The sequence below is a fragment of the Candoia aspera genome, chromosome 2, assembly GCF_035149785.1.
Source record: "Candoia aspera isolate rCanAsp1 chromosome 2, rCanAsp1.hap2, whole genome shotgun sequence".
Classification (NCBI taxonomy): domain Eukaryota; kingdom Metazoa; phylum Chordata; class Lepidosauria; order Squamata; family Boidae; genus Candoia; species Candoia aspera.
In genome coordinates, this window is record NC_086154.1 from 60,030,522 (window position 1) to 60,174,700 (window position 144,179).

Below are 144,179 nucleotides of genomic sequence, written 5' to 3' on the forward strand. Positions count from 1 at the left end.
TATTATGCTCTTTGTCTGTTGAATTTCTACCCTGCTTTTCTCCATCAAGGCAGCTTACAGTGATAAAAGCATCACAACGTCTAAACTAAAACAACATTGATACAGTTGAAATCAGAATTAAAATTAAATGCTGGAGTAATTGCCAGATAATATTGGAATAAGATTGCCATGTCACTTTTGATATGGTGTTTGGAAGCACTAAACTGGTGCTTATTTAGAAAGGCTATGGGCACATTCCTCCCTCCCACCCCATGTTTTGGGATGAGTGTCATGACAGCAGCTGTTTGCAAAGGCGGTGCAGGAATGTGAGCTCCAAGAAGTTTCTCTTCTCGGCCAAAGTTTCTGCCACCAGCTTGCTGCAGAACAGGGCGTTCATCCCCGCCCTTTCACATGTGCTTCAAAGCTTCCAAGAAATTAGACAAGGTAAGAGCCAAGACACTCCTTGGACAGCTGTCCAATAAAGCAGAAAAGAGTGCGATTCAAAGTGGCATTGGCTCCTCTGCAAAGAAACAGCTGCTTGATGATTCTTAGCATTTCTTGAACAAATATGCAAGGTAAGAGCTTTTTAAAATCCTGGAAAGCAAGGCAGGGTCTGAGAGATGTTTCCAACACAGTTAATTCTGAAGAGGGCATCCTCAGAGTTTCTCTTCAGCAAAGGATCATTACCTTCTCGTGGTGCTGGAGCTTGAGTACCTCAATGATGCCATGAGCTAAACCATGAAGGGCCACCCAAGACGGGAAGGTCATGACAGAGAGGTCAGACTAAATGCGATCCCTGGGGAAGGTAATGGCAACCCACCCCAGTATTCTTGCCGTGAAAATTAAATGGATCAGTATAACCAGAGATATGTCGGTATACCATCAGAAGATGAGACCCCCAGGTCGGAAGATGGTCAAAATGCTACTGAGGAGGAACAGAGGAGTTCAACTAGCCCCAGACGTGATGATGCAGCTAGCTCAAAGCCGAAAGGATGGCCAGCAGCCGACGGTGCTGGTGGGGAATGGCAAATCCGATGTTCTAAGGATCAACACGCCATTGGAACCTGGAATGTAAGATCTATGAACCAGGGCAAATTGGATGTGGTTATTGGTGAGATGTCAAGATTAAAGATAGACATTCTGGGCGTCAGTGAACTGAAATGGACTGGAATGGGCCACTTCACATCAAATGACCACCAGATCTACTACTGTGGACAAGAGAACCACAGAAGAAATGGAGTAGCCTTCATAAATAATAGTAAAGTGGCTAAAGCAGTGCTTGGATACAATCCAAAAAACGATAGAATGATATCAATTCGAATTCAGGGCAAGCCATCTAACATCACAGTGATCCAAATATACGCCCCAACCACAGATGCTGAAGAAGCTGAAGTAGAGCAGTTCTATGAGGATCTGCAGCACCTACTGGACAATACGCCTAAAAGAGATGTTATTTTCATCACAGGAGACTGGAATGCTAAGGTGGGCAGTCAGATGACACCTGGAATTACAGGTAAGCATGGCCTGGGAGAACAAAACGAAGCAGGACATAGGCTGATAGAGTTTTGCCAAGACAACTCATTCTGCATAACAAACACTCTACTCCAACAACCTAAGAGATGGCTTTATACGTGGACTTCACCAGATGGACAACACCGAAATCAGATTGACTACATCCTTTGCAGCCAAAGGTGGCGGACATCTATACAGTCGGTAAAAACAAGACCTGGAGCTGACTGTAGTTCAGATCACGAACTTCTTCTTGCACAATTTAGGATCAGACTAAAGAGATTAGGGAAGACCTACAGATCAGCTAGATATGAGCTCACTAATATTCCTAAGGAATATGCAGTGGAGGTGAAGAATAGATTTAAGGGACTGGACTTAGTAGACAGGGTCCCGGAAGAACTATGGACAGAGTTTGAAACATTGTTCAGGAGGCAGCAACAAAATACATCCCAAAGAAAGAGAAAACCAAGAAGGCAAAATGGCTGTCTGCTGAGACACTAGAAGTAGCCCAAGAAAGAAGGAAAGCAAAAGGCAACAGTGATAGGGGGAGATATGCCCAATTAAATGCAACATTCCAGAGGTTAGCCAGAAGAGATAAGGAACTATTTTTAAACAAGCAATGCGTGGAAGTGGAAGAAGACAATAGAATAGGAAGGACAAGAGACCTCTTCCAGAAAATTAGAAGCATTGGAGGTAAATTCCAGGCAAAAATGGGTATGATCAAAAACAAAGAAGGCAAGGACCTAACAGAAGAAAAAGAGATCAAGAAAAGGTGGCAAGAATATACAGAAGACCTGTATAGGAAGGATAACAATATTGAGGATAGCTTTGACAGTGTGGTCAGTGAGCTAGAGCCAGACATCCTGAAGAGTGAGGTTGAATGGGCCTTAAGAAGCATTGCTAATAACAAGGCAGCAGGAGATGACGGCATCCCAGCTGAACTGTTCAAAAACTTGCAAGATGATGCTGTCAAGGTAATGCATGCTATATGCCAGCAAATTTGGAAAACACAAGAATGGCCATCAGATTGGAAAAAATGAACTTATATCCCCATACCAAAAAAGGGGAACACTAAAGAATGTTCAAACTATTGAACAGTGGCACTCATTTCACATGCCAGTTAGGTAATGCCCAAGATCCTGCAAGGTACACTTCAGCAATTCATGGAGTGAGAATTGCCAGATGTACAAGCTGGGTTTAGAAAAGGCAGAGGAACTAGGGACCAAATTGCCAATATCCGCTGGATAATGGAAAAAGCCAGGGAGTTTCAGAAAAACATCTATTTCTGTTTTATTGACTATTCTAAAGCCTTTGACTGTGTGGACCATAACAAATTGTGGCAAGTTCTTAGCAGTATGGGGATACCAAATCATCTTGTATGCCTCCTGAAGAATCTGTATAACGACCAAGTAGCAACAGTAAGAACACACCACGGAACAACGGACTGGTTTAAGATTGGGAAAGGAGTACGGCAGGGCTGTATACTCTCACCCTACCTATTCAACTTGTACGCAGAACACATCATGCGACATGCTGGGCTTGAGGAATCCAAGGCTGGAGTTAAAATCGCTGGAGGAAACATTAACAATCTCAGATATGCAGATGATACCACTTTGATGGCTGAAAGTGAAGAGGAACTGAGGAGCCTTATGATGAAGGTGAAAGAAGAAAGTGCAAAAGCTGGCTTGCAGCTAAACCTCATAAAAACTCTTCTGGTCCCTCTCCAAAGTCAGATTCTTCCTCTGTTCTTCCTGTCTACATCTGTTTGGCCTCCTCATAGAAATAAAAGCAGGGGGGTCTGCAGGGTGGAGGGCAGTGGTAAAAAAAAAAAGTCAAGCTGGCATCCATAACTGCGTGATTGAGACCTTGCCCTTTTTTCACATGTGTGTTTCCTCCAAATGTTCAAGGCGGCACAGATACCACTTCTTTCTCTATTTTTTTCTCTGTAGCAATAACCTCAAGAAGTAGATTGTTGTGAGTGATAGCACTTGGCCCAAAGTCACCAGCAAGCTTCTATAGCTGAGAGTAGACTTGAATCTAGAAATTTTTGGCCCTAATCTGACACTGATCAAAGCTTAAGGTGTATGCCTGTATGTTCTCTGCAAAGTCCCTAAACTGGTTGTTCTATCCCATTCATAGAATAATTTTCCATGAAAAACACCTGCATGTTGGAAAGTCATGCACCCTTGTACTAGGGTTGTAGTGATGACAACTATTCAATTCTACATCACTCTTTCCAGTCAAAGAATATGATCTCTCTACCTTTGCATAAGTGTCCTCTGGAACCTTGGACCATTGCACATGGATCTGAATCTTTAGCCTTGAGTTAGCCACTGTTACCTGCTCCTGTCTGTCCTTCTGACCTCCTTCGTGTTGGTTACAGCTTGGATACTGACCAAGAATGGATTCAGAAGGGATTACTTATAAAAACACACCCTTGAATGTATTTTGCCTGATGGGAAATTCATAGGAATGGGACACTTAAATAGTAGGAATGGGAAGAGGCAGAAGCCAATCATTGTGGGAGAAAACGGAATGATCAAATTAGTTTGGCTCAGAAGATTTACTGGACTCAGAAAGAAACAGGGACCCATGGCGATGTGCCCAACTCAACCTTCTGAAAGTTTGCAGAAACCACAATGCTACCAAATTTAAGTTACGCATAAGTGAAATATTTTCAAGGAAGTTCTGCAGATTACGTTCAGTTCAAAAGAGGAAATTTCTAAAACTATGTGTTCACACACACACAAAGAAATAGAAAATGTCCCCTAGTTACCACATACGGTAGTAAAAGTTCAGCCAGAATGTGTATCATAGGTTGGGAAAGATACTGACAACCTAAGGGGCTGCAAGCGTAGGTAGCAAATAGTGTCACTAAAGATATTAGAGAAAAGGCAGCTTCTTTCCAAAGACCTATTGCTTAAATGTGGAGAATGAAAAGGAACATAAATTTGCACAAATAGTATTTAGTGGACCCTCACTCTAATAACATGCAGACAACATACAGAATCATATAACTACGTTAGAAACAGGAGACTGATTAGGAAACTAGTTGAACTATTAAATGACAAGAGAGTTAAAGGAATGCTAAGCAATTCTCAAATTGTACAAATTCTGTCTTTGCTGCAGATATCTATGGCAGATTCCTTTGCCTGAGATAGTGGGGAGAACAAATGAAGCATTAGAATATATTGACAAATTTAAAACAAATTACTGACTTGAAGCAGTGTCCATCTGAGAATTCTCAAAGTAAAATGGCCTATCAAAAACATGTAATGTTTCCTACAATCTTTCTCTGTACTAGAGACCTAGAGGGCATTGTTTAAAAAGAGATCAAGGAGAGAATTCTTGGAAATGATAGAATGTTTTATCTATATTTGTATCTATTCTGGATAAATTGGTGAAAAGCATTATTAAATATAAATTTATCCAGCATATAAAGAAGAATATGTCTTTAGCAAGAACAAACCTTGTTAAGGAAAAATAAAGGCTTCAGAATTTCCTGAATGTCAACAAGACTATGGACAGAGGTGATCCAGTAGTCATAACTTAGTTGGGCTTTCAAATCTCTCACCAATGCAGTCATGGGGTAAGAAGACAGGACTACTAATGGCTAAACTGATACTTAACAGGGAAATCTCTCAAAGATCTAAATTAAGGCTAGTGATTTTTAACTTGGTCATAAATGATCTGGAATTGGGATGAGCAGTGAGGTTACCAAATTTGTTAATTTAGTTAAAGTGATTAAAATAAAAAGGGTTGGGGAAAGCTCTAAAATTGTTTTTTTTTACCAGACTTGGGGAATGGATACTGAAATGGCAAATTCAGTTCAGTTTATGCAAATGTAGTGATTCACATTCAGGCAAAAAACCCAACTTCACAACTGATTAATGGAATGAATCTGTAAAGATCTTGGGGTGGGTGGCCAGCTGGATTTTAATGTTTGCCCAGTGTGTGGCTGTTGTGAAAAAAGTAAAAGTATGTTAGAGATTAGTTGGAAAGGAATTGAAATGGCTGAAACTTTTGTGTGCCACACTTGGAACATGAAGTACAATCCTGGTCGGGGGAAAAAAAAGAGCAATCAAGCAGCTGGATCAATTTCTCCCTGAAAGAAAAAAACAATATTTGAGATTAGAAAAAAGAAGAGGTACTAGAGGAGATGATAATGATGCAAAACATGAAGTTTCCCCCATTTTCTTATATTTGAATGCAGTATTTGAATGAAACAAATTTAAGTAGTGTTGAGAGATTTAGTACAGATAAAAGGAAATCATTCCTTTTAAGGAAGGGAAAGTTTATCAGTGGAATTCCCTCAACAAGGTAAAGATAACTTGAAATAAGGATTAGACAAAATAATACACAATAACTTATCAACAGTTACAATACTAGGATGCTCATCTCCTACCAGTGGCTTTGCAGAGGTATCTGGTTACTGAGAGATCAAAATACTGGACTACATCAGCTTTATTTTTATATCCTTGTTTATTCGTTCAGTTGCTTTCGACTCTTCGTGACTTCATGGATCAGCCCACACCAAAGCTTCCTGTCGGTTGTCACCACCCCCAGGGTCAAATCTGTCACCTCTAGAATATCATCCATCCATCTTGCCCTTGTTCGGCCCCTCTTCCTTTTGCCTTCCACTCTCCCTAGCATCAGCATCTTCTCCAGGGTGTCCTGTCTTCTCATTATGTGGCCAAAGTATTTCAGTTTTGCCTTTAATATCATTCCCTCAAGTGAGCAGTCTGGCTTTATTTCCTGGAAGATGGACTGGTTTGATCTTCCTACAGTCCAAGGCACTCTCAGAATTTTCCTCCAGCACCACAGTTCAAAAGCATCTATCTTCCTTCTCTCAGCCTTCCCTATGGTCCAGCTCTCGCAGCCATATGTTACTACAGGGAACACCATTGTTTTAACTACGCGGACCTTTGTTGTCAGTGTGATGTCTCTGCTCTTAACTATTTTATCGAGATTTGTCATTGCTCTCCTCCCAAGACTTAAACGTCTTCTGATTTCCTGGCTGCAGTCAGCATCTGCAGTAATCTTTGCACCTAGAAATACAAATTCTGTCACTGCCTCTACATTTTCTCCTTCTATTTGCCAGTTATCAATCAAGCTGGTTGCCATAATCTTGGTTTTTTTGAGGTTTAACTGCAACCCAGCTTTTGCATTTTCTTCTTTCACCTTCGTCATGAGGCTCCTCAGTTCCTCCTCGCTTTCAGCCATCAAAGTGGTGTCATCTGCATATCTGAGATTGTTAATGTTTCCTCCAGTGATCTTAACCCCAGCCTTGGATTCCTCAAGCCTAGCATGTCGCATGATGGGTTCTGTGTACAAGTTGAATAGGTAGGGTGAGAGTATACAACCCTGCCACACTCCTTTCCCAATCTTACACCAGTCCGTTGTTCCGTGGTCTGTTCTTACTGTTGCCACTTGGTTGTTATACAGATTCCTCAGGAGGCAGACAAGATGACTTGGTATCCCCATACCGCTGAGAACTTGCCACAATTTGTTATGGTCCACACAGTCAAAGGCTTTAGAATAGTCAATAAAACAGAAATAGATGTTTTTCTGAAACTCCCTGGCTTTTTCCATTATCCAGCGGATATTGGCAATTTGGTCCCTAGTTCCTCTGCCTTTTCTAAACCCAGCTTGTACATCTGGCAATTCTTGCTCTATGAATTGCTGGAGTCTACCTTGCAGGATCTTGAGCATTACCTTACTGGCATGTGAAATAAGTGCCACTGTTCAATAGTTTGAACTTCCTTTAGTGTTTCCCTTTTTTGATATGGGGATATAAGTTGATTTTTTTCCAAACTGATGGCCATTCTTGTGTTTTCCAAATTGGCTGGCATATGGCATGCATTACCTTGACAGCATCATCTTGCAAGATGTTGAACAGTTCAGCTGGGATGCCGTTGTCTCCTGCTGCCTTGTTATTAGCAATGCTTCTTAAGGCCCACTCAACCTCACTCTTCAGGATGTCTGGCTCTAACTCAATGACCACACTGCCAAAGCTATCCCCGATATTGTTATCCTTCCTATACAGATCTTCTGTATATTCTTGCCACCTTTTCTTGATCTCTTTTTCTTCTGTTAGGTCCTTGCCATCTTTGTTTTTGATCATACCCATTTTTGCCTGGAATTTACCTCCAATGTTTCTAATTTTCTGGAAGAGGTCTCTTGTCCTTCCTATTCTATTGTCTTCTTCCACTTCCACGCATTGCTTGTTTAAAAATAGTTCCTTATCTCTTCTGGCTAACCTCTGGAATTTTGCGTTTAATTGGGTGGATCTCCCTCTATCACTGTTGCCTTTTGCTTTCCTTTTTTCTTGGGCCACTTCTAGTGTCTCAGCAGACAGCCATTTTGCCTTCTTGGTTTTCTCTTTCTTTGGGATGTATTTTGTTGCTGCCTCCTGAACAATGTTGCAAACTTCTGTCCATAGTTCTTCCGGGACCCTATCTACTAAGTCCAGTCCCTTAAATCTATTCTTCACCTCCACTGCATATTCCTTAGGAATATTAGTGAGCTCATATCTAGCTGATCTGTAGATCTTCCCTAATCTCTTTAGTCTGATCCTAAATTGTGCAAGAAGAAGTTCGTGATCGGAACTACAGTCAGCTCCAGGTCTTGTTTTTACTGACTGTATAGATGTCCGCCACCTTTGGCTGCAAAGGATGTAGTCAATCTGATTTCAGTGTTGTCCATGTGTTGAAGTCCATGTATAAAGCCATCTCTTAGGTTGTTGGAAGAAAGTGTTTGTTATGCAGAGTGAGTTGTCTTGGCAAAACTCTATCAGCCTATGTCCTGCTTCGTTTTGTTCTCCCAGGCCATGCTTACCTGTAATTCCAGGTGTCATCTGACTGCCCACCTTAGCATTCCAGTCTCCGGTAATGAAAATAACAGCTCTTTTAGCCGTGTTGTCCAGTAGGTGCTGCAGATCCTCATAGAACTGCTCTACTTCAGCTTCTTCAGCATCTGTGGTTGGGGCATATATTTGGATCACTGTGATGTTAAATGGCTTACCCTGAATTTGAATTGAGATCATTCTATCATTTTTTAGATTGTATTTATATCCTTATATCCTGCTTATTCACTGGAGCTAGAGATCTTAATGCTAACAGGCAATGCAACTTAAATTCTGGAGTGGGAAAAAGGTGGCTAATGTGTGTTTTTTTTTAATTAAAGGCTCACATGCTAAAACTGTCTACTTGAGGTAGTGAAAATTGTAAAAATGTAAAAATCCCAGACATGATAAGAGAAAAGAAGTGAAACACTGTGCCAAATTCCTTGACTAATAACCATCTACTTAAGTGCAGCTCAGAGTGGTGGTGAAGAGTATGAATACAAATTGGAGATATAGTTATTTTCGCCTGAATAGAAATTTCTCGAAGTGGGTGATTCTTCTGGGTGTGATCACTAGGAAGGCTATATTCAGGACATAAGCTTTATTTCTCTTGTCCGCTTCTGAGGTCCTTCTTAAGCTTACTCATTATCCCCTCTAGGCCATGCCACGGTATTTTATTTTAAGGAATATCTGGACTTTACGTCAAGGGAAACCTTTACCTTTACTATAGCAGCCTAGAGACTAAAGCCAAAAATTTATCTTTAAGAGCTAGAGCAAGAGATTTGAATACATAAACTAATGAAAATTACAGATACATCATACATGGAATGAGTTCATGCTCTGCTAAGCCATGCTTTATTTAACCATAACTGATTAAATATATTACAACTGGCTGGATTAATACAGCGTCCTAAGCAAAACACCAACAAACCACATTATAACTGATCTTAATGTGTGAGTCCAAATGCATGCATAGGCCTGCACACATCAAAACTACTCACCAAGAGAAAGTATATCTGCCCCCTCCCCATGTGGTTTCTGAAAGCAAATGCACAGAGCTGTACAATCCATAGAAACATCCTAAAGGAAATTCAGTGTTCATCTTTCAAGAACACTTCAGGACAAAGAAATCTTATGCTGGGAACAGTGAAGCTTGGATGCCAAGCATACATTGCCACTTGCTAATTTAGTTTCAAAGAATGTTGACCTTTTTCATGTAGTCTTGCCAGCTCTGGGTATTAATTAATACAATGGCAGGAAAGGAGATAACTGCCTATCAGATGGCAATGTATTTGTCAAGATAGCTACTTAGTGTCATGTTCACTGTTTTGATGTGCACTGTACATCGTAACGTTTCACATGCCATGGTGCTGACGCGCGTTTCTGTTGGGAGGGAGCTGCTGTGAAACCTTGTGCCAAGCTCTGTATCTATGTTCATTTCAATGGAATGTGTTTGGGTTATGCGCTCTGCTCAAGGACTTTTCCCGCGGACCAACAGAAGCCGTTAGGAGCACCTGGGATTGTGAGCCTGGGAAGATTCTACGGGGGGAGGGATCTTGTTTGTACCGAGGGTTTTTTAGTTTGCATTTGGCGTGCTTTTTCCATTCTCAGCTTTCTTTGTGATCCTGCATACTATTCTTTAATAAATCAGATATCTTTGTGATCCTGCTCATGAGTCTGATGGTGTTTTAGAATAGGCAATCCTTACATAAAGCTGAGAATCACCAAAGTTGTACTGTTAGCTCCTACCAAGATTAGTTTCTTGTGAGGGAAAATAGTTAACAATGGCCGAATCCAAGCTCATGACCGAGAGACTTGAGGAGCCGCCTGGCTTGATGCCCGAGTCAACGGTCAAGAGCGGAGAACTGAGCCTCACCCCAGAACCTTCAGGTTTCCGGCAGGATTCGAGTTCCAGCCCTGAGGTGGAGGAATCTGACGATGGGAGAGCACCAGAGCAACCGGCACCCAGCGAATCGCCCGCAGAGTTCATCACCTGGGATGAAATGGGAGAACCCCAGCCAGGGATGTCCCAGGCATCCTGGAAGTATCAGTTCCCGCTGACCCCAAACGTAGAATCTACCATGGTATCAACAGGGAGACAGCCTAACACGTGAGGGAGGGAGGAATCTCAAACCCCTGAAAGGCTAAGAGTGGTAGAGGCCAAAATAGAATCGATGGAGTACATGCTAAAAAACCTGTCTCTGTCATGGGGGGGGGGGGGTGGCAGCCGAGGCGCGAAGGAGATTCCAGCTCCACGCAATCATCCTCCATCCCCTCACCCGGACCGCCGGCGGAGCGGGGCCAGAGACGGCGCCCAGATGAATCTCCACCCCGCAGAGTTCGACCATCAGTGTCCCCACCCTGAGGAGGGAGAACTACTGTAACCTGGGGCCCAACCACACAAGCAGCCACTGATTCAGCTCCAACAGGAGTGGGGGTGAAAGACTTTTCTGTCAAGTTTGACGGGGATCCAGCTAAGTTATCTTTCTTTCTCACTAATGCTAAAAGTTACATGAGGCAGTTTGGACCATACTTCCCTTCCGAAGAGGCTAAAATAACTGCCATTGCCACCAAGTTGAAGGGACGAGTGGCTGACTGGTATGTTCAATTAAGTGAGGCTGACTCCCCTGAGCTTGAGTATTTTGAGGACTTCATGTGGTCGTTAAAGCTGCATTTTGAGGATCCTCTAGCCAAGGCACGGACTAAAAAGGCACTGAAGGATCTTATCCAGGGCCAACTGTCTGTAGCTGATTATGCCCTGGAGTTTAAGGCTTTAGCTGGGAAAATCCCCGACTGGTCTCAGTCAACCTTAATAGAATGGTTTAAAGAGGGACTCAACAGGGACGTCCTGTGGTGGGCGTTGTGTAGAGATGACCCAGAGACGTTGTACGAATGGATCTGTCTGGCCGGCAAGGCTGAGCATGCCCAGCATACCTTCATGCAAACCAAATGACCTGAAAAACAACCAGCCACCATGAGGGGATCCTGAAGTGCCGCAACTGCTACCCGGCCAGGCTATAGAGCCTGGGAAGAGGAGAGAGATCGGCGCTATGCGAGGGGTCAGTGTCTCCGATGCAGAAAGGAAGGGCATTGAGCAGTTGATTGCTCAAAAGCCAAGGCTGGAGATTGAGCGGGCAGGCTGCCGGCCAAATCGCCACCCCCCTCGCGGTGGATGACAGCAGCCAAGGGGGCAGCCGACGCTGAGGAAGTATTCTACTTCTCGGGAGAGGCTGAAGACGACTCTAAGGAGCCGGCAGGAAACGCCAGCCACCTGCCATGAAGAGCGCCTGCGGGCAGGTGGAGGAGGATGGGCACGAGGATGCTATGGTGAGTGCTGACTGTTCCACTCTAGCAGTAAAAGTGAAATTGGGCTCCCGCACGTAGACTACAGAGGTCTGGGCTTTAGTTGACTCTGGGTGTTCCAGGTGTCTGATTCACCCTGATCTGGTTGCTGTTTTGGACCTGCCTAGCTTTCCCCTCCAGCAGCCTTTGATCTTCACACAGTTGGATGGTTCAACGGCGGGTGGGGGGGGGGCACGGCGGCAACCCATTTCACTGGAACTGTCGCAATGCAAATGGGCAGCCACCGTGAGACTTTAAAATTTGTAGTGGCACCTGTTGGCAACCCCTTGGTAATTCTGGGGATTCCCTGGTTGACCTATCGAAGCCCACATATAAATTGGGAACACAGAACTCTGACTTTTAAGGATGGGTTTTACCAAGCCCCTACTGTGGAGAGGGCTTCAAGTGCGGGGGTTGGAAGGGCTGCAATTGTCATGCCGCGCCCTAGTTTGGCACGTTCAGAAGGCTTGCCCGATCGATACCAAGACTTTGCAGACGTCTTTGGAGAAATGGAAGCTGATCAGCTACCCCACCATCGGAAAACTGACTGTGCAATAGAGTTGGTTCCCAACACTCAATTGCCCAAGCCAAAAATTTATCCAATGACTCAGAAGGAGCTTGGGGCATTACAGGACTTTATTGACAAAAATCTGTCAAGGGGGTTTATTGAACCTGCAAATTCCCCAGTTGGGGCACCTGTGCTCTTCCGGGAAAAGAAAGATGGCACGCTTCGACTCTGTACAGACTATCGGGGGTTAAATTCCATCTCAACTTGCAACAAATACCCTCTGCCACTCATGAAGGACATGTTAGCTCACTTGTCTAAGGGCAAGATTTTCTCCAAGCTCGATCTTCGTGAAGCCTATTTCCACATCCGCATACGAGCTGGAGATGAGTGGAAAACCGCTTTTAATTGTCCACTGGGTTCATTTCAGTACAAAGTCCTCCCTTTTGGGTTGGCAGGGGCGCCCGGAGTCTTCATGCAATTGATTAATGAAGTATTACATGATCATTTGTTTAAAGGGGTCCTGGTTTATTTGGAAGATGTGCTCATCTACACTGAATCCGAGGAGGAACATGAACGCCTTCTCAAACAGGTGTTAAGTAAACTTAGAGATGCCAAGCTTTATGTCAAGCTTTCCAAATGTGAGTTTCACAAAACCCAACTTGACTATCTAGGCCATAGGGTATCTGACAAGGGCATTGAAATGGACCCTGAAAAAATTCAGGCGATTTTAAGTTGGGAATGTCCCTGCACCCGGATGCAATTGCAAAGTTTCCTAGGGTTCAGTAATTACTATCGCCAATTTATCCAGGGGTTTGCTGAGATTGCTTTGCCCCTTACTGATTTACTCTGTACCAAGGGTTTGGGGGAGACACGCAAAGTAAAAAACCCTGGGGCAGTGCTGAATTGGATGCCTGAATGCCAGGCAGCATTTGAGAAGTTAAAAACCCTCTTCACTGCTGAGCCTATTTTACAGCAGCCCGATCCTGAATGCCCCTTTGTGGTCCAACTTGATGCTTCTGACTCCTCAGTTGGGGCTATATTGTTACAGAGAGATTCTGAAAATCACTTGAAACCCTGCACTTATTTGTCCAGAAAATTTTCTGAAACTGAATGCCGGTGGCATGTTTGGGAAAACGAGGCTTTTGCTGTAAAAGTGTCACCTCCTGGAAGGTGCTAAATGCCCTTTCGAGGTTTGGACTGATCACAGGAATTTGGAAGCCCTCCACACCCCCCGGCGTCTCAGTCCTAAACAAATTCACTGGGCTCAATTTTTCAGTCACTTTAAGTTCCAGTTAAAATTTATTCCAGGAAAGAAAAACTTTCTGGCCGATGCTTTGTCACGTTTACCTCAGGACCTTGACCATGTGGCAGATATAATTGGGACTGTTCTCACTGAACCACAACTGGGCTTGGTTGCCGTCACTTGGAGCCAGACCTGTGCGCAGGCAACCCCGCCCCCAGCCCCATCTGGGAAGCGGAAAGTGCAAGTGCCTTGTCAGTTACAGAAAGACTTTCTCCAGGCGCTGAAATCTGACACTTGGTTGCTAGCTAATAGGGACAATGTTTCTTTTGAAAACGGTCTGGCGTGGGTGGAACACTGCCTCTATGTGCCTGAAACTTTAAGGGCTGATGTTTTGCAGCGTTCCCATGATGATAAACTTGCTGGACACTTTGGTTTTGTCAAAACCTTGCATTTGGTTTGCTGTCAATTTCAGTGGCCAACGTTAAGGCGTGATGTAAACGACTATGTTGCTTCCTGTCCTGTTTGTGCCATGTCAAAGCATAAAGGAGGAAAACCACAGGGGCTTCTACAGCCAGTGGCCAGCCCATCCCATCCCTGGGATGAGATTTCTATGGATTATATTGTGGACCTACCTCCCAGTCAGAAGAAAACTGTCATTTGGGTTGTAAAATATTTTTTCTCCAAACAAGTCCATTTCATTCCATGTGCGTCCATCCCGTCGGCCCCGCAATTGGCCTGCCTATTTCTCATCCACATCTACCATTTCTACGGTAGCCCCTCCCGTTTGGTCAGCGGCCGCGGGACACAGTCTACTTCCCAGTTTTGGAAATCATTTTTAAAATTGATTGGCACCAAATAGGCGCTGTCCACGTCGTCCCATCCTGAGACTGACGGATCTACTGAGGTTTTGAACGCTGCCCTTGTCATGAGTAAGGATGGCGAGCAGCATTTCTTGGTTTTCTGAAGACATTCCAAACGTATCTCCTTAATTTCTTGTTCCTCCCTCTTTCGATGGGAGTAGGAGTTTGTTAGGATTGATGTCCTAACAGCCAGGAAACACGCTGAGACAAGGAACGGGTCTCTAATGTTTATTGCTAGTACATAACAGGAATCCTAACAAACTGAAGAAGTGTGGGAAAACCCAGACATATAAACCCCAAAGGTTAAGGTGGTCCCGATCTGTGTCTCTTTGAATGGCTGACCAATTCCTCAGTGCTACGAATGCGCTTGACAGTCTGGATGGGAGCCCCTGCTCGCCATCCTTACTCATGACAGCCCTTGAACAATTCCTTAGAGCATACATAAACTACCATCAGGACAATTGGGTGGACTTGCTGCCTTTTGCTGAAGTGGCTTACAACAATGCTGTCCATCAAAGCACCGGGCAAACCCCTTTTTGTGTGGTTTCTGGTCATGACTTTGTTCCCATCCCTGAGCTGCCACAACCCCCTCCCCAATCCTGTTCTGCCTCTGACTGAGCTGTTAAGCTGGCTGATTCCTGGCCAGTGATTCAACAGGCTTTGGGTGATGCCCAGGCTGCTTACAAGTTTCAAGCCGAGAAACGTCGTTCTTTGCAACATGATTTCAAAATTGGGCATCAAGTATATCTATCTACCAAATTCATCAAGTCCCCACAACCCTCTAAAAAACTTGCTCCCAAGTTCATTGGTCCTTTCCCTATTGTTGGTCTTATCAACCCAGTTACTGTTAAATTGGACCTGCCTCACAATTTGAAACACTTGCACCCTGTTTTCCATTGCAGCTTGCTCAAGCCTGTCCACCACTCTTCCCGCTGGCATCCCCAACCTCCTCCTCCTGCTCCGATCATGATTGACGGCCAACAGCACTTTGAAGTCAAGGATGTCATTGATTCTCGCAAGCTTTGAGGCACCCTCCAGTACCTGATCCGCTGGAAACACTTTCCTCATCCTGAATGGGTGCCTGCTCGCCACGTTAATGCTCCTGATTTAGTTAACCATTTCCACTTGGCTTACCCTTTGAAGCCTGCCGCTTAGTGTTTTCTTTCTTTTGGGGGGGGCAGTATGTCATGTTCACTGTTTCGATGTGCACTGTACATCGTGACGTTTCACATGCCATGGCGCTGATGCACATTTCTGTTTGGGAGGGAGCTGCTATGAAACCTTGTGCCAAGCTCTGTATCTATGTTCATTTCAATGGCATGTGTTTGGGTTATGTGCTCTGCTCAAGGACTTTCCCGTGGACCATCAGAAGCTGTTAGGAGCACCTGGGATTGTGAGCTTGGGAAGATTCTATGGGGGGAGGGATCTCATTTGTACCTAGGGTTTTTAGTTTGCATTTGGCGTGCTTTTTCCATTCTCAGCTTTCTTTGTGATCCTGCATACTATTCTTTAATAAATCAGATATCTTTGTGATCCTGCTCATGAATCTGATGGTGTTTTAGAATAGGCAATCCTTACACTTAGCTAGCCTCTTATCTGTCAATTACTTAATCATGCTAGTGGGAGGGTTCATAGGACTGAACGATTGTGGCACTTGTGACAAAATTCCTTTGGCACATTACCTAGAATACGACTGCTTCAACTTCTTTGCATTTTATCAAATTTTAATTGAAAGATAACTGCTAGGCAATCAAAATATCTCCAAGCAAGTATTTCTCCATCACAGTCAGAAATTAAAATTGGAAGAGTACATTCAGAAATGCATTAGAAAACAAGAAAGGAGGAGGCTAGTTTAATATCAAGCTTTATTTGAATTACAACATATAAGAACAATCCAGATAAATAAACCTAGGATATTTACACTGTCTACTTCAAGAAAATGCATTTACTTCCTCCATCCCATTCCACTGGTGCTCATCACCCAGTTTAGTTAATTGAGAGGAAGTACTCTGTCCAGTGAAATCCTCTGCATCCACAATAGAAGCATTGTACCCGTTAATGGCTTCAAGCCTGAAGTGAAGAGTATTTCTTTGGCTACATTTTGCTGGACAAATCACAACCACCGATGGATTGTTTTGTACAGTACAACCATTTTGTAGTTAGTGTAATGCTTTAGAGCAGTGCTTTGGGTGTAGTGTAATGTTTTAGAGCAGTGTTTCTCAACCTTGGCAACTTTTAGATGTGTGGACTTCAACTCCCAGAATTCCCCAGCCAGCATGCTGAGTTGAAGTCCACACATCTAAAGTTGCCAAGGTTGAGAAACACTGCTTTAGAACACAATCTGTGTTCAGTAAGTCTTACTCTTAGAAAAGGTGCTTCCAGAAGGCACTTTTGTCCTGCAATCATTCTGCAGGATGGGAATCATCATCATCATCATCTTCTATTTTCCCAGTTTCTTCTGTCTTTTCCACCAAAAAGCTGTTAATCATACTGATTTTTTATTTATAGTACTGGGAACCTTTCTTTTGGCCCTGGTTCAAATCTTCCTTCAGTTATGATGTTCCTAACTGTTCTTAGGCACACTATTATCTCTCATCCTTGTGATCCCAGTTTAAAACATGAACAGGGGACAGGGAGAGAGAAGGAAGACAGGGCAAGATTTTGCGCTCCTTTATAGGCTGTTGGAAGATTGCCAGGATGATATGCTGAACTGACTTGAGCTCTTGGGAAAAGTGGTCTATTAAAAAACCCCCATCATTATTATTTTTTAAAATAGAATACTTAATCCCAGCAGCAGAACCTTTATGTCAGACTAATGCTGGAACAGCTTTCTCCAATTTGGATTGAATACAGCTCCCATCATTCAAGTACAGCCATTGGCTGTGCTGGCTGGGAATGATGGGAACCACAGTCTAACTCATCCAAAGGCTACCAGACTGGCTAAGGCTGCACACTAGCAAATGTCATGTTTTGCATAATTTATTATGATGATTACAGTATTAGAATGCCAAATTTAGGGCTTTTTCTCTTTCACACAGACATATGACCTCTAAAATTTAATTGGAAGTTGCCCTATGTTAAATTTCTTCCCATAAAAGAGACAGGGCACCATTGTCATGTGATACTGGCGCTGGGTGTACTTTCAGGCATCATACCCTGCTGGCCTTCTGGAAGGCTCTCAAGACATGGGTTTGTCATTGTGCCTGGGGATCCAGTGGTGATATGGAGCCTGTTAGCTGGTTCTGTCATTAGTCATTGTATGGACTGTACTCTCCCACAAATTACACTTTAACTGTTTTAATTGGTTTTTAATAGTTTTCATTTTGGTTGTTTATTTGTAACCATTTATTATTTTCTGTTTTCAAGTGTGTGAGCTGCCCAGAGTCATGTATGGGCCAATTTTCTCCCATATTGCACCTCCGAGGTCTGTTGAGAGTGTAATTCTCAGAATCTTTCAATGCATCATGGTCCCAGGTTGAGGGAGGCTGAAATGGAGGCATGTAAGTGGCTTCCTTACACAATTGTCATTCCACAAGGAATGCACCATCAGGTGCATATACACAGTTATCTTTATTTATTTATTTATCAAATTTTATCACTGCCCATCTCCCCCCAAAAGGGGGACTCTGGGCGGTTTACAATAAAACAAAGTTTAAAATTCAGTACCAATTAAATACAATAAATATGTAATAAACAGTAAAAATATAAAACGTGATTTATGCAGCCAGTACTGTGGAATATTTTCTCCCAGGCAGTCCTCTGGGCCACGATCCCATATAATGCTCTGATAAAGCAGTTGCCTAATTTGGTGATTGCCAAGAGATAGGTTGGGTACAGATCATCCTGGAGAGGTCTGTCTTTGTGATCACTAAGAATTGACACTGACTTGATGGCACGTAATCAATCAATATTTGGTTAGCACGTTTAGATTTTGGCCTCATCTACTGATTGCTTTTAAGCATTTCTTTATTCAAAGAAATAAGATGCGTGATATCTTTCCACAAAATTTTAATAACCTGAAAAGATCCTTGCATTCAAAATATACACTGAGACACACTGAAATTTTATATATAAAGTTATATATATATATACCCACCTACCTACCTACCTACCTAAGAGTAAGTGTCCAGCAAGTGAAATAAATAAAACAACCAAATGGTCAGAAACAGTACCTGAAGACTTCGTATGGCTTAGTTTTCTTGCCAGGGTTCCAGCAATGGAGAGGTAGGGAAACCAAAATTTACATTGGTAATTTGAACCCAGAAAGAGTAAAAAAGATTGCTGTTATTCCTGAAAACAAGGTGGCAGAAGCAATCCTGCCCCTCATGCCCACAACCAACATACACACTCAAGCATGGTTCTCATCCAGATCCTATTAGTCTCAGGTTCTTTCCCCTGCTCCCCTTCTCTTTGTCAGGGCAGTGTTCCCAGCCCTCAAGAAGAACAGAGGTGCCTTTTCAGACAGGTCTCCTTTTAATGGATTGGTGACACCGAGCCCTTTCACTTCTGTGGGGGTGAATAGGCTTTGATGACATGCCAGTTCTCCTAAGGTTCCTGTTTAGGAAAACTCTCACATTTATTTCTTGCAATTCTTGTTTTTGTTATATCTTAATGTTATTTTGTATTTTAGATTTTTCACTATTTACTTGTGATTGATTGTATCATGGACATTTTATTGCAAATTATTGATGCCCACCAAGAATTGAGTGATTGTGGTGGGCTCATATCAAATCAGTCAACAAACAAATAAAATATTCTGCCATTCTTGGGAGCATTTGTGATCCAGTTTAGAAAGCAGCCACAGATGTAATTGAACTTTGTAGGCAACCTGAATGGCTTTTGCTTATTTATTTTTAAATCAAAATATTTAGACAGCAAAACATCTTGTTGCACAATAATGTATGTAATTTAAATGCAAGTTTAAGTACAACCTTAAATATGTGAATAGAAATAGAGATGGGATGGGACATATTTGGGAAGAAACAACGCAAAACTGTCATGGCTTAGAAATAGGCTGTTCTGTATATCCCTTGCTTGTAGGAACCATCATTACTTGTAGCTTTATCAAATTAAAATCTCTGTTTCAGTCATTGACCAGCACAGTTTTATATAATAAACCCAACAATTTGATTAGAACAAAATAGCCAAAATCAGAAACACTGGGCTTGAATATGAGTTCAGTGAAATAACAGAGTAAAACAAAATGTTTATTTCCGCTAGTGCTACAGCTCTTAAGACTAAAATAACTATTGTTGTTAGAGGTGAAAGGTGAAGGGTCCCCTGTGCAAGCACCAAGTCATGTCTGACCCTTTGGGGGGACGCCGCTTTCATGACATTTTCTTGGCAGACTACAGCATTTTATTTTATTTTATTTTATTTTATTATTTATTTTATTTTATTATTGTTAGTACTGATACTATAACTGTGATTCCCACTAAATCTATATTTCTGGCTATAATCTGGTGGTTAGATCTAACATACATAAACCGAGAAGAAAGACTTAAATCTAAAATTTCCGTATTTATGAAGCTGGAGGAGCAATAATCTCTCTTCTGATTTTACTTGCAGCATAAAGAAATTTGGCAACATCCAGAAAGTTAGACTCTATCTAATCAGATAAGAGGAACTGTATGTAAAATAAATTGGTATGGTTTGGATATTTTATCAAATAAAGGAAAATAAAACAGACTCTAATGTCCCTATAAAACCAGCAATACAACAACACATGGGAAGTAGATTCTACATCACCTGTATTACATGGACATAACTGAAGAGTGTATGGCACTTTCCTGTATCTTCCTTCCAGGAAAGGTGAGGGTCACTAAACTGAGCCAATGTACTCTCCTCAGACTCTCCTCAGTTTGGAAACTGTGTTGAAATTTAGGTATCCTTCAGGCTTAATTAGAGACGATTGGCTACTCAGGAAAACGTTTCTGCGCAGGCAGGGTGATCTTGTTGTCTCTCCATCTGTATCAGTATTTTCTTGGCTTGTTCATACCCCAGAGACAGAAAGGCTTCCTGAGAGACACCATAAGAATGCAATTTTTCTGTAAGGTATTTCTTCCACCTAGCATTATGATAATCTATTAGTGTCAGAGGGGTCAATCCTATGGGTAGAAAATTTAACTTTAGCCAATATACAAAGAAAAGTAGCCAGATTTAACTCTCAGTTTTAATGGTTCCTACCTCACAGGGGAGAACAATGTTGGGGATGCTATGTGATACTTGAAAGATTTTATTTATTTATTTATCACATGTATACATCGCCCATCTCACTATGGAAGTGACTCTGATACATCCCAAAGATTTAGATTGCAGAGTTTCTACCTTGGAATAGCTCTTCATCCTTACAGTAGATAACAAGAGATCCTAAAGTCTGTTTTAAGCCAGTTGGCATCTAGGATAGGAGATCTGCATCATCAACATATGACAGCATTGGAATATGCCTAGTTTTGAAGGAAAGTAATTGTTCTGATGGGTGACTGGGGAGATTATGTAGAAGTGAAGTAATGATGGAGCTAATATGCAGCCCTGCCTAACTCCCCCCGCAGAAGGAACTGCTTTAATAAGATGGCCTTGTAGGGTAAATCAAACTTTTAGGCAGAAGTTTTCATGTAGCTTACATACCAGCAATAGTAAACACCTGTCTGCTGTAGAGTTAATGAGTCTGTCCCCCACTTTGACTCTAGATATTGAATCAAAAGCAGACCTAAAGTCAAAGAAGGTGGCGTATAAGGGCACATCCTGCTTTGGCCGTATACTTTTCTACCAAATGCTGTAAAACAAAAGCATAGTCAAGAAGAGAGTGCTCAGCTCTAAAGCCAACCTGTTCTTCTGCCAGAATTTGCTCAAATTCTAGCCAGTCTATATAATTTTGTATTTAGATGTCTAGTAGAGTACAGTAGAGTAGAGTAGAGTAGAGTAGAATGGAACGGAACGGAACGGAACGGAACGGAACAGAACAGAACAGAACAGAACAGAACAGAACAACAGAATAGAATACTTTATTGGCCAAGAATGATTAGACATACATGGAATTTGACTTCGGTGCAAGAGCTCTCAATATATTTACATAACATCAGAAATAAACAATAGTAAAGTAATAATGTTATTTACTAAAACTATACAATCAAGAAAGAAAAAAAATTGAAGGAAAATAATACTACGGCTATTAACTAACACACACTCATATTTAAAGGGAGAATTAAGGAACAATATACTGCATCTGTTGTCTAACATACGTTCACATTTAACAGAGCATTACCAGTCACATCTTAGCAGTCATGTCTTACCATACATTATCAATCATTATATCAGGCTACGTTAATTAGGAGTTCAACAGAGCAATGGCACGAGGAAAAAAACTGTTTTGATGTCTAGATGTTTTGACATACGGTACTCTGTAGCGCCGTCCTGATGGTAGAAGTTGAAACAGTTTATGTCCAGGATGTGAAGGTTTACTTAAGTTTACTAATGATACTCAGTAAACTGATAGGACAGTAATTAGTTGGGAGAACGCTTTTCCCTTTTTTGGTAAATGGGAAGTATTATTGCTGTTCCCTGGTTCCTTGGAACTATTGCAGTATGATCTATGGCAGAGAAGAGGGATGCTAAGACTGGTATACATTCCAAATTGTTGCAGATGATTCCAGCTGTCATGAAATCATTACTTGGTGCTTTTCTTGGTTTTAAACAATTAATCAAGTCTTTAATTTCTGTGTATGTTACTGGCAGTCAGTGAGGAAGCTAACTGGCATCCAATTCGTTTGGTATGAGATTCCTCTTGTGCCTATAGAGGATGCTAATGGGTTTCCCGTGCAGCAGCAGGGACTATAAAAGTTGGGCAATACCAGTGATTTGCCAGTTGGGCAGCTATAAGATACCAGAATTGAGAGGAATTCCATGCCTGTACTGCTGCTATCAGCTGCTGCCAAGAAACTGACACTGCTTCCTTTTCCTTTTTATGAAGTAATTGCTTATGCTGTCTTTTCTGTTGCAATACGCCATGAGTGGGATACATCAAGGGATCTTCCTGTATTTATTAAATAAGCTAATCAAAGCTCTTTTAGTTCTGAAGCAATCTGAATCAAACCAAAGTTGTGAACGAAAGGTATAGTCTCTGTTTTTTGTTACTTTGACTGTTATAAGAGCAGGTTGAAGTAACTGTATTAGTTTAGGGTCATGACTTATGGTCCATTCCTGGGGCAAGTAACAACTGCAACATATATCTATTGTGCTGGTTCAAGCTTTATCCTCTATGACTTTGTTCACCTTTTAAAAGAATCCAATTTGATTTCATTAACACTGTTTCACATGAGAAGGTTCTCCAAAGTCACATCAAATTCTATGATGGCAAAGCTGTAGGGAGCTTTAGTGCATACAGCAAAGTGACTGACTTAAACAATCCAATGATCTGTTTTTCTTCATCATTTTAACATGTCATTTATCAGAGCAGCAGCTGGCTTGCCACAAAGAAGTGTGGGCTGATTTATCATTTTAAATTAAGAGAGATGCATGATATGATTTGGAAGCCAACTAGAACTAACTTGCATGCTTAGACAGTCCAACCGGCCTTTTCTGTTCTGCATAATGAAACAACACTAGGAGGAAGTGAGTCAGTTAACTCCACACTGCTGTGAGGGGGAGTGTGATTCAATATTTGTGGCATTGGCCTAGTTCTTAAGAGCTCTGCAGGAGGTGATAAAAAAAATTGTGTAGTTCACCAAGACAGCTCACTGTACATCTTAAATGTGGTGATCTTCCCATGACAGGAGTGCCCCTACTCAGTACTGTATGTGAGCAGATTTCTTGGAAGAATACATTTAAGCTGGGTGAGCTCACTCAGTTGAAGGTTTTGGCGCTGGGCTGCCTGCCTGTACTGACAACTGAACTAGAAACCACAGAAGTATCAGATGTATGAAAAGCTCAGCAATGATTTGGCAGAGGCCTTGTGTTTAATCTCCCCTTGTGTCCTGTGTATAGTTTAGAAAGGCTAAAGAGATCCACTTGTATTGACTAAAAAGATGAAATATGTTTATTCAAAACAAGGATCAGATGGCACAGATTTGTATAAATCATGCATGTCGGGTGTGTGTGTACGTGTGTGTACACCAAGTTATAAAATAGTGGAAATATAATAAATTGCACTGTCACAGGGGAAGCTGTGATCAGGCAATTGTTGTGTCTATTTAACCAGCTGTGGTCAGGATCTTGCAATTGGAAGGCACTATCTAGTCCCATACATAATATTAAATGGTTGGGACAGGAAGGAGGTGTGGTCTGAATCCAGTGCTTCCTCACATTATTCTGGATCCTTAGAGGGTGTAGATGGAATGGCATATTGTGCTTGTTGCTGTTTATATCAGGTTTCCTTACATTGGCATCCTCTAAATGTGTTCAGCTTCCCAGTCATGCTGCTGGAAGTGTCTTAATGCTGTCAAGCACCTTTCTTGTTAGGGAAATTACAGGCAATTGTTTAATTTTTAGTTAGCCTTCCTTAAGTCTTCTGAGAGGATCAAAATGAGATGTGGTCACAGCTAAGGATAATTTGAACTAGGGTTGTTTTGTTTGGAAACAGGGACAGTTTTTGAGTAGGAAGAGCACATGGAATTCTGGCAGTCTGAAGGGTAAACACTGGATTGTGGCTATCTGTTGTTGTATTTAAACTGTGTCTCCATTATGCTCAACCCATATAGTTATAAATAAACTAAAGAAAAAGTACAGAACACTACAGGCTTTTAATGATGAAAGGAGTATGTATAGAAAAGGACTATTGTGCACTTTATGGCTGATCCTCAAAGTGTAGAAGAGAGTTGATAGACTGTTCACTTTTATAAAGAATCATAAGAACAATCCAACACAGAGTTACAATGTGTCTTGCCACAATTCAGAAAGAAGGTTGTGGCTTTTTTTAATGAAAACAAGATGCTATTCCTCTGAAGTTCATAACTGGGGGGAAAAGTTTAGTGAAAATAATTGTTTACATGTCTGGGACTGCACAAGAGAAGAAATTAGTTGAGTTGAACAATTTCTAATTGAAGTAAGTCATTCTAGTCTAGTGTATGTGACAACATCCTATAGTGGCTTAATGTAAATGTGACTGACAAGATGGAACCTTGTGGGATGCTATACAGTAGTCACCAACCTAGATGTTGAAAAGCAATCATTCAGGATACTGGTCAGTCTGTGTGTAACAAAATAGGAAAAGTTACCTTTTTTTGTTCGTTCAATCATGTCTGATTCTCAGAGACTGCCTGGACAAGTCCCTGCAGTTTTCTTGGCAAGGTTTTTCAGAAGTGGTTTGCCATTGCCTCCTTCCTAGGGCTGAGAGAGAGTGACTGGCCCAAGTCCATCCAGCTAGCTGGCTTTGTGCCTAAGGTGGGACTAGAACTCATAGTCTCCCAGTTTCTAGCCCAGTGCCTTAACCACTACACCAAACTGGGTCTCAAGTTACCATTAGTTAGATTTAATCAAATCAGTTTATTAAAGCCAAGCAAACTGAGGTAAGCAAAGGTACGACATAGCTGGATTTGGTACCAGCAGCCATGAACCTGAATATGCCCTACAGGTTGAAGTACAGAAAGACGTTGTTTCAGTAAAGGACTGAATTACTTTGAGAACTTAAAAAAATCAGCTGGGTGTGTCTAACAAGAACAAATATCAGATATGGCAGGCCCTAGCTGGCCCTCACCCTCTTGTCCATAAAACAATTAAGTAATTAACTACTACTAATAAAAAAATAAAGGCAATAAAAACTTGATTTTTCCCCCCTCAGGCTTTGGTGCTGGGATGGTTGGAGCTTCGCATCTAGAGAATGTGACTTCCTGGTCTCTTATTAATGATTTGGATTTTAACTGAAATTGTTCATTTTGTTTTGTTTTGAATTTATTGTGTACTCCCTGTAGTTGAAATGTTCAAGCTGGGCAGCCATGTAAATTATTTAAATAAATAAATAAATAAACTTTCCCTTCCCCAACCCCAAGCTATTTGTTTATTTAATTTTTATCCCACCTTTATTATTTTTTTATAAATAACTCAAGGCAGCAAACATACCTCATACTCCTTCCTATGGTACTAACAGGCCTAATGCAGTTTCACAGCAAAGATGTGAACAACAGTGACAATACTCTGAAGGGAAAGGCTGTTCTAGGTGCTTCTGCAAACAGAAAATGTGCTACCTACCAAAATAATCATTCCTAGGTAAATGCTTGGTTTGCCTGATACAGGCAGCTCTATGCATAAGCCTGGGCTGCTTCCATATGTGTGGGAGGCGTGAGACACACTGGAAAGTACCAAATTTAAAATAACTTTGCATTCTTGCCAGGTCAGTACTAGTATTCGCCTTGAGCACTGCATTGTATTAGGTCACATGCATCTAGATTACAGTATAGCTCAGAGGATCATTCAGTTGTTTGAATGCATCACAGACCATACCAGACAGGGGGAGCTCTTTATTCTTTATACTCTCCCCAACTATTCTTCTAACCAGAGGACATGGTCCATAGCTGATACTTGGATTCATGGATGATTCCCATGTTGTTTTTCCTACCCCAGAACCATGCTGGAGCATTTAGCTGCATTGGATGCTGTGTGCATGGTACAACTGGCACAGTATACCACTAATCTGTAATTATTCAACCCCATCTCGCATTTGTGCATGAGAATGGATGTTCCAGTTATATAAAGAGAAGCCAACTGTGACAGATTCCCAGCCATTACTGTGGCTGTCATTTCCCCTGTTTCACCTACCTCCTACACCACCCTAACTAGTCATAAGGGATGAAAAGAGCAGTGATAGGCTATTCCTAGAGAGCCCCTGTTTTTATGTGGCCATTCTAGAACTTCATCTTTCAGCCAGGAGCATTTTAATTCTTGTTTCAACAACATGGCTGATCAAGTGAAGTTAAGGCTCAACTACTGCAATGCAGTGTACATGGGGCTGCCCTGGAAAACCACTTGGAAGCTTCAGCTGGTCCAGAAGGGCAGGTGCCTCAATATGCCCATTTGACACCTCTGCTTTGTGAACTGCACTGGCTGCCACTCTGCCTATGGGTGCAATTCAAGATGCTGTTTATTACCTATAAAGCCCAAATGGCATAGGGCCAGGTAACTTGTGGGACAACCTATCTTCCATGGTTTCTGCTTGCCTGGTATGTGTTGGCAGAGTTGGTGCACTCCAGGTCCCTTCAATTAAACAATGCTATCTCTTGGGACTAGGAAGTGTATCTTCTTTGTCACAGCACCTGCCCTTTGGAGTGAGATCTCTCTTGAAATCCATGTTGCCCCCACCCTGTTGGCATTCCATAAAGCCTTCAAGACCTGAGTGAGAAGGTTGGGGCCCCTTGAGTGTGTTTCTTATTTTTGTTTTCTGTCTATATATTTCACCTAGATCCTATATTGTTTTGGTTCTTAGTGTTTTTTTATGTAATTATTTATGAACCCTCCACAGCCAGAGTCCAACAGTGTCCAAATTGAATCAAATAAATAAGCCAAAACAATCCTAAGCTGTTTGGCTGTAACTAACGCTCTCTATAATTTTAAGTAACGGCATAAAGCAAGCATTGAAGAAAAGAGGTCTTCATGGTAGAAGGAAAAAATGGAAACAAGGCAAGGGAAACATGTAATAGCAAAATATATGCTAAGAACTGAAATTCCAGGGCCCACTAAAAGGTATGAAAGAGTTGTGGGCAACTTAAGTTACAGGGCCACAAGTCCCTCAATCCTTTTTTAAAACAAGACTTGGAGCCTTCTCTGAACATTATTGCTGAAAATCAGTGTCACAGTTCCCCACCATTTTGAAGTGAGCAGCACCCAAAAGCACTCCAAAAGTTTCTTCAAAATCATAACTAACTAACTAACTAACTAACTAACTAACTAACTAACTAACCCTATGTACATGACACACCCTGTGATGCCCTCCCCAAAATAGTAGGAATGGCTCCAGCAACCAAAAAAGATGGTAAAAGAAAAGTCCAAAGGAAGTACCAATTACTGTTAACTAGCTTGGAGTTAACAACTAAGAGAATCCTGGCCACAGAGTATCATATGCCAGTGTCAAAGTGGGAGAGAAACAGCAGTTGAGGAACAAAAGATTTTATATTGACTTAAAGGCAGTGATTTTTCAGAGAACAACTCCCATAAACCACCCTCTGAAAGCACATTCATACAGCAAATAGACAAGCCATTATGTTGTGGGAGAAGGCAACCAATTAATTTTGTTGAGGCTGGTCAGACAAAGTGCAGCTATTCTCTAAGGAAATTTCTTTAAAAAATAGCAGCTGAAGGGGATATAGGTTTTTAGGCTGTGTTACTTCAAACTCCAGGTGGAAGCTCCTGGGTCTGAATGCTTTCTCTACAAAAACACTATCTTGTGTGTAGAAAACGAGAAGGAAAAGGACTCTCTAGCTTAGCCTTCTCCCTGATATGCTAGCTACCAACTGTAGGTCCCAATTCTTAACAATACAAGAATAGCATGTTGGGTGCTTTCTAAGCACTATGCAGGCCCATCATTTAAGGTAGGCCAAAAGAGCCCAGAGCTCTTCACTGAAAAATATGACATACAGAAAAATCAAGTGCTCTGTGAGGTTCTATTTGCTGTATGAACGAGCTTTCGGAGGGTGCTTTGAGGGAGTTGTTCTCTGAAAAATCGCTGCCTTTATGATTCATGGCAAATATGTGAAAAAGACTCTTGCTCCATCAACAATGTAGTAGTTAACAAATAATTTCCATGCTTTTTCGGTCCAGTTCAGACAGATAAACATCAGAAAAGCTGGGGAAAGGACAGTAGAGGAGAGATGGCTGAAGTACTAATCTTTTCCATTCAGCAGCTCCTAGCTACTGAGAATGTCTGCTTACATTAAGAAAGCCTCACTGACTTCCAGGAACAGGGAGCGAAACTCCTCTGCTTTTCCCAGCAGCATCTGAGGGAGTGGCTAGAGACTGCACACAAGTATGTTCTTGGAAAATCCAGAAAAATAAATCTTTGCCAAGACTGTAACATTTCCCCTCCCCACTCTCTGTTTGCAAGCTTGGCAACTCCCTAGGCAAAAACAAGCTTTGCTTAATTTTATCAAATAAACACACAAATATCATAGATGGTAGTGAAGAATAATTGCTCATGTTAAAGAAGACTACAGTGTGAAGCCTATTATAGTACTTCTCATAAAATCAACAATGAAATCTTAAGTGGTTTCCCACTTTGGAAATGTATGGCAATGTTAGCTTTCATTTTTCTTGTAAAATCAGAGATTCTAATAATATAAAACGTAAAAAAACCCAAAATGGTTTGAGTAAAATGAAACAGGCACTACAAGATCAAGTGTGAATGATTTGCTAGGAATATTAAATACTGGTTGACTGAATGGAAGTCTAGATGTCTTTATTAGGAAATAGATCCTACTGAAAGCAGTGGCATATGCTTCTGAGTATATGTGCTTCTGATTGGCTATAAATGATAAGTATTAATTATTGCCTTGACATTTTAAAAACTTTTTTTTTAAACTGTGTGAATATGAAGACCAGAAGTCAAGAGTGAACCACAGCATCTTACATAATCGCAAATACAGTTGGTTCTCTTAGGAACCTTATATAATGCAACCTTTATGCACATCTGTCCAGAATTAAGTAAGCATGTTTGGGATTCCAGTTTAAACATAAGAGCGTGTTTTAAAAGTCTCATTGCAAATACTCTTTGAAATATAATAATGCTTATGAAATCTCTATGCAATTAAAAGTAAACGTATTTCAGTAATGAGAAGTCAAATTATGAATATGTTGATATCTACTAGCTCATGCTGAAGCTGCCTTATTATCAATATATCATTCCAGTTGTCATGGTTCCTGTTCCAATGTTTCTGTGAACCATTTTCAGAAAAGATCCCTTCCAAGGAATTATATCAATTCTTCATTATTCTCCTATGGAAAGGACAGAGAGCATTGGCCTCCCCTGGTTAGAAAGTAAAACTGATCTGTTTAACCAGAAAATTCAAGAGGTTTCTATGTCATTCTTGCTTAAGAATCTGAGTGGGAGATAAAGTGAGTGCTTCATCTTGAATTTGAAGATCTTTGAAAAATAAGCTGGAAAAAAAAACCAAGCTAATTGTGGAATATTACTAGGCCAGGCAACTCCCTCCACATTTCTAAGTAACTACAAATCTTGTTTTAAGGCCAGAATTTAAATGTGCAGACGGTATACTTGGTAGAGTTCTGAATGAAATGCACAATATGTGCATACAAATAAAGATGGATTGCTCCATTGAGGTGACAATCAGCAAGAAGAAATTCACATATTTTGGACATGTAATGTGAGGAAATGATGGTCTAGAAAAAATGACTATGCTTGGCAAGTTGAGAGAAGTCAAAGAGAAAGAAAATGGAAAAGGTGGGTTGACAGAATCAAAGAAATTAGACTGTTCTTGGAAGACTTACAAGTTATTAGAGAGGTTGATTGAGATTGTGTGCAGTTGTCTATGAAGTCACCAAGAGTTGAGCTCAAGTCAATGACATTTAACTAACAAATTGATATGAATGTGGTGGTGTATGGAATTTTACTGCTGCAAAAGCATTGGCAACATGGAGTACTTTTTGTGAGGTTTTATAAAGTATTACATAAATCAGAAGCATGGGCATTTATTTCTTTTAGCCTTACCAAGACAAGGTTATTGCAGAACATTAACAACTTGCATAATCTGTCAGTTTCTGTGTCTGTAATCTGTAATCATGTCTTGTAAATAAACACTATGGGTGCTTTGAAAATGGTTCTGGCATCAATGGGACAGAAACTGAGAAAGACTTTTCAGAATTTTGTAAAATGATAGCTCTACAAGCAAACATTACCCTTTTGTAGTCCACAGAAGGTTGTTAAATCATTCTCCGTCTCTTAAAAACATTTCAGTGCTTTCTGTTGGTAAATGCTAATAATAAATAAAAAACAGTTCAGAATTGCCAGAATTGCTTTTCTGTTACAGCACCTGCCCTCTGGAATACTGTACCCTACCAAGATCAAATTAGCCCAACCTTGCTGGCCTTTTATAGAGCGTAGAAGACCAGGGTCTCTGTCAATTGTTTTGTTTGGGTTTATCCTTGGTGACCATTGTGGATTTTTTATTCTTTGCTAATAGAGGTTTTTCTATTGTTGTTAGCCACCTAGAGTCACATTCACGAGATGGGCAGCCATATAAATAGATTAAAGAAAGAAAGAAACATTTCCTATATATTTATCAACCTCATGATTTCAGAACACTGAGGTATCACTTTTTTGAAAACAAAATGGTGAAGAAAATTCTCTTAAGGAAGGAAGTTAGGTTAAATTCATCATTGGTAATGGTTGATGGGTGGAGAGGCCAAACCAGCAATTTGGAAGAATATGATTATATCTCTCCATTTTTAAGATGACACCAAATTCTGTGTCTGGAATACTAATAATAAAGTTACTAGTTTTTATAGTCATGCAGCAGAATACTGTTTTCCTCAAATAAATATTCTCCAAATATTAAATATTGGTAAGTCTTTGAATTGCATTGGTTCTATAATAGTAATACTTTATTGATTAGCCATTAGGCCATATCAGAATATAAAACATAAAATACAGAACAGTAATAAGGTCATATGTTAAAAACAGAGTAAAAGAAATAAGTAACATACCTGTATTTCTGTGTCACCCCTACAATTTACCCCAATCAGGTCCACATATGCAGTTCTCAGCTGTATTGTTTTGTTCAATAAAGGGTCATATTGTATGTAATTTTTGGATTCTGACTGCACACGAAATATGTTGTTTTAATATAAGGATTCCAACAGGCCGTTTGTCTAATGTGCAGTCCAAGATACTGATCTCTCTCTTTCTTATACAATTGGCATTCAAATAATACATGTGTTATCTCTATCTCTGGGGCTCTGCAAATACAAGTATCTTCATTATAAGGGACTTGGTTAAACCTTCCATATTTAATCATTTTCTCCAGCTGCTCAAATCTTGCTTGAGTAAATACCCCCCTAAAATGTTTGGACATTTCTGTGTTTAAGCACTTGGCAATTTGGAAGATACGTTTATAGCAGCTCATCCATTTCAATGCACCAGCCTTACTGAGGATGGCCATATCTCTCTGAGCTTCAATATCCAAAATTATTTGTGCAGTAATCTTTTTAACTTGTTTTCCAGAGACAGTTGGATAAGAAACAGGGAGACCACAGCTCCTTATATAATTTATCAATTGTACAATTCAAAAGATCTGTAATTGAAATTTTGTCTGTTCTAACACACAGATTTGGGAGTCTGTCAGTTTCCACAGCATCGATTTTGCACCAGTAATTGTATGCCCTGATTTTAGCCAAAGAACAAACTGTATAAATTCCTAATTTGGCTCTAACTGCAGCAGCTGAGGTCCTTTTAGCCACACCAAGATATTTCTTAGATGCTGTGATTGTGTTTGTTATAATATTAGTGTGTTTTAAGCCCCAAATCTCAGCTCCATATAAGAGAATGGGGGTAACCTTGGTTTTATATACTTTAATAATCAGGGCTAAGGAACAGGGCCGCAACTAGGGTCTGTGTCACCCGGGGCAAACATGGATTCCACGCCCATTTTGCCCCCCCCAGCGCTCATTTTGGCCCCCCCGCAGCACAGCACCCGGGGCACATGACCCACTTGCCCCCCCCCCCCAGTTGTGGCCCTGCCAAGGAACCTGGATAGCTGTGATTTATTAATTTGAGCAGTAAATTCACACATGCCCTTGCTCTGAGTGAACTCCATTGATGAGGAGGTAGCCAAGTTCCAGTCTCAGAGACCACAACTACTAGATAAGGAAACGTGTTGACTTGCTCTATTGGCTCACCATTTAAGAGCCATCTATTGGCTGGGATGTCATTTTCCCAAAACCATGATTTTTTACTTTGATTTATTAATATTCAGAGAATTATCATGACAGTTGGAACCACGTCTTTATAACAAACTATGCAACCCAACTTGCGAATACAATAGTAAAATCATATTGTCAGCATATAGGAAGGCGTTGCAATGTGTGTTGAGTGTCTTAGGCATGTGTACTTCAGGATCTTTCATCAGTCCTGGTAAGTCATTAAAGTACAGACTGAATAGCAGTGGTGCAAGTATGTACCCTTGTCTTACCCTGTCATGAGCACTGATGGTGAGCAGGAGGGGGCCCCTATCCAGGGGGGAAAACACATGCATAGTAGTGAGAATTTGAGCTGTCATTCAAAGAGACACAGAACAGACCTGCCTTGACTTTGGGGGGTTTATCTGTCTGGGTTTTCTCACGCTTCTTCAGTTTGGTAGGATTTTCTGTCCAATGTAGCAGTAATAAAACACTAGAGGCCTATTCCTCATCTCGGCGTGGTTCCTGCCTGTTAGGACATAACCTTTTGTATCGATCCTGCTTGTCATGGCTCCATTAACTCCCAACTGTATTCTCAAGCAAGTATTTGTGTAAAGGGCTTTAATCTGTGCCAACAGTCTGGGTTCCACATTGAGGACAGTCAATTTCCTCCATAATTATTTATCTATTTACTGTGTCAAATGCTGCACTAAGGTCTATAAAGGCAGCAAACAGTTGTTTCCCCTTACTGACAAATTTTGTAATTAGATGGTTCAAGACAAAGCAATTGTCGATAGTGGATCAACTATGACTAAGGCCAGCTTGTTCTTTTGCAACAATGTACTTTTCAGCTGCCCAGCTCCCAACTATACTCAAGAGGAACCTGGCATATATTTTAGCCACAATATCTATTAGATTAATGGGCCTGTAATTGCTAGGGTCCTTTTTATTCCCTTTTTTTGTATATAGGAACTACTATTGCCATCTTCCACCCAACTGGGATATGGCAAGTATTATTTATATGTGTGAATAAACCTGCCAAGAGAGGGGCCCACTCCCCCCCAATCATAGTTTATTGCAGTCATGGACCAATACAAGGATAATGCTCTATAAAGGTATACATAGTCTGTCTTAGAGTATACATAGTCTATCTTAAAGTGATAACAACCTAAGATAATAGAAAACTAAAAATTAAAACAAATTTAAAGTACATTTGTAGGCTATCTAACTAAATTCTATGGGTGCGATCTGAGGTACAGCCTATAACGGATGAAAATATAGACATTCAGATTATATAGCATATAGCATATAATATATAAAATATATAAAATATATAAATATCTAAAATTGCCACTATGTTAATATATAAAAATTTAAATGAGTTACTATTATATAAAATACATTACAAAATTAGCCCATCAGGGTCTGAAGAATCTTCATTGCTGCAGCACAAAAACTAGCTACCTGTGCTGTGACAATAGGCTTTTAGGGGCCCACCAGTTGGGTTATTTCTTGAATAGCTTAGCCAGTAGCAAGTCCCCACCAGGGGCCTCATTGCTCTTCAAGCCTTTCATGATAGATTTGATCTAATACTGGTGGCCGGAGGGGTGACGCTTCAGTGGGTGGTAAATCATTACTTAGGAACTGTTTCTAAACGGGTTCTAGGGGAGAAACAAATGAAGATAATAGTTTCCCCAATCCTCAGCAGAGATTGGTTTATCAAATGTGAATCTCCGTTCTTTCAGGATTCAAGCTACAGATTGCCAAAACATAGCCGAATTATGACTTTTTGCTGACAGCTCAAGTCCTGACCAAATTGAAGCCACATGACTTTTTTTTCCTTTGATTTAATGGGTTTCTTATATTCTCTTCTTAGAGACAACATATGAGCTTGTATATATCCAAAGGAATGCTTCTGAGCAAGTCTCATAGCTGCCTTCAGTTTGTTTTTCATCAAACAACATTCACTGTCAAACCAGGGAGATCTACCTCTGGGGAAACGTTTGGAGGAGGATTTAGTTATTAGGTGTGGCACAAATTTGTGAACACGTTGGAGACTGCCAGTCAGCCAGTCAGCCAGATTTTCTGATTTGAGGTATTCAGTATTGCCTCAGTATCTACTCTGGATTATATTAACCTTTTATTCTGACTTACCTCTAAGTTAGTTACAACCCACTTATCATCCAGGTTATATGATCTTAAGTCTGGACAGCCTAGGAATTTCACACTCACTGGCTGATGATTGCTTTCTCCTTTTGATATAAATGACCTCTGAGAAGAGGTCAGCTTTACTTTTCAATACACAAATAAGATCTAACACAATGCTTGAGTGGCCTGAGTAGAAGGTGTTTGGATATACGTAGTTATTATCTTTGCCTCCCAGAATTTGAAGGTTACTTTCAAAAATCAGTGATACCAAGTATAGACCAGCAGTATTACTTTTGTTATCTCTTGAAAACCAGTGTAGATGGTTATCAAAACATGTTTGGGGGGAGTCTACTATAGCAAGCGAAAACATGAAGAGATTGGCCCAGTTTAGCATTAAAATCACCAACTAAAATAATCATGGCTTGGGTATACAAAGTAATTATTTCTCCCAATATTATTTCTAAATGTATCCAATAGTCAGAATTGTAATAAGCGAATGTATTTGGGGGAATATAAACATTTACCAGTATAAGCTCAAAGTCTTTATAGAAGTCAGGTGTAAAGAGACTTGGTTGCAGTGATGGCTGACTGCAGCATAGATTTAACTGTTCCAAGCTTGCTTAAGATCAATTATCGTTCCTCTGGAGGGGAGAGTGGCAAACAAGTTAAATCTTCCTCACCTTACAAAAAAGTCATCTGTGGAGTCCTTGGTGCTCTCTGAGCCTGGTTGTTTTCTTGCAGATGTTTCATTGCCAGACTAGGCAACATTTTCAGTGCCACTTCAGTTCTTCAGATGTTGCCTAGTCTGGCAATGAAACGTCTGCAAGAAAACAACCAGGCTCAGAGAGCACCAAGGACTCCACAGTTCAACCCTGAGCTACAAAAAACGTAATCTGAAGCCTGTATCTTTCCTTTAATTAAATCTAGGGCATTTCTTTCCCTGTGTTTATCCTGTTCTCACATTGATGTTAAAGGAGTTCTCTGTTTTACAGATAGTGGAAGCTTGTGATTAGGAGCTCTAGAGCTTGTATAATCCTCCCTCACTGGCTTGGTTCTCCTCCTAGAATTTAGCAAGGGCTGGATACAGCTGTTAAAAAAAGACATGTATTGGCAGAATGCAAACCCCCCTTAAAAAGTTCTTAACTATGAAAAACATTTATGGAAAAATAAACTGCCTAAAAGTTAGGATTATTCTTTTAGATCCATGCCTGCTAGGAAGCCAGGATATTTCTGTAAGCTCATTAGAGTATACTTTACAATGAAGAAGTTGTGAATATTGCTTGTCTGTAGTGCCACTTGCCCTCATTCAAAGGAGTATCAGCAACTTGAAGCAAGATCCTGTGTCTCTGCAGAATTAGTTTCTCCTCAGTGGCTTCTTTAGCTGGACATTTTTGTACAGTCCATGCAGTCCATGGGTTAGCGGTAAGGTTTGAAACAAATGAGTTGCTATTTGATTCTATAACAGATTTGGAGATCCAGTTTTCCAAATTCAAATATTTTTTTAAAAAGAAACTTTGTGAAGGCTTACAATTTAATTTTTCTTTTTAGTAAATCAACATTTTCCTCTTGATTTTTAAATTATTCATTGAGTGTGTTTTATAATTTTGCCACAAAATGATAAGAGGCAAAAAACCAGGAAATTCAGGATCATAATGTTTGTTATCAGGCTTAATGCCCAAATAAACATTGGGGTTTCTCTGCAGGCCACCTTATTTATGATTTTTTAAAAATCTAAATCATTTCCGTTTTTTCCCAATATTATTATTTTTTCCGCTCCTACTCCTTCAAGCTGGAAATAGTTTGTTATTTTAACCAGAACGCTTAGATCCCTCAGTAGCTATTTCCTAAAAGTGGGCTGTTTTCTGTTATTCCAGGACTTAGCACATACCAGTTTAGCAGCTATTCACATAATGTTCTGAGTTTGCTCTCTGGTTTCTTTGAATACTCTTCTCATTATGGACTCAACTTAAGGCTCATGGCCCTCAGCCTAATTTCAGAGGTTTCTGGAAATAAGCAACTCAGATGTCTGGCAACAGAAGTCTGACCCTCCTCTGATAATCAATGAACCACAAACTAGCCAACTACATTGTAGCCTAACATGTTATCTGGACTCAGCCTATGGGATTAGTTTATGGCTTATGTGATCCTAGAAAATTGGGCTAACTGAATAAATCACAGTTAGGTTAACTATGATTTAGTATCACACGTGGGCACAAATAGAGTGATAAAAATGATGGCCCTGTAGAGCCCTTGTTTTGGCCCATCCAGATGAGGCTCCTAGTAGACCATGGCCCTCAGCACACAATATTTTGAAATTATGCTAGATCAGATAATGGAATCTGACAAAGGAGTCTTCTTTTCTTTTCTTTATGAAATTATTCTTTTAAAGACTATTTAGATAATGGTAATGTTGATGATCAGCCCAAATCAGTCCTCTGTAAGATGAAGGTCTCTTCACTGAAGGTTATGGATGATAAATGACCACGCTAGTCTACTACAGGTTGGTAGACAGATGTTTTTCAGCTTCCCAGTTTCACAAAGTCACCCAGCTGGCTTCTGTGCCTATGGGAGGATTAGAACCTGTGTCCCCTGCTTCTAGTCCAGCATTTAACTACTACACTACATTAGCTTTCATCTATTTAGGTTAACATGCAAAAATGCAAGGCATTTAAAACAGTTTCCAGACTGCTGTTTCTGGAGCCAGTGGAAGATCTGGAACTGAAAGCAAGTGAAACTCTTTAAAGGAATGAGAAAGATATGTTCACGTAGGTAACTGCTATGTGAGCTGCACTGGTTGCTGGTGTGCTTCTGGGTGCACTTTTGTTGCTGGTTTTCACCTTTAAAGCCCTTCATGGCTTGGGACCAGGTTACCTAAGGGACCATCTTCTCCCAGTGGCTTCTACCCGTCCAATTCAATCTGGCAGGTTGGGTATGCTATGGGTCCTGTCAGCCAGGGAGTGTCAGTTGGCAGGAACTAGAAGACGTGCCTTCTCTTCCGTAGCACCTGCCCTCTGGAACATTCTCCCTCTGGAGATTAGGATGTCCCCGACCCTGTTGGCCTTCCGTAAGGCCGTGAAGACCAGGCTATGTGACCAGGCCTGGGGACCCAAGCTTGTGAATGGTCCCGTTTCTTGGTTAAATTAACATCCATACATTGCTTACTTGGCAGCCATGCATATTTATCTTGTATTTATCTTGTATTTTAATTGTTTTAATTGTAATTTTTAAACTGTTTTATAGTTTTATTGTTGTAAGCTGCCCAGAGACACTTGCTGAGATGGGCGGCTATAGAAATCAAATAAATAAATAAATAAATAAATAAACAAACAAACAAACAGGTAAATGTTCACCAATAAGGAGCACTTTGTGGTATGTAGGTGTGAGGAGGGCAGAAGGGAGTGTTCAAGATGTGATGGATAGTGTAATAACAAGGGTGACAGATGTACCCCAAAGCATTCTAGATGATGAAATATGTGGTTTGTGTTTGTGTGTGGGGTAATTATAAGAGCAATCTTTAAGATCTGAGCAAGTTAAGACAGGAGATTGGTCAGGACCCAAAGAACACCCTGATTTCTAGGAGTCCAGAGAGACAGATGGGCTCAGTTGGTGCCAAGAATATTTAGATTTTCATTTCACTTCTCTGCAGAAGCTGATGACAACGGAACTACAGTATTAGCTAATCCTTATATTTACTGTACTGTACTCTATGTGAATCAATCAAAACAGATTCCCCCAAAAACATTTAACATAAAGAAGGGTATTGATTGTTTTGTTGGAATAAAAGACAGGATGAGTTTTGGGAAGAAATCATGAAAAAAAGATGGGAAGTTGCTAGTAATACAGCTCAAGCTATAGTCACCTAAGCATACTTCCTTCAAGCCATACACAGTTCAGTTGTGGGCAAAATGATTTGTGGTTACATGACATACAGGAGACCTACCAAACCTTAATGATTCCAAGGTATTCCAAGATTACAGTTTATGCTGGAGGAATTAATAACTGTATATACACTGGCACAAACTGTACTTGGCAGATTTGCATCATTATGTGTATTGAGAGTTTTGCATCATTATGGGCATTCACAGAGTTGGTTCCATAGCTTCCCCAGTAGATTTCATGGGAAGTACAAAGGTTAGTGGCTTTATTAATTGTCAAGAAGAACTACAGCAGACAGTGGAATTCTTATAATTTTTTAGACTTCCTGGAAAATTGTCTGCTGGGTCAGACAATTGAATACACAGAATCATGGAGTTGGAAACAACCTCAGAGATGAGTCCAACTCCTGCTTATGCAGGATCTGCTAACGCATTTCAGAAAGATGACTAGCCAGCCTTTATTTGAAGACCTCCAATTAAGGAGAATCACTTCACGAGAGAGCTGATTCCACTGTTAGACAATTCTTATCATCAGAAAAGTAGTCCTAATATCTAATTTGGAACTATTTCCCTATAGTTTGGTTCTGGTTCTGCCCTCTAGAGCAACACAAAAACAACTCTAGTCCCTGGTCTATAGGACAACTGTTCAGAAATCTGAAGACTGCTGTCCTATATTCCCTTAATCTTTTCTTCTAAACATAACTGTTCCTTTTACAACTTGGTTTCCACATCCTGCACCATCTTGGTTGTCCTCCCCTGAACTTGCTCCAGGTTGTCAATGCCCCTTTTAGACTGCAGTGCTGGGAAAGCGACACAGTATTTCAAGTGGGGCTTGGCCAAGGTAGAGTGGGATAATCTCTTCCCATGGACTCTATGCTTCTATCAATACACTCCAAAATAGCATTTTTGTTTCTAGTAACTACATCACACTGCTGGCTCCTTTTACCCAGTTTTCCACAAGTATACCCAGATCTCTTTCACATGGAATCAACAGCCATCAAGCCAGGTCACCCCCATCTTATAATGTGGATTTTATTTTTCCTCCCTAAAAACAGGACATTGCATTTCTCCTTGTTAAATTTCATCCTGTTCATTTTGACTGACCGCTCAAGCATGTTTAAATACTTTGAATGTTCTCTTTCTCTTCTAAACTGTTAGCAACTCCTAGTTTTTTGTTATCTGAAAATTTGATACCTTTTTCCTCAATGTGAACCTATGAAAGTCCTAGATTACACAGTCTGAACAGATTCCAAATGTTCTGGGTTCAGATGACTCAGTGATTTTCCAGTCAAGAAACATGCAATGTGTGATGAGCTGGGGATGTAAAATGGTGACACGCACATACTCCTTATCACAGTTCTTTGCCTTAGTATCTCTTGCAAGCACAGCTGGAGAATACAGCTCAGTTTCTTTCTTTGTATATGAGTTTCTGTTCAGGAAAAACAACAACATACTGCCTAGATAAAGGAAGGCAAGCTTAGATCATGCAATAAAAAATGATGAAGGCTGGTTTCTTCAGGCTGGGAGGACCATTCTTTAATAAACTGACAGTTTACAACATGCCAGTAATTATCTTAATAGGAATTAGAACTTACTTTGTATTACCTGGATTCATGTGGGGTCAAATGAAGATTAATGCTTGCTAATGCCCGAGATGCAGTGACTACTTAGCAGACTCTAAAAATAGGTGTGGATGTACTCTATGCAAAATATTAGTGTTTTTACATGTACGTAATACTTCCTCTACTTAGAAGGCATTCTTCAGTCTTCACTTAAAGGAAACATTTACTCCCTCACCAATCAACCGACAGACTAGGTTCACCCATCTCTCTAAGCAAAAAACACATTATGGCTTAACATATGTAAATCCAGCAACACTGTGAGCTAGAAACGATTTTGTGTGTCAGTCCCACTAGGTAGACCAGGCCAGGAAATCAACCCCTCAGGAAGGCTAAAACTACCTTTATTGAGATTGGCTATACAAACAGAATTTTGGAATGTAATTCTGTTTGTGCTGTATCTCGCCCCTGTTCTTATACTCCCCTGAATCACAGCAGTGTGTGCTCAGCCCTTTCCAAGTATTATCTCATTTCTCTGTACTAAAAAAAAACGTTTCAGCTCCTTTTCCCCTAGGTAATGGTTTTTGTATTTTCCATCAAAGTAATCTTCCTTACTTTCTACAGGGCATATATGGATGGATGCATTATTTATTACGTAAGTTTTCATGCTGCCTCTTTCATCTAACTCTATGGGCTTACAGTAATAACATGCAATAAGCTTCCTAAATATTAAAGTCCGTTAGAGTGCCAAATCCATTATTTTATTTTTTATTATTATTTAAATCTGTATCACCACCCATCTCCCCCCAACGAGGGACTCTGGGTGGTTTACAATAAAAGTTATGTGGAGTTATTAGAAATTCCACCTTTTGTTATTCTTTCTGCTTTTGTTTGCAATAGCTTTCACACTGCTGCAGGAATGATAAATGCAGCCTTTACGGGCTTCACTGGGTTCTCTAATGGAGAAGAGGGAGAATTACTGCTCCTTCAGTTTTGTTTCTGATGAATTTGTTTCACTGGCTGAGGATTGGTAACTTCTTCTTTAATGCAATGAAACATGTAATATGCTTTTCCTTGTCCCCTCAGAAATGTTCTACCAGCTGAGATGGTCCTTACAAGCAAAATGGTCAGGGAACGTATTAGGAGAGGCATTTTTAGCATGACATTCATCCAGTGTCCATTAACTAAACACTGGGCGAGATTGCTGGAGAAAGCAGTAGGCCTTTTTCAGATGGAAGGGGAATGAGGGTAGGCAGGGGTGAGAATAGAAAGGGAGTCAGAGTCTACTGTTTCACAGGAGATATTACAATAGTAAACCAAAAGCAAAGTTTGCTGGTGTAGCCCGTGCTAATTGATAAAAGGAAGAGGAGAGGCATCGACTCTCTGAAACCTAGCTAGTTCTTGCACTATGTCTTGGGAATAGAGCACTTGTCTGTATACGTCTGGAGGAGAGGGGAGGTAGTCTCACTCTTTGTCAGAAACCAGGTTCATCCTGATGAATATCCATTTTATATCTGCAAATTTTGCCAGGTATTAATTACATAAATGGAAAGATTTATATGACGGCACTTTATATGACAGCTTTTTCCTACCCCAAGATAATTAGAGAGTAGCAGGAGCAGCAGCAGTAGTGGTTTTATTTGGGCATATTATCAGTATGTAGGTTGTCACTTGTAGTTACAGTTCTGTAAACTCCTACTTGTTTCACACACCCATGTTTCGTATTTCAAACATCATAAAGCCTTCCTCATCATAAATGATGCAACAGAGCAGTTAAACAAATGGGTTAACACAGTCTTTCCCAACCAGGTACTATTTAGACATATGAGGATTGCAATTCCCAGAATTTCTTGCCAGCATTACTGAAGATACACAGCACCATTAAAGCTGAAGGATGCAAAGGTTGATTTAAGAATTCAACTAGTTGTCACAAAAAACAAGGTTTAGAGTTGGCAGACACCACTGAAAATATTAAGAAGGTAAATTGGAACCTGTTATCTCATTTACGTGTACTTATAAAAGGATATTACATATGGTTATTTATTAATAGTACTATATTACTGTCACTTTAAACAGAAATGGTGTGGCCCTACAATGATGTTGGTGAGATTACTGGATCAGACTATTAATATATGCTGCATACACTGTATGCCTGGATAATTTTGGCTTGAAGTGAAGAAAATGATGTTTAGAGAACATTCCAAGTTTTTATTTCATCACTATGAAAGTAGTGATTGTGAAGAATGTCTTTTACTGACCTATTCTGATTCACCAGCAGAAATCCTTTCTGCAAATGCTGGATCTCACAGTCATGCTTAAAACGATACTCTGATTTGACTGCTGCAGTTGAAAGCTCTTGGGTGGAGTGAATCAGCTACACAGATGCTTGTGGAGAATATCTGAGATGGAGGTCTCTTTCACATTCACTACCCAAGCATGGAGAGCATCTCACTGCAGGATAATACCAGCTATGCTAGCTGTCTATTCATTTCTGAATTCAGTAGTTTTTTTTAATCCTTCAGCATGATAGGACTTGATGGATGCTTGAACATAGATGAGGCTGCCTGGGCCTAAAGACAGGCCATAGAGACCTTGCTGATACTGCAACAGGAACTATCAGCATGGGAAGGATTCAAGATGGGGACCTCTTAGTGGTAAATTATTACTCTCAAATGGTATAGTTAGAATGTATCTTTTCATCCCTATTTTCTTTTAGATTGCCCCATGTATTATTTTTACTGAAACTGATGGTTAGCTGCTTTTAGAAGACATTTGGTACAAAAATATCATAAATAAGTATGAATCCTTTAATGCAAGGGTGGGACACCGATGGCTTTCCAGATTATTTGACTTCTAGGTTACCATTATCACATAATTCTTAGGGTATGTTTTTGGAGTCCACTTCCCATCACCCTCAATCAGCACAACTGCTGGTTGGGTTGATGGATGTTACAGCTCGAAACAGTCTGTTGCTTCTTGAACACAACCTTAACTTGCTTGATTAGACATGCAACAGTAGGAAATGAATTTGTCTTTAAAATGAGCATTCCCCAAGACTGAATATTTGTGATTGAGCTACAAGATATTCATTTACAGTACTGCAGTCAAGAGAACTGGAGGACCACACATTGCTTAAGGCAGGAGAGGAGACATGAGGAAAGTTTGAATGCAGGCTCTGAATTGCTTACAACTTTAGCCTCCCCAAAGCTTTGTGTATGTACTACTGGAAAATGTAATTTCTTCCTGCATATGGGATGTCTGCATATATGGGCATGAGTGTAGTGCGTTATCCTGGGTTCCAGCATCTGAAGTCACCTAGTACCTGCAGCACTGGCATGAATACAGCCCATTTCAGTCATTCTTGCTCTCACAGAGGGAGATGGAGAAGCTTCACTGGCTCCATTCTATTGTGGTTCACCCTCACTATCCTTCCATATATTATCTGTGACACAATCACCATTTTCAATTGAGTAAAGAGGCAGCATACAGCGGTGCTTAAAGGTTGTGAACCCTTTTGAATTTTCAATATTTCTGCTAAATACGAGCTAAAATTTGATCTGTTCTCCACAGAAGTCTTAAAACTGGATAAAGAAAACCCAATTAAACAAATGAGTCAAAAACATTATACTTGTTCATTTATTGAAGAAAATGAGTCAAAGCTACATATCTGTGTGCGGCAAAACTATGTAAACCTTTGCTTTCAGTAACAGGTGTGTCCCCCCACTCCCCGGGCACCAATAATTGCAACAAAATGTTTCTGATAACTGTTGATCAGTCCTGCACAAGTTCGTCTTGGATGAATTTTAGCCCATTTTTCTTACAGAACAGCTTCAACTCAGGGATGTTGGTGGGTTTCCTCACATGAACTGCCCGCTTCAGGTCCTTCCACAACATTTCTATAGGATTAAGGTCAGGATTTTGAGTTGGCCATTCCAAAATATTAATTTTCTTTTGCTTTAACCATTCTTTGGTTGTCCTTCACTACTATTTTGATGTCTGGGCAACCAAACAGAATCATATATTACCAACTCTATAAACTAGCTGAGGAGGAGAGTAATTATCTAAACCCAAGGAGACTATTTCTATTCTCTTTTTCTAGATTTGTAGTTATCTACTGATCTTTGCAATGTGGAGATCAGATGGGCATAACTGAAAGACCTGGATTCACGTTGTTGCCTGCTATGTGATACTGGGCCAGTCTTTGCTCAATTTACTTTGATGTGAAAGGATATTTATTCACTAAGGAAAAGGGTATAAGACACCAGTGCTAATTAACAGCTAGTGAAGCATTGCATCATGTCTACTATAAGGCATGATGGCCTCTGGAACTTTTGACTCATGTTTGTAAGTATGAGAACAGAACAGAATCACCTATGATCTCTAAGCCTGAAGGATGGGACAGAAATGTTAGCAGCATAGTAGTCTATAGCAGCATGGATAAACCATTAGGGTAAAAGGTAGGAGGTCTCAAATCTTCCCCTTCTGAGTCTACATTCAGAGTCTTGCTCTGCCTCTTGCAATGGTTTAGTGGCTTAATGATTACTGTTGGCACCACCTCTTCCAGGGAGGCTCCTCCCACTACTATTCTTCCTGTATCACTGGCATCTGAGAAAGACAAGGCTCCCACGAGTTGTATTATTTTCCTGGCAATTACTAGGTAAAACAAACTAATTGTAGTAGTACCACTCCTAGCTATAAAGTGTTGAGCTGTGTGATTGGGATATTAACCTTTTTTCCTCACCAACACTTTGGAAGATAGCTCAACCTCACAAGTGATAAACAAAATCAAACTTTATTAAAGGAAAAGAAACAATCAAATGTAAAAGCCTTGTTTAATTTTAAATATCAACATGAAAATAATCAAGGTTAAGATACCATATATGCAGGATGGCTTCCTTCTATTATTTTTCAGCAAAAGAGCATACAACCATTTTCCCAAGCCAGTTTCAGTAGAAATGATGATAAACTGGCATGCTGGGCAATAATGAATTGTTGCAGAGATAGCTTAAATCTATTATTTGTATCCTGCATTTTGGGATAACAGAGAACAGATCTGTTGCAGTTTGTCTGAATCTTTCTTAAAATATGATACCCAGAATTGGGCATAGTACCTGGAGTGGGGTCTGACCAATGCATAATATAACAGAACTACTTCTTCCTGTTTTTTGGAAGCTATACTTCACTGGTGCAGGCAAAAGTATGGGCATTTGAGTGTTTTAGCAGGCCATCACACTGCTGATCCATATTCAGCTTGTAATCAACTACTACTCCAAGCAATTTTTCACACATGCTGTTACCAGACCAATTACTACTCTTCCTATAGATATGCATTTGATTTTTCCTCTCATTAAATAAAATTACATTTGCCCCTGTTAAATTTAATTGTTATATTCAGCCAATTATCAGTTTTAATCTTATTTGTTTTTTAGAATATTAGCTATTCCATCCAGTTTTGCATCATCTGCAAATCTGATAAGCATTTACTTCATCTCTTCATCTGAATCCTTACAGAAAGTGTTGAAGAATACTGGGCTCAGGACCAAAATCTGTTATCTCATAGGTACCTCACTTCAATTTAAGGGTAAACCACTTTTCAACACTCTTTAAGTATGATTTTTAAGCCGCTTGTGGATCCACCCAATTTATATGTCATCCAGGTACTATTCAACTATTCGTTAATCAAAATGTCATGGGCTACACTGTATAATGTTTTGCTGAATTGCAATATATTATGTCTGCACTAGTACCACATCCTACTAAGGAAATGATCTGATGAAAAATGTAATAAAATTAGCCTGATAAGCCTTGTTCTTGACAAATCCATGACAGTTTCTAGCTATTACTGCATTATTTTCAAGGTGTTTATAAACCAACCAGTTTCTGTTCTATTCTGTAGTTCCCTATATCCTCCTTAACCTGCTTTTTGAAGGATAGCATTTGCCACCTCCTAGTCATCTGTTATGTCATCAATTCATGAGGTTTTCTTAGATTGGATAGTGATTCAGCAAGACCAAAGCTTTCGAAGATGTGAATTCCTTCAAGGTCAATACTTATTCCCTGACTATATTTCTATTAAATTCAAGCTAGAATCCCTCTCCCCCACCAAGTCTTCATAACTGCTCTATGGAACACATATCCTCTTTTGAGATCCTCTTTTCAGAGAAGGGTGAGGATCTCATTGTTGGAATGTAAAGACTGCCTGGAAATTAAAACTGAGGAGCATGAAGCTTCAGCTTAGTGGAAACAAACAGAAAATTAATTTGAGAATAAATGAAACAAATAAGAATCAGCTGATTCTAAAGCACAGGTCAAAGCCTGGTATCAAGTAGCTTTTCTCCTCTTGATTAATTTGTACACCACATACACATTCTGCTTATTGTCTAACTCTGAAAGGTACATTATGATATAACAGAATTAGAAAACTGATGCACCTGGTTTTATATTCTCTAAAGTGATAATCATAATACTAAACCATTCTCTAAAAAGAAAGTAGTTATAATATTCTCATTGTGAACTAAAGTGATTTCATTTTTCAGTTGTATTCATAAATACACACCACTGTAACCCATGGTTGTTTAACTATGGTTCCTAGGTAAGCATGGGTTGGCCAATTTAGATCTGTTTTCCCTTTGTAGCTGCATTTATTTATTTATACTGTACATAATACATATTTGTAAACTGCTTCAGTTTAGATGACTCTGGGCTATGTACATGAGCAAAACAATACAAAATGAATTTTTCCATACCTTAAAAGCAACCATCAAGATTATAATAAGATTTATTAGAGGCTTGGGTGGAACACACAAAACAGACCAGAAATAAATAATAAACCATAAACCAACCATGTTTTCTCATTTATAAAGTCACAGTTGTAATCAGTAAGCCAACAACAAATCTTGTTTTCAGATGTGTTATTTCCCTAAAATAAACCAAGGTTTATTCACTGACCGTATTCAATATGCCAAGTAAAAAACAATACTACTTAGATAAGTTCAGTCATTTTACAGCTTAGATAAACTCAGTCACTATTCAAAAAACTTGTGACAAGAGACTTGTCTCCACTCTCCCTTCTTTGGCTTTATCTTCTGTGAAAACATCACTGGGAAAATCCAACCTAAGCAACCAATATTTTGCCTCCAGTGTGTTTAAATATTTGCAATAACTGACATGATTAATCAGCAGCAGTTCAAACTAAATGTGGTGGTGCAGATTTTAGTATAATCTTGAATTAAATCACTTATAGACTGTGGTAAAAATGGTCCAAAGAAATGGTGAAGTCAGTGTGTGCTTGCTTGCATGAAACAGCCAAAATCAATTAGTCTGATATTATCTGTCCTAATTTTTAAAAATCCAGTCAATTAGTGCTGGTGGGTCTATAACTAAGTGGGATTGCAATATCACATGTGCAAGCGCTCTGGATTTGGATCAAGCATTTCGGGCAGCAGATTTAGCAGAGAATACAAAACTATTTTATATAAGACCATTTCAAGAGTAGTTAGAACCTCAGAGATGTTAAGTCAGTAACCTTATAATAACTGTGCAAAGTTTTGGATTTAGTCTAAAAAAGCAACTTGCCTACTGCCCCCTCAGTTTTGTGGTTTTGCAATGAACTGAGGATATCCTGTCTCTCACTTTGCCCTCTTTGCTGCTAGGTAACCAAACTTTTGACTTTCAGACAAGAAAGGCAGTCTGGCTGAAACACTGAACTGAAGCAGTTCACAGGGCAACGTTTTGTTGAGGTCCTCCAATCCTAGCTCTCGAGAGAAGCAAGTATAATCCTTGCACGGTCTCTAATATGACTAGAATTACATTTGACCCAGGGTGTAGAGGCAGCTTTCTTTCCCAAAGCAAAGTGCCTCTCCAAGTCAGAAACCACAGCAACTTTCCAACTCCATTTAAGTTCCTCTTGATAATTGCAGCCATTTACCTACCCTGGAAGCACTGTGTCACCACCTGGCAGAAAGCCCGTATTATTTCTAAGAAAACTGACAATGTTGAACAGCTTTACTATAGTTAGTAGTATACTGCCCCTACAGAACCCCATCTACTAGCAGCTTCAGGGGAAAAACAAAACTCAACCACTGCATATTTTATTGCAGAGAAACACCACCTATCTTCCTCTCCTTGTAAAAGTCTTCAAAGAACTGAAATCTGTGCTAACTTCTACTAACAGTATAATGTGGTGAAAGGTCCCCTGTGCAAGCACCAAGTCACGTCTGACCTTTTGGAGGGGTGCTGCTTTCGTGACGTTTTCTTGGCAGACTATAGCGGGGTGGTTTGCCATTGCCTTCCCCAGCTGTCACCTTCCCCAGCAAGCTGGGTGCTCATTTTACCGACCTCAAAAGGATGGAAGGCTGAGTCGACCTGAGCCGGCTACCCGAGAATCTGGCTTCCTCTGGGATCAAACTCGGGTCATGGGGAGAGTTTTCGGTTGCAATACTGCCGCCTACCACTCTGCGCCACACAAGGCTCTAACAGTATAATACAATCATGTAAAATGACAAAACATTATTATTACCTGCCTGCAAATTAATGATGCAATTACTAAGTTTTAGAGAGCCTGTAGTTAAATTATTAAAGGCTTTCCCTGTTAGAGCTTCCCCTCTAAGGAAAACTGACAGGTCTGGGAGTGTCACACTGCTTATAGGCTGCCACGTTAATATATCTTCTGAAGGGTATCTGTAGTCTTTTGCCTAAAGCGTATTAGATGCTATGGTATGCTTTGTAATGAAAAAGACAGGTTGTCCTTTAACGATGCACTTTGGCAAAGAAACCCACCTCATGCAAGAAGAAATGGCAATTCCATTTGGGTCCTTAAGACAGGGTCAGCATTTGCTGTATCATTTGACGGATCATGCCATCATTGGCACAAGGATGGGGAAATGAATGCTACCAGAGAGGAGAAAATAGAAGGATGCAGTACAGGGATACAGGCAGCACATACCAGTGGAAAGTTATATTTGGATCCAGCTCCCATGTAAGCAGTGGACTTATTTGGCAAATATTAAAAAATGCAAACAGCTTAATACAACCAAGTACTTCTTTCATTCCTAAAATAATGCGCTGGAAAAAACCACATGCCATTTTACAACAGTATTTATCAAAAGGAAAATTAAGAAGCAAAATCCAATATTGATACATTATCTGGCACAGAATACACTTTGAAACTCCCCTCAGCTATGTACTTAATTACAGATACATACAACTTTGGTTCTTTTGTTCAGCAAATTCAATTCCTGCTTCTCAGTACCTGATTTCCAGATCAAAAACTCTAAATAGGCAAATACTTAAGTAGTGATTAGTGGTAGGGGACAATGGAAAGGAAGGGAAAAATGAGCTAAGTTCTTCCTTAAGATTTTTTAAAATGTTTTACTTTTTTTACTTTGTTTCAGTATCTCATGTTTTTGTATTTAAAGTATTTTATTCTATATTTAAAGTATTCTTAACAATCAGCTTGAAGAATGTAAACTAATTATAAGATAAAGAACTATTACAGATTGGATATAAATGGTATGTCTCTTATACAACAACTGCAATAATCACAAAATAACTTGGAAATCTGAAATAAAATCATCCTCAGCAAAATGCAAGTTAGCAGGTGTTATCAAGAGACATCTAGCTGTCTGAGAACGTACCCTTAGAAAGTGCTGTAAACGCTCCAGGGTTGGGAGACAGCACTATTCATGATCCTTGGTGATCTTCTTCCCTACGTTTTTGGATATGCAGAAATCTTGGCCTGGATAGAAAGAATACAAATCACAACATTAAGTCTTACTAAAAAGATTACAGAGTTAAAAAGAGTTTTGTGGCTCATTAAAGACCAGCATATTTTACAGTATAAGCTTTCTTGGAATTTATCAGATGTTGAAAGTTTTGTAATCCTTTAATAATATGTTAAATTATAGCTGGATACAAAGATGTTAATTAATTTCTTCATGACGTGAATACATTTCCACACTATTCTTACCTTTTACAAGGTCATTTTACTACCCCAGCTGTGCTATGAAAGGAATGAAGTATTTGGCTCAACTTATGCACAATATACCAATAAGGTGAAACATGTTCAACACTGTGTCACTGTATACTATTTTCAATGTTTCCTATGCTTTTGTTGAACTACTTTGATGAACAGCATTTATGTACTTGACAGTTGTAACTTTGGCTTCATAGCATATTGTTGTGGGCTGCCTAGAGAACTTGATACAAGACTTCTATAAGAAACTTGCAGCATAAATAAACAAGAAAAATGAAAATCTAGGAATTCTCCACATCTTACTTTCCACAGAAGTCCTTGTAGGTGGTAGACACAAAGAAGAACAAATCAGGATGACTGGACAGCCAATTTTTTACCATTTCAGGGTGCCTTGGGTCAACTTCCAAATACACACTCCTGAAAGAACAAGAATAAAGAGTCATACTGATTAAAATTTGCTTAAATAAAAACACAAATTAGCATGCTGTGAATGTGGGCTCAGTGGATCTTTGCAAATGTAAACACATACTGAGGTGGTTTCTGCAATGATTCAAAGACGCTAAGCTTCCAATTCAACCATATTTACTGCTTGCTTTTGGCAGCTTTTTGGTTTCATTGTAAGAGGTAAAGGTAAAGGTTTCCCTTGACGTAAAATCCAGTCGAATCCGACTCTAGGGGGCGGTGCTCATCTCCGTTTCTAAGCCATGGAGCCGGCATTGTCATAGACACTTCCGGGTCATGTGGCCAGCATGACGACACGGAACGCCGTTACCTTCCCGCCGAAGCGGTACCTATTGATCTACTCACATTTGCATGTTTTCGAACTGCTAGGTGAGCAGGAGCTGGGACGAGCAACGGGAGCTCACCCCGCCGCGCGGTTTCGAACCGCCGACCTTCCGATCAACAGCTCAGCGGTTTAACCCGCAGCGCCACCGCGTCCAATTCAACCATATTTACTGCTTGCTTTTGGCAGCTTTTTGGTTTCATTGTAAGCATGAGTTAAATGAAAAAACTGGATAAATGCTTATGCAATCATATGTTCCTTAAGCAGAGGTCTCACAGATCAGATACTGTTGTTGTTGTTAGTTGCTGTTGAGTCGTTTATGACTCATGGCGACCCTATGTATAACAGAACGAAACGCTGTTCGGTCTTGTGCCATATGCCTGACTGTTCCAATGTCTGCATCCATTGTTGCTGTAATTGTATCAATCCATCGCATTGAAGGTCTTCCTCTTTTCTGCTTGCCCTCGACTTTACCAAACATGATGTCCTTTTCAAGCGATCGGTCTTTCCTGACGATGTGCCCAAAGTATGAGAGTCTAAGCCTAGTTATCTTCGCCTCTAGGGAACATTCTGGTTGTGTTTCTTCTAAAACTGATTTGTTTGTTCTTCTGGCAGTCCATGATATTTTCAATAATCTTCGCCAACACCACAATTCGAATGCATCAATTCTTCTTCTACCTTCCTTTTTAATGTTCAACTTTCATAGGCATATGTGGCACTTGAGAAGACCATGGCGTGAGTCAGACACTGTCATGTTCACTGATTCAATGTAGTTTATACATCGTAATGTTTCACATGCCATGGCGCTGACGCGCGTTTCTGTTTGGGAGGGAGCTGCTGTGAGACCTTGTACCAAGCTCTGTATGTGAAATCAGTACAATGGAATGTGTTTGGGTTATGTGCTCTGCTCAAGGCCTTTTCCCGCAGACCATCAGAAGCCGTTAGGAGCACCTGGGATTGTGGACTTGAGAAGATTCTACGGGGGGAGGGATTTCATTTGCACCGAGGGTTTTTAGTTTGAATTTGGCGTGCTTTCATCATTCTCAGCTTTCTTTGTGATCCTGCATGCTGTTCTTTAATAAATCAGTTATCTTTGAATTCCTACTTATGAGTCTGATGGTGTTTTAGAATAGGCAACCATTACAGATGCACCTTTGATTTTAAACTGACGTCTTTACTTCTGAAAACTTTAGATAGGTCTTTGATGGCAGGTTTTCCCAGCACAATACGTCATTTGATTTCTTGATTACTACTTCCCTTGGCAGTGATTGTTGATCCGAGTAGAATGAAATAGTTGATGACTTCAATTTCTTCTCCATTTATTGTGACATTGTTCATTGGTCCATTTGTGAGAATCTTCGTCTTCTTCACATTCAGGTGTAGTCCATATTGTCTTTGATCTTTATCAGCAAGTACTTCAAGTCTTCTTTACTTCCAGCAAACAAAGTTGTATCATCTGCATATCGCAGGTTGTTAATGAGTCTTCCACCAATTCTGATAGCCCATTCTTCTTTGTACACGCTTTGTACATGCTTCTCAAATAATCTGTTCAATGTATATATTGAATAAGTAGGGTGAACGTATACAACCTTGCTGCACACATTTCCAATTCTGAACCACTCAGTGTCACAGTTTTCTGTTCTAATGACTGCCCCTTGATCCGTGTACAGGTTCTGTGTGAGTACAATTAAGTGCTCTGGAATTCCCATTCTTTGTAATATTAGCCATAACTTGTTATGGTCCACACAGTCAAACACCTTTGCATAATCAACGAAACAGAGGTAAACATCTTTCTGGTATCAGATACTAGATTATGAGAAATAAGTCTCCTACATCATCATGCAGCAGATCCCACAGTTCCAGCTAATGCAGCCTGTGAAATCCATTGTTATTAATCTCTTCTTTTATCTGAGGAAAATAAACTCTATTTCCTTTATTACATAAACTGATGAATATTTATATGAATAGTACTGGTTTAAAGTTTGGTGAGGTCTAATACTCTCAGGGGTACCTTTGCCCAAGTGACTTCCCCATTATTTTGTGCCAGCTCCTCCATGCTCTCAAAACAATTCAAGCATTTTTACTATAAGCCATTACCTCATTCATAGAACTTCCTTTTGTGAACAGTCTATGCAGTCATATCATTATAGGTTTTTAAGTTTTTGATTTTACTGGTTTTACTGTTTCTTTTTTATTGCTGCATATATTGTTTTATTTCTGGGTTGTAAGTCACCCAGAGTTTGGTTTTAAGATGGCGGCTATACAAATGTTTTAAATAAATAAATAAAACAGCTACAAAAACAGTGGAAAAATAAAACCATACAATGTAAGCTACAAATAAGAATTCAAAAATGAAGATGGGAACTTTCAGGGGAAAGCTCTCCAAAACAGTTCAGTTTCCAAGAAAATAAAGCCAGTTTGACCTCCACAGAGAGGCTGTTTCAGTGTCAGTGCTGAGAGTGACCAAAACCATCCCAGTTCCAAAACCAGTCCTGAAACCTGACTAAAAAGGGTCCAGCTAAACCCTTCTGCTGGGTGCTGTGAAGTTGATCTATCACCATCACTATTTCAACAACCTTCCTTAAAAATGGAATGTTGGAGACTAGTTGGTAGTTCTCTTACACCACTGGGTCTGAGGACGCCTTCTTCAAGAAGGGCTGCACTACAGCCTCTTTGAACCACATTGGAAATTCCCCCTCCCCCAATGAGGCATTGATAATTTCCCAGACCCAAATGTTCCCCCACCTCCACCCCTTTCTGTGCAAGCTGGGAGGGGCAGGAATCCAACTGGCAGGTGGCTGAAGACAACCAAAACAACATACTATCCAGTTTCTTGGAAGTCACAGACCAAAAGGAATCCCAGATTACAGGTAAGGTGATGCCCCCAATCACCACTAAAGACTCTGTCCATCTGGAGTCAAGGCTACAGTCAACCCAAGCAACTTTATCAGCAAACTGCTGCATAAACTGGTCATAACAGCCAGGTAGGAGATCATTAAAGTTTTCTTCCCCAATTGGGAGTTCACCATACTATACAATGCTGCTAGATAGTAGCCATCTAGTGCAATAAGAGAGGAGAGGTACATTACACACTTTGAACTTTATACATTGGTATTATATGCATCTGGTGGTTTTAACTCATCAATAGCCAGGCTGCTGAATTTTGCACCAAATGTAGTTTCCAAGTGATCTTCAATGACAGCTCCATGTAAAGTACAGATGTGTGGTGATAAGGGCATGTGTCACAGTTCTGTTCTAACTGTTGGTTCCTGGTCAGTATGCAGTTCTTCAGTAGGCAAATGAAGTAGTCCGGTACACTCATATTTCTTTTTTTAATTTTTTTTATTAAAAAAAGATTTTACAAAGATTTTAAAAACTACAGAAAGAAATAGAAGAAATAGAAAAAGATATCTAAAAAAGTGACTTCCCAGTTACAAACATAGTAATTACCATCTCCACCCTCCTATATTGCATATCATGGTTCCCTTCTTCCCCCCCAAAAAAACCTTTTTAATCAATGAACCCCAAAATCAGCAGTTCATTTTTATCCATTTTCAGCAAAAAGTCTATAAAGGGTTCCAGTCTTTTATAAAAGTAATCTTAGTTCCCTCCTTGATCAAACAAGTCAATTTAGCCATTTCTGCAAACTCAGCCATCTTCACAATCCATTCCTCCATTACTGGTATTTCTGTAGTCTTCCATCTTTGTGCATAAAATAACCTCGCTGCAGTTGCCATACATAAAACCAATTGTGCATAAGCCCTTTCTAGTGAGTGTCTGTAGGTCCTAATAAGAAAAGTTCTGGTTTCATCTGAATGTTAATTTTTAAAACTCTCTGCAATGATATGGTGAAAAGTATTTGTATCCAGTATCTTGTCACTTTTTCACAAGTCCACCATGCTTGAGAAAATGTCCATGTTTTTCACATTTCTAACAGTGATTAGAAGTATCTTTATACATCTTAGACAGTTTCTCTGGTGCCATATACCAATGGTACATCATTTAAAAATTTTCTTTTAAATTGTAAGACAATGTGAATTTCAGACTTTCTAACAACATTTTCTCCCACTGATCCATTTGAATATTATAACCAAAATTCTTGGCCCATTTTACAATACATTCTTTAACTTGTTCTTCCTCTGTTTCAAATCTCAACAAAAGTTTATACAATTTAGCAATCACATGTTCATTTTTTGTACATAATTCATTTTCAAATTCTGTTTTATCACATTCTATTCCTGGTACTTTTTTATCTATATTAAATCTTTCTCTTAACTGTGCACACGAAAACCACTGAAAACTAAATCCCTCTGCAGACAATTGTTTTCTTGATTTCATCTTAAGCTCCCCATTTTCCTGTGCTAGCAAGTTAACCGTTTGTCTTTGCCCATTGTTTCTTTTTTATAAAATGCTTCTTGAACTGAGGCCAACAAAGGTATTTTCGGGCATAGCCTGGGTTTGTATCTATTCCATATTTGTAGTATGGCATTCCTAATATAATGATTTTTAAAATCTACATTTACTTTTATTTTAACATACCAGATGTAACCATGCCAGCCAGCCAAACCTCGGACCATGACCTTCTAAATCTAAGAGTCTTATTTCTTAACAACAGCCTTGCTTTTTTCCCCTGCCATATAAATCTGGATATGTCTTTTAGCCACTGTTTAAATGGTGCATCAGTTCTCAAAACAGGTATTGTCTGAAACAAGAGTGACATTCTTATTTAAATTCTTAATTAAATTCTTTTATTTATTATTAGGTAACACATTCATTTTTACTACAGAAATTCTTCCCAACAATGACAATTGTAATCATCCCCATCTTAATAAATCCTTTTTAATTTCATTCCATTCTTCACATAATTATTTTGAAATAATATACAATTTATGTTAGTTAAAATGATACCCAAATATTTCACTTTTTTCTCAATCTGAAAACCAGTTTTCACAGAAAATTCTTTTTGGTCTTCCATCTTCATATTCTTTGTTTTTTCTTTATTAATTTTAAATCCAGCCAATGCACCAAATTCTCTTTTCTACATCTATCCTTCCTAAAGCGTTCTCCAAAATTAAACCAAATCATTAGCGAATGCCCTTAGTTTATAAACTTCTTTTTTAACTTTCATTCCAGCAATTCTCTCATCTTGTCCCTCAGCTTCAAGAGCCAGAATGAACAACAACGGAGAAAGTGGGCATCCTTGCCTTGTTCCTTTCTGTACTTCACGGGGTTTGGCCAATTTCCCATTCACAATTATTTGTGCTTTTTGTGAAGTATATATTGATTTCACCCATGTAATAAAGTTTTCTCCAAAAACCATATCTTCCAACATTTTAAACATAAAAGTTCAGTTTAAATTGTCAAAAGCTTTCTCTGCGGGAAGAAATATTAAGGCAGCTTATTTTTCACTGTGTTGCTCCAAATACTCCAATATATTAAGAACATTTCTAATATTATCTCTTATTTATTTATACATACAGATTTATAAGGCCTCCTAACTCACACATGGTGACTCCAGGTGGCTTACAGAATTAAAAATCTCTTAATTGTCTCTTAGGTAAATAACCACATTGGTCTTTGCGGATAAAATCATGTAAAACATTATTCAGCCTTCTAGCTAAAATTGTCATGAATCTCTTATAATCGTTATTCAATAATGAAATTGGACTATAATTTTTTGGTAAAGTCAAATCCTGTCCTTCTTTAGGACTCAGTGCTATATATGCCCCTATCCAACTATCTGGTATCTTTCCATTACCTAAAATGGAGTTCATCATTTTTGCAAAGGTAATAAAGCTCACCTTCAAAATATTTATAATAATAAGCTGATAATCCATCCGGACCAGGGGCTTTACTTCTATTCATCTTCTTTATAGCATCACAAATTTCCCTTATTGTTATTGGCCCATTCATCATTTGTCTTTGGGCATCTGTTAACTTTGGTAAATTTTGTTTCTTTAAATATTCATCTGCCCTTGCTGATGAAATTTCTTCTCTCTTGTATAGCATTGTGTAGTACTGATGAAATTTTCTTTGAATACTTACATTAACAGTAACTACAGTTTTCTCATTTTGTAATTTTAATATCATGTTCTTTCCCTCCCCTTTCTGAGTCTATAAACCAGCCATTTTCCTGGTTTACTTGCTGACTCAAAGTTCCTCTGTTTAACAAAATTTAATTTTATTTCCATCTCTCTCGCCATTAACATAGAAAGTTGACACTGTAGAAGTTTAATCTGCTATGAAATATTTTTTTCTCCACGGAGATCTTATTAGTTCATTCTCTTTTATTTTTATATCTTTTAGAATCTTTTGCATATTTTCTTGTCTTTTTTTGCACATGAATGCTTTACTGGCATCTCATACTATTTTAATATCAGTACCCTTATTGAGGTTATCCTCAAAAAATTCTTTAAGATTTTTTTTAACATTCTTCCATTATTGATTTACTTTGTAGTAATATTTCATTTACTCTTCATCCATACGTTCTAGCTTTCTTCCTGTATATTAAAGTCACTGGATTATGATCAGAGAGTCTTTGGCACTATTTCACAAGTGTTAACACAAGTGGCCAAACTTTTGGAAATCCAAGACATGTCTATTCTGGAGAAAGATCTACTGTATGTCTTTCTGAAAAATAAGTAGATTCTTTAGAATCACCATTTTATGTCTCCATGTATTAATTAATTCAAGATTATCCATAATTTAGAATAAAATTTTTGATAGTTTGTCTTGCATTATTTTAATCCCTTTTGCTGATGTTCTATCTTGTTGTGGGCAGACTACTCCATTCCAATCTCCCATTAGGCACTAATTTTCATATGACAGTTCCATTAATTTTCCCATAGGTCCATTGAAAAATGCAGATTTATTTTTGTTTGGAGCATAAATCCCCACTAAAAGGATTTTACTTTTATTAAAACAGTACACTCATATTTTTAAGGGCTACCCAAAATTTACTCTCACGTACACAGTCAAAAGCCTTGTATAATTAATAAAGGAAAAATAAAGACATTTTTGGAGGGGGGAATCCTCTTGATTTTTTCATAATCAGATGTTAGCAATGCATTCTCAGATTTTTTCATTAATACTTGTTCAATATTTCAATCCTTGTTCAATACTTCAATCCTTGTTCCATGTATTGTTGAAGTATGGATTGCAAAATCATGATCATTATTATACTAGCATAGGAGATACTGTAAATGAAAGTGGTTGGTAGTTGAAGTATCCTTTAGCACTGACTTTTCTGGTACTGGAATATAAATTCATCCTTTTTAGTTCATTGTCATGAGTTTTCTATACCTGCCTACAAACTGCTTACAAACGTTAAGTTCTGCTGGTATTTCATCAATTCCCGCAGCTTTGTTGTTAGCAATATTTTGCTAGGGGTCATTTAACTTTACTTTTCAGAATGTCTGGCTCTAATTCAGAGATCAAGCCTTAGAATCAATGGTCCCTCCCAGCTGCGCACCTGTGGCCATGCAGCAACCATTGCACAAGACTATGTCTCTTGCTCATGAGATGATGCACTAGCAAAGGAAGGAGAGAGAGATGGAGAAAGACTGATATGCAGAAAGACCAAGAGAAAGAGGGAGGAAGAGGACAGGAGAGGCTTTTTGCCCAGCACTTGGGAGGCAGGTGGAAGCATGCAGACCTTCTGTCCAGCTCCAGGCAAAGGAGGGATTCAGCTGTAGCAGGAAGAAGGAGAGAGTGGCTTCTTGCCCAGGACTTAGGCTGAAGCCAATGCTGCAATAGATTGGTAGTGTAAATTTGACCCCATAAAGATGTCAAAGCATATAGAACAAAGACTGGTGCAAGACTATTACAATGATATTAAGACAATTAAAAAGCTGCAGAAAGTTTTAAGTTATCAGGGCTTCATGGCAAAAACGAATTAGTTGAAACTAAAATTCTTGAAACCTGCAGCAAGTTCAGCTAAGTAAAATATTTTCTTGGACTGGAGGTGTAGTATGCCTGTCATGTGCAGAAACCAAAGTTTCAGTGATTTTGCTGGTGGAAAGATGTGGAATTTATAGAAGATTGACTACCTGAACAGACACCTCAATCAAAAAGTCCATCTGGAGGGAATGTGCAAATTGTGAAGAATTCAAGAAGGCAGTGGAATAAATCACTTAGGAATGGAATTAAAACTAATAGGAAACAACCCAAATTGCGGACTATGATGTAGTCCCATACAGACCGTTTAACAAAGTTAGATGGATGTCAAGTCATTCTGCAATGAAAGAATGAATTAAGAATCACAAAGCACTAATTCAGTATTTCTCAAAGGAAGCTGAGGATGGAAATGATCGTGCAACCAAGCTCTGTTTGACAATATTGCAGAATCCACAAAACTGTGTTTCTATTGCAATTGTAAATGATGTTTTGGCTGATTTGGCAGAAATGTGCTGTGTTTTTCAATGGAGCTACATTGTGCCACTTGAGGATTTTGAGCTTGCTAAGGCCAAGCTGGGCAAGCTGAGAGCACAATATTTGGGACACTTTGCTCACTTTAGTCCTGAAGTGATTTTTTTTTTGCCAGTATGGGAAAAGATTGTGGAATCTGGGGGTCCTTCTGGATTCATGACTCCTGCTTGAAGAGCAGGTGGCAGTCATGGCCAGAAGTGCCTTTGCGCAATTTTGTGTTGTGCGCCAGTTACGCCCTTTCCTGGATCGAGATGCCCTCCAAACAGTCACTCATGCCCTGGTCATCTCCCATATAAATTATTGCAGTGCGCTCTACATGGGGCTACCCTTGAAGAGTATCCGGAAGCTTCAGCTGGTCCAGAATGCATCTGTGCAGGCAGTTATTGGTGCCCCAAGAGTGGACTTATGACACCACTGCTGCACCAGCTGCACTGGGTGCCAGTTTGCTTCCGGGTCCAATTCAAGGTGTTGGTTATGACCTTTAAAGCTCTACATGGCATGGGTCCAGGCTACCTGAGGGACTGTCTCATCCCCATGACATTGACCCGTCCTATCCAGTCATGCAGAGAGGGCATGCTATGGACCCCGTCAGTAAGGGAATTCCACTTGGCAGGGTCTAGGAGGTGGGCCTTCTCTGCAGTGGCACCCACCCTCTGGAACATTCTGTCCCCGGAGGTGAGGCAGGCCCCTTCGCTCCTGGCCTTCTGGAAAAATTTGAAGACCTGGCTCTGCTGCCTTGCCTGGGGTGGGAAGGTCAATAGTTCTTCCTGGAGGTGGCTGGTGCCATAGAGCCTGTCCTAACAGTCAGGAACCATGCTGAGACAAGGAATAGGTCTCTAGTGTTTTATTACTGCTACATTAGACAGAAAATCCTAACAAACTGAAGAAGCGTGGGAAAAACCCAGACAGATAAACCCCAAAGTCAAGGCGGGTCTGATCTGTGTCTCTTTGAATGGCTGCTTAACTCCTCAGTACTACGCATGCGTTTTCCCCCCTGGATAGGGGCCCCCTCCTGCTCACCATCGGTACTCATGATAGAGCCCTCCCCACTGAATTAGATCTCATCACTACTTGGATTTTATATTTATTTTCTTCCTATTTATATTTAGCTGTTTGTAGTGCATTTTACATGTTTTATGGTTTTGTTAATTTTATTGCAAACTGCCTAGAGTCCCCCTTTTGGGGGAGATGGGCGGTGATAAAAATTTGAAAAATAAATAAATAAACCAAAGTAAATAATGATACCATGCCAGTTTTGAACCATCTGGAAGATAGATTCCCAGATGATAAAGTGGGTTGCATTTGAAATAATTAACATTACAACAACAATAAGATGATATTTTTGGCAATGAAGAAATTCAGAATCTGGTCTATAGGTACTCAAACATTCTGAAATTGTCGAGTCGGACTCATGAAACAAATTTCGGCTGATAAGGACTTATCAGTAGCAAAAATAAATATAATGAAAAGGACAACCTCCAATTTGTTATCAGACCCCATTTTAATATTATTAATAAACAGAAACCTTGCTTAGCATCTGCACTGGATGCCTGAAGTATGGCACACACATCTAGTAATTGAAAAAGAAATGTGAACTTCGCATCATTCATGGTATAGGTCAGAATGTTCATATTTCCAGTACGATAAACTTTAACTCATTTGTACTCAGCAATCATTGTCTATTTGTTATTTTTTAACATTGTTTTGATACACACACACACACACATGCACACACACACACACAAACATCTATTGCACAGTACAATTATATTTTCATTTGAATAAAAATATGTAACTTCTCATTTTTAAAATAATTTTGAAAGCTTATAAATGTAAAGTACATTATGTACTTAAAAAAAAAATTAAATGGCTCCCAGCCCAGGGAGGCTCAGGCCAACGAAACTGTTGCTCAGAAGGCACCATGACCTGCACATCTGCTTCTATGGCTTAGAGAGAACATTGCCTAGAGCTACTATTACACATTTTTACACAACATCTACCAAATCAACTCAGAGACCTATGGGTTTAAGCTACCATGTACTTTTGCCCCATGAGAGCTGATTTTGTCCAGAAATTAAAGAATGAACAACTTTTCCAAAGCAAGTTATTTTCTAGCACTGGCAAAGGAATCTCAAAATGCACACTGATGATGACTTAATCCAGTGCTTCCCAAACCTTGGTAAATTATGCAAAATTGGGTAAAAGTGGTTTTTCTTTGGGTAACGACACACAAACCCATTTAATTGACTTAAAGTGTTTTACCTACAGTACATTGGGTAAAAGAGATTTTCTGATAAGAGGTTTTAGGTAATGAAGGGAAAAGTTTGGGAAGCACTGACTTATCTCTTTGTATCCAACCATGCCTAAGGTTCTTAGCTTAATCACAGCAATTTTGCAGGCCACAAAATAAACTGACAACGAAAGAGCCAAAACCAAATAAAAATTCTACTGTTTCTTATCCCAAACATTCACTTTGAATCAATCAGGCTCTGTTAAATTCACATATGGAAGTGGGTCACATCTGAGAGAGAAATAAATCTTTTCCCCTCTGCGTCACTGTCTTCTCCAGCTTGAGAGGGGAGCTGTGAGAAAGTATTCATTTTCTGAAAAGATTGAGACCTTGGGAAATAATAGTTATGGACTCAGTTTACAAATGAAAGTTCTCTCAATGAAACTGGCCCCTCTTTCCTTTAAACTGGTCTCCTGAGAGAGAGGGAAAGTTCCTGTTACCAGCTTTTACTCTCCTATGCTTTAGAAGAAACACTGCATTTTCTTTTCAGTGTAAACGACTTGAAAATTTCAGTCTTATTCCAAGTTTGACAAGGGTTTCCCATGTTTCAGTGCTGTGATTTGTTATTTTGTAAATTCCCTTCTGTTCTTCTTTACATAGTATATACCAGAATACTATAATAAAGACATTGGGCTGAAATACAACAAGCATTTTGCCTGATGGTTTGAACTGAGTTTTACTTGTAAACAATCTGGTAAATGAAACCACCTAGGAGGATTTCTCATCTCCCAACCTGTTTTCATACAGACCATTAGTAGCAGAGCAAGGTTTTCTGGTAAACAGGTGTGTCCATAATGACAGAAAGACACACCTTCTCAAGACAAAGCACAGGCTGATACTGGGAGGAGTTGCCTTTATCCTCCCTAAAGGAGCTCTCGCAAATTGCTGTTATTGTTTATGAACGCTGTCTAAGAACGTAGAACACTTCCATCCATCTAGTTTATCCTCTTTTAATGATTCATTCATCATTCCATCTTTTCCAATACAATTTTTTACAATTATATAATTCCTAAATCTCAAAGCATTCCTGGAAACAGCAGTTCTAGTCAATAATACTGACATTTAAGGATTATATGAGAAGCAATTTTATTTATTTTATTCTTATAATTCACATTTTTAAAACTGTCTGAATTCTCAATGACTCTGGGCAGTGTACAAATTGAAAACCAAAAAAACCAACAACAGAACAACAACAGACAACAGAAAAGGAAGATGGTCATCCTGGTGGAACAGACATAAGAACCCCTCACAAAGAGAGCCCACATCCTGTCCTAGCCCAAAGCCTGGGGAAAGAGCCTGCTTCTTGGGCCCCATCAGATGACATTTTTTAATGAACAGGATACAGAGCATGCATGCCGACTCCATCTAATTTTATAGGATGGGCAGAAACAGAAACAATGGCAGGGAGGTGGTCCCTTAAATAACTAAGCACTATGCCATACAGAGCTTTGTAGGTGATAACTAGCACTTTGAAAATTACACCCATAAGTTTGCAAATTGTCTTGGCAATGATCTTCACTTTATGTAATTTGCACAGAGTTATACTTCTGAGAACAAAGATAATGAATATAATTTAATAGTTCTTCCAAGATATGTGGAAATGTGTGCTTGTGAGTAAGAATGGAAGGCAGAGGAATAACAACTTATATGACCCGCCAGTAAACATATTTTCCTCCTCAACTTTCCTACTCAAAAGTTAATGGGGGAGGGGACAGAGTCCCCACCCTGATTAAAAAATATATAGTTTCATTCTCTATCTCTCCTCTTTCTGATTTGCAGAATACTAAGCAGGAAGAGAAAACCAAGACAAGTTAAACTTTTTGGACTTATGGGCACATTTTGAATTTTGAAAATGTGGTGGAAAAACTTCACTTTCCAACACTCCACAGAAGCACGTCATAGTCCCCCTCATAAGTGGATGCCATATCTCACCTATTCACAAAATGATTGTCATGGTGATCAAGAACAGTCACAGAATACTCATTTATGAAAAAGCAAGTCAAAATATAAACAATCTATGACTGGAAATCCCTTATTGACTTTTTGCTGAAGAAAGAAAAAAAATGAACTTGTGATTTATGGGTTTGATCATTAAAAAAGGTAGACTATGGAAGGAAGGAAATTATGTTGTAATCTTAGAGAGAGGGCAAAATATGGATGTACTTGTAACTGCTATAAAAGCCACTTCTTTATAACTTATTTTATTTCTATTTTTTCCACTTATTCCTTTTCTTTTCTTTCCTTTCCTTACTTTTCTCTTTCAAAATCTGTATTGTTTTTATTCTTTTACAAATTTCTTTAATAAAAAATTTATACACACACACACAGATAATCAAATAATTTAAAGAAAAAAAAATAAAATTTAGGTGGAGCAGGAACCCCAAGCTGCTAAATGAAATGCCAGTAAACATGGCACTGATGCCATGTTGGTGTCCATAAGCAGTTTGCTAGGCATTCTGGGATTTGAGTATGCTAGCAAGAATAGGATTTATTCCACCAGTCGTGTGTACTTTCTCCATTTCTTGTTTCTCTGAAATTGGGAAAAGGATGACAGGAAAAAACAGAAGTTGCTCTCTCATGTGTGTATTCCTATGCATCTTTTTTGTCAAATGATTTTGTCTGCAAAGTGGAAGGCAGGAAATGTCATCCCCAGTTCCTTAGCCCCTTACAACAGAGTCTATTTCAAAAGAAGCAGGCAATATCAGAACTCACCCACAGTCCTTGAGAATGTAAGAGGCCACACTCAGAATCTCTTTGATGACGCTCATCCCATCATTTCCTCCATCCAGAGCATCAGGGTCTTCAAAGCTAGAAACCAAAGACAGGTCTAAAAACCAAATTATATCCTGGCTTTACAGATAACAGCAAAACATGCATAATACTTCAAAAGATATGCAAAGGCTAACATGTCACTGAAAGCCAGTTTGGCGTAGTGGTTAAGGCACCAAGCTAGAAACCGGGAGACCGTGAGTTCTAGTCCTGCCTTAGGCACAAAGCCAGCTGGGTGACCTTGAGCCAGTCACTTTCAGCCCTAGGAAGCAGGCAATGGCAAACCACTTCTGAAAAACCTTGCCAAGAAAACTGCAGGGACTTGTCCAGGCAGTCTCTGAGAATCAGACATGATTGAATGGATAAAAAAAAAGTCATTAGATTTAGCCAATAGGGATACAGTATGGAGAATGGAAATTCCTGGTATTGAATTTTTACTGGAAAACTTAGGGGCTTTCCAGTGCTCATTCTGGAGATGACAATCATTTACTATGTTACCGAGGCCACTGTCAACAGAAGATCAATGAAGCATTCCTTAGATCAATTGCAGCAACTTTTCAATTTTAACAAAACCAATGTCTCTATCCCTATTCGTTTATATGGAGATCCAATGAGCAAAGTAGGCATGATAGAAATAGGTCCATTAATTTCAATACATATCTTAAAATCACATAGAAGATGGTGTTGCTCTCGGTCTTCCAGTAAGAGATGAGCAAGTCATGAATGGGGGATCTGATCACTCTTCTCTCCAAACTGAGTACTGGACGCTCGGTGTGGCATTAACTGAGGACAGGCTTGTGGGGACTGACTGAGGAGAGATAAACTGAGACCTATTATTCTTTGTATAATACTTCAAATAACATAAAATCCTTCAGTGAACTTCTTACAGTGGCAATAACAACAGATCCTTTAGCCAAAATGAACCTAAAAATCCTAGAGGCTTTATTTCAACTTAATGGCAGTTATGGTTAACTGAAATGTTCCTAGTTTCCTAGAGACTCAAAAGCAATTTTTTCTGTTCTACGGTAAGTCTCCAGGTTAATAGATTTTGGAAAGCGCCAACTTAGATGTAACAAAGGACACTGGTAAAGGAAATCTCACCTCATTTTTCAGCAGCTAATAGCAGACATGAGCTCCCTGGATTAGGATTGTGGCATCAAGGGAAGGTTTTATTTTTTAGAAAAAGAAAACCTTTCTTCTATGCAATTTTCCATTTAAAAATGCTCTTTGCCATTGTGTAAAAAAATCCTATTATCTATATGGAACCTAAAATCAGGAGGAGTACGGTAGCACCTTTTCAGATGAACCAATTTTATTAAAAGATATAAGCTTTTGTTGAGACTTTCTGAGATAGCCTGAAAATAATGAAATATGTTAGCCTGAAAAGGTGTTTCAGATTCCTTCTGATTTTTGGCCACCATAGACTAATAGAACTTTCCTTCTACAATGTCTATATGGAACCTACACTTCTTCCCATACGGATAATAACATTGTCAGAGGGAGGGAAAATATATCTGAATTCAGTTTGGGGGGGGGGGTTGCAGTTGCTATTATTTCTTTTAAAAAATGGTAAGAAATCTTACTAATGCCAGGACTTTCAACATCACGGTCTTTGGCTGTAAAACCACAGCAAAGGAAAAACAAAACACAAAGAGGAAAATAAAGGGAAGATGGTCTACCAGAGAATTTCCACTGCCAAGTCAGTCATATCTTCATGAAAAATGTAAGGCGGATTACTGACGATAGCATCTACCAAACCCCAGGGCAGCAGGCATTCCCAAGAACCTACAATGAAGAAAGCATCAAAACACTCTTTAGGCAGAATAACGAAGAATTTTTAAAAAAATAAAGTAAAGCTAAAAGGTTATTGAACACATTATCTATGTTTACTCTTCACCTGACAGTTTTCCCTATCTGATAGCATAACTTTCAGCTAAAGATTGGCTGGGAACGAGCACTGCGGTTGAGAGTTCCACCTTTACTTCTCCCTTTTCTGAGTCACATGCACATGACAACTTCAGGAAAAAGATCCTGGCTTGTGCTGCACAAATCAGTTGCATCTGAACTAGGAAACTCTGACTTAATGCTGTTTCACAAACCAGGTGTCATGCTCCCAGATAAAATGTTCCCAGAACATCTGATGCAACTCGCATGCATGAATGGAGTCAACAAGTGTTGAGACTTGCGAGTCAGTAGAAGTGGGAGGGGGACAAGCCAGGAGTGTGAAAGCATCTTGTTTGGACTATCTCTGGCATCCAAGGTCAACCGGCAGAGCTGTTGTAGACATCTGCACAGAACTGAATGGACTGGCAAGAAAAGGGGGGCTGCATACCAAAGAAGGGGGAGGGGATTATGTCCATTTGGACTGTTTAACTTGGGGAAAGCGTGGGAACTTCATTCACAACATTTTCCCTGTACTGCACACTACATTTCATTAAAGAGATTTCTACTTAATCACATATGATCCGAATTTAATGGTAAGCTGAGTAGGCAGTCATCACACCAGGAGTCTTTGGTTTATTAAATATTGGAATGTCAGAACATTGTGGTTTAATAAATAGATGCATATGATGGGGAGGGAAGAGGTAAAGGAAATGTGTTCAGCTCTATGGATTAGTAATCTGAACTGTAGTTGTAGGAATAGTAGTAGTTTTAATTTATTATTTGCTTATAACTAAGTAGAGTAGAGATGCAGAATACAGTAACATACTATAATCAATTATATTATGAAATAAGCAACCTCTAAACTGATAAGGGCCATTATATATATAATATTAACTTCTCTACATTCAAAGTAACAGGTAAGTATTCCTTTACTTTAAAAACTTCACAGATGTCCATGAAAAGAAGAACTTTTAATGTTCTTTTAAATTTTAAGCAATCTGATTCCAAGCATAATCCTGGTGAGAGTCTATTTCAAGAACTGGAGTCCAGTAAGAAAAAACTGTGACATGGCTTCTTTTCATCTATCATATAATAAATCACATGGAAAAGAAACACCTATTCAAAAGCAAATTGCAAAATATAACGGAACTGCTGTAGTTGGTTGAATTGAAAAGAGAATATATGGAAAGTATGTTAATTTTAGAAATAATAACAATGCGGGTAGTCCTCGACTTATGAACATTTGTTTAGCGACCGTTCAAAGTTATGATGGTACTAAATAAAGTGATTTACGACCAATCCTTGCTTTTTACAACTGTCAGTGTCCCCATCACGTGATCAAAATTTGGGCGCTTGGCAACTGGCATGCGTTTACGACAGTTGCAGCGTCCTGGGGTCATGTGACCTTCCCAGCTGGCTTCCAACATGCAAAGTCAATGGGGAACTGTGTGATTCACTTAGCAACTGCATGGTTCACTTAACAACCATGTGATTCACTTAACGACAGCTGCAAAAACTGTCGTAAAATCAGGTGTGGTTACATGATGCCTTGCTTAACAACCGCACTGCTTAACAATGATTTTTCCAGTCCTTACTGTTGTTGTAAGTCAAGGTCTACCTGTAATGGTGATGATGTATGGAAGAATCTCCATACAGACTACAAATAATTTGGTAATCCACCCCTCTGGATTTAGTCCTTGAAATTGTGAAGTAGCCATGGATGCATCAATGCTTGGTACAGCTCCTTAAACAAGACAGCCTTCTCAGGAGGGTCTTCAAGTGAAACTGGATGCATTCAAACAGAGGTTAGACTTTAATCAGCAGGGATTGGACTTGATGACCTACATCTCTCCCTCCAGATCTGATTCTATGATTTTTATAAAGTAGTTGATAACAGTAAGAAGCTGTAGAAAAAACTTTTAGAAGGATAATTTAACACTGGGAAGGAAAAATTAAAACTGAGAGGGAGAAAGCCTGTCATAAAGCTTAAAGTCACTAGGTATCCAAGAGGCATACTAGGTAAGCCAGGAACAGAGATTTCCAAAAATTGGGGGTGGAAAACAAAACTAAAAAAGCCTTCTGATCCACCTAAAAGGAAGCATCTAAGGAATTTCTTAATGCACATGCAGGTTGATGTGGAAGAAGGTGTTCCCTCAAGTATGTCATTCCAAAACTGTGGAGGGCTTTAAATTTAAGGGCTAGGGGTATCCATATCACCCAAGAGCCAATTCAAATAGTTTGAGTCACTGATTTATTTTGAATGGTCAATTCAATAAAAAAATTGTTTTGAATGGTCAATTCAATACTCTAAATTTTCCTTCCCGGTGTTAAGTTTTCCTTGTAAAGTCTATTACATCGATGAATTGATTTGAAGGCACACAACTGAATAAATCTGTTCCATTTAGTATTTGATTCAAAGATTCAGTTTGAAGGATTGATTCGGTCTAATAGTTATTAAACTGAATCTCTGAATTGAAGCTGCTTTAAAGAATTGTGGACAAATGCTATTCATTCACATGCCTATGCAGTCCCAAGCAGCTTTTTGGAATTAAAATTGAAGGACTGCACACCTCTACTAGTAGGCATTCAGATTTGGGAATGTTCAGAAATGGACCAGCAGCCAGGGAAGCTACTTATACATCAATGACAAGGTACATTTCCAGTGCTTAATCCTATTTTTCTAGCCTAATGCTTCTGTTCTGAACTAAGGGCAACTTCTGAGCACATTTTACACTTACAAAATTGTACATAAGAAAGAACTTCCCATACCCTACTTCCTTTCTCTTCCACTGTACAACACACAAAATAAAGTGTAGCATGACATTATAACAGAAGTTGTCATTTAAAAAATGTACCAAGTTATGAACATATTATGGGGAATGAGAAATGTTGGAGATTCCGAAGCCATGACTGGGTCACTTCATTTTGCAGTCACTGTGTGATTGAGTAGATTGAAGACCTTTCCAACTTTCTTGTACATTCTTGCAAGAGAATGTTCTTCTTCCCTCATATCATTTACAATGGACAATTACAAATATGAAGGGAACTTACATGAAGAAATATCATGGTGAAAGGTATGAATTCTTTCCTGTAGATGTAACCTATGGAGAAAAGATATGACACAAGATATTTGAAAGATTTATATGCCTATCTCACTTATCACCTTATGATTAGTTTTAACAGTGGTCTCAATCATAGTAAATTAACAGTTAACATTTCTGATCGCGTAACAACTCATACTGATCTCCATAGCACTGAATCAAAACACAACAACCCAAAGTTATTGCAACCCTCCAATTATGTGCTTTTATTATCCAACAAATGTTGCACTCATTACTGTAATCCCTGTTTTGAAACATGAGCCACTTTTGCTCAAGTGCTTTTGGTTTCATGCATTACATCTGATAGTCCTATTAATATCAGATACTTCTTTCTTTTCTGTAGTAAGGTGGCAGACAGTGATTAAGATAGAATAGAAATCAAAGTCTAAAGAGGTGCCTTTGTGTTGTGCACATGTTTTGCATATGTACATGTATGTGGGGAATCAGATTTATGTTTAATCACCTTCAATCAATTCAAATATTCCACTGTACCTTCAGAACTATGCAGTCCTCAGTTCACCTGCCCTGTAAAATTGCATAGCTGCACTGTGCAGGAACACAGAGTGCTTTCTGTAACTCTAATCCGTCACACTCAACTTCTTCCGAGACTGCCCTACAGTTGGAAAGAGCAACCATGTAATCCTGAGAAAAGACACATCTGCTTTAAGGAGTTGCAGACAGGAGTTATGTGAGCACCCCAATGTGCCTCAACCATCTTTTTGCCCTTCAAGCTGAAGCACTGCACAGCACCCGTAGCGAATATAACTACAGGCTGGCACTAGTGATGCTGCTGCAGGGCTATGCCAGACTTGCAGAATGTGTTTGATTTGGATTGCTGAAAAAATCCTGTGCAGCCTTTGCTCAGATCCTTCCATCAGTCTCACAGTGCTGTTGTGATCTTATTCAGCTCACTGAGGGAGCAAACAGGCGAGCAATCAATTTGGCGGATGAAGCACTTTTTATTGTTGGTTTTACTCTTCTTCAGAAAAACATGGAGGGAACTGCTCTTGCAACCTGCAGGGCACATGCTATGCTTGTTTTCTTCCATGAAATCAACAAGATCTTTACATGCTGAAAGTACAACTAATTGCCCTACTGGAAGAGAAGGTAAAAGGTCTAGTGGCAAAACTGTTCATTTTCCAGCTTATCTATGAAGTTGGTGAATTCTTGAATAGGACACAGGGAAAGATAGCAGAGGGGCATCAAGAAATGTTTCGAAAGACCAGAGCTGAGCTGAGGTCATGGCCAGAGAGGTGGAGGAACGTGACACAAAGGTCCGAGCCTGACAAGAAGGGCTCTAATACTCAGGAGCTCCAAAATAAATTCCAGGGCCTTACTGTTGGTAATGAAGAGCAGCCGAAGACTGAGGAAAACAACTCTATAGGCTCTGTAAAGGGAAGATTTCTATCAGTTCTTTCAACTGGAAGCAATGACAGGTGGTCATCATAATCACAAGTTCCCTTCTGAGAAGGAGTGAAGTAGCAAACTGTTCATCAGAAGTCTATCGAAAGAAGTATGCTGCCTTTCCTTCAGAATGTGACAGAAGGGCTCCCAAGACTTTTTAAGCTCACAGACAAATATTCCTTTCTACAAGTCCATATGGGAATGCATGACATAGACAGACACTCCCTTGAAGACACTGCAAGGGACTGTAATGTACTGAAGAAGTTGGGGCACAGATGATGTTTTCTTCACTTTTTTCAGTTGAGGGACATGGCCCAGGAAAAAAGAGAATACTGGAAATGAACACATCGATAAACAGATGGTGCCAATGCAAATTGTTTCAATTCTCTTATAAAGGGGCACTTTTCTAAAATGAGGGTCTTCTAGCAAAAGTGAGTTGCACTTCAAGAGAACTGGGAAGAATGTGTTTGGAAGGCACCTTGCAAACTTGATCCAAAGGTCTTTAAATTGGATCCTGTGGGAGACAGAAAAGAGAATCCAGACACTAAGTGGTACGCAGGATGTTTGATTATGTGCCATCAAGTTGGTGTTGACTATTAGAAAATCTTAGATAGAGACAGATCATCATGGAGAATATCTAACCTGGTCTTTCAGGTCTTCCAACAGTGCACTCATCACCGCTGTAACTCAGTCCATCCACCTTGCATCTGGTCATTCTTTTCTTCTCTTTTGTTCCACCTTTCTCAGCATTACAGCCTTCTCTAGAGAGCTGGGTTTTTACATGGTGTATCCAAACTAGGATAATTTGAGCCTGGTCATTTGTGCCTTGAATGAAAACTCTGGATTGATTTATTTGATGATCTGTTTGTTTTCTTGGCTGTCCAGGGTATTCTCAGAAGTCTTCTCCAACATCAAAGGTCAAGCTTAATACTCTTCTATCCTGCTTCTTCAAAGTCCAACTTTCACTTTCACAGAGTGTCACAGGGAATACCATTGCTTGCACAATTCTGATCTTTGTAGATATAGACACATCATGGCATTTGAACATGAATGTAATTACCAAATTACCAAAGACATTTACTAGCAAATAGCTAACGACTACAGAAAGAAAATTTATCCTGAAAAAGGAACTTAGGCTTGTAAGGTAAATGAAAAACAACAAAAAGGTCTTTTGTGGGTATGTACATGGCTTAATCCTTGGGAGAAGAGTAATGACAAATATTGATAAAATAGTTAAGAGCAGAGACATCACACTGACAACAAAGGTCCGCATAGTTAAAGCAATGGTGTTCCCCGTAGTAACATATGGCTGTGAGAGCTGGACCATAAGGAAGGCTGAGAGAAGGAAGATAGATGCTTTTGAACTTTGGTGTTGGAGGAAAATTCTGAGAGTGCCTTGGACTGCAAGATCAAACCAGTCCATCCTCCAGGAAATAAAGCCAGCCTGCTCACTTGAGGGAATGATATTAAAGGCAAAACTGAAATACTTTGGCCACATAATGAGAAGACAGGACACCCTGGAGAAGATGCTGATGCTAGGGAGAGTGGAGGGCAAAAGGAAGAGGGGCCGACTAAGGGCAAGGTGGATGGATGATATTCTAGAGGTGACGGACTCGTCCCTGGGGGAGCTGAGGGTGTTGACGACCGACAGGAAGCTCTGGCATGAGCTGGTCCATGAAGTCACGAAGAGTCGGAAGCGACTAAACGAATAAACAACAACACATGGAAGAAAAAGAAAGAGGTGGGCTCACAGCTGGAAGAAGATGGGGAGAGGGTAGCACTCCTCAGTGCCTGCTTTGCTTTGGTCTTCTTCCCAAAGGGGAACTATGTTCAAATGTAAATAAGCATAATGAATGATAAAAGGAGGGAGTGGCAACCCCAGGTAAGCAAAAAGATAATTAAGGAGCATGTGGCTACCACAAATGAGTTGAAATCTCCAGGACCATACCAGTTACACCTGAGAATCTTGGAAGAATTTGCAGATATCATCTCAAAGCCCTTTCTGTGAACTTTGAAAAAACATGAAGAATGGCTACAGTGTCAAAGGCAAATACCGTTCATTTCTTCAGAAATACAAAAAAAAAGAAAAGAAAAGAAAAGAAAACCTGGGTAACTACAGATTGATGTTGATGTCATGCAAAATTCTGGAACAGATTATAATCTAATTGTTTTATAAGCATTTAGAAAAAAAATCATTGCTTAGCAGGAACTAGCATGGGTTTATTAAGAATAAATCATGCCTAAACAACCTGATCTTCTTTTTGGTAGTGACCAATTTAGATGACCAAGGGAATGTGATGGACATAATGTAGCTTGCCATCAGCACAGCATTCAACAAAAAAGTCTCCTGTGAGATTTCCAGTAAAGAAGACAACAAAATGTGGGTTGCATTGTGCTACCATTAGATGGATACAGAAATGGTTGAACAATCATGCCCAATGAACGCACCCAATGGCTCCGTGTCAAGTTGGAGGAAAGTGTTGAGTGGGGTACCTCAGGACACCACTCTGGACTCCGTACTGTTTTAACAGGTTTATAAATGATTTGGAAGCAGAGATGCAACCAACAGCAACAGCCAAAGGCAGCATTCAAGAACTGAGAAAGAGTACCGAATTCCACAGCCATGCCCAGTTCTGACTATCAAAGATTCTTAAGCCAAAGGCAGATCATGGTTAGGAACAAAGGACCCAAAACAGAGTATTTATTCTGTAACCACAAGCTTTTGAGACATACAGGTGGTTCATCTCATTAGCAGAGAATGGCTCTTATTTGCTTTGCCCACAGGGAGACACTGACATTTTCACATGCAGTTTAGGAGGCAGGACAAACCCATAATTGTCTGAGAATGGAAGATAACATGGCTTAACATGCTGGTTTCATGGAAACAGCTGCAGGGAAATGAGCTTTGGCAAGGTTATAGCTAGAAATTAAAAAAGTTGAATGTGTTAAGCTCCATGGTGGTTTCTCACCAGCAGCTCTTTATCAGATTTCTGCTATGTCAGCAGCTCTGGAGACAGTTTGCCCAACTGTAACATTTAATTTAATTTAGATAGTTTTTACCCTGAGCACTAGTAATCCATAAAAACATAAAATGAAACATAAAGTGAAACCTAAGTAAGAAACATATTGCTTCTCCTCTGCTAAAACTACCTTGTCTATTCACATAGCTCCGTTTTTACTCATTGAGGTTATTAATGACTTAGTAATCAACATTTTCTAGTCAGGGCACAAACAGAAGTAAAACAACTTTAAAGCAGTGAAAATAAACAGTGCATTATTAATTCAGCAGTGAAATTCAGACTAATTATGCTGGGACTAAAACTGCCAAGTATACAAAATAAGAAATAAATCATTGCCATGCTCCCTTCCAGTCTACGCTTCAGGGTAAAGAACACCTAGATTGAGAGCAAGGATTGGCACAGTCTTTCAAGTCTTTCAGTATCTGATTTAATCATTCAATATATAAATATTAAATTTAGTGCAAACTGATTACATCACCCTGTAAATAGATCTGTTGTCTTTTTATTAAAGGGCTTTGGGTGTGTGGCATCCTGTGCTTCATTTACAGGGGGCTATTCAGTCCGTAAGTGGAAGAATAATTTCCACTGGCATAAGAAAGCCCTTTTAATAACAAGCATCACAGCAAGCAGTAGTCTCTTCAAAAGTGAGGTTTTCCATGAATGAAAAACAGTCACCCTCTCTCTTCTACAGACATGAGTGGATAAGATGAGGAAAGCACTCCTAAGCACTACAGAACTAACATCCATTAACCCTCAAAGCACTACCCTTTAACAAACACCAAGGCATTAGTTTCTGGCTACCAGTGTTAACTCTATAGTTCTCTAAGGATGGTACCAGAGAAAAGGGGCTGTAGCTCAATAGGGCTGCCTATACAGTATAGGAAGCTTCAGCTGGTCCAGAATGTGGCGACGCAGACAGTTATTGGTGCTATGGAATTGGCACATGTGTCACCGCTGCTGCGTGAGCTGCATTGGGTACCAGTCTGCTTCCGGGTCCAATTCTAGGTGTTGGTTATCACCTTTAAAGCCCTGCATGGCATGGGGCCAGGCTACCTGAGGGACCGTCTCATCCCCATGACATCGACCTGCCCCACCTGATTATCCAGAGAGGGCATGTTGCGGACCCCATCAACAAAGGAATTACATCTGGCGGGGTCCAGGAAGCGGGCCTTCTCTGCAGTGGTGCCCGCTTTGGAATATCATGTCCCCGGACTTGAGACGGGTTTCCTCGCTCCTGGCCTTCCAGAAGAAACTGAAGACCTGCTGCTGCCGCCTTGCATGGGATGGGGGTGGGTAACAGCTCCACCTGGGGGTGGTTGGCACCATAGCACCCCCTATTGATTGGGATTCCATCTCCTCTTGGATTTTATATTTATATTTATTATGTTATTTATGTTTTTAAAGTGTGATTAAGCTTAGATGTTTTTATTATTGCTTTTATTGTAAACTGCCCAGAGTCCCCCATCGGGGGAGATGGGCGGTAATATAAATTTAATAAATAATAATAATAATTTATTTATTCGTTTATCCAATTTGTCCCCACCCATCTCCTCCCTTTGGGGGACTCTGGGCAGTTTACAGTAATCAATTAAAACAACAATTACAAAATCCACAATATAAAATTACAATAATAAATAATATAAATAAAAGTAAAAAATAAAGAAGTCCAAGTGGCACAAGAATCTAAAGCAGTCCAAATGTGGGAGGAGTGGTCTATAGCAGCCATCCCCATGTAGATCTATTCCCCTCTCCGCCCTAAGCGAGGTGGCAGAACCAGGTTTTCAGACTCCTCCGAAAGGCCAGGAGCGATGGGGCCAATCTCACCTCTGGGGTCAGCACGTTCCATAGGGCAGGCGCCACTGCAGAGAAGGCCCGCTTCCTGGACCCCGCGAAACAAAGTTGTCTTAGAGATGGGGTCCGCAGCATGCCCTCTCTGCACAATCGGGTGGGATGAGCTGATGTAATGGGGAAGAGGCGGTCCCTCAGGTAACCTGGCGCCATGCCATGTAGGGCTTTAAAGGTGATAACAAACACCTTGAATTGGACCCAGAAGCAAACTGGTACCCAATACAGCTCACGGTGTTACATGTGCCCTTCTGGGGGCACCAAAAACAGCTCGCGCGGCTGCATTCTGGACCAGCTGAAGCTTCTGGATACTTTTCAAGGGTAGCCCCAGGTAGAGTGCATTGCAATAGTCTATATGACAGATAACGAGAGTGTGAGTGACCGTTTGAAGGGCCTCCCGATCCAGCAAGGGGCGTAACTGGTGCACAGCACGTAGCTATGCAAAGGCTCTCTGGGCCACAGCTGCCACCCGCTCTTCGAACAGGAGCCGTGAGTCCAGGAGGACCCCAGATTACGTACCAGATGTCCTAACAGTCAGAAATATGAGACGAGGAGTAGTTCTCTAGTGTTTATTACCGCTACATTAAACAGAATCCTAACAAACTGAAGAAGCGTGGGAAAAACCCAGACAGATAAACCCTAAAGGTTAAGGCGGGTCTGATCTGTGTCTCTTTGAATGGCTGCTTAATTCCTCAGTACTACGCATGCGTTTTCCCCCCTGGATAGAGGCCCCCTCCTGCTCGCCATCAGTACTCATGACATCAGGTCTGTCTGGGGCAGTGCGACCCCATCCAGAACCAGAGATGATAATGTCCCAGATACGGAAGAATCATTAACCAGGGTTCAGTTGAAGCCTGTTGTTCCCCATCCAGACCCCTACAGCCCCCAGGCACCAAGAGAGGGTGGTCACAGCATCACTTACCTCATCCGGGATGGGGATGTACAATTGAGTATCATCAGCATATTGATATCTCATCCTGTGATGATGGATCATCTCATCCAGTGGTTTCATGTTGATGTTAAAAAGGGGTCGAGGGTCGGATCTCTCGCTCCCTATCACCACCGATTGGGACCGGCCCTGGAGGAAGGAGGTGAACCAGCACAAAACTACGCTGCCCACCCTCAACTCCCTGAGCTGCTCCAAAAGGATACCACGGTTGATGGTATCGAGAGCCACTGAGAGATCAAGGAGAGCAAGGATGGATGCACTGCCTCCATCCCGCTCCTGCCAGAGATCATCCATAAGTGCGACCAATGCCATTTCTGTCCCATAACCGGGCCTGAAACCTGACTGAAAGGGGTCCAGATAATCTGTTTCCTCCAGGACCCTCCGGAGCTGCAAAGCCACCACTTTCTCAACCACCTTTCCCACAAAGGGAAGGTGGGAGACTGGACGAAAATTGTCCAGAACAGTAGGGTCCAGTGATGGCTTCTTGAGGAGGGGGTGCACCAACGCATCTTTAAAGGTAGCCGGGAACACCCCCTCTCCCAAGGATGTGTTAACCATCACATGGACCCGACCACATGTCATCTCCCGGGCTGCTTTTACCAGCCAGGAGGGGCATGGGTCTAGATGACACGTGGTGGCATTTACTGTCCGTAGGATCCTGTCCACTTCCTCAGGTCCAACAGGACCAAACTGCTCCCAGATAACTGGGTAAGCTTGTTCCCCTGGTATCTCTCCAGACCAAGCCTCACGCCTGGAGTCTAACTTGGAGCGGATCCGAGCAATTTTGTCCTGCAGTCGCTCAGCAAATTCCTCTGAACGGCCCTGTAGGTGGGTCACCGAACCCACCTTCCCCAAAAGGGATAGAGTGATCTTAAACAGGGCCATTGGGTGGCATTCTGCAGACGCAGTAAGAACGGAGAAGTATTGAGGCTTTGCCGCCTTTATTGCCACAAGATAGGCCTTAATAGTGGCTCTAACCTGTGTTTGGTCGAATTCAGTCTTTGTCTTTCTCCAGCGGCGCTCTAGGCATCTCTTAATCCTCTTCAGAACCCTCAACTCCTCCGTCAACCATGGGGAGTGCCGGGTTCGATGGGGCAAGAGAGGCTGCATAGGCATGATCCTGTCCAAGGCTCTGGCCGCCTCCCTATTCCAGGCAGCAGCCAGGGCCTCTGCTGGACTATGCAGCAGATCCCTGGGTATAAACCCCAGTTCCTTCTGAAACCCTACCAGGTCCATCAGTCACCAGGGGCGGACCAATCAAATGGGTCATGCCTCCCTGCGGAGGGGGGTGGCATAAGAGAATCTCAGGGCCACCAGGGCATGGTCTGATCATGACAACGGAGACAGACCTACCTCTCCCCTCAGATCACATTGCCACTGCTCCGATAAGAAAACCAAGTCCGAGGTGAGGCCACTGTCTCGAGTCGGGTCCTGAATTATCTGGGACAGGCCCATGGCCGCCATGGTAGACATGAACTCCTGGGCCGCCTCCAAGGCACGCCCCAGGGATGGCAGGTTGAAGTCCCCCAGAACCATGAGCCTGGGGAACTCCACCGCCAGCCCCGAGACGGCCTCGAGCAGCTCAGGCAGTGAGGTTGCCACGCAGCAGGGAGGCTGGAACAGTAGCAACACTCCCAACTGTTCTCGGGAACCCAACTTGAAAAACAGGGTCTCACAACCGGCCACTTGTGGAGCAGGGCCCCTGAAGGCCACAACAGACTCTCGGATGACAACAGCCACCCCACCTCCCCTGCCCTGGGTCTCGGCTGGTGCCATACCGTAAACCCAGCTGGGCACATTTCTGAAAAGGGGCACCCCCCCCTTCGGGGCCCAGCCAGGTCTCACTAATACATGCCAGGTCTGCCCCCTCCTCAGTGATCGAGTCACATATGACATATAATGATAATAATAATGTAGCATGGAAACGAACCCTAGCTCAATTTCTACTGGAAAGGGCCTCACGTTATTGGCTGGTGGAAGGGACCCCCATTTGAAACTGAGGGTAGCATGGAAACGAACCCTAGCTCAATTTCTACTGGAAAGGGCCTCACGTTATTGGTTGGTGGAAGGGACCCCCATTTGAAACTGAGGGTCCTTGGGAATTAGAACTAGGTTGCATTTTTACGTGGCTGAGAAAACTGAGTGAGTTCACAGTGGAGGGGGCAAAAAATATATGTGGAAAAAATCCCTGTTTGTGCTTGTTCTTTTCCCTGTTTTCCTGACCTGTTGCTTTTTTATGGCAAGGGAGGAAAGAAGAACCATTTTGCCAGGCGTTTTGCAAGTCAGCATAGTCTAGCAAGAGACCTTCACTCTTACTCTGCAGAGTTTGTACCACTCTGGATTGGCTAAGAGGCCTTATCCATTGCCCTACGCTATTGTCAGTGGGCTTCTATTATTTTCACCCACTTTCTATTCCAAGACACAGCAGAAGAGCCACTGGATATGTATATGAGAGAGTCACTTCTATACCCAAGGCACTGGAGATACTTTCTTCCACCAGCTCCTGCTCATGTAAGGCTAATTTTGAACATGCTGCTTTGGCATGTCTCCAATGCAGCTGAGCACCAAATAAGAGCAGACAGAGTTGTGCTGAGGGGACTGGTGATTAAACTCACGTTCTAGGAGACACATGTGTTCCACGGCAAATTCTAATCTTCAGTGTAACAGTCCTGTGCCAAATTAATATGACTGAATAAACTGGGTAGAGACTTTTCTTTCTGCTGCGGTCTTAAATGATTTTGCCCGCCTACAACAGGAAAGTTAATTATATCTGTAAATCAGAACTGATATTCTCCTACAGAGAGGTGTGACCTTGTAACTGTGTTATTCCAATAGTTACGCACTGGCATTACAAAACAGTCTTTCAATTATTATGGCATTGCTTCAAATAAGCATGAATGTATTGACAGAAGTATAGGGGAGGAGTTATCATTCCTCTTTATTCTGTGTTGGTCATACTGCACCTAGAATAGCTCATACTGCACTCTAGGAAAAACAGTGACAGCAACCATGATAAAAAACAGCCTGGAAAGAAAAACGTATGAAGAATGGCTGGAAGTGTTCAGTGGGCTTAGTTGGCCTGGAAAACAGAAGACTGTGGAAGATACAAGAACTCCAAGGTCCTTTTGAACACTTATATTCTATGATTCTAAGAGAAAACTACTTATTTTAAAAATTAATGCCAATGAGATTAAAACAAGTCAGCTGAATGTTGTTCCTTTCCCTCATTCTGTCATATTTATTGACTGACGTGTCATCTGTAATCAGTACTGTAAATCTCCTTTTTTAGCACTGTTATAACTTCAAAAGGTAGCTGAATGAGCAGTTGGTAAGCAAGGACTACCTGTAATTTAATTTGCCCAAGATGACTCAGGGGGATGATGGCCTATACAGTCAAAGCTTGTTCAAAAGCCATGATAAATTAACTTAGCATAATCCTCCCCATCTTTCCTAAATCAGACAAAAATTAGGGCTGGTTTTATGACTGCTCATTTTAGATGACTTGGTCATTGAAGTGCTTACTACTGTCTGAAATTTGGAAGGCAATCCACCTGCTGAGCACTGTAAGTTCAGTAAATCTTAACAGACTGTTGAGAAATAGCTAAGATACAGCAGATGCAGTATTTCCCCTTATGTATTTTTCCTTTTTTTTCCAGCATTTTTCACATTTCAAAGAAAAGTGTCCAAAAGACTGAGAAAATTTCTGGCCTCTTGCCTTCAATGTTTATTCAAAATCCTTTTTTTTTAAACTGTAAGTTTACGCCCCTGAAACTTTAAATGGAATGAAAATGTTTGATGATTTCACAATGTTCATTAGAGTTTAATTAACTCTTTCAAGGAAGGACTTCTTTCATTAAGAAAGATGACTGCTGTCAGGTCTGGAATACCAAATGCATCAAGTGCTTGAAAAGTTGTCTAGTTATTGTAATACTAAAATGAAATTTATGAAATAACAAAACTTGTGCTTGTTCTCTGGATTGTCTCACGAGTACCAAGGGTGGGTCACTGGATACTTGATCAACACACGAACTGCAAGAAACAAAGGACAACACTATGGAGGGTTTGTCTGAAGCCCCAGTTATTTCTGTAAACTCTGGGTTTCCTCAAACCTCCTGACAGCATTTTCTCAGGCCTAGATAATGCTGTTTTGGCTACTTAAGGATACAGTTCAAAGAATGTGTTCACTGTAATATACAGGGCATAAGATTTTACCGTTCAGCATTTTCCTTGGTGAGATTAACAGCAGCTTCTAATTTATCAATGGCAATGAGCCGACTCTAGGAACAAGAGAGAAAATGCATAATAAAACAAACATGAAGATATTTCTTAGACGTAGTTGAATATCCTTGGGGAAAAGTAATTTGAAGTGAGCAATGCTAAATGTAATGTTTTGGAAAAGAGCTTTTGTTAAACTTTATCAGGGAAGGATACATTTTTAAAATGCAGACTAGCAACTGTGGGGGAGAATTTTTACTTTCTTATGGCTCTCCATGTGTTTTCTGATAAAGTTGCACTCACGCAATGGTAAACCATGCTTGGGAACATGCAACACGCTGGGCCATAATCCATGGTTTCTAAATCACCCTAACTATGTTCATGCACCATGCTAACCCAATAAACAAGCAAACCACAGTAAGGAGTAGCGGGCTACCTAATACAACCCACATTCTGAAAGGCGTGTGCTACACTTTCTGATATGACTAAAAATCTTGTTCTAAGAAGGCAAAAAGAGCTGTGCTGGATCAGACCAGAGATAAAGCTGACCCAGGATTCTGTTCACACAGTGAGCAATCAAAGCCACAAGTGCCATATACACCAAGAGGCCTAATCTACAGCAACTGGTGTTTAGGCCATGTTGCTCCTGATTCTGGAGGTAACACAGAACCAGCTTAACTACTAGCTGTTTAGTACCCTAATTGTTAATACATTTATCTAATACCTTTTAATGCCTCTGGATTTGCTTTCTGGAAGCAAATTCAATAGTTTAACTATGAAAAAGTGGTTCATTTTGCATGTGTGATGTGGTTGCAAAAAAAGCAAATGATATATCTCTCTCTCTTCCTCCGTTCCTTCCTGTCCAGTAGGTGTTGTAACCTTCCAACTAAGCCTTCTACGCAGAAACAACATTATTCTTGTGCCAAATAGGGCTGGTCATTGTTTCAGATTCAATTCTGAGGAAGCACTTGGTGTGTATGAACTTTGCACTTGTCTGAAACTGTAAAGTTCATGGGGCAATTGCAGAGGGCAGCCAATGATCCTGGAAAAAGACACCACTTCTTTTAGACAAGTACTATGTTCACATTCCCACATGCCAATAGGATTTGCCTGGTTTTATTTAACCAAGATTAATTAACTTCCTACTGGGCCAAAAGAGATGAGCATTTGAAAGTAGAAAATCTAGGAAAAAGAAGGGGACTTGAAAATGAAAATGAAAATGGGAATTTGAACTTGCCTATCAGGCTTTAGATCACAAAATCTAAGTGGCTCTTCTTTATTCTCCTTGTTCCTTTTTTTCCCCAAGTGAAAAGGAGGAGGTTAGCATTATTCATATCAATCTAAGGAAATGTAACTTACATGAGGAAGTTTTTTCAGAAGACTTAAGCCAATTGCTCCTGAGCCACAGCCAACTTCCAGGATCACAGGACCATGTGTCTCTGGGAAATCCTGAAGGTCCTTGCTGCATGCAGAAGTCAATCTCTTCCTGCATTCTTCATCCAGAATGAGAGAAACTAATTCCTAGAAGATACAACTATTTATTTATTTACTAAAATTTGTATGCTGCCCCAATCATAGACCGTGGGTGACTCACAATTACATAAAATCCAAAACCAACAGTCCATAATAGCAATCGTATTCCTACTCCCCTTCCCCCTCTTCTCTTCTACTTAAGGAGATTTGTGACAGATTATGTCTGCCATAGAAGCTATTCTGTGAATGGGCAAACTCAACCCAAAATGGACAGCCGTTTTGGGGGAACATGCAGAACATCCTCTCAAAACGCTATCAGCTCCAAAAGGATGGGACCTGTGCTTCACAGACTGATGAGCCTTGCACCCTCTAGGCAACAGTCCAGAATAAAGATGTGTTGTCCCCACCCCTATATGAGGCAAGTCAGCTTTTTCCAAGCTGGTACTTTCCAGATGTGTTGAGACAATAACATCCAGAATGAAGAAAGCAACCTCGAGAGCTAGGGAAGAGGGGAGTCATCCTGGGAGAATGAAGGGATGCAAGAGCAAGGAGCAAGAAGGATATTTTGCCCATGTTGTATATGTGGTGCCTATTTTTATTTTGCTTTGAAATGACATTTTATTTGAATGTACGTGTGTCTCTGGGATATGTGTGTGTTTTTTGTCTGTGATGGTTTATTTGAGCACAAAGTGCTTTGGAAGCTGGGACCCAGATTCCACCTCTGCCTTGTGCTCAACTTCTTGACCATCTCATCTTTGAACCTCAACCATCTGCCATCAATACAATGAATGTTACAATAGAAATTGCTAGGTTAAGATTGATTTTATGTTCAGTCCTCATATATTTTGTTTCTTAGGCAAAATCTTTTAAATTTCATTATCATCAGTTTTTCTCCAGTGCCATATTCACCCAGAGAGCCATATTGTCAAACCATGCATTTATTTATTAGATGTATATCCTGCCTTTCTTTCAGAAGCTCAAGGTAGCAGACATAACGTTGCCTCCTTCCTTTTTCCCAATACTACCTGTAGGAAAGATCAGGCCTTTAGAGAGAATGACCACCCCAAAATCACTGTGTCTGAGGATGGACTTGAACCCAGGTTTCCTTGGTGTCAGTCCAATGCCTTAACCACTCCACCACCACAGTCATGACACTCAAAATTCCAGATAGATTCCACAGCTGAGAAAGATGGATAGCTTTTTTGCATTACAGTACCAATTGGCTGCACAAGATAGAGAGAAGACAGCAGTTGAAAGTTGCTGAGAAGTGGTAGAGAGATTAGGATTTTAAAAAATAAATGGTGTGTTAAAAGTTAAGGGCACCAGCAGAAAAGTGTAAGACCATGATAGCAGCATTTCAACACTATTCACTATTTGTATGTAATCGTGCAGTGCTTTAGGTTTACTCAGAAGCAAGCCCCACACTTCTCTGTTAAGCACTTACAGGACTGCTGCCTTTGTTTGTTAATGAAAGTCACATTTACTTCGTAAGAACACCGCCCCCCCAGACAGAACATTATGAAACTAAACTAAATGCTTAGGATGAGCAAAGAAACAGTTCCTCAATGTTCCTGTATATATTTAAAACCTGAATCCAACCTTTGTGCACAAACAAAATCCACAAAGAACACGAATGAAAACATAACACTGAAAGGCTTTTATTTCCTGCAACTATCTGCATTTTGCAAACAATGAACTGGCACGAATAATTACGGCAACAGATTTTTTATTCTTTTTGAATTAGGTGCCGAATCACCTGAAAAGCAAACTCTGCACAAACCCCTCCTCCTCCAGCAAACAAGCAATACAAAGTAGGTCATGGTGCAGCAGAGGCCACCGAAACCTAGAAGGAAAACTTGCCCATCTCTCCCAGGTACTCTCTTTCGTAAATGCAGCTGTGTGGCATGATAACTGGCCACTAGAAATATTTCAGACATGGCAAAAGGTAATACAATAAAGCAATTGGCATAAATGAGAGTGTGTTATAAAATGCTTATTTAAGGTAGTGCTTAAACCAATATATTCACACCACTATGGGGAAAGAGAGATGGACTGTAGTAGATGTTGGCCCAGTGCAAGGCCTTAAATTTATACAGGTCATTGTTTTCATTAATATTCTTCAAAAGCTGTATCCAGCCAGTGACTTTCCTAATGTTCCAATCTACCTGGAAGGTAGATTAACAGGTTTTCCCCCCTCTTACAGAACCAGATCTAAGGTCCTGCAGAACCCAGTTTGAAAAAACCCTGGCCCAGGCCGTACCTTAATCAGGGACATACTAAGTAGAGCTTTCTCTGAATATCTGTAAATTTTGTCCTGTAGCTGGGGAAGATTAAAACTTTAGATTTGTATTAAACTTTTAAGGGTTCAAAACAAGTAACTACATGGGGAAAATATTTATTTATTTATTATTCACATTTCTATCACCGCCCATCTCCTCCTAAAAGGAGGACTCTGGGCGGTTTACAATAAAATTTGCCTTAAAAACCTGACATCATAAAATCACCAATACTAAAATAATAAAAATATAAATATAAAATCCAAGTGGGAGATTTCCATTCCATTGGGAGAACTCTACATCACCAGCCACCCCCAGGAAGAGCTATTGCCCTTCCCATCCCAGGTGAGGCGGCAGAACCAGGTCTTCAAGCCCCCCTGGAAGGTCGGGAGCAAAGGGGCCTGCCTCACCTTGGGGGGTAGAATGTTCCACAGGGCGCGCGCCACTGCTGAGAAGGCCCGCCTCCTGGACCTCGCCAGATGAAATTCTCTTACAGACGGGGTCCGCAACATGCCCTCTCTGCATGATTGGGTGGGGCGGGTTGATGTTATAGGGATGAAACGGTCCCTCCCGGGCTGCTTTCACAAGCCAGGAAGGGCATGGGTCTAGATGACACGTGGTGGCATTTACAATCTGGAGGATCCTGTCCACTTCCTCAGGCCCAACAGGATCAAACTGTTCCCAGATAACCAGGTAAGTACGTTCCCTCAGCATCTCCCCAGACTGCCCCATGCTTAGAGTCCAACTTGGACCGAATCTGAGCGATTTTACCCTGCAGATGCTCAGCAAATTCCTCCGCATGGCCCTGTAGGTGGGAGACAGAGCCCCCCCACCTAATAACGATCGTGTAATTTTAAACAGGGCCATTGGGCAGCATTCTGCGGATGCAATAAGAGTGGAGAAATATTGACGTTTCGCTGCTCTTACCGCCACAAGGTAGGCCTTAATAGCTTATGTTCGGTCAGATTCAGTCTTTGTCTTCCTCCAGCGGCGCTCTAGGCATCTCTTCACCCTCTTCAAAACCCGCAGTTCCTCCGTAAACCATGGGGAGTGCCGGGTTTGAGTGGGCAAGAGAGGCCGCACAGGCGCGATCCTGTCCAAGGCCCCAGCCGCTTCTCTATTCCAGGTTGCGACCAGGACCTCCGCTGGACCGTGCAGTAGATCCCCAGGTATAACCCCCAGCTCCTTCTGAAACCTCACTGGGTCCATCAGTCGCCAGGGGCGGACCAATTGAATGGGTCCTGCCTCCCTGCAGTGGTGTGGCACCAGCCGAGACCCAGGGCAGGGGAGGTGGGGTGGCTGTTGCCATCCGAGAGTCTGTTGTGGCCTTCAGGGGCCCTGCTCCACAAGTGGCCGGTTGTGAGACCCTGTTTTTCAAGTTGGGTTCCCGAGAACAGTTGCTACTGTTCCAGCCTCCCTGCTGCGTGGCAACCTCACTGCCTGAGCTGCTATTATGGACTTCCGGTGGGGAAATGGCAGACTGAGCAGCTGTGCCTGGGGGTTTAGCAGGCGGAACTGACAATGCGGCAATTTCTTTCGGGCTCAGGCAGGTTTTCCTGAAGCCCAGAAACATTCTCCGGATCAAGAAGAATACCTGGAATCATCCCATCTGTCCTCTGGACAGCTGCTTGCAGCCAGAATATCGCAAACAGTGTTCGTATTTGACTGGTAAGAGCCAGCTGGGAGGCGGTGACGTCACCATTTTCCAAGCTGCGCTGTAGCCTTAAAGGGACACTACGACTGGCCACCCCATTTCTAAGTCACTAAGTGTATGGTTTTTTTAAAGTATGCATAACCTAGGAGAGGCTTTCTACAGAGAGGAGAAGCTGGCTCTCTTGGTGTTTATTGTTATTTTGGGGATCACTGTTTTAAAAAATTCTTTTTTAAGTTTTGGACTTCGTTTTCCTTCCAAATATAAAGGAGGATTGAGAGTAAACAATTGTCTTCCTGTTATTATTTTTGTACTAAATTTGAAGATATTAGCATTTTCCTGCACGTTGAATTGGCTGATTTGAACCTTTAGCTTTCTGTTTTTATTTTCCCATGGGAACTGTCTGCCTATCTCTTGCTTGTGTAAATATTTTCCGGAACTTTTCCATATCTTCGACTTTCACTGGTTAAGCTCCTAGGGGGTGTTATAATCTACTGTGTGAGACATGGAAGATTTTAAAGAATTTTTTTCTGACTTCTACCAAGATTTTGAACAGATTTTTCTTCTGACTTCTACCAAGAATAGCTTCTTATGCAAGACATTCAGGACATTGTGAAAATATGAGGTCTAAAATGTGCCATCAAGATGGGGATGTGGTGGATGAAATTGAGGAATTCAACAGCGACAGAAATGTTTCTTCTAAGAGTGAGATTGGAATTTCTATTGAGATGCTGGATGAAGATCAGGTAGTGGAGTTGGAGAAATTTAAGGCAAGCAATAAGTGAAATTGACTTTCTGGTGGAATGCCATGAAAAAGAAGGGGTCATTATGTGTGGGAGATGTTTTTGAAGAGAACCTGGAATTTTTGAGGGGGGCAGGTGGGCTGTTCGATTTTTTCAAGAGAAAAGCTCTGTGCACATTGTGGGGATTTATATATGCTCTGGTTTACTTTGAAGTGGGATAAGGGTTAAAGAATGTTTATCTAGATTGCTTTAAGGGTTCAACTGATGTTATTTGCTTTTAAGGATTTGGATTAAGATTATTATGGTATAAAAAAGTTTATTTGGATGGTTTTAAGGATTTGATTTAAGGCTACTGTTTTGAATTGTTTTTGTTTTTTGGGTTTATTAAGATTAAGATTACTAAAACTGTTGTACTATTAAGTATAATGGTGGACAATTTATGTGCTTTTTAGTTTGATTCTCATTATAGTAGACAGAAATGTATAGTAGTAGGAAGGGAATAATTAAATAGGTGTTATCTTTTGAGGGGGGAATTGGTTAGGGGGTCTATATAATTTTTTTTCTTTATTTTAATATAAGGGGGGAGTAACTGTACTTGGTGATTTTTATAATGTGCTAAAGGGGAATGATTTATAGAAATAATGTGGTTTTGGTTTAATATAGAGTAAGAGATTGATTATGGAAATTTTTATATATCCTTGCTGTTAAAAGTTGGAAGTCACATCTTTCTGTAATTTTGAAAAAAAAAAATCTGTGTTTTCACACTTTTTAAGTTTTTTTTGTAGTTTTTATCCTTGTCTTGAAACTTAATTAAATTCTTTTTTTTAAAAAAGGAGGAACTATCACACTGCTTTATCCTACGATATATAAGCATTCTCTTTATGCTAAGGCAGAGTTCAACTTTTTCATTCCAGAACTGTCTGTGTACTTTGGGGGGAGGGACTGGTCCCAATACGTGTCCATCCATCCGTGTTTGGGCACGTCTCTTCCTTATTTCATTATTGTTAAGCAAGGACTACCTGTATGTTGGCTGGGAATCACCCTGCTGTAGTCCAACACACCTGGAAGGCAGTAGATTGGGAGAAGGCTGCAGCAGACCTTTCTTCTGTCTATCAAAATTACTTGGGACCACATTTATTTCCCTCTTATTTTAAGAAAATCAAATACTTTCATAGGGTTGTACAGTCTTTAATCATTTCTTCTTTAATTTCTCTTCCTTGGAAGTACACAGTTTTCTGTGTTCATGAATGAGACTTCTGTTTTTCTATTTTTTAAACAGTGTTGAGAATTTATTAGGCATAATAGTGCATAATATAGCACACAATATATTGTGCTATATTATGCAATGTTCCTACTATTATACTGGTTGGTTTTACTGACTACTGCTCATATTAGTCAAAATATGAGGGTTTTTATTTTTAGCTTTAAATGATTTGTTTCAGCTGCACTGGAGATTTCTTTTAAGGTTACAGCTTAAAAGAAATGAAAAGAAAAAAGTAACAATGAAGGCAAGTTTCTTGTTACACAAACAGAATAGTTGCCTTCATCAGAATATACATTCTTGGAAGCAACTACAGGTGGTCCTTGTTTAACAACCATTCGTTCAGTGGCCGTTTGAAGTTATGACGGCACTGAACAAATGGTAGTTACACCCAGTCCTCAAAGTTACTGCCGTTGTAGCACCCCTGCACTCATGTGATCAAAACCTGGGTGCTTGGCAGCCCACCCACTTTTACCACCGCAGGAGTGACGGAGCGCAGTGTGGTAGAGTGCAGGGCAGCCAAAAGAGCAGAGATGGGGGTGGAGATAAGTGGGTGGGGGGAGTTGAAGTGGAGGCAAATGCAGCAGGGCAGGAAAAGTGTGAGGTCCTGGCCTAACTACTGCAACTGGGACTACCGAAACGGCTGTTGCTCAGTGGTATGGCCACATGTTTCACCTAATTACCACATCACTTAGCAATGGAAATTCTGGTCCAGTTAGGATAGTTAAGCAACGACTACCTGTAATTTGCAACCTGGCGTAAACTGTCTCTTGAATGTAAAATCTAGGATTTCCAGTAAGGAAAACGATGTAATCCATGCATACACCTGAGATTTGTCTAGTCAAGATCAGAGATCTGCAAATGTGTGGCAGGGCTAAGAGATACTTTTGGAACAATCTAGCAAACCATTGTGAACGTTTTATAATCAACTCTGGGAAGTTTGTAAACAGTGAAATACTATTTTCCTTATTAAATGACCAATAAAGCCAAACTCTGTATGCTTGTATGTGTGCTTGTATGTGTGTTTTCCACTCTTCTCCAGTTACTACTGTGAAAACTAAAACAAAGTACTAAAAGTTTTGTACTAAAAATAAAAACAACCCCCCTTTGCAATTTCTTGTACAATTAATAATATACCATCATCCCCCTTTTTCTATTGCTTGGAGGGGCAATATAAAGCAAGCTTCGATCTGCTATCATTAAGGGACCAGAATAGTTTTCCCACTCAAAAATGGCCAAGATATTCAGTGTTTCTTCTTAGGAGTAGCAAAAGGTATATTTTTTTATTTATATGAAGGATTTGGAATTTTAAAAAATTAAAGCTGGATATTTTGGAGAAAATGTTTTTTTTTCTGGGAAAAAGCTGTTTTTAAAAAGGTACTCGGTTCTTATTGGAGGTTTTGCTAAGATTCTATGACATGTTTTTATGAAAACAGTCTAATAGCCACCCAATATTTTTCAGAAAAACCTGTAATATCAGAAGTGCATTTCAGTAATCAGAAACTGCAATGCAGATAGGACACAGCCTGAAGGAGCCAATGCACTAGAAAATGTAAGTGTTTGCTTCCCTCCTTTCCTAATCAAGTAAAAGGTTTTGGCCACGAACTGAGGAACCAAACAATTCCATGGCATTTTATACTCTGGAACCAGAGTACGCAGACATAGCAGATACCTGGAAGGAGGAGAAGGAATTCAAGTATTTTAATGATTTTCACTATCAAGTTACACAGGATCCACAAAGCCCAAATAGGCACAAACAGGGAAGGCCAGTCACAGTGTCACAGGAAACAGCCAAGAAAGACATATCATAGGGACCACTGCTTGGGGCAGAATATATGTTTTGCATGGAGAAGGCCCCAGGTTTTATTTCCAGGCATGTCCAGTCATCTTCTCCTCTCCACTTTTCTACCTGTTCTGTTTCATTTATGTAGAATTTAGACTGAAATTGTAACCATATTTAAGAAAGAATCCAAGACTAGCTCTGGTTTGTATCTTCTGAAATGCTAAAGATCTGAAGAATATTTGACTTGCTCCAAGCTATTTCAGGGAAACTTGCTTTGCATCAGCCAGAGCCTAACTCGTATCAAAAGCAACCTGTACCACTGGATGCATCCAAAATTCATATTCAGCAAACCACATACTTTGGTCATTTACTGTGGAAAAGCTGTAGCCCTGTTGTAAAAGTACAAAAGGTACCCAGAATGATTCAGAATGGTTTCTGAGACAAATTCCTGCATTTCTCTGAACCAATGGAACAGAGAACAGGAACAAGCCTTTCCTAGAAGAAAAAGGAGGTTGAAAAATAAATACGAACTTTGACCAAACTTACTTCAGTTTCTCTAAAAAGGGAAACATCAATAGGGAAGAAAGAGACAGACACCAGAAAGCCTATTAACAAGCAGAGCAGTAATTCCTGGAAGTCAATACAATGAAATAGCTGTTCTCTGAATTTAAAACCAATCTGCCCCCTGGTGGCCAAACCTATTTGTTACAGAAATAAGCACTAACAGGAAAAAGACAGCATATAAAAATCCCATTTGTACATACCCATCACATATTCTTTTTCAGCAAAAGCAGTGTTATAAGTAGTAGGAAACAGTAAGCTAAATAAATTAAGGGCATTATAACTGCAAAAGAAAAGGAAACATAGCTGAAACTAGTTTACACCCAACCCCATTCACTATCTGGATCCAAAGCAGGCAAAAAATTTTTGGAAGTGTTATGGGCACTCTTGCTGTAGCTGTTGAGAACTCCTTAAAGGAGCAGTAGCTTCTTCTGGGCCCTAACAGTAGCTACATAGGCTCAGGAAAATACCCATTTGAGTTCAGGAGGCATTAGGGAAAGAGTGGTGGGCAACACTGGGTTCTCTAGAGAGCAAAGGAATGGGGCTCCTAAACAATGATTGTTCTCATCTACAAACAGAAATTCAATACTGTAAATAAGTTGTTAGCAGGGCACTCCAAATCTAGCAAAAGAGAAAGGCAGTCATCTTGGAAAACTGGAATGAAGATATGAATCCAGGGAAAATGTCTAATGTTACGATAAATACACACAGGACTGGACTACAACAGTATGTTTATTTCCTTACCTCTCTAGAAAGCCCAAAGGAAATTGTTTTGGATTTTTATTCTTTCCTTATCTGAGGAAAAACCCTCCTTTCTCCTCAATCCGCACTGCGGTAAGCATTAGCTAAGGAAATAAGGAAACTCCTCCATGCACTAAACAGCACATTATTAACCAATTTCATTTGGAAGACTTATTGCAAATTTCATTAAGTAAATTGGAAGATTTATTGTAAATTTCATCAAGTTTTATAAATATTCTCAAGTGTAAAAAAGTTATGGTCACCTAACTGGAGAGCAGAAAAATGCTGTTATGTTCCTTCTGGTAAACGAAAAATACAAAAGCATTTTTGTAGTTGCAGTTTCTTTCATCATCTACCATTTAAATGAAATTCCTGGAAAAATACTCACAAGAAAAATCCCGTTGTTTTGAAATAAGCAAAGTGACCTTGCACAGCCTATGAACTTTGAGAGATTAAAAGACTGGTCAGCTACTCAGCATGTGCAACAAGTTTATATATAAATACTGTGCTGGTGATTCTTGGAAGGCACACAGCCATATAGCTGTATCTTGCTAGGCTGCTTGGACACTCAATTTCCCTCTACTCTTTTTGATAATGATAAACAATACACCCAACCTAGCCAAATACACTAAGATCATGGACCTCATCAACCTCTGCCTTACTACCTACTTTCAGTTTGATGGACAAATATACCAACAAATCAGAGGAACACTCATTGGATCACCACTTTCAGGAGTCATAGCAAGAACTGTAATGCAGAAACTATAGCATTCCCACACGTACAACCAAAAGTATGGATCTGGTATGTAGACGACACTTTTGTCATAATAAAAAAGGAACAACAAGAGAAGATACATGAAATAATCAACAACATCTTCAAAGGAATAAAATTCATAAGGGAAGAAGAAAGCAACACACTACCCTTCCTGGATATCCTTATCTGCCAAGGAAATGACAGCAAATTAGAAACACAAGTCTATCAAAAAACTCACACTAACCAAGTGCTCCATTACCAAAGTAACAACCCAACCTCCCACCAGAAGAGCTGTGTAAGAACATTATTCAGATGAATACAAATGTATTGAAGCAACCCAGAACACCACAAAAAGGAAACAGACCACCTATACAACATCTTCCGACAAAATGGATACCCGCACAACTTTATCAAAAAGTGCCTGACTACTCAACCCACTACAGCACAACCAACAAAAGCTATGAAAAGGATAACACTACCATACATCAACATCATCTCAAACAACCAACAGGCTATTACAACCACATAGCATTACCATAGCACACAAACCAACTAAAGCCCTCCAAAACATCTTAAGTAAACCAAAAGACTGAGTAGCCCAGGAATAAAAAACAGGAGCCATCTACAACATACAGTGTAAGGACCGTCACTATGTAGGACAGACAGGCAGAAGACTAGCAGAGCACATCCATGAACACCAACTAGCAGTCAGAAGACACAACAAAAACTCCTTAATCTCACAAAACCTGGACTCAACCATAGTTTCAACTGGGACACTATGAGCTACATCCAAAAACACTAGGGAATTTCTGGAAGCTTGACACTCAGACACATCAGCCATCAATAAGACACATAGAGATAAACCATATTTACACACCTTTCAAAAGAAACAATAAAAAAGCTAAGAAGGAAACAAAAAGACCAGAACACATCCCCTCCAGCAGCCTACACCCAGATATGCAGGGGTTAAACCCCAGCCAAACAATCAAGCAGAAAAGAATACCCTAATCAAGGAACTACCAAGGAGAAAACCACACCCCCACCAACACTGGCAGGGCAAGCTCTGTATATAAACAGGGAGCAAGCCCCACACTCACCAGCACTGATGATGTTACCTAGCCAGGTAATGAAACATCTGCAAGCAAACAACCAAGCTCAGAGAGCACCAAGGACTCCACAGATAATTGACTTCTTCTGTATCTGTGTATATCTAGACAAGCAATAAACTGAGACAGTAATATGGAAGCATTTTTAAAAAGAATGTTAAAAGTAGCACTTATTTAGAGAATTTCATGTGTTAGTAGCTGCAGCATTCCAGAAAGATAAATGGAGAAAGAACTGGTTCTAACATTATGCTCTTCAGACTGCCAATCTCTGTCATCCATTACACTAAATGTACATTTTACTGGCAAGCAGATAATTCAAAACCTAGTACAGTGTAACTAACTGATAACAAACTGACAAACTCCAGACATTCAGTTCAGGTCCATTCAGGAGTTTGAGCAAGGAGGGGGAGCAGGACAGAAGGCCAGCTAAATTAGGGCATGAAAAAAGAAGCCCATTGCTGCATTTTGCTTGAAAACTAGCCCAACTTAGCATTTGCTGTGTTGGCAAACTCAAAGATAGAACATGACAGCGTACTTTACAAATCAGGGTGGCCCAGGAAGATATCAAAATAGTAAGGATATTCTTTTGTGTTCCTTATCACTGCTTGCATCACACAGGAGAGGTATTTGTTTAAAAAATGGGTGGGCAGGCTGGAGTTCTGTGACAATGGAATGGGAGCCTGGCATAGAAAGTAATATTATCAACTGATTGTCAGTTTTGTGCTGGGCTATTATTTTCCTTTGGCAAAGGAAGATTTGGCACCCAGATTATTAAGGGATGCTCTGAGGTGCAGACCTTTTGTTAGAATCTGGGATCTACAAGGGACCACAAAATAATTCACCATCATGTACTTATAACTGCTGTGAAGAATATCAGAAGTCACTTTTTTGTATCTTTTTTTTTTTCCTATTTTTCTTCAACTTTTTTTATTTTGTTGCACTTTTTGCTTTCTCTTTGCTTTTTCTTTTCTCTCCCTTACTTTATATTAGTTTGTAATATTCTTACAATAATCTTTTTTAAACGTTTCAATAAAAATCATATATATACACAGTATAAAATAATTCACCATCATGTTCCATACCAAGGCAGAACTGTACTTTCCCAATGCATAAGCTGAAATTTCCAACCCAGGATCTGGAAGCCTTCAGTTGCTGGTTAAACATCCATATTTTAGACATCAATTTTGTGAAAAAGTGAGAAATTCAAGAGAAAAATTGCATCACAGGAGATAAAAAACATGACAATTAGACTTATCCTGAAGTTACTTTCTGGTCATCAGGCAATGAGCCCAACATGAAAGTGTTAACTCCTATGCTGGTGAGAAGGCAGAGTCAAGAAGATCCTGTTCCCATTTATGTTCCCTGAAGCTTCTTAACTGCTGACCACCATTGTGCTTCCTTCAAAATAGAAGGATGCAGGCACTTATATGCATGTTGAAAACAGCTGCAGCTTTTCCTTTCTAATAACTTGCCTCTGTCTCCGGTCGAGGAATGAAAACAGGGGGCCTCATCTTGAGTGTCAGATCTTGGAAATCCCATTCACCAAGAACATACTGTACTGGCATCCTGGAATAGAAGGGGAGTTGTGTGATACTTCTGGCCAAACTTGTATGAGATGTTATTATCACATTTAGTTGACTATCATTTGCCAAAACACAAACTGCACTGGCAGGTCTTTCCTCCGTTGAATGAAGTGGGAGGGAAGAATGTCCAATGCTACTACAGAAAACATTTTATCACAGATAATTTCTAGACATTCTTTGATGTTGGTAAGAAGCTCTTTTACTTCTGAAGCAAAAATATTACCACCAGCTTATCCAATACTCTGCCAATTGTTCAGTTACAACCTCCTACAACATGGTTTTACTCATTGCTCTATCATTAGAGAATAGTTCAGCATTCAGGCTTCCCAAGATCTCCTAAGACAACTCTTCACAAAAGCTTTCTGCTTCTCATCAAATAGAAAGTACAATAAAACTTTTAAGCTTTTGAGCTTCATAAGCACAATACAATAACTTATCTCAAAGTAAGACTATGCTAATCATCAGATACTAGTTTTTTTTAGAGATAGTGCCATAGTAACTAGCCCATGCAAATCACCATACGACAAAACTTTTCCCATTGTTGCACTTCCTTATGTATTCTGTATTCTCTTCTGAATCTCACATACACATAGATACATTTATATATATACATACAGACATATATATAAATCCCGATTCTAGTCTTCTACATTGGGTGACCTCAGGTAAGTCATTCCCTCTCAGCCCTAATTAGACTCAGGCTCTGTGACAAGCTGGCTGAAAAGTAAAACTGGTTGCTCAGAGCCTAAATGGAGGAGGGCTGAGGATTAAATTTATCTGTTGCTTTGTTGACCGTGTATTTGCTGTTTGCTTTCCTTGCTTCTCCCACAGGGTAACTCTGGCCTCTAGTTGCATGGCCTTCAACTGCTTTTGTTCATAAGCATATTTCTTTTCTTCTTTTTTGAAGGGCTTGAACTTTCTTTATACCTTATTATTTTTAGAATAATCACAAGAAAGGCTACAAAATGGGTATGGCATTACATGTTATGAGATTAATGGGTAAAGTAGGCTGAGCAAACAATCACTGGTAAAACACTAACATGGGCATCAAAAGAAGGAACTATCACACTGCTTTATCCTACGATATATAAGCATTCTCTTTATGCTAAGGCAGAGTTCAACTTTTTCATTCCAGAACTGTCTGTGTACTTTGGGGGGAGGAACTGTTCCCAACACATGTCCATCCATCCGTGTTTGGGCACGTCTCTTCCTTATTTCATTATCTGTAAAAGGTGAAAGAATGTAACAGACTGCACAGAGCATAAGATTCTAGCATAAGTTTTATTGTTAGTTAGGACAGCCTTAATAAACGCTAATTTATATTGCCTATTTGTATCTGTGTGACTTGATAGCCAGAAAATGTATATAATGCTCACATCTCCTGTAGCTGCTGAAATATGATCAAAGACCACAGTTGATGGGCAGTTGGTAGGCAAACATGCTTCAATTGATTTTCTGCAATTTCCCCACACCAAAGAAGGGGAACCTCTTACTCTAGAGGGGATGTATTTTCTTCTTCCTCTCTTTGTGTTTTTCTTCTTTTAAACAGGGTCAGAGTTAGGATTTAGCAGGTTTAATTTAGAATCCCACAAAGGGATTTAAGATCCAACATAGTTATATAGTTTAACTCCCAGGCACATTCAGTTCCAAGAAATATGGATGATAGATAGGTGGCATCTTTGTTATTACACATTCCACAACAATTAAAACATTCCCATCTAGATTTCAGCGTTGAAAGACCAAAGGATCTGCATTGCTTAACAGACCTGATGTGAATCTAAATACATTCTCCTGCATCTTTTTATTTGTCCTTATTCTAAAAACAGAGTGAAAAAGAATTGCAAAGCTTAAATGCTTGCATCTTCTGACAGCAAAAGTCGAACCATAAAAATTATTTTAGATATTTTATAGTGCTGATAGAAATAATCAAGGCAATGTTCAATATTAAAATGTAGTAATTCTAACGTAAGCATGCAGAAGTATAATAGCAACATTAAAAACACAGTAAATTGATTAAAACTATTAAAACAAACTGAACATGGTTCAACAACACAATTTTGTGGTTCCCCAGAAACAGTCGAGGGGCCACAGAATGCTTCAGATTTTTCCCTCAGAAGAGTTTGGCTTCAGTTAGGAGAAGGTGACCTCAAAGCCCTCCTGGGATTTCATCAGTCTTTGGGGCAGTTCTTTTCCATGTAGCAAAAGTTGAACACCAGAAAGGACCAAAAGGGGCTATGTTGAGGAAGAACAACAGACTTCTGAGCTTCCTCCCATGCCCAACAGAAAAATATACACTTGCCCTGCAACAGAGTAGATCAATGTCTTGCTATTGCTAAGTTTTCTTTTCTTTAGTCAGATGACATAAGCACGGATGGTTTTTACACTGTATGACAGCAATCATATCCATACTTACTTGGGAGTTAGCACCACTGAATTCAAATGAATGTCCTATGAATACACATAGGCATATAATGCAACCTTACAGAGCATATACACATTGCTTCAAGGGGTGTTGCTTGGACTTCGCAATTCTCACCTCTAGGAATAGCTAAGTCAAAGTACAAATATTTATAATGTACAATAAAACTAGTATTAAGTCAACCCCAAAATTGTAGTATCCAGACAATAAGAGAAATACAGATAAGGCACTAAGGCAAACATGGGGTGGCAAGAAGTTCTTTTGAGATACCAGAAACGATACTTCTCCCACTGAAAATCTTGTTCAAGGCTCCCATGGATTTGGAATTTTCAAAAGGTATTGCCGTATTTCAGTGTCTCCCAACATCTTGTACCCTCAAGAAGTCCTGGGCTATAACTCCTATCACCTAGAGCTCAAATGAGAGTACTATGCTGGGAAAGGCTGCTTCATTTTTTCTGAACTTTTTTTCAAGTAGATATTATTGTACTCTGGCTAAGGGGAAAGTTCAGTAGTCAGACAGCTTTTGTAAAATGAAAACAACATGGAATATTCCATGTAGCAAAATTTGAATGAATGAATGAATTAATTAATTAATTAATTAAAATATTGAAATGGGGCAGACCATATTTTAATCTGCCCACTAACAAAAATTCTCAGGATGGGGTACAGCTAAAATAATAAGAGGTCAAGAAAATATTATTAAATGCAACAATAATTTGGAAAAGAATTCTTATATATGTATGTACACCAACATGCTGCTAAAAGTTAAAACTACACAGCTAGACTTCTAAAATGCGTAAGAGAAATGTTTTCACCTAATTTAAAAGGCATGCTGGTGCCATGCTAGATTCCTTACAGGAACATGCTGTATGTAATGCACCTGACCTGGGAAGCTTTGCTTTATACTCACCTACCCCACTTTATTCAATAAGAGTATGTGCAAAGCTGGCTGGGGAACTCTGGGAGTTGAAGTCTGCACAGCTTAGAGTTGCCAAGGTTGACGAACCCTGCTGTATCTCCTTTCTTCCATTATTTCAGGACACAAACCTCAGCGAAGACTTTAAATTAGCTGATGTTGCATAGGCATCCTAAGCAATTTGGCTGCTTCAGTTTCTACTTACTCCCATGATTACAAAGAACTCCTAGATAAAAAGGAAAGGCCAGAGTGCCTACCGTTGTAGCCGTTTTGCACAGAGCTGCTGGATCTGTTTTTGCTGCTTTGCCGAAAGGGGAGCAGATATGCTGCTGGCATTCAGACTCTGGAACTGAATAATAAAGTTATTTTAATTTAAACTAAGTCTACACATTCTGTTGTAAAGCAGCCACCTACCCACCATAGGTATACAGTATGGCCATTATAAAACAACAAAAAATGTGGATGAAGCCCAAATCCATCCAATCCAACATGTTGATTCTCAATAAGCAACTACATTTTCCACAATTACAGATGCTGATATGCCCTTGACAGAGGAATTATGGAGATGGCCTTGAAGAAGGAACTCAACAACCGTTACATAAACATCAGCCCAGATAGACAGGAAACAACTCAAGATTGCCCTACCTTGATTCTCTTTAGTATAAGGAGATAGAGAGTATCTTTGTTAGGCTTTCAAGATTCTTTTATTGTACTCTATAACAATAGAGTTCCAGTAGTTTAAGTGTTGACTGTTTCCTGATCTGATCTGCTCTGAAGGGTTGACATCCTTCATTTTGAGGGCATGGTGGTGAAGGCTGAACTAACATCAACAAAGGAGGATAGCAACAATTCCAGCATTGTAACTAGCTTTCAATGTCATATGCTTCTGAATGCAAGAGGCTCATAATAACTTGTATGGTAGATAAAGTGGTATACAAGTCTAATCCCCTTTTAAAGTAACCACTGGCAAAAAAGAAGTTCAAAGCTGTTAATGTGAAGGCTAACAGAGGATGGATTTCCCATCCACTAGCGTGCTAATAGTCAAGTCCAACACTCTGCTCAATACAGGAATCTAAATTAAAGCATGTTTGACAGATGTCTGTCCAGCATCCAATGAAGGAAAATTCAGTGTCTCTCTGGGTAAATCGCTCCACTAACAAATTGCTCTATCATTTCCTTTAACTAGAATAGCTTATGAAAGCTAGCTTTCACTGAATTAACTATAAACACAGAAGAGTGATAGGATGTAACCACATACAGTAAGGGAAACAGCTGAGTACTGTAACTACTGTTTTTCCTAATTCTGCGCTCTTAGTTTCTGTCTTTCATCAATCCTTTTCCAAACAAAAAATTCATTTTGGGTCATATTTCACAAATTCCAACAGGTTTTTTCTCCTAAAACTAAACCAGAATCTGCATTCCTGCAACTTAAATCCATTGTTCAGTATCCCATACTCTGAGAAAAGCAATATACGAACTTAATGCAAAATATCCATTTTGGCAAATGTATAGGGTAGGGAATGATAAAATCAGAGTTGGAAAGCATTATTTAAGCCATCAAATCCAACTTCCTGATTACTGCAGGAATCCAATTTCAAAGCATCTCTAAAAGATGGCTCTTCAGCCTCTGCTCAAGTTCACTGATAGGAGGGTTAGTATCATCCTTAGTAATTGGCTCTTTTATTATATTGCTCTGTTAGGATATTTCTACTAACATTCACCTGGATTCTCTCAGCCTTCTGCAACCAGCATGGAAATGAAGACGACTAATCATGTAAAATTGTCTGCAGGCTATTTATTTTCTTATTCTTATAAGAAGAAATTGCACTTTGTAATATGGTAAGTTACATGTGGCACTGGTATGATTAAGGCTCATCACCTAGTTTACACTTTTTCTAATTACTAAAAAAACTTTATGTGAAAATCTCTATTTACCAAAGCCCTTACAGCTGGTGACAATGCTATAAAGGTTAGTATCCAAGAAAAAATGTTAGTGTCTGAAGTAGAAAAAAAGGAAGCCATATACACTTTACTAATGTTTAAAATAATAAAGCTGCAGGTGTAGAATGTATAACAGTGTTAAAATATGGGTATGGATTGCTTTTGAGCTGGATTTGTGACTTGCTTAGTGTGTATGAAGACTGCATGATTGGAAGAATATTATTGTTTCACTATAGAAAGGTAACAAGAATAAATGCCCAAAATACAAGGGGACTAGTTTATTAAATGCTACTGGGAAGATATTTGGTGGAATTCTGCTTGAAAGCCTTGAATTGGTGACAATGAATAAAATTTGGGAAATGCACTGTGGCTGTTTGCTGGGCAGGGCATGTGCAGAAAAGATTTTTATTCTTCGTCAGTTCACGGGGAAAGTCATAAATGTGAGAAAGCAGTGTGTAACATGGTATATGAACATGATTGAAACGATGATGTGGAAGGACAGAAGGGTAGGGAGAGTCAAGGTGAATGATATTGGCATAAACTAGCTTCAGCTGTTTTCTTTTCTTACCTCATGCCTTTACTGTAATTTCATTATCTAATCATTTGCTATTCCTTTTCTGTACTCTCTTAAGTTCTAGTTGTGAAGTGGGAGCAGTAGTTTAGCCATTACAATCTATGGCAAATGAGGACACATATACATCTGATGTGCTTAATAATCAAGAAAAGGTTATATAAAAAAGCCAATGCCATTGCAAACAGTGAACATATTTCATGTACCTTGATCAGTACAGTTCTTTGGAAGCATGCCCAAGCTGCAACATACCTGCAAAAAGTGATACTTATCTCTTAGGGAGGTTTGTTATGTGCCAGAGGACTGATAAGATTGATCTTGAGGTACCATTTTGATGCTTGGTACAGACACTCCATATTTTATTAGGACACTCAGTTCTGGGCTGAAAAAATTTGGACAAACACTACAGTGTAGCAGAGATATAGAAAAATATATTTTACTGCTGTCTAATGTTGACCTGTAGTTTTACAGATCTAGTACTGTAGCTCTAATTTCACCCATAATACTTAACTGTTTTTGCTCCCAGGACATGAGAAACAATATATTCAGAGGATGCCTGTGCTTCTGGGATATTCTTTGCTTCAAACACACCTTGCCAGTACTTGACCACATCATCAGCTGAGACCAAACTGGATTTACAATAAGAATAATTTCTCAGAAGTCTGTGGCAGGGATTTAGAAGAGCATCTTCAATTTGATTCATTCCAAAAAATCCATGGTGCGAGAATAGACAAAAAATCTTCCTGTAAAAAACATTACTGAAACCTTTCATTGCTTCCAAAAAATATCAATTTTTAGATATAAGCACTGATTCTCCTTTGCAGGACTATTGCAGGGCTTCTGTCGGTAGTCTGATATAATAGTATAAATCACCATTGCACAATATTCCAATCTCATCATTATTGTAGAGAAGAACGTCAGTGTCAGATTCAAATGCCATCTTGTCCTGGCAGAACACTGAGAGACAGAGAGATAAACAAATGAATCTTCTCAAATTCAAAGCAGGTTTGCTTTGCACAGAAAAATGAACCATTACAGTATCTTATGTTAATATGAGATTTCCCTTTCTATAACTATCTTTATCCACGTTTTTCTAAAAAGTTTGTATCACTCAGGTGGCAAAGTTGCTTTCACAGAGTACACCAGGTTAAAGCCTGCTCAAATAATTTCATACACAGACACCACACTTCTCACACATATACACAGTATATATTATTTGAAGTTACTGTCAACTGTTGCTTCTCAATACACCTATGCAAAATGTACATTTGTTGTGTTCAATGATATCTTCCAAAACTAATGGCAAGCTCCTAAACTGGAATGCATGACCAAGAGGGCAAGATTCAGAGTTTCATTAATCTGGTTTAATGCTAGGAAAAAGGGATTAGATCGCAGAACCTTGGAAACTAAATGAGCAAAACTCCAGCCCTCATTTACTAGTCAATTTATCGAGGCAGGGATTTTGTGAATTGTCTGAACTTCTTCCTCCCAGATTGCTAACCAAAGGGTTACAAGAGCTGATATAAGGGGGGGGGGGGGAAAGCATGAGAATGTGGGAAGGCAGAAGCAGAGCGCGCGCGCACGCGCGGGAATTGCAGTTTATTACATTTAATCCTATATATTTTTTAAAGGATTTGAATTGGATATACATGGTTCTCTCCCCCTCCCATTTTAACATCAAAATAGTGTAATCCTATGAGATAAATTATGGTGAAGGAAGCTCAAGCTACAGAATGATTAAGTATAGCAAATGCTTCTGAACCTTAGCTGTGTGACCCTTCTGAATCCCAATGAGAGAGAAAGCTTTGGTTTTACTCTGGTGCCCTGTGTGGCTTCTGGACATAAAGGTGCAAATGCCTTGATTTCATACTGCATATAGTAACCCACTGAATTGAGCATGTGCAGCATCTTCACCCTCATCACACCAAGCTGCATTTGTTTAATCATGCATGGCTGTATAAACAGTCAGAGGGGTTTATGCCATACGCTAAGCATACCTTAACAAAGGCAAGTCTCCGAGCTTCCAGGTGAAAGAGGAAGCTCCTCCCCTGTATTTTCCTCATTCTAAAGGGAAATCGATTTCTCCCACAATAAATTAGTTATGCTTTGTTCTCATTAATTTCCATGGAACTTAGAAAACTTTTAAAATATTTATTACAAAGAGACCTAAAATTAAATAAGTTTAGCCTGAATCGACCTCGTTAGTCATTTGGAGGAAACTTTTTGAATCTCTTCTGAGATTCAGTCCTCATTTTGAAAACGTTCCAGCCTTCGCACAGCATCTGCAACGCACGCAGTACAACTGACCAAAGTATACATGAAGTCAAGCACAGGAGCCTTCCTAACGCGGAATTAAAAAATGACTTCGTACTGAACGAAAGGGAAAAAGAGCCATACACGGGTTTTTTTTTCTTCAGATGCGAGGATGGGCAAGACAGCAACTTTTACCTGTGAAAGGACAATTGCATGTCTCCGCCGAATGGTGGAAATACGATGCTCGAGAGGGAACACCCTTCCGGTGAGAGTGGCAAGCGCTTCAGCTCGACTGCCAACAACGCCATCGAACTAAAGTTCCTAGCGAGCCAAAGCTCCATTTTCTAAAACGCTATTATTCCTTTCAGAGCGCATTGAACGAGACAAGGGAGACGCCGCGTGGAAATCGGAGGCAGTTCTGCTAAAGAAGTATTAGGAAAAACTGAGGCCACCTTTGAATCGAGCTTGAGTCTCGTTGACTTCATCGGTAATTTTCTTGGCAACAATACAAAAGTGGCTATCTCTATCTTCTCATATATCTATTCCCAACCCTAAACTATTATGTAGTTTGTTTGGCTGGGTTCACAGCAAACCAAAACCAACATTTTTTTTAGTAAATCATTGTTAAGCAAGCTATAGCTAAATGTGACCACAGCTTCTCAATGGTTTATTTAGCAAAGCGTAGATTAACAAACCATGGCTTAGCAATATGCATGGACTCAATCCATGGCTTGATCAGACATCATGGTTTTAAATCCTGGTTAGTCTTATGTGTGAGCTAGGATTCCTCCTATTTTTTATGGTCAATGTTCTAACAGGCAGCAGGATTTGGACACTTGAATCAGATTGAATTTTAAAAAATTGGAATATTCTAATTGGTGTTGCTTGAAATTCTAGGCTCAGACCTCTGCAGCCATACAGGTATATAAAACAGACTTACAGCATCATACAGAACAAACACAACTATAAAACAAAACATAATATTTAAATACCAGGAACTAAAAGCGTTCTAAAATATTCAATTAAAAGCGAAGTAGATTTTTAAATATAGGTTATTAACCTTCTGTTTACAAGACATCACCAAGAGGGCCATAAGCATTTCCTTTCTGTCATCCCCCAAACCAAGCCTTGGTAACCTCCAGTTTAAAGAAGGACAGTACAGAATAAGATTGCTCAAGGTCTGAGCAGTTCATAAAGAGAGAAGGTAAGACAGGCTTTAAATATACCCAGCTGGCTGGGGAGGGTGACGGCTGGGGGAGGCAATGGCAAAGCACCCCGCTTGATAGTCTGCCAAGAAAGCGTTGCGAAAGCAGCCTCCCCCCAAAGGGTCAGAGGTGACTCAGTGCTTGCACAGGGGACCTTTCACCTTTCACAAGATACTTAGTATGCTTTCCAACATCAGAATTAACTTCAGAACTATATATATGTGGGTGTGTAAAGCATAAAGGAATGCATTCTGGCTAGAAGTCATAGCTAACCACAACAAGCACACATTATGGTTCAGTATGTTATCGACTGACAGGAAGCTCTGGCATGGGCTGGTCCATGAAGTCACAAAGAGTCGGAAGCGACTGAACGAATAAACAACAAAAATGTTATCTGAGCCCAGCTAACTGTAGTTTATTTTAAGTTATGGTTAAGGCAACCATAATTTAGCAGTCAAGTCATTCCATGTTTTGCAACAGCTATCACATACTGGCTGTTAATGCTTAACAGCACAAATGCAGGGACATTGGGGGGGGAGGACGATTTACTCTTAAGCCATTTTCTTATGACTTTCATTGTAGTTGCAAAAAGGAACTTCATCAAAGTAGTAATTTCTTATGAAGCGATCCTCACTTGCAGAATTGGGGGGGGGGAGCAGAAATGCATTTCCCACGCCCATCACAAGAGCGGTTTTATTAGGTAAATATCTATTCCGCATATTAGTGTCTTTTAACATGTGTAGAGTGCCTGATTTCCAAATGGTAGTAAAGTCTTCGTCTTTTCGTACAGGATGGTGGATTGATTCCAACACAGGAGGAAGAAGGGAATGTTGGGGAATGAACCCCAATCCCTAAGACCGTACACCTCCTAAGGTGTCTCGTTCACCCGGCCGAGCGCGCGACGCTCCTTCAGCTAAGCGCGAGCCTGGACCACACAGATCTCGATTTGCACGCGCGGACTTCGGAGCTTGCAGCAGCCACCCTCCTCTTTCTGAGTGACACGCCAACCGGCCCAATCCTTAACCAAAGCGCTTTCCTCTGTTATCCAATCCTGGGGAAGGGAGAGATCAAAGCAGGAGATTAAGAGGGGCAGTGACAGAAGCAGGGTGAGGCTGCTTGTAGCATCTTGGAACGCACAATGGCACGTAAGACCGTGCTAGCACCCCCGGCAGCAATTCCTTCCTCTCCGGTGCAGGTAATCCGAATTGCAGCAAAGCGGTAGATATTCGAGGCAGCCCAGCCTCCAGCAAAACAATCCGATTACTGCCGTCCCTCCGGACGGCCATTGAAAGCCGGCTTTCTGCAGAAGGCAGGGGCAGAGTCTTCCACTCCCCGGGACACGCATCCACACGACCTATCCGCCTTACTTGACCTAGTTGTCGGCGTCACTAAGTTATAGGCGGGAAGCGAGTCTCAAGCAGGATCTCTTTCCGAAGCCTCCGAAAACGAAGGGGATTAGTCCGGCGGCTGTGGGAAGGATTGCTGTCTTCCCCGGGTTGCAGCGATCCTGGCGTGGGGGTATTTTCTCGGTCCGAGGCGGACCTCTGGGACACCGGAGGAGGCTTGATTCTTCCTCGCCTAGGCTGCAGTAGGGGTTGAGCTCGTAACAAGGCAGGGCACACTGAAGGCGGGGATAGGAAGAGAGCAGGCCACGGAAGCAGGAGAGTCTGCCATCTCAACCAATAAATCCCAACAACCCCTGGCACTCTGCTCTGGGGCCCGTTGTCCTCTCCAGTCAAATCAGAGCCTCGGGAAAGAAGGGAGGCGCTGGGTTTGATTCAGAGCGGACTGCTTCCCTTCGAGCCCCCACCCACCGCCCCGCATTACTGTACTGTACAGTAAGGAAAATCGCTTTTCCCTGGGTGGGAAAGTCTGAGCAAGGCCTGACTAAGTACCCAAAGGATCCTCAGGTTCAGCAGCACTTTAGGGATTAGACTGGACTGTTCCTTTTAATTACTCTTCCTCACGTCCCTCTGCAACAAAATTAAACTGTCTACTGAAAGAAAGAAAAAAGCTTGACTATGATAAGTTTTTGACATGTTTGAGCTACAGAGGGATTGCATGCTGGGCAAGAAAGTAGCTAAGAGAATTGTTCAAGTTGCCTTTTGTTTTACAGTTTTCCACTTTCTCAGGATTCAGCTGCCTAAACTGAGTTAGTTTTGTGGATCTTTAGGCAAAAGAAAGGCACATTAAATGCAGTGCTAATAAGGGAGAAGTGATGGCTAAGGAATTCTAACCACATCTGTACAGTGGCTGATTGGTTTTGACGTGGCTATGATTTTGGTGAGAAGGGATGCTGTGACCATGGTTGAAAGTTCTGTGAAAAAGTCAACCTGGTTGACAGCTGCAGTGACAGCATGGCAATGAAAATGTTTAGATGATAAATATGAAGAAATAAAAATAAAATGTAGCCAAGTCTGCAATATCATCCACACTTAATTGAGAAGAAGGTACTTCTGAGTAAGCATGGACCACACTGAAGCTTCATATTATATATGTTTAGTTTTGATACACCACCACATTTTTGGTTTCAAAAAGAGCGTAATATAATTAAAGTATGGAAAAGAAAAATAAATGCTAGGGTTCCATCAGAAAAAGGTGTAGTAATTTAGGACTTTTGGAATAAATAATTAAAAAAACGCAGTTGAGGGAGATAAAAATAAAATTGTGGTTAGCAGAACTAGCAGAGGAGAAATATAATTCATTTTCTCATAATATCCAAATCTATGTTCCTTCCTTGAAATTAATTAGGAACGAAAGGAAGTGATTCTTCACATGAGGCGTAGCCAACTCTGTGTGGCAGCTTTGTACTTTATTTTATAAATAAACATTATTTATAATGTTCCTATAGTAGGAAATATGGATAATAATGGAAAAACCTCTTTAATTCAGAGTACATTGGCGTCATATCCTTCTCCCTTTATACTGCATCTGAATTCATTCATTGATGAATTAATTGATGTTCTTGATGTCCCGTCTCTCACTTGCTTACGGTTCCAAGTTTGCTACAGAGAAAGACAAGCCTCTTCCACTACAGCTGATTTGGAAATTAATTTGGAAATGCAGACAACTAGTCTTTAGAATACTAACCTATATTTCTTAATGAAAGTGTACTCAACACATCCCTACTCAAAAGTAATATACATTGTATTCAGTGGGTTTACTTCTAACTAATTTGTGTGTCCCCCCTCAAGTCCTGCTATGCTGCCTTGTGGTGGTGGGAAGCCTTTTCCTGGGAAAGTTGAGTGAAGAATGCTGGGAATATACGGCAAGGGTGTATACTGCCAGCAGAATCATTAAAGGAGTGAAGGTCATCCCAGCTACCCAGCTAAAGCAAGCAGGCTCAATTTTGGGCAGCAGCAACAGGGGAAGGTGCTGGAGGCAGATGTTCACTTTTGAGGCTACAACAAAGGCATTGTTTCATACTGCATGGGAGAAGGCAATGGTAAACAATTTCTGTATTTTATCAGGCAAACCATGTAGATGGACAAGGTAAAGTGATGAATGATATAATCCCAGATGATATATCCCTGAGGTTGGATGGTATTCAACTTACTACTGAGGAAGAACTCATTTCACATGCCAGTAAGGTAATGCTCAAGATCCTGCAAGGTAGACTTCAGCAATTCATGGAGCGAGAATTGCCAGATGTACAAGCTGGGTTTAGAAAAGGCAGAGGAACTAGGGACCAAATTGCCAATATCCGATGGATAATGGAAAAGGCCAGGGAGTTTCAGAAAAACATCTATTTCTGTTTTATTGACTATTCTAACGCCTTTGACTGTGTGGACCATCACAAATTGTGGCAAGTTCTTAGTGGTATGGGGATACCAAGTCATCTTGTCTGCCTCCTGAAGAATCTGTATAACGACCAAGCAGCAACAGTAAGAACAGACCATGGAACAACGGACTGGTTTAAGATTGGGAAAGGAGTACGGCAGGGCTGTATACTCTCACCCCACCTATTCAACTTGTACGCAGAACACATCATGCGACATGCTGGGCTTGAGGAATCCAAGGCTGGAGTTAAAATTGCTGGAAGAAACATTAACAATCTCAGATATGCAGATGATACCACTTCGATGGCTGAAAGTGAAGAAGAACTGAGGAGCCTTATGATGAAGGTGAAAGAAGAAAGTGCAAAAGCTGGCTTGTAGCTAAACCTCAAAAAACCCAGGATTATGGCAACCAGCTTGATTGATAACTGGCAAATAGAGGGAGAAAATGTAGAAGCAGTGAAAGACTTTGTATTTCTAGGTGCGAAGATTACTGCAGATGCTGACTGCAGTCAGGAAATCAGAAGACGCGTAATCCTTGGGAGAAGAGCAATGACAAATCTCGATAAAATAGTTAAGAGCAGAGACATCACACTGACAACAAAGGCCCGCATAGTTAAAGCAATGGTGTTCCCCGTAGTAACATATGGCTGCGAGAGCTGGACCATAAGGAAGGCTGAGAGAAGGAAGATCGATGCTTTTGAACTGTGGTGTTGGAGGAAAATTCTGAGAGTGCCTTGGACTGCCAGAAGATCAAACCAGTCCATCCTCCAGGAAATAAAGCCAGACTGCTCACTTGAGGGAATGATATTAAAGGCAAAACTGAAATACTTTGGCCACATAATGAGAAGACAGGACACCCTGGAGAAGGTGCTGATGCTAGGGAAAGTGGAAGGCAAAAGGAAGAGGGGCCGACCAAGGGCAAGCTGGATGGATGATATTCTAGAGGTGACGGACTCGTCCTTGGGGGAGCTGGGGGTGTTGACGACCGACAGGAAGCTCTGGCGTGGGCTGGTCCATGAAGTCACGAAGAGTCGGAAGCGACTGAATGAATAAACAACAAACTGAGGAAGAGCTGCAGATCTTTTGGAGTATTAACAGTGTTTATGTCACAGCTAAATTAAACCTTTAGGATGTCTAGTTGCTGATGTTTTTGTGCCAGAAAAGAACATCTGAAGCTGCAAAGACAGTTACTGTGGGAACATGGAAAGTAAGCAGTATGAACGTGGGAAAGCTCAGGACGGTGAAAGGGGAAATGAATCAAGTAGACATTGACATCTTAGGCATCAGCAATTTGAAGTGGACTATAAGTGGACACTTTCAGTCAGAATATCATTGCTGTTTACTACTGAGGACACAAAAAATAACAAAGGAATGGTGTTGCTTTCGTAGTCAGGAAGGATATAGCAAAGACAGTACTTGGGTACAATGCAGTCACTGACAAAATACAGTGATATAAATTAGACTTCATGGGCAATAGTTAACATGACAATAATCCAAATTTATGCTCCAACACTGATGCAGAAGATGAGGAGGTTGATGAGTTCTATGGTAAAATTCAGTCTGAAATTAACAGAATATGCAAGCAAGATACACTGCTTGTGGTTCAAGACTGGAATACCAAAGTTGGAAATACCAAAGAAAAAAAAGTATTTGGACTGTATGGACTAGGAAAAAGAAATGAAGCAGGAGAATGACTTGCCAGTTTCTGTCGATCCAATAATGACTTCATTGCTAACAAACTCTTCAAACAGCCGAAGGTAAAAGGTAAAGGTTTCCCTTGACGTAAAGTCCAGTCGTGTCCGACTCTAGGGGGCGGTGCTCATCTCCGTTTCTAAGCCTTGGAGCCGGCGTTGTCCCTAAGGACCCGTCCGTGGTCATGTGGCCGGCATGACTCACGGAACGCCGTTACCTTCCCGCCGAAGCGGTACCAATTAATCTACTCACATTTGCATGTTTTCGAACTGCTTGGTGTGCAGGAGCTGGGACGAGCAACGGGAGCTCACCCCGCCGCGCGGTTTCGAACCGCCGACCTTCCGATCGGCAGCTCAGCAGTTTAACCCGCAGCGCCACCGCGTCCCTTAGTCAAACAGCCGAAACAATGCCTATATGTATATCGACATCACTATATGGAGTTTACAGAAATCAAATTTACTATATTATTGATGCAAAAAGGTGGAAAAGCTCAGTTATAACAGCAAAGATGTGGGCAGGGACTGATGCTGGAAGAGGTCACAAAATTCCATGTCCAGCTAAAACAGAAGAACAAAGCCAACCAGTTTCCATGATAAGATCTGAGCATTTTCAAGGAGAATATCAGGAATTGCTTTGAAGTCCTGAACTTCATTGATAGGGAATCAAAGGAACTGTAGAATGAAATAAAAAATGTTGTTAAGGATCAATGTGAAAAGAAACTGCCAAAAACCAAGAAACAGAAGACCAGATGTCAGAACAGACAATGGAAATTGTCAAGAAGAGAAGTCAACCTCCAAAAGACTAACTACTGTAAGGAAGGAACCTCAGAGAGCTGTTAGAAGAACAAACAAGCAATATTACAATGACATCTGAAAGTACATTGAAGATGGAAACAAACATCAAAAACAAGTAAAGTCAAAAGATCTCCAAACGCAGAAGAAGATTTCAGTCTTTAATTGGTATGCTAAAGGACACTGATGGACAGATAATATGTAACTGATTCAAAGAAGATCAAACGAAGATGGAAGGAGTATACTGAAATTCTGCACAGTAGAGATGTCAGTATTCAAGTCACTTTAGAACATGGTTTTTCAAACCATGTTCCACAGAATCCTAGGGTTCTGTGAGAACTTGATGGGATTCCATGAGAGACTAAGGGTAAAAATTAAGGAGTTCACTCACCATGTCTAATTTTCTATCTGGTGTTCCTGGTCAAATTTTTCTTACATGTTCCATGGTCTAAAAATGTTTGAAAATCTGTGCCTGAGAAGATATTCTCTATTGGACAGTTGGGCTGTTTGATTTCTGTATGAAAAATGCCTTGTGTGTAATATGGAGATATGCAAATGCTCTGGTATATTTTGAAGTGGGATAAAGAATTAAGAATGTTTATATGGATTGATATTAAGGTTTCTATGATTTTATTTTTCTTTAATGATTTGGATTAAGATTTATTGGATTGCTTTTAAAGTTTGTTTGATTTTTAAGATTTATAAGAATAATTGTTTGGTTTTAGGTTTAATAGGGTTAAGATTGTTATAGTGTTAATTATAAAAGTAGACAATTTACATATTTTTATAATCTGATTTTTGTTATAGTGGACAGAAATATATAGAATAGTGGTAGGAAGGAAATAAATAAATGTTGTCCTGGGAGGGAAGTTGATTTGGAGGTTTATATATTTCTTTTTCTTTTAATATAAGAGGAAGGAACAATTGTGTTTAGTGATTTTTACAATGTGCTAATGGAATGATTTATAGAAATAATGTGATCTTGGTTTAATAAAGAGTAAGTGATCAATTATGGAAATTGCTGTATATTCTTGTTGTTGAAAGTCGGAAGTCACCTCTATATGTAATCTTCAAAATTCTTTTTTCTTGTGTTTCACACTCTTTCCTTTTTTTTTTCTTGTAGTTTTTTGCTTTTTTGCAGTTTTTATCTTTGTTTCAAACTTAATAAAATTAAGTTTTTTTAAGTTTTATTAATTAATAAAATTATTTTTTTTCTTATTAAAAAAGATACTCTCTATTTATAAGAATCTCTACTAGAAGATGAAATTAGATCCTGTCATTACTAAGTTGGAAGGCTATAGGAATTGATGGACCATCTACAGAAAAATGGCAAGAAACAGAATAAGATTCCATAAAGTTCTAACCAAACTATTCCAGCAAACTTGGAGAGTGATATCATGACCAACAGTTTGGAAGAGGTCAGTCTACATACTTATTGCAAAGACAGAACTCTTAATGGAATATGCAAACAATCATCCAATATCCTTAATTTCACATGCTTGCAAAATAATGCTTAGGATCATCCAATGCAGATTAGAGCTCTACATGGAAAGGGAGATGCTAGATAGTCAAGCTGGTTTTGGAAAAGGCTGAGGAACAAGAAACATTATTGCTGATGCACAAAAAAATACAAAAACAAAGGCAGTAGGTGCTTTATAGAAATACCCTTGATTGTGTCAATCAGGTCAAACTATAGAATGTCCTTTGGAAAATGGGAATTCCAGAACCTCTCATTGTCCTCATGAGAAATCAATAGACAGGCTAGGAAACCACAGTCCAGATAGAAGATGTGAAACAGATTGGCTCTAGGCTCTATGATTAAATATAAAGAAGACCAAACAACAGATGCAGCAATCAGCCTTAGAATTAACAGTGAATCAATTAAGCAATCAAGAAATCATCACAGACCAGCACTTGGAAGGGTACTGTTGAAGGCCTTGGAAAAAATATTCAGACGCTGTGATGTGTTTATACTCACAAAGATCAGAATGGTGCAGGCAGTGGTTCTCTCTGTGAGTCTGTGGAAATTGGACTTTGAAGAAGAAGGATAGTACTGATGCTTTTGAACTTTGGTGTTGGAGAAGACTCCTGAGAATACCATAGACAACTAAGAAAACAAACAAATGGATCATCAGAGAAATCAACCTAGAATTCTTGCTTGAGGTTCAAATGACCAGACTCAAATTATCCTATTTTGGACACATTATGTGAAGAGCTAGCTCTCTTGAGAAGTCTATAATGCTGGAAAAAGTGGAAGGTAAGAGAACAAGAGGATAACCACAGCAAGGTGGATAGACTCAATTACAGCGGTGATGGGTACACAGTTGGTTGTGGACAGATCATCCCAGAGAATGACTTGTTGGCACATAATCAGTCACAGCTCTTGTAAGGACTGTCCTTTAAGATAGCCATGTGTATTATTTAAGTTACAAAGTGCATGACTGACACTTCTTTTCTCCTTACTGCATCCTTCCCATCATCCTGTGCTTTATAAGTGCTTCCCAGGTTATCCCCTTCAATCAAATCAAAGAAAGTAGCTTTGTACCTGTGCAGATAAGAAATACACTGAACATGTTCTGTTGCTAAACTTACTTTTGCTGTCTTGATCCTTAAACAGGCCTTCTTTGCATGAGTACCATTTTTTTGTTTTAAAAAAGTATATTTACATTAAAAATACAGTGAACATTTTTAACCATATATATGCCTAGCCAATCCCCCTGACAATAAAATGGTTTTTAGACTTGCCGAGGAAGAGAGGCTGCAGCTGATGGTGTCTAGGTGGTCATTTGGGCACTCTAGGCTGCTAGCCTTGCCTATATTGATAGAATTAATAGACAAAAATAAAATTAAAACTTATTAAAAACCCAACAAATAAGAAACAAAATCTATAACAGGGCAATAAAATAATGTAATAAATCCAGTTACATGTCCTTTATTTCCCTTTCCCTGACCCTAACGACATCCCAAGCCTACTCAGATGATACTTTTGCAGTATGTGACCCAGTCATATCCTGCAAACTCTAGCAACCTGGTAAATACAGATAATGCTAGCAGGTTAGGTATCTTCCTGAGTGAGTGATTGGCTTGGTTTGGGTAATTGTAAATGCACTGATAGGACATAATTGAAATAATAAAAGTCTTCTGAGCTCCTTTAACTCCAACCTAAAGGAATACACTGTATATGTCAGCCCTTGGTAGTAGTTCAGACAAGAAATACCAACCACGAGTACTAACACTACCTTTACTGTAAAGTTACAGTAGCAGAATCTTGCAGGTCTGAAAGTACAGGTCTCCTCCCTCGCTTTTACGGTCCAATAAACTGGGGCGGTCCCTTCAGTTTGCCACGCCCCCATTCCTTCTGCAGGCTCAACTGCCTCTTATCTGACTGTTGCCTAGTCTCCTCTTCGTCTCTCAAGGACATTCTCACAGACCATTACCATATAGTATCCCTGAAAATCGGTCCATCTTGGTTACAGGAGAAAAGACATCTGTCAGTAACAGATCTCTTTGTTTCCTTACTGTCTTTTCTCTGATTCTTAGACCTTTGATCGCTTGAAACTTGAAATCCTCACTTATCAACAATCTCAAGAGACCTTAGAGCAGTTTATTTATTTTATTTATTTACACCGCCCATCTCCCCCGAGATACAGTTGCTTTCTTTTTGCGTGCCCTGCTCACAGGGTCGTCAAATTAAAATTCAGGAGAATGAATTCCCCTGAGCATCTTGGAGGAAGAGTGAGATATAAATATAATTAATAATAAAGTAGGAACTTGTGGGAATGTCATTATCACTATTGTCATCATTTGCTTTTATAGCTGTTATTTATTGGTTGAGCACAGGATCGTGATTCCGTAACACTAGTGCAAACCCTGGCATTAGAATTGGACCCTCAGGCAAGGTTCCTTTGAAAAGAGGAGAGCGTCAGTTGGTCCAGCAAAAGAGGATGGAAAGGATCAATTCAGCAGGATTTCTGAATAGAAGAATGCAATTACATTGTTAATGGAATTACATTGTTAATGTTGCATGTGGTTATGAGCTAGGAAGTCCCCAGTTCAATTTTCATCTTGGCCATGAATAAAATTGCTTAACTTTAGGCAAAGCGCCTCCTCCTGAGGTTTGCATCCTCCTGTGGTGTGGATTCAGAAATGTTTACTCTTCAGTGCAAGATAATTTGGGAGGCAAATTATCCCCTTTTCTCTCTCTTTTTATACATAGGCATTAGTCAACAAGGCTTCATTTCAGAAGAGCCATTAAAGGTAATAAGTGAAAAAGCTTTCGCATCTTGACAGAAGAAGAGAAATGATGAATTCATAGCTGAAAAAGAACATTGGGGTTGAAGCCGTCGTTCAAACAAACAAACAAACAAAAACGAACGAAAGAAAGAAAACGCTCTGGTTCAAGATGAATTACAGAACGCCCACTGCAAGTAATCTGTACCACAGTGGTACTACCAGGCCAGAGCCAGACCATGGGACAACTGTTGATGGGACCGGATCAGAAACTGCTGCAATGACACCTGAACCCAGCAGCTTTAACAGCACCAAAATTCCAGATGTGGCCAGCAATGGCCCAGCCATGGGGACTGTGCTGTTGTCCTTTGGCATCATTACTGTTATCGGGTTGGCGGTAGCAGTGGTAAGACCTGGGCTTATGTTTGGGAATGAAACTGCCAAATTTAATGCCAATTTACCTCTTGTGCTTAAAGCTACTAAAAATTCTGTGGGAATTGCCTTAGCCCTTGCTTTAACAAAGAATTGCAATTCCTTTGCAATAATTGTTAAGCTAATACATTAAGCTGATACAGATGCTGATGCTAGGGAGAGTGGAAGGCAAAAGGAAGAGGGGCCGACCAAGGGCAAGGTGGATGGATGATATTCTAGAGGTGACGGACTCGTCCCTGTGGGAGCTGGGGGTGTTGACGACCGACAGGAAGCTCTGGCGTGGGCTGGTCCATGAAGTCATGAAGAGTCGGAAGCGACTAAACGAATAAACAACACATTATTTAGATAAACAGTTAGTGTATAGCTGTAAACAGACTTGTTCAGGTTATTTTAAGGCTTGCCTACATCTGTATCCTCCTACTCAGGATTGATCAGGTAGTCTATGCTCATACCCCTGTCAATAAAATCTGTGAAAAAAGGCAGAGGCTTTCTTGTGGTAGCTCCATTTTAAGAAAGGATATGCTGTATTGCCTCCCTCTGGTTTGATTTGTTTTAAAGACCTAATCTGTAGATGCCAGTGATTATTTAGTAAAGTATCATGGTTATGGGAAATATCAGTCCAGCTGTTTTCATCAGTTGTTTTAGGCTATTATCATTTCATCTTGTAACTGTTGGGAGGAAGCCTATTTTGAAAGGCAGTAAAATTATATTAAATGAATGAATGAATACAGGTAGTCCTCACTTAACCACTGCAGTTGGGACCGGCAACTCCATTGCTAAGCATCGAAACATCACTGCACCTGACTTACAACATCAGTTTCACTGTGGTTGTTAAGCGAATCACCCTGGGTCATTAAGCATGACATCACTTGACTGCGATTTGTGACTTCCTACCGGCTTCCCCATTGACTTTGCTTGTTGGAAGCCGGCTGTGAAGCTTGCAGGTAGTGATCATGTCACCGCGGGATGCGCGACCATCGTAAATGCACGCTGGTTGTGAAGTGCCCGAATTGTGATCTTGTGACACTGGGGATGCTGACACTGTCGTAAATTTGAGGACTGGTTGTAAAATTACTTTTTCAGTGCTGTTGTAAGTTTGAATGGTCGCTAAATAGGGCAGTAGTTAACCAAGGACTACCTGTAAATATACTGTATATCTGGCTACAAAGATGAATACTATCCCATGCATGTTAATTAGGATTGATCCCCATTTAAGTGTATATTGCATTCTAAGGTTGCAATTGTATGCAGTTCGATGAAGGGGACTTGATTTCCAATACACTTATTCAGGATTATGCTGTAAGTTAGCTGCACCTAATTCTAACTGAAATCAGTCGTTAACTGGAACTCTATTTTCACATTGGTTTCAGTAGGATCTTAGTGTAGTTCATTTAGTTTGGACTCAGCGCATGCTCTTTATTGATATTGCAATTCTACATTAGGCTTGTGTGAAATTTCACTAATTGTAAAACACACACACACACAAATATTCATAAAATAAGATCATGCCAACTCATACATTCAAAGCAAATGATATCACACATGCCATAAACATCCAACAGTTTCTTATAAGTAAATAAATAGAAATATATAAAATAGTTTCTGGATTGTGTAAATACTGTATCTGTTTCTTGTAAATAAAAATAAACATATAAATTTCTAAATTATATAAATATAAATATCTGTAATGAAAGGAAATGCTAAGCCTGTGTGTGCATATCAGAGAAGTATGAACCAATATTTTGGTTATTCAGTAGGATACACTTAACGCTAAGATCCCAAATCATCCCTTCACTCTTGCTAAGGATGAGAACTGGGTGACAGCAACATTTTCCCCAGTATGCAAGTCCACCATACATTATTTCCTAAATTAAATGCCCTAAAGCGAGTCAGTATGATGTATTAAGTGTTGTTAAGACCCAAGTTCCAGTCCACCGTCCACCACAGAAGCCCACTGGATGACTTTCACCAGTCATTCTTTCTCAGCCCAGCCTACCTTACAAAGTTGCTGTGCGGGGGATAAAGAGGAGGAGGAGGGAGTACCATCTCTTGCTCCTGTATAGAAGGGGTGATATAAATCTAATAAATTAATTCATATGTTTTCCCAGATCCTATTGCTTTCTTCATAAATTTGGGTAATTTTATTTATTTGTTAGTTTTATATTCTTTTTGTTCAAGAGCTCAAAGCGTCATATATAGCATTTCTTCCTCTTACTTTTCCCCCACAACAACCCTGTGAGGCAGATCTCACTGGGAGACAATGATTGGCCCAAGTTCACCCAGTGATCTCCCACAGTTGAGGGCACATGAGAACCCTAATGCAACCCTAATGTAGTCTAACCCCTTAACAACTACATAACTTTTCCCTTTTTCAAGTACACATTACAGTTATTCTGTGCAGAGGATCATGCTGAAAATATGCTTACAGCAACCATGCTTTTCTGTTTTTCCCTCTAGGTTTTGTATATTCGGAAGAGGAAACGGTAAGTGTTCTGTACATATGAATTAAACAGTTTTTTTATTGCTTGCTAGTTTCTCTTTTCCAGAAATCTCCCCTCCCACCCCCAAATCTTCATATTTGAAGCAGCAGAGACTAATGCCCTTTCCAACTTTAAATGTAACAGTGCATTGATAGGCATATGATATATGGTCCCTGCTCAGGAGATTTGGTTCCTAAATAGTTGCTGAATAAATCCAGGAAGGTTTAAATGTTCTCTTGGTTTGATGCTTCGTATGGTGGAACTCACTCTCTCTCTATTTCCCGGATAGACTGGAAAAGCTACGACACCAGCTCATGCCCATGTACAACTTTGATCCTGCCGAAGAACAAGATGAGCTGGAACAAGAACTGCTGGAGCATGGCAGAGACGCTGCTTCTGTGCAGGCTGCCCAGAGCAAGGTAATGCTCTTTCTACCCAATCTATTAAACTCCTGAGGCAGCTTCTCCTACCCTCCAATCCTGAGGTTTGTGTGTGGCCCCAGAGACTGCCAAAAGTTACTATCAAATTGTAATTTGGAATGTGACAGAAAGAGACAATTAGTAAGCACATGACTGGAGAGTAGCCATATATTTGGTTGTAATTGTTCAAACAAATCAAATTAGATTTTATTGTTTTTTTCTTCTGACCCTTCCTTCCATTCCCTTTCAAAATTCAGCCTCTGACAAGCTACTCAAAGAACAAGTGTGCCCCTCAGCCTGGAAAACGTTGTGCACCATTGTCCTACCAGATATGTTGAATTTCAGCTCCCATAAATCCCTGCCAGCATGGGCACTGAACCATTCCCAGCAGGCTGGAAGTATGAGAGTTGAGCCGTATGCATCTGGAAGGCTAGTTTGAGGGGATGCTTGTAGGCTAAATGATGGTGAGATTCTGTTTCCTGGACTTGAAGCCATAGCTGTTCTCATATTGCCATTTTTAGAATTATTTTTTTTCCAAATAACAATGTGAAATAGAATAAGAGAATCTGGAGGAGAATTGATCTAATAGTTACAAACCTTGAAATGTTTGTGCTGGAAGGATCTTCTTTCATTCAGCAGATCAATTCTCATCAGTTGTAATGGCTTCATAAGCTGAGGGCAAAAGAAATGTGGAAATGTCCTACTCCCTACACACAGCAGCTATATTTTGAAGGGTGGATACCTTGGGAAGATTTGGATATACTAGAACTGTTCAAGGGCCAGAACATTACAGGGTTTCCTGCCTAGTTTTGACAGAAATGGCAGTAACAGAAAGTCAGAAGCTTAGTTAATTCCCATTAGAACATGGATGATGAACCTCGAGATGTTGCTGAACTCCAACTTCCAGGAGATCTCTCTGGTATGACCAAAGTTGTGAGGCTAATTGTTGAAGGTCTGCAACATCTGGAGGGCCCCAGATTCCTTAGCCCCACTGCAGAGCAAATATTGGAGGACTACACTTTTGGAACAAAAGGGTGGCTTGAATAGCCTTGGAGTCAAAAACTTCTGCCCCCTCTTATTTCCTCTAGAATGCTGTTGTGATTTAAAGGGATTGAGTCCCATTCCTCTGGATACTGGTTTTGGCATGGCTGAGGAACAGTGAGAAGCCCTCCCATCCTACAAGAAGAATGGGGATAAGAGGACAGGGCTGCTACCTCATTAGGAAATAGATATCAGCTTATTATAATATGTAATAAGGATGTCAGTATTACCAGACCCCGTCCATGAAGAGTCATAGAGCTTTATTCAGAGAAAACACTCGGTTACTGATTTAGATAAATACACCAAATTTAAGTATAGTAATCAATCAACTGGGTTCACACAACACCCCTAAAACTAACCAAGATGACCATGTTGTCTAAATGCAGCTCTGGGTCTCAAATTGAGTTAGTTAAGCACTGTGTGCAAACTCAACCTAACAGTTGCAAACTCTGCATCTGATTTTGAGTTTTCCTTTTTTTACCTTCTTAACATTTGTTTGAATGATTCCTTCTTGCTAAGGGAGTGAAAGATGAGTTGCAAGTTGATTTTTATTACTACAGGTAGTCCTCAGGTTACGATGGCAATTGGGACTGGAATTTCCATTGCTAAGCAATGCAGTTGTAAAGTGCAATGTCCCGGTTGCTGTTGTAACCTGATGTGGGAAGAGGCGGGAATCCCAGGCAAGCAGGCTGGCAGGTGGGTGGGTGCTGCGGGCAGGCACTATGGAGGCACTATGGAGCATGGGCAGGTGCCATGGGGGGTGGGCAGGTGGGTGCTGTGGGCAGGACCTACAGAATTCGAACTGAGATCATTCTATTGTTTTTTGAGTGCAGATGGCTGGGTGGGTGCCACGGGCAGGCACTACAGTGTGCGGGCAGGTGCACAGGTACCGCAGGGGTGGGGTGGGTGCTGCAGACAGGCACTACAGAACACAGGCGGGCATTATGGAGCACACCTGTTGTAAGTCCCCCTCATTCAGCACCATCATAACTTTGAACGGTAGCTGAACTAGTGCTCATAACCTGAAAACTACCTGTATGTAGACAATGCTAACATGCCTCTTTAAAAATATGGCATATGCTTCTGTCAACAAGATTTTCGTTCCCAGGTATTATTTCTATCAATCCAGTGGTGGCATGTATCTTATGCAACACTTTGCAATCTTGGGAGAGTCATACGAAGGTAAAATATTTGCATAGTATTCTTGCAAATCTGTTTCTCTCTGCCCCCCCTCCCCCCATCTTTTTGCTTTTGTTGTAGGCAAATCAAGGTGTTCTTCAGAGACCCAGTTGTCTTGTGTTCACAGATGTTGCGAATGCCATCAGTGCATGAAGAAGGCTTCCTCTATGTGAGATACAGGAAGATGACACCAACCAGTTAGCAACTTACTGTGGGTAGTGACCATCAATTCTAGCTGGGAAAAGAGGCCAGGAACCTATGGTTTTCAGGAAAGTGAAGACTGCCAGTGCTTCTGTTGCCAACAAACTGCCCCATGCTGCTACACTCAGAGTTTGATGGCAGTGCTGCAGGTACCAAGTTATGTATGACAGAAGATGAGAGGTTATTCATAGATACATTGGTTGGAATGAATATAGTATCAGGCTTTGGGAACAGAGCATTAATTTCTAGGGCCTTTCTTCACTGAGATACTGACATAGTATTGAGTCTTCAGATTCACCTAATTCATTCTATGCAGTAGACCCAAAATATGATTCTACTGGTTTAACTTCTAGGAACCTGGAGCATATGAAGTTGTCACCAGATATCTGTGTCATCCCATCTCATGTTCCTCTGGTGGAGCAAAAGCTGCCCTTCAGTATGATCACAAGGTTTAGCCATTGCCTTTCCACTAGATTTCTACAGTATAAGGTATTCTACTAGCTGGTCTGAGAGAAGGGAAAACCTTGGATGATGGTGCTGCTAATAGCAAAACCAACTACAGGGGAAGAATCTTAGAAGTAAGAGCAACAATACTGACTTGTAGATCCTGAGATGATTCACCCCATTGTTCTTCAGCCAAGGACAACGAGCTTTGGCTGAAACACAGTCGTATTTGGAAAAATAATGTTGTATCTGCATGTTCCTGCATATATTAAGTAATCAGAAATCCCCTCATCTGCATATAGAATGGGTTAATAACTCGTTTCAAATCCACGGCAAGGTTCTCCACACTTGTTTTAACCTTGGCAAGAACAGCAGTTCTAAGTGGAGGAAATGACACACTTCTTCTACAATTTAAGGGAAAAATGCATCTGCTTACTCTGCTTATTTGTTTGTTAGATAAACTGGGATATCAACCCCACATTTAAGATGGCATCATTTGTTTTGCTTATCTCTTTCACAGTTGGGTGGGGTGCTGAGTTACTTATTTATTAATTAAGATAATTTATTTTCTTCTTGTCACTAAAAATGAATATACAGGGGACTGAGGTACAGAATTTGGATTTTGTTTTATTCCAGCTTGGGAATGGGAGGCAGGGGGAGGGGGGAATTGGCACAAGGAAGAAAGGCCTTGCAAACCGTAGTTGGGCAGATACCAAGAAGCATGTGCTAAGCAAAAGCTTGTGCTATGGAAAACTTTACATTTTTTATGGCTTAGCAGAAACAGTTTGGAAAAAGTTTTATTTGCATTTGCCTCACCCCACTGATGGTGTACATACTCAGGAATCGGCAACAGCAGCCAGCTTCTGTGTGTTGTTTTTGCTTTGTGGCATGATGGTGACTGCCTATTTCTGAACTTGCCTCTTATATTTATGTTCATATTGGATTTCTATCCCGTCCTTCTATTTCCTTGTGCAGGAAGGCAAACAAAAGAGTCATTACAACGAAGGGCTACAACAGATCAATAAAAAAAGAAAGCTAGGGCACGCAAGAAATCACTGTAGAGAAAATAGTTCCTGATGAAAAATTGGAAGGCTGGATGAACAGTTACAGCCCAATTATGCCTTCAGTGTGCAAAGAAAAATACAAAATTTCAGACCTAACAAGTCAACTTCCCCTCCTGTTAATCATTACTGCTGTGAAAACTAATGTTAAATATCCGTGCATGTTTATCTCTTGTAGTTTCAGTGAAAAGAGGAGTGAAGCTCATTCCCCTCCTCCCCGCAAAGAATTGAACAGTGGATGCTTTGGAGGGCCTCATCCTTTAGAGCATGGGCAGGGGTGTGTGCATGATATAAAGCCATTTGCTTTGACAGTTGCTGAAGGAAGGTGCGTGGCGAAGGATGAATACAGATAATGGGAGAGAATAACAGGTTCCAGGAGCAAGAAGTATATGGGAAACATATGAAGAGCGCTCGTGGGCACTCACACACTTTCCAGCAGATTTTGGAACCCAACCACAACCCATTGGCAGAATCCTTATGTAGGTCTACTGCTAATCAAGGCAGAAGAAAGTGCAGATAAGTACAAATGGGATTTCATGCTGTGATATAATGTGGCTGTGTGTCTCTGTGTGTGTTATTGGCTGTTCTTTTTGTTGTTCCCAAGATAAGTAAGAAAACTATTGCCACCACTCTTTCTGCCATATCTTTTCGAAAGGGAACATTTTTTAAATGCTTCTCAATCCAGTTCCTCCCTGAATTGTGTGGGAAACTGTAAATCACAGAAGACTAGATCTGTATGATATATGCACGACTTTTGGCTGTCACACCAATGAGTTAATGGCATGATATATGTGGTGCAGGTATCTCTATATCAATGCTATCGGTGTCCTGTCACCTAATTTTTTTTCAGTGCATGCATTTTGACAGTCAGAAGTGGTTTTCTCTGCACCCACAGAGCAACTGTGTAGAAGTTTATTATGAGTATGAATGGCTGTGTGGCTATACAGTGATTAACTCCAGAAAACAGATTCTCCTAGCCAAGTTAGCTCCCCGCCCATGCGTCCTCCCCTTGAAAGATATGTGATCACAGAGGAGAAGGAGGTTGTGATGAAACCTTCCTCACCAAAAGGAGTTCTTTAAGAGCAATCACACAGATCTGAGTAATGATTCCCTCTGTCCTACTACTGATCGTCTTTTAAAAAAAAAAACACTCAAATGACCCCAAGGGACCAAGATGAATCTACAATTCTCAGCTGACATTAATTCAGCTACAACTCAAATCAGTAACACAGAGTCCAGTCTTAGTGCAATTCTGCAGACAAAGCCTGGGGAAATTGTGGCCCTTTAGGCATTGGTGGATTCTGGCTCCCCTTGTCCCTGGCCATTGGCATGAGCTGATGGGTATTTGAGTCTAAATGTCTGGGGAGATTGTGGTTCCTCAACCCTGTTAGAGAAGCTGCTGGTAAAAAAAAGGGAAAGAACATCATAGCAGCAGGCCTTATTTTGGGCAGCTGTAAAATAATTTTGCTCCATTGACCATAGTGCAGCTGCTGTCCCACCATGAATAGCTGCACTAGATCCAGCTGTTTCTGAGACCTTTTAGTTTACGTTCCAAGACAGACAATTTGTTGATTGCTGATATTCCACATGAAACTTTTGGCCAGTTTCTTTGCAGGCGGTAGCTGGGCCAGTTCTCTAGAAGCTCTTTGCCAGCCATCTCAAAACTGACACCTGTCAGATATGGTGGAAGTACAACTCCCTGGGAATTGTGGGAGTTCCAGCCCCAACATAGTTGATTTGCTCCAGGTTGCCAAAGGCTGCACTATGCTTTCAATGCTGCCACTGCTGAATAATACCAGATTTATTTTCCTCTGATTTCTGTTCCTCAGTGGCAGCATTGTCAGTCTTTCAAGCATTGTCATTAGCAGTGCAAAAAATGCAAAACACAAAGCTGGAAAATACGTTTCGCAGATGCAACACAATGTTCAATGAAGTGCCATTAGTGGAAATCCTTCAGTTCTCAGACACTTTAAATCATAGAGGCTGAATGATTAATTTACTGAGTATTTGGTACAAGCATGCACTTTGGTCCACGGATTATTTCTGTAAGAGTCAGTAAGTACGTATGAATGGATGTGAGTAGAGAAAGGGCTGTTCCCTTTGCTCAGCAAACTTCATTCTGTGTTGCAGCCTCTCTGATTGTGATGTATCACTAATGACTAAGAGGAATGCAGAGATTTGTCAGGGTTCTACCACAGTATTCTAATGCAATAGCCCTTTCTAACATGGTACTTGGATAACTGTTACAATATGTTCTTGTATCTGAGATGTTATTAAAATATTTATGTGAAATCAAGAATTTTATTGGATCGTGTTCACTTTTGCTGACCCTGCAAGCTTTCAGTTAGGAAAAGGGTATCATTGTTTTGTCTGGGGCATAATTATTTTTTCACAACATCTAAAACCGTAACAGTTGCAGCAGAATATGATAAGTCAGCAGAAAGGTACATCCTTGATTTTTCCCCCTATGCCTTTACCACCAGATAGGCAACAGGTACCTCCCCAGAAGTTCTAATCCTATCAATCCTAACCAGCATGGTCTGCAGGGATTGCTGTCCAGCCACATCTGGAAGTGCTTACCACTGCTTACCACTGCTCTATTTTCACCCTTAAAGTGAGGAAGACATTCTGATCCCAGTAGGCAACAACAAGTGAAATGAGTTGGTATCTTTTCCTGATCCCATTGCTTACTGAGAGAGAGAAACTAGAACAATTTGAAGATCCCACTTGTTCCCCAGCATTTTGTTGTTTATTCGTTTAGTCACTTCCGACTCTTCGTGACTTCATGGACCAGCCCACGCCAGAGCTTCCTGTCGGTCATCAACAACCCAGCTCCCCCAGGGACGAGTCCGTCACCTCTAGAATATCATCCATCCACCTTGCCCTTGGTCGGCCCCTCTTCCTTTTGCCCTCCACTCTCCCTAGCATCAGCATCTTCTCCAGGCTGTCCTGTCTTCTCATTATGTGGCCAACGTATTTCAGTTTTGCCTTTAATATCATTCCCTCAAGTGAGCAGTCTGGCTTTATTTCCTGGAGGATGGACTGGTTTGATCTTCTTGCAGTCCAAGCTACTCTCAGAATTTTCCTCCAACACCACAGTTCAAAAGCATCTATCTTCCTTCTCTCAGCCTTCCTTATGGTCCAGCTCTCGCAGCCATACGTTACTACGGGGAACACCATTGCTTTAACTATGCGGACCTTTGCTGTCAGTGTGATGTCTCTGCTCTTAACTATTTTATCGAGATTGGTCATTGCTCTTCTCCCAAGGATTACGCGTCTTCTGATTTCCTGACTGCAGTCAGCATCTGCAGTAATCTTCGCACCTAGAAATACAAAGTCTGTCACTGCTTCTACATTTTCTTCCTCTATTTGCCAGTTATCAATCAAGCTGGTTGCCATAATCTTGGTTTTTTTGAGGTTTAGCTGCAAGCCAGCTTTTGCACTTTCTTCTTTCACCTTCATCATAAGGCTCCTCAGTTCTTCTTCGCTTTCAGCCATCAAAGTGGTATCATCTGCATATCTGAGATAGTTAATGTTTCTTCCAGTGATTTTTACTCCAGCCTTGGATTCCTCAAGCCCAGCATGTCGCATGTTGTGTTCTGCGTACAAGTTGAATAGGTAGGGTGAGAGTATACAGCCCTGCCGTACTCCTTTCCCAATCTTAAACCAATCTGTTGTTCCGTGGTCTGTTCTTACTGTTGCTACTTGGTCATTATACAGATTCTTCAGGAGGCATACAAAATGACTTGGTATCCCCATACCACTAAGAACTTGCCACAATTTGTGATGGTCCACACAGTCAAAGGCTTTAAAATAGTCAATAAAACAGAAATAGATGTTTTTCTGAAACTCCCTGGCTTTTTCCATTATCCATCGGATATTGGCAATTTGGTCCCTAGTTCCTCTGCCTTTTCTAAACCCAGCTTGTACATCTGGCAATTCTTGCTCCATGAATTGCTGAAGTCTACCTTGCAGAATCTTGAGCATTACCTTACTGGCATGTGAAATGAGTGCCACGGTTTGATAGTTTGAACATTATTTAGTGTTTTCCTGTTTTGGTATGGGGATATAAGTTGATTTTTTCCAGTCTGATGGCCATTCTTGTGTTTTCCAAATTTGCTGGCATATAGCATGCATTACCTTGACAGCATCATCTTGCAAGATTTTGAACAGTTCAGCTGGGATGCCGTCATCTCCTGCTGCCTTGTTATTAGCAATGCTTCTTAAGGCCCATTCAACCTCACTCTTCAGGATGTCTGGCTCTAGCTCACTGACCACACCATCAAAGCTATCCCCGATATTGTTATCCTTCCTATACAGGTCTTCTGTATAGTCTTGCCACCTTTTCTTGATCTCTTCTTCTTCTGTTAGGTTTTTGATCATACCCATTTTTGCCTGGAATTTACCTCTGATGTTTCTAATTTTCTGGAAGAGGTCTCTTGTCCTTCCTATTCTATTGTCTTCTTCCACTTCCGTGTATTGTTTGTTTAAAAATAATTCCTTATCTCTTCTGGCTAACCTCTGGAATTTTGCATTTAATTGGGCATATCTCCCCCTATCACTGTTGCCTTTTGCTTTCCTTCTTTCTTGGGCCACTTCTAGTGTCTCAGCAAACAGCCATTTTGCCTCCTTGGTTTTCTCTTTCTTTGGGATGTATTTTGTTGCCGCCTCCTGAACAATGTTGCAAACTCTGTCCATAGTTCTTCCAGGACCCTATCTACTAAGTCCAGTCCCTTAGATCTATTCTTCATCTCCACTGCATATTCCTTAGGAATATTAGTGAGCTCATATCTAGCTGATCTGTAGGTCTTCCCTAATCTCTTTAGTCTGATCCTAAATTGTGCAATAAGAAGTTTGTGATCTGAACTACAGTCAGCTCCAGGTCTTGTTTTTACCGACTGTTTAGATGTCCGCCACCTTTGGCTGCAAAGGATGTAGTCAATCTGATTTCGGTGTTGTCCATCTGGTGAAGTCCATGTATAAAGCCGTCTCTTAGGTTGTTGGAAGAGAGTGTTTGTTATGCAGAGTGAGTTGTCTTGGCAAAATTCTATCAGCCTATGTCCTGCTTCATTTTGTTCTCCCAGGCCATGCTTACCTGTAATTGCAGGTGTCATTTGACTGCCCACCTTAGCATTCCAGTCTCCCGTGATGAAAATAACATCTTTTAGGCATGCTGTCCAGTAGGTGCTGCAGATCCTCATAGAACTGCTCTACTTCAGCTTCTTTAGCATCTGTGGTTGGGGCGTATATTTGGATCACTGTGATGTTAGATGGCTTGCCCTGAATTCGAATTGAGATCATTCTATTGTTTTTTGGATTGTATCCAAGCACTGCTTTAGCCACTTTACTATTAATTATGAAGGCTACTCCATTCCTTCTGTGGTCCTCTTGTCCACAGTAGTAGATCTGGTGGTCATTTGATGTGAAGTGGCCCATTCTAGTCCATTTCAGTTCACTGACGCCCAGAATGTCTATCTTTAATCTTGACATCTCACCCATAACCACATCCAATTTGCCCCGGCTCATAGATCTTACATTCCAGGTTCCAATGGTGTGTTGATCCTTAGAACATCAGATTCGCCGTTCAGCACCAGCACTTTCGGCCGCTAGCCATCCTTTTGGCTTTGAGCTAGCTGCGTCATCACGTCTGGGGCTAGTTGAACTCATCCTCTGTTCCTCCCTAGTAGCATTTTGACCATCTTTCGACCTGGGGGTCTCATCTTCCGATGGTATACCGACATATCTCTGGTTGTACTGATCCATTTAGTTTTCACGGCAAGAATACTGGGGTGGGTTGCCATTACCTTCCCCAGGGATCGCATTTAGTCTGACCTTTCTGTCATGACCTTCCTGTCTTGGGTGGCCCTTCACGGTTTAGCTCATGGCATCATTGAGGTGCTCAAGCTCCAGCACCACGACAAGGTAACAATCCTTTGCTGAAGGTTCCCCAGCATGGTGCTCTCCAAATCTTTTGGGCTACAATTTGTATGGTAGAAAAATATTAGCCATGCCAGGTGGAATAGTTGACATCCAATAGTTCCAGGGGACAATGCATTGGAGAAGGTTGCTAAGGATATACAGTACAAGGAACATGTGATTCAGCTTGCCAGGTGACAAGATCCTGCCTGATCTTGGTTGATGCAATTGCACTTTACGGGCTTAAATGGTAAGAACTGAGTTGCAAACTTTCCTGTCCATTTCCAAGAGCCATCTCCTCATTAAGTCCTTGTTCACATTGCATAAGCCTTCCTCATCTAGTGCCTTATACATTTGTTGGACTTCAGGTCCCATCAAACTTTTGGGGTTATGATTGTTTAAGCCGCACATAGATTGGGGCAAGCTATGAGCTGATGCTTTTAGTAGTTGAACCACTCAAAGCTTAGCTACTACATGCAAATAGTCTGCATCCTCACTTGTTTACCAACACTTGAAGGAAAGTACAAAGTTGAAGACAGCTGGGAACCAAAAGGTGCTATCAGAGATACAGGTTTATTAACAATAAAATCAAAGAATACTTCCCAAGGCATAATCTTTCTTTAATATATGAGGATCACTTATCAAAACAGCCTTCAAACCTCAGATGAAACAGGTGTCAGTGTCTCTTGCATTACTGTAGTCAGTTACCTTTTGAATGTATGAAGCCACTTATCTTAACTGCTTTCTGCCACCTGTATTTCGAAGTGTTCAACTTCAGAAGAATGTCCAGGGTTCTTTAGATGTTAGGGCTTCAGTCTGGGCTGAGCTGAAAAACTTGGGATATGAGTGCTGATAAAGCATTTCCATTTTTAAAATAGCATGAATCTGTTTAACTTCAGCTGCAAGATGCATAAAATGGTCTGTGTAAATCATTCACAGGTGCAGATGTTTAAAGAAACAATTCCATAATTTTGGTTTTCTTTTGTGCAATTCATAAACCAGTTACAGAGGCAAGTTCTATTTTGGGGCTAGATAAGATACCAAGAGATAGCAAAGAAGGGAAATAGAAATTGGATCAAGGTAATTTTTCTTCTTTTTATCATACAAAAGCCTGGGGTGGAGGGTCATCCAGTGCAATTTCTTAGCAGGAGACTTACAGGTCTCCCTTGTAAGAGCTCAGATTGGTGCAAATTACATTATTCCTACTTTTTTTTCCTCCCAGGAACTGTTAAATATTGATCCTCCAAGACTCTAATGCCCAACTACAGTAATACCTAAATTGCAGTGCTTCACATAGATAATTTTTATGAAATTCTCTGCCACAAAGTGGCCACTAAATCAATACTTTAGAGAAGACAAATGTTTGGAAAATAAGTATCTTGGTGCCAGATAAGCTGCAATTTCACATCTCTGGAAGAAGGTTAATCGTGGCAAAACCTTCATCCTATGATGCTCTTGTTATTGTGCTATTGGTACACAGTGCCCACAATGAGACCAACAACAAAAAAATGCAGGTACTGGATGATCTAAAGCTCTCCAGCACTGCTCCTTTGGATGGCACACATCTGGCAGAACCAGTGATTCATGATTTGGCCATTACAGCTCACTTTCCCTGTGTCCCTGGCTGCTGCCTTCATTGGACTGCAAGATGGAACTCAAGGTTTAGAGGCAGTTTAGAGGCCCCTGACTCCTAGGGAGCAGCAGCTCCCAGAGACTGTTACCTTCAACCGGGCTGGCAGATTTCTACCGTGAGTGCAAATATTAATACAATATTTGAAGCAGCACTGGCACTCCAATCTTACCAAAGATTCAGGAAAAGCAGCTAGAGGAGAAACTGCCTTGTAATACTTGAAGTATAGCTTGCCTGTAATGTACATTCCAGATGTCGCTTCCTGCTTCCTCATCTGCTTGTTGGGTTCTTCTCTTTCTCTCCTACACACCCACCCTTTTGTAGGCTAAGGGCCTGGGTGGGGTGAAGCTGCCTATGAACCTCACAGTTCCTAAAATGCCAGGGTGTGGCTCAGTTAGCCAGACACCTGGAACACTGGCGTGGATGCTTGTGAGTAAACTGTGAGTGGAGAGGATGAATGAATGGAAGAAAGCCCATCTCCTCTCAAGTTTCTGGGGCTGTGAAGATTTATTGCCCTTTGGGAGAAGGGATGAGCTGAACCGATCCTTGGGGAAGTGGGGGTGGGAAGCGTTTCTGCCTGGCTGCGGCTGCTTTTCCCAACTGCAGACAGCTTCATCACTTCACACTTGCAACTTGCTGCATCTTGTGCTTGGCTGAGTGGCCAGCTGTTGTACCAGTAAACTTAAAAATGCAAGTACTTCAGTGTGTGTAAAAAGGATCGTAGATGAATTGAGGTAGCATTTCCCCAATAATTGACCCCGGTTGTTTGTCATCTGGAATAAAACTGGATACCACATCTGAAAGTGTACGTTAAGCAAAAAAAAAAAGTGGTTCCTCTTAAAATAATGTGAAAATCGGCAAAGCTACTTTGACCAGAAACCACAGCAGGAAAGATTCATTTGTGCACACACTCCCACTGCCTGTCCCTCTCACTCACACACGCACACACGTCTTTGTATTATTTACCATAGCAATGCCAATTCTCATTGCAGCCTCAGGCCTTGTTAGAATATGGATTCTACTAAATAACCAGCCTTTCTATTTCCCATCTCTTCTAAATCCAATTTAAAAAGCACCCAAGATAATCAGAGCTGTTTTTGCCTGTTTAACGATCCACTTGGCCATCAGGACACAATGAAAATACTATTTTTTTATATGTTTATGAGTCTAGAGCAATATTTTTCAAACCTGGCAACTTTAAGATGTGTGGACTCCGACTCCCAGAATTCCCCAGCTAGCATGAATTCCCCAGCTTGTCTAGAGCTTGCGGAGGAACACTAGCCAATCGGTGCTTGCCCTATCTGGCCGGTAGCTTAGCGCAGAGAACAATTGGCCAATCATTGCTCACTCTCTGAACTGAGTGTAGCTCCTGCCCCATCCATCCCCGGGTCTTAGCTTTTCCTCTCTTCACTGAGAAGATCCTAAGTTACTAAACTTTCCCCATGTTTCTGTGCTTGCCATGGTGGGAACTTTTCATTGCTTTCTAAACCCAGTGCTTTTATGCTAGCAATTATGCATTTAGGTTCATTTCATAATCATATCAATAGGCTGTTGCAATGGATTTCCAGGAACTGGAAGGCTGAGAGAGCCAAAACCCCTCCCAAAACGTGTACAGGCTGCTCCCTTTTACACAAGGCAGCGATGCATTGGCCACAAAAGGTTTCAGAGAAACATTTCCCAACAATGGATGCAGCGCCACTGGAACAGGGATAGATTGCAGTGGTGCACAATTGCTGTCACATAATTATAACATCATGTGATTAACAGACAATTCCTTTTGTCCCCCAACTACTACTGCACCGTTGTTTGAAAGATCCCTAACAATATGTCCACACAAAATTAATCAACAAAGCCATGTTTTAAGTTCACGCAACATGCTGGACTAGAAACTGAGCACACAAGCTGGATTTGCACAACATGCTAGGCCAAAATATGGTAAGTCAGTTTATGATTCCCTGGCTGCAACATAACATGCTCAATTAGGGCAGTTAGAGACCCAGTTATTATGTGCATACAACATGATAAAGTTGTCTAATATTAACCTTAGTGGGGAGGTTGGGTGAGAGCAGTTTGGCATATTATGCAAATCCAACATCTTTATATGACTTGCTCAACCATAAATTAAATATACTCAGAACATACATTAATCTAATAACTAGATTAAATGTGTTGTGCTGCACCTGTCCTGATTGCCAAGTGAACTCGCATATATGTAACTCAGGGCTGCAAATCTCAGATACTTATTAAAAGCAAGTATTGCCCTAAGTGGGACTTCTGAGTAAACATGTTTAGTTAGGAGTCAGATGTTTCCCATTTCTTAAAATCAGGATCTTGGCTTCCTAGGATAATGAATATTTCCAATGGCACAAGGTTCAAATCAATGAAAATATTTAAAGCAGATGGCATTGGTTGAATTTCATGCAAATGCTCTTTAAATCTAAAGCCCTTCTTTGGCCAAGACCTCTGTTACAAATGTGAATGCCTGAGCTTTGTAAGAGGGGGTTATTGGCAAAGGTAAAAAGGAAAGATGGGGGTGGAGGGAAACACAAGGCTTTACTTTGCACAGTGGCAGAACAGGAATTGAATACATTGTGCTCTAGTGACATGTCAACAAGGAGACTGTTGCTCAGTGAGTGATCTCCTGAATTCTGTGGCTCTCTTCTTCATGTGACAGCCTTTTGCAGATGTCCCTAAAGAGAAGACGAGATGAAGAGTGAATTGGAGCAAACTTTTTACCTTCACTGACTGCTGATAGGAACTCCTGTGCCTTGAAAGAGGATTCTCATACCTACTCTAGGGTTGCCCAGTCAGCTGTCATGGGACCAAAGCATTGTAACTGTATTCTCTGAGGGCAGGGAGGTTGGTCCTCTATTTCTAATCATAGTAAGGAAGTTCAATAAACTTCTAGGGAACTACAGAGATTTCCAGAACATCATGTGAAAGCCAAAGTGTCAGAGTACTGGGCTGAGCTAAATGTAACTGGTCTTTTTCAGATAACTGAAACAAGGAGTGAAATTCCCAAACATAAACTGGGGGAGAAGGTGAAGCACTCCTTGCAGATGGTGCCACTCTTGTCCTTAAATATTTGGTCAAAAAGCCATTTAAGCTGCTCCCAAATCCCTCCCTGGCCCATATTTTGTAGAATTCCATGCCAGTAAATCAATTCTTCCTCTCTATTTTCCTTCCTACAATTTCTTTTTCCGAAATTTTAAATGGGGTTAAAGGATAACACGTTACACAGACATATTCTAAGACTCATCTCCTGCTTCATCCTTTCACAGTTATTTCTTTTACTGGATGGCAGTAGATAGGCGTTGATCTATACATGCGCATGAACATACAAGCATGAAAGGAGGTCTTCCAAGCAGAAGCGGAAAGCACAACGTGTTGTCACTATTGTTTTAAGTGTTATGAAGGATGTACATGAGATACTGATTTGGCAGAGATCTGGGCAGGATGTGAGGCACAACAATGAAGCCTGTGGCTGTGCTGATGTCTCCATACTCCGTAGAAGTAATGACAAGAAGAGTCAAAGAGGAAGTGGAGGTGAAACGCCTCCAAATTTATCAAGTTGCATCTGCATTGACTTCTTTAAAAAAAACAAGGTTATGTATGGTTGCTAGACAGTCATCAGTACTATCTGTAACATGACTAAGGAATGAACAGGGTGAAGATAAAGACTTCATCAGCTGCTCTGTAACCTCATATCAACATCAAATCCATTCAAAGGAAGAACTGGTTCTTCTGCATGCAATGTCTCCATTTTATGTTTAATTTTATTTATTTATCACATTTAGATCTTTTCTCTGGGAACTCAAGATGGTGTATATCAGGGTTCCCCAAAGGGGTCAGTATTGACCCCCAAGGGTTGATGGGACTGTCCAAGGGGAATATTATTATTACTCATAATACTATTAGTTAAAGTAGTATTTATTAAATTATTTTCATATAATAAATGGGGGTTGATGAACAATCTGAAACTTCATGAAGGGGTCAATGAGCTGAAGAGTTTGAGGACCCCTGGTGTATAAGAAAGTTTCTTCTCATTGTTTTTCTGCACATCCCATGATGTAGGATGGGCTGAGAAAGAATAGATAAAGAGCATAGATGGGGTGGGATGTGACTCTGGAACCCCCCGACAGTCCTCGTCCACCACCTTAACCAATACACAACACTACCTATCATGCTACTTTCAAGGGTTGAGGACCTGAAGTGTGAGTAGGTAGAGATACCTGGTGATTGGTTTTTAAGTTCTAATGATATATGGCATGATGGTTTTATAATCAGAATATTGTGACTATTAAATACCATGCTTTGTGTGATCATGGTTTCATGTAGTATTATGTTGCTGCTGTGAGTTGCTTAGAATCTTGGTGATTGAAGCAATACAAAAGCATCTGTAATAAATAGATAAAGATTGAATAAATAAATGAAGTATTACATACCTTCTGTGGCAGGACATGTATTAAAACCTGGGTTGCTTTCCCCTTGGAATTCAGTTTTGTGATATTCCTCCTCTGGGACAAAAAGCTGTAAGGGAATTATAAGTATTTGCTAGGATAAAACAACATTAAAGTCCTCCTGCAATGAAATACCATTTGACAGGTTTTACAAAGTGTTTCTTAAATGATCCTCAACCGGATAACCTGCAGAAGTGGTATTTCTCTTTCTTGCCTTACGTATATACACAGCTAAGGTTTCACACATTTCTTTCCTTTATTCTCATGTGGGGAAAAGGCTATATACCTGAAAATATGTTTATGCATTTTTTTGCCCTTTTGTTCACTTGCTGAATGTACTTCGTGCTCCCTAAACATTTGCAACATTGTCATGACGTAATAAGAAACGTGATCCTTCTCATTATGTTCATACAAGCAACAGTGATGGAAAAGCAAAGGTTTTGTTGGCAGATCTGATTCTAGAGCTCAGTGAAAAAGTGTATTCTTGCCTCCATAGGCTAATAATGAGGAGTTCCAAGATTGCTAGAAACAAGCTCTGATTGTCTGGTGAAGGGCAGACATAGACAACCTGATGGCCTCCAGGTATCTTTGATTTCAGCTTTCCTCAGCTTCAGCCAGCATGGATTAGAACAAGATTATGAGAGTTTGAGGCAACATCATATGAAGAGCACCCTGGTTGTCTACCACTTGTGCAGAAGCTATAAAATTTTACGTAGAAAAATTTAGCAAAAACTATCCCTCTTAGCTATTGGCATTTATTTTAAAAATGCTTGCTCTGTCTTTGGTCACTCACCCAGGCAATCCCTTTTCCTTTCCTATGCAGGGGTCAGCAGTTTACAGAACCACTTTGGCATGACTATTTAGCAATCTTGATTCCTTCCCTTGAAGAGCTAGATAATGCTTGCCCAAAAGGGAAATTCAGAGTTGCTTCAAGCAACTTCTAGGACTCTTCTTACTTCATGGCATAGGTCCTCTGATTTACAGTACCTTCTGGGTGTCAGAAGCTCCAAAATCTCTTCTTGAGCAATCATATGAAAATGAATCCTACTGATTTTCATAAGACTTACCTTTACAGTGTGGGTAGGGGAGTAATGGCCCTCTCTTCAGCTTCCCTTCTTGCCTCTCTTCTCTGAACCATCATGCCCCCTTTGAAGACCAACACATTCTTTTATCTAATGGCAATGGTGTGGGAGGACACTTGAAAGGCTTTTGTGTATTCATGCATTCAGGTGTCTCTTTTGTCCTCTATGGCAGTCAGCCAACAAAGCTAATTGGGGACATTGTAGGAGAACCGCACATAGCAACTTTGAAGGTGACACTGATTATTGATGCCCCTTTGACAGCTTAAGAGCTGCAACTTGTATTTGGCATTTAGAACTAAAGGGAGTGCTCTGAGCATGGAAGAGACACATCTGCAAATCCAGCTCTCTTTACGCCTTGTCCTTTTCTCCTTCCTGCAGTCTTCAGTTTGGGCCACTGCTTAATTGATGCTGGGTCACGGAAAAAAGCTGGGCTCTAACTGTCGCAGGCCACTCCTTCTGCTTCAGATCCCACATGCTCTCCTGCCCTGCACCAGACGTACTGAGCACAGCTTCGTGGTGTGAGTCATGGCTGAGACTTCTGCTCCCCTCTGTACTGTTGGCAGTTTAACCACAGGCCAGCCTGTGGCAGCAGGTGTCATACGGTTGGCCACTGCAACTGTCTTGAACACAGCGCTTGGGATCCTTAGCAAACAAGCATGCGGCCTCCTGCTTTTATTATGCAGCATTGCTTTCTGAAGGAGGAGGAGGTTAATCAACAAGTTACCAAGACCATTCTGAGAATCCAGGATAGAAATGCTTCAGAAAGAAACATTTTAAATATAGAAACGTTTAGTCATTTGACACAGTGTTTCTGCTTTAATAAGTGATCTCCCTCTGCAAGCTATTGCAATCAACCAATCTATAAACAGCTCCCTTGAAAGCCTAAGAAATATAAAAAGATAACCAAACCGTCTCTCTGGAACCATCATTTGTCTTTGTATGCAAGTACAGACTGACTTTCACAAAGCCCCAAAAAGGAAAGGTTAAAAGTTATTAGAGATGAAGGACTAATACTAATTCACAAAAGGTGTCCTAACAGTCAGAAACCACACTGAGGCGAGGAGTAGGTCTCTAGTGTTTATTACTGCTACATAAAACAGAATCCTAACAAACTGAAGAAGCGTGGGAAAACCCAGACAGATAAACCCCAAAAGTTAAGGCGGGTCTGATCTGTGTCTCTTTGAATGGCTGCTTAATTCCTCAGTACTACGCATGCGTTTTCCCCCCTGGATAGAGGCCCCTTCCAGCTCGCCATCAGTACTCATGACAAAAGGCTTGCTTGCCATACAATTCTTTACTTGTTCACATGGGAATCAGTTGCATTGTGTTTAGGGGCGCTTATGTCTTGCTAAGAATTGCAACGTGATTATATCCAGCTTGCAGGAGGGGAAATGATATTTAAGCACTTTTTAGAAGTAGGTGTGCTGCAAATTCTCCATTCTGTAGCCTATTCCTCAGCTGCCTTTGATTTTTATAAGTTGATATGAGTTTTTGAAAACAAAAATTGGAGAGGATTCAAGAAAATGTGTTTTATTTTTTCTGTGTTTACAGTAGACATTTCCAAGTTCTGCTGTGACCATACCTGCTCACCTATGCTTCTGGAACACTGAAGACCCACATATAACACCCAGCTCCAAAAACTGAGATGGGGTGGCCCATGTTGTAGTTGTGGGCTGGAAAGTCACAATCCCACCTCCACAGTAGGCATGACAGTGACACGAATATCTCTAGGGAGCAGGACTGATTTTTTTTTTTTACCAATTTGGGGGACAGTTAGGTTTATTCCAGAAGCTTAATAACCTGCTTTAGGATTTATTATTCATTAAAAGCATCACAAAGAAAGAAAGAAGGAACAAATAGATAAATAGATAAGGACTGGATCACTGAGAATCCGTGATATAAAGTTGGAGGGTTCTGGGATGCAAAATACAGAGCAGTAAAGCTGAAGGCATCATCCCATAAGTCAACCTGTGCTTTCTCTAGACAGATGAAAGCAGAATTTTTCACAGTTGATAATTTGTGCATCAGCAAGAAAGAGGCTTGTCTTTAGAAGTTGGAACATTTTTCTGGTTGGTAATTATTATTTTTATTTTTATTATTATTTATTCAAAATTTTGCCACTGCCCATCTGCCCCCACAAGAATGCTTCATTTTTTGTTCATATTAGCGATGACTTGAAAATCTGGAAATCCTATTTATGATGAGCAAGTCCATCAGCCCAATTTACCTCACAAGATTACTGTTGTGGGGCAACAATGAAGGGGAGAATGGTATGTATTCTGTCTTGGGTGCTTAGAGTAGATTTACCCGCTCTGGAGACCCTCCAGATGTGAGGAATGCAGCTCCCAGAATTCTCCAGCCAGCATGATGATTGCCAAGAATGCTGGGAAATGAAATCCACATACCTGGAGAGTGCTAAAGCTGGGAAAAATCTGTCCTAGAGAAAAGACAGGATATAAATCTAATGAATAAATTAATAATACAGATATATTGGAAATGTTCTGAAAAGCCACAATAACAGTGTGTTTGGTTCATTTGCTTTACAGCTTGCCTGCTCTCCAGATAGAACTTGTTTTTCAAACTTAACTGCAGAAATGTAGTGAGAGTGACTAGTACAATCATATTTAAGGTTTCTTTAGAATCTGAAGAACATAACCTAGCCCTCCAAGCCTTAGGCGCAAACCCCAGGGACTGCCAAAAGTTGTTACAAAATGTAATTTTTATTGTGAGAGAAGAAAAAATTATTTGATACATAACTGAAGAATAATCACATTCATTATATTTAATTTTAATTGAAGTTACAATTCTATTTTAACTTTGTTTTTATTTGGGCCACGCTCTTGACTTTCTAGAGTGCAACCTCCATTCCGCTATTCAGAGACATACTACAACTCTCAGTGCTGGGAAAAAATTGTGCATCCTTATATTGAAAGATCAGATGCTGCTTAAGAAGAAAAAGAAAGCGTGCCACAACTTTGGATTCTGTACACTCACCCATTTTCGTGGCCTTCCCCTGGGCTTTTTTTCAGTGGAGGTGTGCCCCTGTAATATAGAACAACAACAATAACAAAACCACAGCAGCATGTCCCTTAGGCAATATGTACTCTTTGCAATCAATACACTAAACTCTAATTATCATCTTCTTGATGGGCAGTCCCTAATGATTCAGGGAAGGAAAAAGAATGTTTGAAAAGATGGTACAGGAAAAACTTGCATCTAGTGACAAAAATCAACACATTAGGGCTAAAAGAAAAATTGGAAGATCACCAAAAGTGTATTGGCAGCTTGAGGCTGAGAAATGAATGAATATGAAAGAAAGCTGAGCTAGTCCAGGTTTGAAAAGCACAATGACCTGATTTTCCTTCTCCTCTGCCAGTAGGTCTTAATGGATGTTTATTTTATTTTATTATTTATTTATTATTCAAATTTAATTACCGCCCATCTCCCCCAAAAGAGGGACTCTGGGCAGTTTACAATAAAATCAAGCTCCGAACATAAACATTAAAATCTCATAAAAGCAACAACATCACAATTATTATAAAATACAATAAATAAATATAAAATCCAAGAAGGTATAAAATCCAAGCTGGTGGGAGGTACTCTAGGGTGCAAGCCACCCCCAAGAATGGTTACCCACTGTCCCGTCCCAGGTGAGACAGCAGAACCCAGTCTTCAGGGCCTTCCGGAAGGTCAGGAGTGAAGGGGTCTGCCTCACCTCTGGGGACAAGATGTTCCAGAGGGCGGGGGCCACTGCAGAGAAGGCCCGTTTCCTGGACCCCGCCAGATGAAATTCTCTTACAGATGGGGTCCACAACATGCCCTCTCTGGATGATCGGGTGGGGCAGGTCGATGTAATGGGGATGAGACGGTCCCTCAGGTAACCTGGTCCCATGCCATGTAGGGCTTTAAAGGTGATAACCAACACCTTGAATTGGACCCAGAAGCAAACTGGCACCCAGTGCAGCTCGTGCAGCAACAGTGTTATATGTGCACTAGGGGCACCAAAAATGGCCCAAGCAGCTGCATTCTGGACCAGCTGAAGCTTCTGGATATGCTTCAAGGGTAGCCCCATGTAGAGCGCATTGCAGTAGTCTATCTGGGAGATGACCAGGGCATGAGTGACTGTTCGGAGGGCTTCTCGTTCCAGTTTATATCTCACTTTTCAGTATTAAAAAAAATAAAAAATAATATCAGAGATAGAGATGGTAGCAGCCAAAAACAGCAACAGAGGATATGCATTCCATAGGCTGGGAACAGTGCAGGGAAAAGTTCTCTATGAGTGGTCCTCTGAAAGCAAGAGTATCTTCTGAAAGGACTCTTCAACATACCTTAACATCCAGAGAGATTCCTAATTTATCTGGCTTGATGGTGGCATTCCAAGCACTGCTGGATCTGGATGGGCTCCACTCTGCTGTTGTTTAAAAGAGCTGTGAAGACCTGGCTCTTCAGCCAGGCCTTTGGTGAGGGAGAGTGAGACCTTTGCTTAATTCCATCCAGTCTATTGGTCTTGCCAATAGCCATCTTTTATTTTCCTTTTAACTGGTTTCATTCTAATTTCTTTGTTCTGATTCTTGTGAGCCACCCAGAGTTGTTGGGAGTCAGGCGGCATACAAGTTTAATCAATTATTAATATTAATTATTATTACTGGATATGTTAGTCAAGCCACTCTTTGAAAGTCTCATAATGCCTCAAAAGAATCCTAGCATAAATGAACTGTAGCAATGGCAACCTCATGTGTTGAACAGGGATGTAAAAAATAAAGAAGTAGAAGATGTCAAGGATGACAGTGGCAATCAACACCACTGTTTGGACCAGAGTGGAAAGCAGTCACTGTTCAACTCAAAAGCGATATTCTGAATGGCAAAGAAGGATATGTGACAATAGGCAGAAAGGGCCAAGGAATATTTATTTATTTATTTATTTAACAGATTTATAAGGCCACCCAACTCACAAACGGTGACTCCGGGTGGGTTACAGAATTAAAAACCATAAGAACACAACAGACACTCCCAGTGGCAGCAAACACATTAATATCAGCCACTTGATTGGCTCTGAAGCAGCCTGGGGTCCCCAGGCCCATTGACAGAACCACGCCTTCAGGGCCTTCCAGAACAGGAGCAAGGAGGGGGCCAATCTTATATCTGGGGGAATGATGTTCCAAAGGGAGAAAGCCACTATGGAGAAGGCCCTTTTCCTTGGTCCCACTAGATGTACCTTCCTAACTGAAGGGACCTGCAACATACCCTGCCTCCCTGCTCTGGTGGGCCAGGGGGATATAACTGGGGAAAGGCGGTCCTGCAAATAACCTGGCCCCAAGCCATGTAGGGCTTTAAAGCTGATAACCAGCACCTTGAATTGGACCTGGAAGCAAATCGGCAACCAATGCAGCTCCCACAAAAGAGGTGACATGTGGGCAAGTCTAGGCTTGCGCAAAACTATGCGGGCTGCTGCATTTTGAACCAATTGAAGCTTCCGGATACTTTTCAAGGGCAGCCCCATGTAGAGTGCTGAAGAACTAGAACTAGAGTTAGAAGAACTAGGCAAAGAATGATAACAGTGGAGAATGATACGTAGATGGTTGGTGGGTTATAGTTAAGCAGTAGTACTGGCATATAATATGAGAGCCAGTTTGGTGTAGTGGTTAAGGCATCAGGCTAGAAACCAGGAGACTGTGAGTTCTAGTCCTGCCTTAGGCACAAAGCCAGCTGGGTGACCTTGGGCCAGTCCCTCCCTCTCAGCTGTAGGAAATGGCAAACGACTTCTGAAAAACCTTGCCAAGAAAACTGCAGGGACTTGTCCAGGCAGTCACTAGTAGTCAAAAACTGACTTGAAGGCACAAAAAACAAAACAACAACAACAAAAAAACCTGGTCTATAATAAAGGGAAGCTTTTAGATTACATGATTTATATATAAATATATGTACTCATGCTTAAAATTTGATTTCAGTTCTTTGTTTCCAGGTCTAAAGACCATCATACTTCCCATCAGTCCCTTTTCTCTGTCAGAAAGTAAAGAAGATTGGAGTGGAGTGTGGCAATCTGATTGTTCTTACCGTCTGTCCACAACCAGCATGCATCTTCTTGCTTCCCTTTGGCCGTCCACGTGGTTTCTTTGGTGGCAATGGTTCAGCTGGATCCTTTTTGGACAGAAAAATGGGGAAGGTTATTATTTCCATTGTAAGACACTGGAAATATGGCTGTGAATTATGGACCCTGAAGTCTAACACATTTGGAGGGCACCAGATTAGAGAAGGATGCTTTAGGTTCTTTGCAAAGTTAGCAAGATTTCCTGAATGAGAAGAACAGCTATCTCTATTTCTTATTTTTCTCTCTAGTGCAACTACAGAGAATATTGTTAAGATAAAGAGGGCCAGTGTTATTCCAGATGAAGTGAACATGACCTCCAGAACATACACACAGAATCTTCTGGTGGCAGATATTGAACAGGATTCCTGAAGGCAACAAGTCTAAAAACTCTGCAATAAACCACTAGACAGCAATTCTTAATAACTCCCAAGATGAAAATGACTACGACCAAGAATACCAGCTCTCAGGTATTGCCAAATTGCAAATCAAGTGGAGTCAAAGGTGTATATTATGAGAAGATTATTTGATTAACCAGGGATCTTCCGTGACATCAATATTAGCAAAAGAGATCTTAGAAGAGAATACTGTTAGAACCAATCTATAATAGTTAAATGTGAGATCAAAAGCAGTGCAAAGGTTATGGAGGCTTTTGTTGGCTCTTCTTAACTACTTTTCCAATGGATATGTGTCAGTGTCAGTCAAAAGGAATACTTGTCATTGTCATCCACTGGATACAGCTGAGATATTCTATACAGACATCAACAGTGTTGCTTGTCTGTGGGTGGCTGTGGTTGTTTGGAGAACAACCCAGAAAATAATCATCTGCAGTTCTACTGTAGAGCAATCATTCTTCTCTTCCTCAGAATGTACAGCATAGCCTAGGCTATGCTTAGCATACCTGAAAACTAAAAAGTAGCCTAATCCAGCTGTGCAGCAGGCTGAGAACTGCTATGACTTTTCTGACCAGATGTAAGGAGCATTGTCTGATGCTAAAGAGCAGCTAGATTGTCCAGGAAAGTGAATGAGACTCTGGAGAGTTTTATTGGTGAAATGGAGATTTGTCTGTTGGTTAGTAATCTGGTTTGCTGGAATCCTTATGCCTTTCTGGAAATATACCTAAACTGGACCTTCTGTAAAAAATACTTCCCCTAAAGCAAGTATGTTGTTGTGAATCCTTAATTCAACCAAAATGACACCCTGAACTGATAACATCAGTTCAGAGGGTTTTAAGATTTGTAAAAACATAAAAAATAATATTTAGTAGAAAAAATGCAGCATTTTATTGGTTTAAAAAGGCTGTGTTCATACAACATACCATCCAATGACCACATTTTAACCTAACATATTGGGCCAACCCAGCTCCTGCATTTGGCTTATGGTTCAGCATGCCATGCAAACTTAGAAGACTTGGCTAATTCAGTAATCTATAATTAAATTAACCACAGACATGCATGTCCTGTGAACACAGACAGAGTAGATATCACCAAAAGAACACTTGACAAAAAAAACATAGACAACAATGGAAACAAGACTTATCAAAAGAGAATACAGAAAATATTTATGATGATTCTGAAGAACGTTGGGCATAGATGTTTAGCAGAATCATCACGTATGTGCATGGTTGCATGTGACTAATAGGGTAATTATTCTTTTTCCCATACCATACAAGTGCCACTGTGCTCACCTTCCTTCTTATACATATGTGAATGGCAACACATTCTTTTTCTAAAATAATAATAATAATAATAATAATAATAATAATTTATTACATTTATATGCTGCCTGACTCCCAGTGACTCTGGGCAGTAGGAATGCACATTGTAATTCAAGAGTGGAGCACACCACTTCACATCCTCTAAGGCAACTACAGTTTAGCCCAAACTCACTCTCTGTTGCCAAGAGGGCAGGGTACAGAACAATGGCCTTAAAGAACAAAGACCTTAAAGAGGAAGGCAGATTCTGGCTGGATGTTAGGACAAACTTCCTAACAGGAAGCACCGTTCAATAATGGAACCAATTACCAGTGGAAGTAATAAGCTCCCCTTCATCGTTGGATGAATTCAGGCAAAGGCTGGACAGCTCTGTGTTGGAGATGATTTTTTGTAGATTCCAGCACTGAGCAGTGGGTTGGACTTGATCAACTAAATGGCCCCAAACACTGTTATGACACACACACACAGATAAATAGAAAAAGCTCTCAAGCCTTTAACAACGCAAGGCTGTCTGGAATTGCCAAGACTGTTTGAGAATTACGACCTTAGTCACTGAATACCATTTTCATTGTGGTCAGATGGTATACTGCTTATAAATCTTAATATAACATAATAAAAAGGCAAAGCATTTAAGCTTACTAAAGAATGGACCCTTACCTGTGGCTGCTTCCTTGGCCGCCCCCTTTTTCTTTTTGGCTGCTCAGTCAGGATGGTGGATCCTGGACCCATTGGCTCTCCGATGTTGCTCATAGTGACCATTCAAAGTCCTGAGGGGGCTGTTTCCTCTGGGGTTTCTAAAGAAATGAAGGTGAAGAATCTGTTTGCCTCTCCTTTGTCACAACCGTTTGCAATTGTGTTTCATTGCAGAGCTGGAAGGCTAAAAGAAAAGCTTAGTAATATCTGACTACATGGCTAGGAACTATTTACTCTTCCTAAATGCTGGTTTGGTAATTTTCAGCATCCCACCAGAATGAATCTTATTTTTTTTTTAAGTGGCTATCTTCCTCCTTTCTTTGGTTCTTCTGTAAATTATTGATTGACCCAGCAATCTGGGACTCTCCAGATGCATCTTACTATGATTTCCACCATCCCTAGCCAGCATTAGAAAGTCTCAGCATTAGTAAATGTTCTTGCATAGATCTGCTTGAAAGTCCTGTGCAAGACCTTGCAGTAAATTATAGGAAGTGGTGGCAGTGGTGTGTGGGTGTGGGTGGGTGTGTGGGTGTGTGGGTGGGTATCAGGGGCAGGGGGGAAGATGCGCTCAATCAGAAGACACCAAGTCAATGGATTTTTTTTAATCAAAGACCTTTGTAAGTAGTTGCACCCAAGGTTAGTTGCCAAGTATTCAGAAGAAGAATGCTTCCTTTCCACCTTAGAAAGATTAGAGAGCAAAACTCACAGAGTCAGGAAGACATATGAGGCAAAATTCATTTGTGCTCTTTAGTAGTGTTCTTTTCCCCTTCCTCTCACTGCACTAGGAATGCATTAAGAATCCTGGCAATTGCAGAGCAAAGAGGATTGCCCATTGTTCAATTTGCAACCACACACATGTGCATTTTCAACACTATCTCAATAAGGTGATAAGGGAAGAGCAAGTTTACCTGCCGAGAACTCGGGTAGCTCTGCTTACTCTACCCCAGCACTCTCAGCCCTTTAAAGAAGAGAGGGAAGGAGCAATTCTATGACTCACCCTCTTCCTGCCCTGGGGAGGCGCAAAGTGCTTGAAAGCTATATGTGCTCATTTCAGGAGCTTGGCTCTTTGATGTGCCAATCCAAATTTTACTCCCATTTAGTGATATGGAAACAGATTGAATGCTGCTAGACTCTAATCTTGACTTGTGGCAGCAAATGAAACTTGTAGATGTTCACTTTTTAACTCACCTGGGATCTTGTAGTCAACTGACAGAGAGGGAGAACAAATACAGAAACCATCAACACAGCCAGA

At 40.4% G+C, this 144,179-nt stretch overlaps 2 protein-coding genes across 3 annotated transcripts; one reads left to right on the plus strand and one right to left on the minus strand.

Annotated features, from left to right (window-relative positions):
- Positions 1–46,459: 46,459 nt before the first annotated feature.
- HEMK1 (HemK methyltransferase family member 1) lies at positions 46,460–102,663 on the minus strand. Of its 2 annotated transcripts, XM_063291952.1 has the most exons (12): positions 102,588–102,663; positions 100,651–101,096; positions 97,885–97,976; positions 94,182–94,275; positions 81,720–81,881; positions 80,358–80,422; positions 68,878–68,927; positions 65,622–65,727; positions 63,886–63,981; positions 49,976–50,089; positions 48,165–49,435; positions 46,460–47,859 (listed from the first exon to the last, which is right to left on the minus strand). In XM_063291952.1, exons 2-11 carry the CDS (start codon positions 100,909–100,911, stop codon positions 49,381–49,383), a joined length of 1,095 nt encoding a protein of 364 aa, XP_063148022.1. In that variant the 5' UTR covers positions 100,912–101,096; positions 102,588–102,663; the 3' UTR covers positions 46,460–47,859; positions 48,165–49,380. The 2 variants fall into 2 exon arrangements, with proteins under 2 accessions (XP_063148022.1, XP_063148021.1); XM_063291951.1 differs by lacking the exon at positions 94,182–94,275 and having other exon boundaries at positions 100,731–101,096.
- A 1,923-nt stretch (positions 102,664–104,586) lies between these two features.
- Positions 104,587–120,113, plus strand: C2H3orf18 (chromosome 2 C3orf18 homolog). Its single transcript, XM_063291950.1, has 5 exons — positions 104,587–104,792; positions 114,076–114,495; positions 116,979–117,004; positions 117,291–117,420; positions 119,722–120,113. The coding sequence occupies exons 2-5, from the start codon at positions 114,262–114,264 to the stop codon at positions 119,791–119,793; spliced, it is 462 nt and encodes a 153-aa protein (XP_063148020.1). The 5' UTR covers positions 104,587–104,792; positions 114,076–114,261; the 3' UTR covers positions 119,794–120,113.
- Positions 120,114–144,179: the final 24,066 nt, after the last annotated feature.

Excerpts from the sequence above, each read along its gene's own strand:
- HEMK1 (XM_063291952.1), bottom strand. The coding sequence starts at position 100,911 with ATGAAAGGTTTCAGTAATGTTTTTTACAGGAAGATTTTTTGTCTATTC. Across the intron at positions 68,928-80,357 it reads ACCAAGGAAAATGCTGAACG|GTTACATCTACAGGAAAGAA; the intron begins GTAAAATCTTAT and ends TTTTCTCCATAG. Across the intron at positions 65,728-68,877 it reads TCACCATGATATTTCTTCAT|GTTCTTGGGAATGCCTGCTG; the intron begins GTAAGTTCCCTT and ends TCTTCATTGTAG.
- C2H3orf18 (XM_063291950.1), top strand. The coding sequence starts at position 114,262 with ATGAATTACAGAACGCCCACTGCAAGTAATCTGTACCACAGTGGTACT. Across the intron at positions 114,496-116,978 it reads TCGGGTTGGCGGTAGCAGTG|GTTTTGTATATTCGGAAGAG; the intron begins GTAAGACCTGGG and ends TTTTCCCTCTAG. Across the intron at positions 117,421-119,721 it reads TGCAGGCTGCCCAGAGCAAG|GCAAATCAAGGTGTTCTTCA; the intron begins GTAATGCTCTTT and ends CTTTTGTTGTAG.